Genomic DNA, 144179 nt, shown 5'->3' on the forward strand with positions numbered 1-144179 from the left:
CTATTTCAAAAGAAATAAGGGTGAAGAGAGAAGAGGGGAAGAGATGGACAGACAGATGAGGATTGAGGACTTGAGCACAAAATTGAGAGAGGAGGATACGGATACCGTGAAGGGGAGCGTGTTATGGGGACAATGAAGGGGACTGGGAAATGGAGAAAGAAAGGAAAGAGGAGGAGATGAAGAAAGAGAGGGGGAGGAGCAAATGGACAGAAAGGAAACTGGTCAGAGAGAGGAAGGGGAGGAAATGAACAGAGAGGATGGAGGAGACGGGAGGCGAAATGGGGAGGAGGAGGTAAACGGATACCGAGAAGATGAATAAAGAGAGAGGGAAGGGGAGATGGACAGAGAGAAATCTAGGGAGTTTGTGACATCTGCACGGAGTGACACTTGCACGAAAAGTGTATGTGCTGATATTAGCGTGGAGACCAGAACACTGCAGATAGTGGACAGGGTGTTCCAGAAGTAGGCTTGGCCGCCGCTACCTGCTACGTATTTTGGAGAAGGCCGAAGCCCATTTCCCGCACAACGTTCCCTGTCCCCTCTCTACTTTGTAGTGTGCGTGGCTTTCTCCCAGAGTTTGTATTCCAGATGAAGCGCGAATGAAGTACAAAAACATTTTGTCGCCACGAAGAAGCAGGCAAAAGAAAGTTTCATGAGTTTTCGTTGAAGTAGGGCAGCTGTTCACTCGAAGCTACGACTTATCATTACAGAGAAGTGCAAAACAGTCGTTACATTGCATTAGGCGAAAATATATGGGAACTACACAAGATCCCATCGATTCCGGTAGTCGTTGGGGGTATTCTTCCAAGGACGTAATTTACTCATGAGTGGTGAATAGTGGCAGCAACTTTTTATTTGCAGGGGACTGGAAGACAGAATACTGGTGTTTGCCAGCGAAAAAATAAAAAAAATGTGTTTATCAGATTATGAATCATTCTTCGTGGATGGAACATTCAAGATTTCGAGCAAGCAGTTTGGACAGTTGTTTATACTCCACGCCGACGTTACCATTCCCGCTGTTTACACTTTGATGCAAAAAAAATAGAAACATATGAACGTTTCTTAAAGCTGTTAAATCTAACCTGCCTGGATGGAACCCCGCTTCTCTGACGATGGATTTCGAAACTGCCTTCATCCCAGCAGCTAACAGTTTATTTTCTGAAACGGAGATGTTGCGATTATCATTCTAATCAGCGTTTGTGGTAAGAAGTTCAGTGTTGCGGCTCCGTTCTAACCTATAAGGACAACGGGGAAATACGGTGTCACCTGAGAATGTGTTCTGCTCCAGCACATGTTCTCCTGCAAATGTTAGATGATGGTTGGCTGTGTATTCAGGAGAGCACGCCCGAAAACCAAAAGCTTCAGGACTTTCATGTCTATTTTATGGACCAGGGCTCAACAAATGTGAACAGAATGTGCAAAAAAAAAAAAAAAAAAAAAAGGCTCTGGGCACTATGGGACTTACATCTGTGATCATCAGTCCCCTAGAACTTAGAACTACTTAAACCTAACTAACCTAAGGACATCACACACATCCATGCCCGAGGTAGAATTCGAACCTGCGACCGTAGCGGTAACGCGGTTCCAGACTGAAGCGCCTAGAATCGCACGGCCACTCCGGCCGGCGTGGAACCGCAGTGGAAGGCTCCATCACACTAAACGTCTCAGAAGGATAGAACCGAAGAATAAATACAAGTTCATCCGAATATTTACTCATTAGTGAAAAATTTTCGAGAAGATGAATACCACGGCCATCATTTTGACCGACTGATTTTAAACTTTGATGGGAAAAAAGAAAAAAGCAATAAAGACTGACGAGACGATTGCAAAGGTTTTAAAGGAACTCCAAACTGATGGGAACTTTAAACCATTTCTGAGTTGTGTGGCCGACGCACAGAAGTTACAATGACGGAGAAAACGTCAAGTTCATTGAAAAATTTGTAATCATCGGAAAGTAGCTTAATGTAATCATTGGCAATTTTGCAAATATTGTAAATAAATTAATGGGGAGGGGAGGGGATAGCAAAAACAAAATACCTTTTTCTGTTGTTCCCTGTAAACGACACAAAGTTGGCTAAATGTCTCTTGAAATTTGTAAAATTTTTAGGGAATAATCACAGCATTTGCCGTAAGAGGTCCGTCGAATTAAAATCTATATGGTGGACACCGAAAACTAACACTTCGCAGTGGAAACCGAGCTAAATGACATGCAGTTCAATCCATACTTCACTCACGCTCGCTCTCCGCCTGGACTGTGAGCGCTCGCTGTAAAATGGGCAGCACGGCCGCCGAATGTTAGCTCAGGAGAAGAGCAGACAATGTGTTGCCTTCAGATGAATCACAATTAGGTTCGGCCTAGCCTTAGCTACAAACATACTATATATACCGAACAGTGCTTAATGGGAGTCTCCACTCACAAAGTTTTCTTTTATTTTGCCGATTGAATCGTGGTACTACTCACAAGGGAACAGCCCCATCGCACCCCCCTCAGATTTAGTTATAAGTTGGCACAGTGGATAGGCCTTGAAAAACTGAACACAGATCGATCGAGAAAACAGGAAGTTGTGTGGAACTATGAAAAAATAAGCAAAATATACAAACTGGGTCGTCCATGTGTAATATAGGCAATATTAAGGGCAGTATAAGACGAGGAGCGCCGTGGTCCCGTGGTTAGTGTGAACAGCTGCAGACCGAGAGGTTTTCAGTTCAAATCTTCCCTCGACCGAAAATTTTAACTTATTATTTTCAGTTTATGTGAAAAACTCTTATGCTTTCATCACTTTTTTTGGAGTGATTATTACATCCACAAGAAAACCTAAATCGGGCGAGGTAGAAGAATCTTTTCGCCCATTCGCCAAGTGTACTAGTTAGGTGGGTTGACAACATATTCCTGTCATGTGACGCACATGCTGTCACCAGTGTCGTATACAAAATATCAGACGTGTTTTCCTGTGGAGGAATCGGTTGACCTATGACCTTGCGATCAAATGTTTTCGGTTCCCATTGGAGAGGCACGTCCTTTCGTAACTAATCACACGGCTTTGCGGTGCGGTCGCAAAACACAGACACTAAACTTATTAGAGTGAACAGATACGTCAATGAACGAACGTACAGATCATAACTTTGCGAAAATAAAGAAAGCAAAATTTTCACTCGAGGGCAGATTTGAACCAAGGACCTCTCGCGCCGCAGCTGTTCACGCTAACCACGGGACCACGGCGCTCCTCGCCTCACAGTGCCCTTAATATTGCCTATCTTCCACATGGACGACCTAGTTTGTATATTTTGCTTAGTTTTTCATAGTTCCACACAACTTCTTCCTGTTTTCTCGATTGATCTGTGTTCAGTTTTTCAAGGCCTATCCACTGTGCCAACTTATAACTAAATCTGAGGGGGGTGCGATGGGGATGTTCCCTTGTCAGTTCTTTAGAAAATCAAAATTACAATCTCACCACAGTTATTTAAGGAAATAGGAAGCCCGGAATCACTGGTGATGGGCAAGCTTGTGATTGCTTTAAAATTTTAATTTGACTCAAAACAGACTTTATTATGAACTTCATTTCGGACACTTGCCCTCTTACTGATGCAATATACAAATCTTCACTTTGAATTAGATAAACATGAATAAGAATCATATTTTGCGTCCGCAACCAAAATCATTGATAGTAGGCACGGTGAATAATCAATCACGAACAATCGTTCTTGTTTAACCATGTCTCAAGAGACTAATAACACTATACACTTCCAACCAAAGTTACAAAGCGGCATAATACCACAACTTCATAAAGAACAAAGAGATCTTAAAGCTTAATAAAACTGAACTTCCCACATAAAGGTCCACAGTGAAACATCCTTATACTAAAAACACAAAGTGGGACAACCAAGGTCGCAAAACTTTTACACAGGAGTAATAACTTGCACGTTCATTGAAGATACACAAATGATTAACGTAAGTGTTAAATAACAAGGGCTAACAATAACTCAACCAATAAAATGACTTACAGAAACGCAAATATTAACAAGGTGGCCTCATTTAACTAACGGACATAATGACTCAGAATGATTTCCAAATTGCACTTTAGAGAATTGCATTGATGCCCGTACCAGTGTTTTGAAGTAATAACGCTACGGACGGCAGGCAATACGAGCGTTCACTTCCCACGGCTTGTGCACAGGGTCACACAACAGGCGGTATGTATTGATAAATAATCCGACCGGCCCCACAATGAGCGGTCCTGACAAGAATCCATAACAGCGCCGACGCCAGGGAACGAGCAGTCCTAAATGGCCTGCAGCACAAAGATTTCGATGAAAACAAGGTCAAATCACAGCCACACTGGAATATATAATAAGCACGCCCACAAATTCTTAAGGAACAATGCTCTAACATTACCCGTCTTCCAGTAAATTAGCAGGAAACTTAGATCACTTACAGTTGGCTTAAGGCATACTAATTGTTGCCTTGACAAATGATTACACAATTAACTCTACGGCTGCCGGGCATGTACACAACCGCAGCCAGTCCCAAAACCGAAAATAAGTTATAAAACAAGTAAAAATTTGCATGAAAACCACTTAAAACACACACTCCACGCGCTACGGTCGCAGGTTCGAATCCTGCCTCGGGCATGGGTGTGTGTGATGACCTTAGGTTGGTTAGGTTTAAGTAGTTCTAAGTTCTACGGGACTGATGACCTCAGATGTTAAGTCCCATAGTGCTCAGAGCCATTTGAAACATATGCACACACTCCAGGGACGATCAAATATGGAATGAGAAACATCAGCCTCCTTAAAATAGCCGCTGTGGAGCCCAGTTCAGAACTGTCTCCGGCAGCTACCCATGCCACAATAAGTTTGAACAATCTTCTTAGTTAAACACAGAGTAAATGTCATACGTAACTTTGAGTTTGCAAATTACGAGCTGGGAAGCTGTTCAACGTGAAACGACGAACCCACCACAATTTTGCACGTCAAGGCGCCAAATGATCTGCACCATACATCCGGCACGCGCCTGAAGACAATGGCGGCAAGCACGGCGAGGCCTATACAACACGGTTAGGGACGCGGGCTTGTTTTCAACACAAGTTGGCTCGTTGAACGCGGACCGGAGACTCACTCGTCACAAGTTCGTCCGGAAAACCCGCCGGGGGAGCAGTCAATATCGATATCAGCGATGCAAGTGCAACACCTTAGCGCCAGCCGCCACGGCTCACCGATAGTAACCAAATTTTACACTCGTGTCTATTACGTAAAGACGTAGCACTACCGAAGGTTTTGAGTCCACAACTTCATTGCTTTTCGAACTTTGAATTTTTAATTTGAATTTAATGGTGTTCTTAAAAACAAGCTTCTCGTATCCAAATCACACTTTTCAGTTGCCAGACTTCGTAGATACATTCACAAGACAGAGTACAATAGTTCTATGCATTCATTTTATGAGAAATATTGATACTATTTCAGTGTTTATTTCAAATTTCAGCCTCAAATTTTCGTTAATTATCGGTACATAAATGGGATGGTAAACAAATTACATTTTAGACAGTGTTAATGCATAGAAGTAAGCAAATACATCAAGACAACTTCCTGCAAAAATTTCATTCGCATTGGTTAATATTTATGACAGAAAAGTTGGCACTGGGCTTATAAAAACAAACTTATGGTAAAATGGATTCTAACATTTATCAGAAAACGAATGTTACTAGAAGACACACATCCATTAAAATTTACTGACGTCATGACGTTTCCCCTTCCTGCTTATATGAGCTGCTTCTTGTAATTTTAAGATCAGGGTAGCTTTTTTCTTGAATTTTCTGAATAAAACTCGACTCACAGTCTTCCTGTGAAAGTGCAATGGAAAAGAGCCAATACGTATTTCCTTGGGGTTTGTTGATTGTACTGAACAGGACTTCATTGTATTCCCTAAATTTACATTTACACAAACTACAAGCAAAGTAATTGATTTCCAGCGACTAGCTACCAACTGTTTCGCTTCAGTTTTCCTGGAAATCTTGTAACTTGTTTTTCCCATTTTGAACTTATGCCAAGTTCGGATTAAAGATGATTCTGTTTGATGGTGATCGAAATCATAAATTATCTTTGTCACGACTCCTTACGCAGTCCGTATTTCAAACGTTTCTTAGACTTATTTATAACTCAAATACAGTCAAATAGTATTGAAATTTATGAGTAAACACTCAGAAGACGTGAAACAACCGATGATTTTTTTTAAAAGAATTGAAATTTTACGGTAGAGTCTTCCCTTAAAACGGAAAGTAGTTGTTTTTAACGCGATGAAAAGTAACATGATGGTCGGGTTAGGAACTTGAAAACGGTCAGACACATCAACGTCAACGTATTTGTTCATTGTATGTGATGGTGCGTTAAGCCGGCCGCAGTGGCCGTGCGGTTAAAGGCGCTGCAGTTTGGAGCCGCAAGACCACTACGGTCGCAGGTTCGAATCCTGCCTCGGGCATGGATGTTTGTGATGTCCTTAGGTTAGTTAGGTTTAACTAGCTCTAAGTTCTAGGAGACTAATGACCTCAGCAGTTGAGTCCCATAGTGCTCAGAGCCATTTGAACCATTTTTTTGATGGTGCGTTGATACACTTGGTGTTCTATTACTGTGCTTAAAAACTTTGGACACAACGACAAATTTCGGTTTACAACAATATTACAATACATCCCATGCAAAATATTATGGACACTCGCAAGGTGAAACCGACGTGAGAAAAAAGAAAAAATAAAAAAAAGAGACGCTTTTAAGAGATTGACAGAAGGAAGTGTTCACATAGGAATAGGTGTGTGTGTGTTGTCCATAGCGGAAGTTAGTTCAAGTTAGATTAAGTAGTGTGTAGGCTTCGGTACCGATGACCTCAGCAGTTTGATCCCATAAATGTCTCAGTAAATTTCCGTACCTTTTCACTACGATAACAAATTTTTGTTTTTGTTTTTAGGACGAACGAAACTGCAGTTAGGTCAAGTTACCACACTGCTTTTCAGTTTCCAAACATGCGCAGTTTCACAGATTTTTGAGTTACGATGACAGTGTGGAAACTCGGCTAGAGATAGTATTTATACAACTACAGTGTCACGTTTGCGTGATTGGTTTCATAGGAAGATTGGACTCTTAGGCTCCTGTTTTCTAGGTGTAAATTTTCACGACTTTTCAAGTCTGCAGCTATGAGTATATCGATGTTTAGAGTTACATATACATGCTGCTTTTTTTACACAATAAAGAGAACGAAATCCACCCACTGAAGCTCACTGGTAGACTTCAACTTCAGAGCTTATCTTCGAATTAACATTACTTGAAAAATGGTACCAGACATTGTTCCTTTAGTGAAAAACAAAATGAGTTGTATTCTTTGATATTCCTCGTTTTTGTGTAAAACGTTTAAATAAAGTGAAAGCAGATATAAATTTGCTAGAGTAAAAATTTCGCCCTGAAACGGCAGGCATCACAAAGCATCCGCAGTCGTAAGAAATACCATGTTTCTAGCTTAGCTGCCCGCCACCCCCACCCCCACCCCCACCATTCTTCGCATCATTAAAATGTTAAGAGACATGTTGAATTTCATTCTCAGTTCTCATTAAGTTGAATGTCATTGTCTGTTCTCATTAATGCAACAGCCGCGCGAGGTAGCGGCGCGCTCTAAGGCGCCTTCTCACGGTTCGTGCGGCTCCCCCCGTCGGAGGTTCGATTCCTCCCTCGGGCATGGGTGTGTGTGTTGTCCATAGCGTAAGTTACTTCAGTTTAGATTAAGTAGTGTGCAGGCTTAGTGACCGATGAGCTCAGCAGTTTTGTCCCAAAAAACCTAACCACAATTTTCCTAATACAACAGTCACAAAAAAAAAAAAAAAAAATTGCTACGAAGCGCGTTAACGGGGACCCTGAAGCGACGCATGGTTGCTCACTGGAGCACGAGCCAGCTCACACGAAAGCTGTGCTGAACCGCTAAACTTCTTAGTGTGCCTGTACCTGTGACAAGCCGGTTAGCCCGGCAAGAGCCCTAGGCACCATGCAAATATCACTCCATGCAAGGGTTCCAACCCCAGTACTGGAGATAGGCGGTAGGGGGTGGAGGAGGTGAACAAGATAAGGGGGAAAAGGCGATTTACAGAGAGCAAGGGGAAGGAACTGGAATAAATACATACCCTGGCTAGTAAATAATAAAAAATTGTCACACTACCACGAAGTTGTCGTCTGCCACGATCTCCCATTAATACAAAGCGACTATCTCCGCAGATGTGGGCACGCGGCAGGGTTTGTTCAAAAAATGTTCAAATGTGTGTGAAATCTTATGGGACTTAACTGCTAAGGTCATCAGTCCCTAAGCTTAGACACTACTTAACCTAAATCATCCTAAGGACAAACACACACACACACATGCCCGAGGGAGTACTCGAACCTCCGCCGGGACCAGCCGCAGAGTCCATGACTGCAGCGGCTTAAACCGCTCGGCTAATCCCGTGAGGCATATCAAGTGAAAAGTAGTTATCTTCAGCAACCGAAAAACTGGTTTTGTAGGTGTGTAACAACTAATGCTCGCTATTTTATCAACGGAGTTTCTAGGTACGCAAGAACTATGGAACATGGGCTTACCTTTTCAGAGTCGTCACATTGAAATGTACTAAATTTGTATCAAGAAACGTCTCAATGTATGTTCATATTGTTTATAGTCTACAATAAAGATTTCAAGTTCAAAAAATGGCTCTGAGCACTATGGGACTCAACTGCTGAGGTCATAAGTCCCCTAGAACTTAGAACTACTTAAACCTAACTAATCTAAGGACATCACAGACATCCATAACCGAGGCAGGATTCGAACCTGCGACCGTAGCGGTCGCGCGGCTCCAGACTGTAGCCCCAGAACCGCTCGGCCACCAGCGGCCGGCAAAGATTTCAAGTGGGAACTGATAATTAGTTCATAAACACCCCGTATTATGCGTGCATACAATTTATGTAGCGACTGGCAGTGGTAAATCTGTGAACAGTGTAGTACTAGTCATTTACATCATTAAATAACTTCCTTGCAGAACAGTATGACACACAAGGAATGAACCGAATGCGTAAGCACTGTTTTAAACAGACTGGCCTTGTATTCGAGTGCATGAGGGGTTCCAGTCTTCATCCGGCCATCCTAATTTAGGTTTTCCGTGGTTTCCCTAAACTATTTCAGCCGAACAGTCCATGACTGGAGCGCCTGAGACCGCTCGGCTAATGCCGCGAGGCAGGAAGGATTTAATGGGAGTGTTATTGGTATGGGTACCAGTTCTTTCGCATAATATCTGCGGAATCTCACACGTACTCAATGTGGTCCAATTTCCATTTCACTAATGCCTTTCCTCATTTGTGCATCCGTGCATGTAGTAAGCTACAGTCTGACGTTTGTTCCGCATCGCCTTCAGGGATTTGACGTTTCGCACACTATGGTAATGTCTGAAGCACGCTGTACTGTGCACACGACTGCCACGATGCACTCGGCGGAAGACCTCGTGGCGCAAACCCAGCCGCTACATCACTGCCAGCCACCGCCCGCTATGAGTCAGGGGTACACGGCGGAGCGCGGGCATAAAGACAATTTCCCGCGGAACTGAGACACACGGCGCGGGCCCGCAGACGTTTACTGCCGTTTAGAGTGAGCGACGGCCGGCCGGCCGGACGGCGACCAGTCTGCCACGAACCGCCGCCCGCGAGCGCGCGCCCGTGAATAGTAAAGCGCGCCTCTGACAGCCTTTTGTTTCGGCGGAAATCGCTTCTCTCGCCGTTCGCAGAGGCGGACCGTGCCGTGCCCCGTCGATACACCCTGTCTCTCTCTCCGCCCCTATCTCCTCCTCTGTTTCTCTGTCTCTTATATATGCTGTGCATCCCTCGTCTTCCCTTGACCATTATTCGGGCACGGCCGGACGTCACTTTTTGCTCGATATAAAAATGAAACACGGCGAGGCAGCGACTGCGGTCTGGCGAGCCCGACTGGAGAGCTGACAGGCGTGCCTGGGGTTAGCAGACGGGAGGAGCGCCGTCGAACCTGCGGTCTGCCTGCCGCAGTCGGACGTGGGACCAGCTGCACCAGCCGGCGGGTGGGAGCAAGAAGTACACCGCTACCGCCGCGTCTGCGCGTACAGACGTCCCCGAATGCCTCGTGACTGTTCGCAGAGAACTTCCGCACGCCTTCCAGTCTCCTCCAAAGCGCGGTCCGTCATCCGGTCATAATCGTACGTGACATCGGGAGTTCCAACTTACTCGTCACAAATAACAACTTCTTCAAATGGTTCAAATGGTTCTGAGCACTATCGGAGATAACATCTGAGGTCATCAGTCCCCTAGAACTTAGAACTACACGACTGGCCATTAAAACTGCTACACCAAGAAGAAATGCAGATGATAAAAGGGTATTCATTGGACAAATATACTAGAACTGACATGTGATTACATTTTCACGCAATTTGGGTGCATAGATCCTGAGAAATCAATGCCCAGAACAACCAGCCCTGGCCGTAATAACGGCCTTTATACGCCTGGGCATTGAGTCAAACAGAGCTTGGATGCCGTGTACAGGTACAGCTGCCCATGCAGCTTCAACACGATACCTCAGTTCATCAAGAGTTGTGATTGGCGTATTGTGACGAGCCAGTTGCTCGGCCACCATTGACCAGACGTTTTCGATTGGTGAGAGATCTGTAGAATGTGGTGGCCAGGGCAGCAGTCGAACATTTTCTGTATCCAGAAATGCCCGTACAGGACCTGCAACATGCGGTCTTGCATTATCCTGCTGAAATGTAGGGTTTCGTAGGGATCGAATGAAGGGTAGAGCCACGGGTCTAACACATCTGAAATGTAACGCCCACTGTTGAAAGTGCCGTCAATGCAAACAAGAGGTGACCGAGACGTGTAACCAATGGCACCCCATACCATCATGCCGGGTGATACGACAGTATGGCGACGACGAATACACGCTTCCAATGTGCGTTCATCGCGATGTCGACGAACACGGATGCGACCATCATGATGCTGTAAACAGAACCTGGATTCATCCAAAAAAATGACGTTTTGCCATTCGTGCACCCAGGTTCGCCGTTGAGTCAGCCATCGCAGGCGCTCCTGTGATGCAGCGTCAAGGGTAACCGCAGCCATGGTCTCGGAGCTGATAGTCTATGCTGCTGCAAACGTCGTCGAACTGTTAGTGCAGATGGTTGTTGTCTTGCAAACGTCCCCATCTGTTGACTCAGGGATCGAGACGTGGCTGCACCATCCGTTACAGCCATGCGGATAAGATGCCTGTCATCTCGACTGCTAGTGACAAGAGGTCGTTGGGATCCAGCATGGCGTTCCGTATTACCCTCCTGAACCCACCGATTCCATATTTTCTAACAGTCATTGGATCTCGACCAACGCGAGCAGCAGTGTCGTGACACGATAAACCGCAATCGCGATAGGCTATAATCCGACCTGTATCAAAGTCGGAAACGTTATGGTACGCATTTCTCCTCCTTACACGAGGCATCACAACAACGTTTCACCAGGAAACGCCGGTCAACTGCTGTTTCTGTATGAGAAATCGGTTGGAAACTTTCCTCATGTCAGCACGTTGTAGGTGTCGCCACCGGCGCCAACCTTGTGTGAATGCTCTGAAAAGCTAATCATTTGCATATCACAGCATCTTCTTCCTGTCGGTTAAATTTCACGTTCCTTAGCACGTCATCTTCGTGGTGTAGCAATTTTAATGGCCAGTAGTGTACTTAAACCTAACTAACCTAAGGACATCACTCACATCCATGCCAGAGGCAGGTTAGCGGTCGCGCGGCTCCAGACTGAAGCGCCTAGAGCCGCTTGGCCACAGCGGCCGATAAAAACTCCTTCCAGCGTTTTCTGGCTCACGAGAGCATTGCTTCAAAAAAATCGACAAGAGCGAGTAGGGCTCGTCCACTGAGGGGTACATACAAACTTAATTACTCTCAAGCGCCAAAGAAACTCGTATAGGCATACTTATTCAAATACAGAGATACGTAGACAGGCAGAATACGGCGCTGCGGTCGGCAACAGCTAGATAAGACATCAAGTATTTGGCGCAGTTGTTAGGTCGGTTACTGCTGCTACAATGACAGGTTATCAAGATTTAAGTGAGTTTGAACGTGGTGTTATAGTCAGTGATGGGACACAGGATGTTCAGGGTAGCGATGAAGTGTGGATTTTCCCGTACGCCTATTTCACGAGTGTAGCCTGAATGTGAGGAATGCGGTAAAACATCAAATGTCCGTCCGCAAAAAGATCCTGCAAGAACAGGACCAACGGCGGCTGATACAAGTGCAACCCTTCCTCAAATTGCTGCAGATTTCAATGCTGGGCTACCAACAAGTGTAAGCGTGCGACCCATTCAAAGAAACACCAACGTGGTCTTTTGAAGCTGAAGTCCCACTCGTGTGCCCTTGATGGCTGCACGACACAAAGATTTACGCCTCGTCTGGGCCCATCAGTACCGACAGTGGCCTGTTCATGACTGGAAACATTTTGCCTGGTCGGACGAGTGTCGTTTCAAATTGTATCGAGCAGATGGACGGGTACGGGTTGGAGACAATCTCATGAATCCATGGACCCTGCACGTCAGCAGGGGACTGTTCAAGCTGGCGAAAAAATTAACAATAAATTTGAAAACCGAGTTTTATCAAAAATAATGCTTGAAAAAATACAGCCATGACACCGTGAGACTCATGAGAGCCATAAAAGACCAACTATAAAAGTAAGGAAAACTAGAATAACTAGATATAATCAAAGACAAAATACCAGTACACACAATGTTAAAAAGTGGGGGCAGATCACTGTAGCTGGGTAGCTAATGATCAAGCCATTCTGTGATACATTAAAAGCTCAAACCCAGTTCTCCCCTCAGGTCGTCATATAGAAAACACTACCACAACGAATGGACAGTGTTCAAATACGACAGTCGTTCCCAAAGGGGGAGCAATTAGCCTCTGGGGAGCAAGGGGAAAATTAAATTTTCTGACGTGTGAAAACGTAAGGGCTCAGTTATGTTCCTGTCACGTACTAACCAATTATTAAAAGATCACTACTTGCAAAATTGTTATACTGGCTACATAAGTTACTAATAACTATTCCTTTTATTTCGTAAAATGGCGCGAATAGGAACAATGGGGTAAACAGAAACGAAACTTCCAAAAAAAGTTCCGTGCTATCGTGTCGTAAGGCAAATTATTCGAAGATTTGTTTGTCTAGGTTGGTAGTGAGCCAATCTAACAGGAAAACTATGAATTTCATAGTTGACAAAACTGTCAGTTTTTTTATTTTTATTTTTTTTTTTCAATCTATGACAAACGCCGGATGTGATGTTGAACTACCTAGCTTCGAACTTTATTTGTAACCATAAATCCATATCGTGTTGTGCTATTTAAGCAGATGGTAAATAAATTTGTAGTCCCGTTTCATTAAGCAAAATTTAAATTTTAAAGTATACTTTACCCTGAGTTGTGTTTCGGCTAATTGAAAATGTAGGATTATGTTTTCGGAATTTATCAGGTGATTAGAAACTTGAATCGTCTGTGTTTCTCCAGAATAAATCCGGGAATTTGACGGAAATTAACAACCACCCGGCAATTGTTTTCAACCCAGGAGATTACGCTTTAATACTATTACATCGGAAAAGTAAGCAATAAGCAAGTAAAATTCGTTGTTTAGAAGGCAAAAGTTAGGTTGATGTTTTTCGAATAAAGAAGGCGAATTAAACACTTTCATTATATGGGTGAGGAATAATTTTTCAAGTCAAGGACATGTTGTTCGAAAGCTTTTCGTTACTTCTGGGGGTTAAGACTAGTAGATTCAAAGACATCATTTTTAAACTGATTTCATTGACTTAATGTATTAACAAACAGACCAAGTTCATCGGTTTAATGTTACAGTAAAGTAATTACAGATATTACAATCTTTATTTGGGAAACAGAACAGACAACCAGAATTCGTGCAATAATTTTAGTTGCTCTATTCAGTAAAACATTGGTGAACCAGATAAATTTTGTTTCCTATTATCGTAGATCGAAGACGATTTGATATCGCGTCAAAGGCCAACAAAGAGAAAAAAGAATGAGATTAAAACTGTTATTTCTATTCACCCCACCCTGCAGGATGAATGGAAACACTATGGTTTTGTTTTCTTTATGTTATAACAGCATGAGATAGGTGCTAAATCTAATTATAAGTTTAAATTTAGGTCTAAAACCGATAACCCCACCTTTTCTTGACTTTCATAGTTCACTTATCAATTTTTTCTTCTAAGTTTGAAAACTATTTCTATTCACTCCATTTGGCGGTAACGGAAATAGTAGAACTAACGAGTGAGGCAATGTGGTGGAGGTTCTAGTTTGTGTAACTAATGTATGAACGAACATCTTCCTCAAATAGTCCATCCACTACACTCATACTTTGATCTTTTTACCATTCCCCTATGGCAGTCAGAATGAGACATACATGTCACATATGTTTAAATATCTCATGAGACACCTTCACCGAGTTGTAGCTAATTTCCCCAACAGGCCGGAAATTGCTTCATTGTTCTCTTCGCAACAATAAACGAACTAATTCACAGCACAACAGTAAGTATGGTCTGGTTACTACACTGCAGTACGGTGTACACTTTGTTATTATCATTGTTGTTGGCCGGCCACTGTGACCGAGCGGTTCTAGGCGCTTCAGTCGGGAACCGCTATGCTGCTACGGTCGCAGGTTCGAATCCTGCCTCGGGCATGGATGTGTGTGATGTCCTTAGGTTAGTAAGGTTTAAGTAGTTCTAAGTCTAGGGGACTGATGCCCTCAGGTGTTAAGTCCCATAGTGCTTTGAGCCATTTTAGCCATTGTTGTTGTTAGTCGCAGTGGTAGCACAGAAAGCATCAGCAGCCCGAATTCTTCCAATTCGCGCCAGTTCAGAAGTAAGGAGTCGGGCTGTGAAGATATATACAGACGGTAAACCACAGTGTAGTGCAGATATTATAACTCTATTGATTTTAAATAGGTGTACTGTGTGTGGGCGAAGCAAGAGTAGCTAGGGGGAGGAGCGGTGTAGAGAAAGCACGTTTTGTTACAAATGTCTGCCCTCAATGTGGATAGTCAGTTTTCTTTTCTGAGTTGTAGGCATCACAGACGATGCGCTGACGACTGTTTCGTCATTCTATAATGGGCGTTCAAAAAGAAATGAGCTGGAGGTATAATTACAGAAACCACTACCAGTATTTTAGAAGTATTGACCCTGGCTGTTGACACGCGTGTCCCTCTGTGACACAAGGCAGTGAATGGTTGTCTCATAAAATTCCCGGGGCTGCGATGTTAACCAGTTCCGCACTTACCGCTGGACGTCGTCGTCCGAGGTGAATCGTTGGCCCCTCAAAGCCTTTTTAAGGTGACCAAAAATGGCGTAATCACAGGAGGCTGGCCGAGAACCTCCCCTTTGAATTTCTACAGGAGTACCGCGACTGTGTTAGTCATATGAGACTTTGCATTGTGAAGCAGAATGACCCGACGGGTGAGATTGCCTGGTCGTTTTGATTTAATCGCTTGGCGAAGGGTGATCAAGGTCTTTTTTTAAAAAAAAATATTCATTTATTTACCATCAACAATAATATTTATACATCCAACCCACCTCCTTAATTGATTAGTGGGTCATTAGTTGCTAGGTTCGCAAGGTTTGCGAATAACGCTGGACGTCCACTGTTGCCCCTTGCTGCAGGAAGTAAATCAGAAGGGGGCCATCTTGGTCAAAGAAGAACGTTATGCGGACGTCTTCTTTGACCAAGATGGCCTCTTTCTGATCTACTTCCTGCACTCGAGTGGATCTTGGCTTTTTTTGGTGGTGGTGACCCTGGATGCTTCCACTGGAGACTTCGTCGTTTTGATTCTGGTTCGAAGTGGTGGCACCATGACTCATCTTCAGCTACCACTCGTGTCAGGAACCGCATTCCCTTCCCGAGCTCAGCGCTGCAAATGAGCAAGACCGTGGACTATTCGCCATGCTTCCTGGTGTGGTTGAAGACTTGGGGGGGGGGGGGGGGGTTACCTATTGGGCACACACTTTGCGCATGTGCAGTCGCTCCTTCATGATGGTGTGAACACTTCCGACGCTCAATCCGACCACGGCGGCTATGCCTTTCACTGCCACTCGGCGCTCCTGGGTAATGAGTGCATCGGTAATGTAGTGTGGTGCTCCAGATAGTGCATCATCGGCCAACGACACCCGTCCTTCCCTGAAACGCTTGTGCCACGCCTTGATCCTTGCAAGGGACATGCATTGTTCGCCGTACACTTGTGACATTCGTCGATGAATGTCCGTTTGTCCTGCTCCTTCCGCTGTCAGAAAACGAACAACACTTCTTTCCTCTTCGTTTGACGCCCCCATGTCACTGTTTGAAATGCGACTGGCAGCGTTGGACGATTGATGCATGCTGCTGCTAGCTCTGTGTAGTCACGTGATGTGCACGCGTGCCCTCTAGCGACGGGTTGTGAACTGCCCCGCTCTGGTCGGAACCACACCTCGTTACACACACGACGATATTACCCTCCTGTCACCGGTTTGCGCATTCCAGACACCGTCTCGTTTCTTTTTGAACGCCCCTTACATAAATAAATAATTTTCTAAACAAGCTGTAGCGCTCGTGTTATTGAGTCTTTAGCTCCCGAATTAATAAAAAAATACAATAAAAACGAAGTATAATCTATCTTTCATCGTTTTAAAAATAGCAGTGTTCAAAGAAAATAACTTATGATTCTAAAGTTCAGTTATATACTAATGTTGATCGTAATAGCTAGTATCTGATTTCATATAGTAATGATGGTCTCAGATAGAAAGACTGGGGATCATTGAAAACAGGACAAAGGTAGACAGGAGAAGCCATGCTTGTGGTTCCTCTTCGGCGCTGAACGCGAGACTCCGGGTGTGCAGCTCTGTGCTGACTCGTTCTTAATGCACGAGACTGATTTGAAATCTCGCCATGAAATGGCTTTCTGCGCATTCGTGTTACGAGCTACGAGTTACGATGAGCTGAGGTCCACTGCTGCACCGCTTTATTTATTTAATTGTTTAATATACACTACTACACATTGATCTTGCCAAAAGCCGAGAAGCGATTCTTCTTGGTGTTTTAGCTCACTGGGGCACTCTGGGATGCTCTCTGGGGCACTCTGGGATGCTGCACTGCTGCACGAGCCATTACGAACGGTGGGATTCAACATTCTCGTGCTATGATCTGTATTGTGTTGAAACACTCTATAAAGATGAACGTAACTTTTCCAAATTTATTTACATTTCCTTCCCACTGTTAAACTGATAGTTGAAAAACAAGATTCTAGTAAACAAGCATGCTTTCGTGCAACTCGCCATGCAGCTGCAGAAGTTCTGCTGCCATCAGTTGGCTTCAGCAAACGTGTTTATTCACACGAGCTTCTTTTACAGTCCACATTTATTTATTCAGTCCTGGCTTCGCTGTATGACATTTCAGGTTTTTGAAGGCAAATTGCTTCGAGATATTTGTAGCGACCGGCGATATCTCAGGTACCATTCAGTGTCTGTTGTAGTGCACAATAATTTTGGGCTTTGTTTCGAAAAGTCTTAAGCGAGAAGACTGAGACATGTATGCTCATCGTACATGTCTTTGTGTATAAAATGCGCGTTTGTGTATATCGCAAGTCAGGTAATGAATTTGCTCATAGCAAATTTAAAGTTCATTTAAATGTCCATGTATTCTTATAGATTACCTATAGCGCAAAGTGATATGATTCTTAAAATACAGTCACATAACGAGCAATAAAAATTTCACGGGTCAATAAATTTCTGGTTGTAAGAGAACATTTTAAATACCACAAGTTTCTGTAGACATTCTTCACGTACTCAGAATTTACAAATACAGGGGAGCATGCAAACATAGTGCATATTTCGTCGTAGAGATAATTACTCGATCCGGATAATTATCACTTGCTTTAATTGCAGTTCGGCATAAGCCTCCACGTCGAGATTTTCGGAAGAGATCTGCACATTATCTATGTCTGGTGCTTAGACAAACATTTGACTGTAAAATAAATAAACCTAGTGTAATGGCTCGAAAGCAAATCACTGGTGCACGAAAACCAATTTTACTTTTGACAGTTCTTGATTAATCAGATCTGAAGATGCACACGAGTTGGGACACAATCAGAGCAAAAATCAGTAGTGATCCAGGAAGGGTTATTTTGTGTGTTATTCCAATTACGGACTGCAATGTTTTACTTCAGGTGTAAGTATGACGACCATCTCCAGACTGAAGATCAAACAATTTTTTAAAATCAGATGTATTTCCTTTGACAAGAACCAAATGAAACTGAAACTTCCTGACAGATTCGCAGCGTGCGCCGGTCCGGGACTCGAACTCGACACCTTGCCGTTCGCGAGCAGTGCTCTCCTCGTCTGAGATATCCAGTCATGTCGCACGAACCACTCTCAAAAGATTACCTTCGCTAGAATCTCTCTTGTACTTTCCCAGCTTCACTGAAGTTCATCAGCATATCTTGCTGAGGCTAAGTTATTTCTCCGCAATATTCTGTCTTCAAGGAGTGCCGCCGGCCGCGGTGGTCTCGCGGTTCTAGGCGCGCAGTCCGGAACCGTGCGACTGCTACGGTCGCAGGTTCGAATCCTGCCTCGGGCATGGATGTGTGTGATGTCCTTAGGTTAGTTAGGTTTAAGTAGTTCTAAGTTCTAGGGGACTGATAACCACAGCAGTTGAGTCCCATAGTGCTCAGAGCCATTTGAACCATTTTTCAAGGAGTGCTGTCTGGCAAGGAAAACACCTGTGAAGCTTTGTAAATAGGGAACTGGCGGAGGTAAAAGTGTAGACGCACAGTTACCATTGCTGCAGAAGCCGCCTGAAGTTTCAATGTAAAGAAATTTATTATGTGTTGTAGCGTGCGGGACTTTTCTGAATAAAAGTGTAGCTTGATTTGGAGTTTGTAGAAGGAACAATTCTATTAATAAACATTATATCTTGTGCTACCACATTAATTTTGTTGTAAATCCTGTATTTAAGTATCGTAATATGCTACTGAAGGGACACATCCCTTCAGTCCAAAATGTTTCGAGATTAATTTAATAGGAAATCGAGAAAAGTTAAAATGGTGGTTTTAATGCTTCAGGTGTTCTACAGTGTCTGTGCCCCCTCCCTCTTCGCTTGAGTACAATGCACAGAACGTTCGTATTACCATGTGAAACCGTCAGAAAACCCTTCATGTTGTTCAACTCGCACGTCGCATAGGCTTCAACATCGATTATGTCGTCAAAGCACGAATTCTTGTCCTTTGTCCTTTTGTGGTAGGTTCCTGCTGATAACACCAAATCTCGTCAATGGTGACGACTTTTCCAGAAAATAACAGTCCGCACTTTGCATTTCGATCAAGTCGCGACAGGCGTCCACGGATCTTTCTTTATTTTGGGGAGTCAAGGTGTGCGCGATCGACTTTGCACACACTGTTCTCGTGTTTAAAACATTCTGGAGAATCTCTTGAACACCTGGTTTGGAGATGTTGTTCACCGCAATTTTTGACGCAACAACGTTGATATGTTGCGGCCGCACGTTCGCTACTCTACACTGCCTGTCCACAATTGACTGGTCGAATTCACAGCTGTTGTTTAACAGTTGTTATTTCACACTACCATCGTAGTTACTGCGCTGACGTCACGTTTACGCTAGCAATAAAGTCAGTCTCGAAACTATTTGGCCTTACGGCAAATGACTGGTCGCTTGAAGAAACGGGTGGGGAGAGGAGTAATGTAGCGCCGTCGCCATTACCTTCGTGTGACAGTGTTACACCAATACTATAGAGTGTAACTGAGGCAACACTTCGTACTATTTCAAAATGGTTACCATGGACGTTTATTGTTAACTTTTTTATGTTGAGGTTACGGCGCTTCATAGAACTTACAGGATGAAGCAAAATAACTGCACGCACTTCGTTGATGTAATGTATGCTTGAAAATAAGAGTAAAATGTTAGATAAAGTTTTGTTTGAAATTGCTTTATTCCCGAGCTACGATATATAATGTCAGCATGGTCCAGTAACGGCTTTCCACGGGCCGTGTTCGCCTGTAATATCGACTGATGTTGCTAACAAGGGAACCTCCCCATCGCACCCCCCTCAGATTTAGTTATAAGTTGGCACAGTGGATAGGCCTTGAAAAACTGAACACAGATCAATTGAGAAAACAGGAAGAAGTTGTGTGGAACTGTGAAAAAATAAGCAAAATATACAAACTGAGTAGTTCATGGGAAGATATGCAGCATCAAGGACACTGGGAACGCAGGAGCGCCGTGGTCTTGTGCTAACGTGAGCAACTGGGGAGCGAAAGGTCCTTGGTTTAAATCTTCCATCGAGTGAAAAGTTTAATTTTTTATTTTCAGTTTATGTGACAAACTCTTATGTTTTCATCACTTTTTTGGGAGTGATTATCACATCCACAAGAAAACCTAAATCGGGCAAGGTAGAAGAATCTTTTTACCCATTCGCCAAGTGTACAAGTTAGGTGGGTCGACAACATATTCCTGTCATGTGACGCACGTGCCGTCACCAGTGTCGTATAGAATATATCAGATGTCTTTTCCTGTGGAGGAATCGGTTGACCTATGACCTTGCGATCAAATGTTTTCGGTTCCCATTGGAGAGGCACGTCCTTTCGTCTACTAATCGCACGGTTTTGCGATGCGGTCGCAAAACACAGATACTAAACTTATTACAGTGAATAGAGACGTCAATGAACGAACGGACAGATAATAACTATGCAAAAATAAAGAAAGTAAAATTTTCACTCGAGGGAAGACTTGAACCAAGGACCTCTCGTCCTGTAGCTGCTCACCCTACCACGAGACCACGGCGCTCCTTAGCTCACGTTGTCCATGATGTTGCCTATGTGCCCCATGGACTACTCAGTTTGTATATTTTTTCACAGTTCCACACAACTTCTTCCTGTTTTCTCAATTGATCTGTGTTCAGTTTATCAAGGCCTATCCACTGTGCCAACTTATAAATCTGAGGGGGGTGCGATTGAGAGGTTCCCTTGTAAGTACATGTCTCTACATTACTCGGTTGATTATAGCACAAAATTCCGTTGTTTAATTGACTTAATTGATGTCGGTGTGGTCCGTTGTATTCTGCTGAGCTGTCGAATTGTAGGACAATAGAAGTACTACGTACATTCACTCTGTCGGTAGTTCATAGACTGTAGTCATTGTGTACGGTACGATGGCGTACCGAAACGGATATGCACCTTCCATCACTGCGCAGCAGATGACAATACACGTGCAACAAGACGAAGGTATAGGGAAATCTTGCCAAACAGTAGAGTATCAAATCATCAGACTTGCACAGCTGTAGATAAGCGTATAAGGGAATATAGCATTCGTGGTGCGCCACGATTTGGTCGGTCCCAAGCGGATGGAGTGGGTGTTGAGAACGTTGTGGAAATGGTAAGTGAAGATCCAATGATAAGTATCCGCGGTGTGAGTGCCACTGTAGGGGTTCCAGAATCAACTCTATGGCGTCTACTTCGGAGACAGCAGTTCCACACATTTCACATGCAGTTGATACCGGAACCGACAACTGTAGACTGCACTAGACGACAGAATTTTTGCCAGTCGGGTACTGTTCACAGGTGAGAGCCTCATTATCTGTGTGGGTCTCATGAACGTTCATAACATGCATGTGTAGGTGTACGAGAATTCTAGCGCAACTAGAGTACGAGGATATTAACATCGTTTTGGAGTGACCATTTGGTGTGGTATAATGGCCAATCAGTTACTCGGAGCGCATGTTATTTCACAGCTGCTGACTGGCGTAGTGTATCCACAGTTTTTGGAACATGAATTGGGTGGTCTACTTTACGATGTCCCACTCGCTACACGAACCAACCTATGGTTTATGCACGACGGTGCCCCTGCACGCTACATTCGGGAGGAAAGCGAGTATCTCAGTGTCGCTTATCGTGCAGGACCAGTTTGTTGATCCATCGGATCTCCAGCTTTTAACTCTTTGGGCCCGTCTCCAGAAGCTCGCGAGTGGTCTTCCAACTGAGAACGTAGCACAACTACAGCAGTCAATTGAAAAAGACTGTCCAAGTGACAGAATGAGACGAACGGAGCCTGCAACATTCCGAGAGCGATAAGACGTCGAGCACGCCACTGTCTTTATCTATGTGAATATCACTCTGAACATGTTTTGGAGTAAATGCACAGTAGACTACGTAGTTTGTTGAATTTACGTTCCGATAGTGTCCTTGCTTTCTGAGGAGAATTAATTTTTTGTTGTTTGTGTTGCACTTGTGATCCGTACTCTACTGTATATCTCGAAAATAAAACTATTTCAGACATAATTTTATTTATCATTTCACTCTTATTTTGATGCATGTATTACTCCACCGAAGTGTGTACTGTTATTTTTGAATCATCTTGTATTTCTGTTTACAGCACTCGATATCTGTACGCTGGGTGTTACCAAAATGTCGCGCTACAGAGCACAGACGACGGCACGCGGGGTGAAGGACCCCAAGTTTCCCTCCTCCCCCCCCCCTCCCCCCCGCTCCACAATTTCCTCTCCAGTAAGGTCGCGCATGACGGACGACGCGCTGCTATCCTCGTAGAAAATTGCTAATGCGATGCAAAATTGTAGCCATTATTGCTCAAAACGGAATTGCGGCCGTAATGACAAGGCATTATACTCCGGCGTTCGCCATTTTCCCCTTTCTTATTTGGCAGGGCCCGTTTCTCCTGACGTTAGATTCAGCGCGAATTAATAACCCGGTTCACAACGGAGGCTCCCGACGTCGCTCAAGCAACTTCATAATTTTTGCTTCGAGATTGAAAGAGGGGTAATGGAACGGGTAAGAGAAAGGAGAAGGAGTGATCGTAGTTTGGTGGGACGAGGCAGAGGGGTGAAACTAAACCTGCGGTGTGCACGATATATCTGTATCGTCGAAATTTATCCATCCAGAGAGAAGCTGAGCGCGATTGTACAACCTTACCTAGAGTGCTGTTTGGAAACAGGCGGCATATTTACGATCTTTCATAACCAGGCTAATAAATTCCGCCAGCAGTTTATTAGCAAAATAAAAAAAGGGGGGACTCGGTATTATGATGCGACATAAGCGAAAGGCAGGCGTTCCGCGTTGTAAATCTGTCTGGAGTTTTCCGTAAGGGGAGGGGCTATGGAGGGGGGGGGGGGATTAAATAAAAATCGGCACCATAAACGACAGGACGGCCTGGAGGGACGCGACTCTGGTTCTACCTGTGCGACAAAGTTGTGCCCACAGCAAATCAGCGAGCTGCGCCGATAACGGAACTGCACCAGATCAATAGGCAAACACGGCCCGATGCGCTTTTCGGAATGAGCCCCTGTGACAGCTGGGACTAGTGGCAAGGATCACGACTGTACTGGACACTACTGTTAATACTAGGTATGACATAATCAGTCCTACGCTTGGGGGACGTCCATTAATCATGTGAGCTCGAAATGTGGGGAGTCTGACAGTATTCCTCCAAACCTCATTTAAAGAGATGGTGACAATAAAAGTCTCATGTCAACTTTTTATTTCAGAGAATATACATTATTATAACGGACAATATTATAGCGCCCACCAGTCACTATGGCCTCTCTTAACTGAACTGAATGCTTGTATGTGTGCATGGCTTCGATTTCCCAATCTGAAACAAGTGCTGGACAAATGTCAAATTTCATTCGTCGAGTTCTCTGCGTGCCGGTCGAAATCACTGCTTGTCAGTCAATGAGTCAGTCGTGATATTTTGCAGCGCATACAAGTGCCCAACATCAATTTGTATGAAAACTTTCACAATGTGTATGTTAAGCGGCATGCCGACAAGTAGAAACAAACGTACGAGCAAGAACTCAATTGTTTGTGGAATGACGCTAAACTGAAGTTCACCGACGAGCATTCTCTTAATGATCATTTACATCAAATTAAAAAATAATTACTTTTACTTATTTTTACACAACTACGGGGATAACCTCACATGAGAGGGAGAGGGAACTCACCAAATCTCACCAAGCGGTGAGGGCCAAAATTTTAAAGAAAATCCCTCGAGTACTTAATGAACGTCTCCTTACGCGTCGCTAGTTATCTGGAAGATTCTGAACGAAGCGCGCGCTCTTTTTCTGGCAGGAACCACTGTCTCGCTGTCTAGTTCAGCGCAGTCCAGTCGCTACCGCTTACTCGCCTTTATACGAGACGAGGGCTATCACTGCCCAGTTTTCACGTGTAACAGTCGTGTGTAGTCGAGATGTACAGAAAAGGAACAGCTTGCCGATGTTGATAAAACAGGTGTTTGCAAGTTTCCCGTCGAATAGTGCGGCAGCAGATAATGATGAATCGGTTTATTCGTGGAGGGTGCGCGTGATGACATGCGAAATCTGTGGACAAATCAATAGCATCATTCTTTCGTTGCCCGGCCGTGATCTTGAATTTGGAAAACAATACAGCAAAAGTAAACTTCAGCGCAATAGTGGAACTAAATTTAACTGCTAGTATGAGCATGGTCGGGTGTAACCACTGTTAGGAAGTGTATTACTTACGAACAAAATAAACGAAGTAAATGCGAACTGTCATCCGGTGAAATTGGAGAATTTTTTTTGTACAAAGAGGGGTCTCTCAGCTAATCATGCCTTCCTTCTACATCTGCAACTAAATACCTACTCCGCAAGCCACCGTATGGTGCGTGGAGGAGGGTACCCTGTACTGCCATTTGTCGTTTCCTTTCCTGTTCCACTAGCAGATAGCGATCGAGGGGAAAACGACTGTCTATATACCTCCGCACGAGCCCTAATTTCTCGTACCTTATCTTCGTGGTCCTTACGCGAAATGTATGTTGGCGACAATAGGAACGTTCTGCAATCAACTTCAAATGCCGGTTCTCAAATTTTTCTACATTTTCCTCAGTAATGCCCTCGGAAAAAACGTCGCCTTCCCTCCAGGAATTCCCATTTGAGTTCCCGAAGCATCTCCGTAACACTTGCATGTTGATCGAAGCTACCTTACACAGGTCCGATTTGCCGAAAAGAAAACTGTTTTAATTGAGAATCAGAAGAATAATACGAGAGAAATGTTACACGACGTTCTATCAAGCATTCGGCCGCGAATCTGTATCGTTACACCTTAACCACTTGCAGTCCATAAATTCAGATTCTGTAATTACCTGAGGCGGCTGTGATCTGTGAATCTGAATGTTGCACATCTTATTGCACCTTTATTTGGCCGGGATCGCAATGTGAAAAACAGTGATTACTAGTTTAAAACGCTTAAACAGTCACCTTCAGATTACAGAATGAGATTTTCACTTTGCAGCGAAGTGTGCGCTGATATGAAACTTCTTGGCAGATAAAAACTGTGTGCCGGACCGAGACTCCAACTCGCGACCATTGCCTTTCTCGGGCAAGTGCTCTACTCCGGCCCACTGTTTTAATCTGCCAGTAAGTTTCACCTTCAGATTAGATAAAAACATGCAGTATCTAAAGGAAGTGTATAGCTAAGACACATACACTATAAATACGCTTGTGGCAGATAAAAACAGTGTGCCGGACCGAGACTCCAACTCGCGACCTTTGCCTTTCTCGGGCAAGTGCTCTACTCCGGCCCACTGTTTTAATCTGCCAGGAAGTTTCACCTTCAGATTAGATAAAAACATGCAGTATCTAAAGGAAGTGTACAAAAAATGGTTCAAATGGCTCTGAGCACTATGGGACTCAACTGCTGTGGTCATAAGTCCCCTAGAACTTAGAACTACTTAAACCTAACTAACCTAAAGACAGCACACAACACCCAGCCATCACGAGGCAGAGAAAATCCCTGACCCCGCCGGGAATCGAACCCGGGAAGCCGGGCGTGGGAAGCGAGAACACTACCGCACGACCACGAGATGCGGGCCGGAAGTGTACAGCTAAGACACATACACTATAAATACGCTTGTAAGTTGACATTTCTTTAAGAATGTCAGCCCTATAATGGCAAAATGTCTTAGTTATTCTCTTCGTATACAGGGCGAGTCAACAGTTGAAACCTTTTGGAGAAGAGTTCGAGAAATTCACTAAGATTGGAAACAAATGCGGTCAGTGTCTGCTACTTCGATGTAAACACCGCCAAAAGTGGTTCAAATGGCTCTGAGCACTATGGGACTTAACAGCTATGGTCATCAGTCCCCTAGAACTTAGAACTACTTAAACCTAACTAACCTAAGGACATCACACACATCCATGCCCGAGGCAGGATTCGAACCTGCGACCGTAGCAGTCGCGCGGTTCCGGACTGAGCGCCTAGAACCGCGAGACCACCACGGCCGGCAAACACCGCCACGTAGAGCTCTCATTCCAGACTCCGTCATTACATGCAGCGAGACACGCCTACGCTACTAAGATAAAAGCTCATTCCCTGCACGACACAGGTACACGGTTCACATGGTTCAAATGGCTCTGAGCACTATGGGAGTTAACATCTGTGGTCATCAGTCCCCTAGAACTTAGAACTACTTAAACCTAACTAAAGACATCACCCACATCCATGCCCGAGGCAGTATTCGAACCTGCGACCGTAGCAGTCGTGCGGCTCCGGACTGAGCGCCTAGAACCGCTCGGCCACCACGGCCGGCACAGGTACACGGTCAGCTATGATTTTTGTATATAAAATGCATGGTTGACCATTAGCTACTTTTTTATTCAAAACCCAAATATTGACCTGTTTCAGTCACTGACCATCTTCACGGGTTCTGTCCAAAGATACAGAAAAATTACCTGTAGCATACAGGAAATGTTACAAATTCTCTACCGAGGCAGTGAAAAATCTACATGAATACTTACAGGGTTAAAACAGTTTAACCCACATAACATCTGTCACTACGTAAATAATGGCCATGTCTAATGTGTAGAGCATGTATGAATTCCAGTACACGGGGCACAGTGGGCCAGAATAAATTTGGATAGAATTCAAAATCTGCTCCAATATGGCCAGAAATGGATGTAATGGGGTTTTGATTATTTCGATAGTGATTTTTATATGAAAACAGAAAAACTCAAAATTGCAGATCCAATTTGGCGAAAAGACTCTGGAGAAAATTAACGTAGTGGACAAAAAGTATTTTCGGTGCACATTTATAATTTTAATGGTAGACTCTATAACACAACTGTCTCTATATCTGTCTTTATAACAGAAAATTTATATTAGTAGCAGAAATGGAAAGTTTTATAAATCTTTTTAATCATCTTCCACTTGCGCTTCTTGTTTTCAGCTTAATTTCCATCTTCATATTTTTTCTCACCGAGATTTGATACTCTTCACGCTCCGCATCTGTTTCCTGATAATCGTCTGTAGCAGCTACCAAGAAGGCAACAACTTCTGACGACAAAGTTTTCACTTTCCTCGGAGATGGTTTCCGTAGAGAAGAAATATAGGGACTGGCTGTTGTCAGAAGTCTCCACAACAGATCCTCCATATTTTTCACACGAGAAGGCTTCCGGGCAAAGCTTCGGCGGTATTGCCTTATTACCTTGTCTGTTGATCCCTGTGCATCTTCCGACAGTTGACCGCCTGGTAAAAATGCGCTAGCAATTATTTCCGATCCGTGGGTCAACAGTCTGTAGACTCCTGTTTGCATGTTATTCCATGGGTACTCTTTGACATAAAGCCGGGCTGTTGCAGTGGCGTAACTTGGAAACATTTCAATTCTATTTTCTCAGTATAAATAATGCCGCAAAGCCGTTCTTGCCGCTATTAGCTGGATTTGACGGCTTCTTCGCAAAGATAATACTACTTACTTAAGGACGGAATGAAAAAGAAGGCGGATGTCGTGGAATCTAAAACTTATCTGTTTTTTACGCTTGTGTTTTACAATTTCTATATTTTCATTCTGGTAAGAAGTTAATTAACAAAGACCAGTTACTAATTACGAGCCGGCCGGTTTGGCCGAGCGGTTCTGGGCGCTTCAGTCTGGAACCGCGCGACCGCTACGGTCGCAGGTTCGAATCCTGCCTCGGGCATGGATGTGTGTGATGTCCTTAAGTTAGTTAGGTTTAAGTAGTTCTAAGTTCTAGGGGACTGATGACCTCAGATGTTAAGTCCCGTAGTGCTCAGAGCCATTTGAACTAATTACGAATTAAATAATGAAATAAGTGTTCGTGATTAAGTACACACCTTCTGGAATAGCCTCTATTAAAAAAAAAAAAATTGGTCTGATCCCGCTGAACAAAAATATTTCATCCGAACGACATAGTATGTTTCCAGCACCGATAGCTCGGCTCGCGCTCGCAAGTGAAAGTCGTGTTGGACCTGAAATTTAACCTTCAGGAGAAACCGCTATCCGCTTCTAATATCTGGATTCAATAGTATCAACACCACTCCAGCCAACCTATTCAACGAAACTCCTTAACTCTGTACTTTTTTTAAAAAAATTTATGGCCACTTTTTCGGCATTCTGACTACATACGCGGTGTAGAGAGTTGTTTATCGAAAGAAGTTAGAAAGCAGCAAAGAGCTGTTGGCAGGCAGGTCGTGCGTAGTGTCTGTATTGCTGAGTCGGTAAGTCGCAATGTTCCAGTCCCGGTCCGACAAAAGGTTTTAGTCTGCCAGGTAGTTTCAAAACAGCGCACACTCGGCAGAAGAGTGAAAAATATGTGTCTAGCCTTTATGTCCCCTGTTAATTCAACATGGCATGAATCCCACATACCAGAACAGCGTGGGTAGTACAAGGTTTCGCAACAATCTCTTTCGCAAATAAAAGAAAACCACCCATTATTCTCGTACCAGTGAATCGAAGCGTGTCATTTCCGTTACCCACAACTGAACCGATGTGACTGCCCCACCTCGCATCCGCGCGCATTGTTCCTGCCAGGTATTCGTGCCACGCTATTATGTAGAGTGGGACGCGCGAGACTGCTGAGTGCGGAATGGGCGTGCATAGTTACGAGATCGGCAACAGCTGCAGCGAAGGTCGGCCTCGCACAAGAGCCCTCGTGAACCAGTTGCACGCGTCTCGCAGCGCACTTTTGTCTAGCAGGCGGGCGGCCGGGATCCGCATCGGCTGGCGCAGCGCAGATGTGTGGCCCGGACAGGATAACGCACCCGTATGAAAAGGCAGCGGGAGGAACAGGGTCCAAGTACCGTGCGTAATCTGAGTGTGCGGTCTTTCTGCTCTCCCCCCCCCCCCCCCATCACTGCCCCCCTTATCTGCTTTCGACGAAGTCCCCGCTACTTGTTCAGTGTCCGCAGGGGCAGCTCGTCCCCGCCCGTGCGCGGACAAAAGTGCTTTCATGCGGCGTGGGGGAGGCACTTGTGCGTGGCGCGGCAACTGCGGCTGCCTGAGGCGGAGGGCAAGACGAGGCGAGATGCGCGCTAGGCGTGGTCAGGCTCCAGCAGCCATCTCGTGGGGACGCGCACGTCCCGTGGGACCCGCTCCGTTTTGTTTGCTCGCCAGTCCCCTGCAGGCCTGCCGGATTCTGCCTCGCTGCGTCAAGTTCTCTTCGCGAGGCCGCAGAAGTTATTCCCCAGTTATTTACAGAGCCCAAGCTCCAAGTTTCTTCCGCGACGTGATTCGCATTCGGCCCTTTCTGGATTCATCGTCGACCTTATCTCCGGTTTCCAGATGCTGTACAGGTACACACCACCTTTTCGCATTCTATTGTCCATCGTTCCGTCCGACTTAATTTGGTTGAGCACTCAGCGGGCCGTTCCAGTTTCAAAACTCTAGCCCGCGAGTTTATCTCCTATGGTACCTATTAATTCGCTACAGAAGAATTAGCTCTTTTTATGAAATGAGGTAAACTGAAGCACCAAAGGAACTGTTATTGGAACGCGTATTCAAGTACAGATATATGTAAACAGGCAGAATACGGCGCTGCCGTCGGCAACGGAGGAAAGGCCGCGGGACCTGATGGCATACCAGTTCGATTTTACACAGAGTACGCGAAGGAACTTGCCCCCCTTCTTGCAGCGGTGTACCGTAGGTCTCTAGAAGAGCGTAGCGTTCCAAAGGATTGGAAAAGGGCACACGTCATCCCCGTTTTCAAGAAGGGACGTCGAACAGATGTGCAGAGCTATAGACCTATATCTCTAACGTCGATCAGTTGTAGAATTTTGGAATACGTATTATGTTCGACTATAATGACTTCTCTGGAGACTAGAAATCTACTTTGTAGGAATCAGCATGGGTTTCGAAAAAGATGATCGTGTGAAACCCAGCTCGCGCTATTCGTCCACGAGACCGGGTTCCCAGGTAGATGCCGTGTTTCTTGACTTCCGCAAAGCGTTCGATACAGTTCCCCACAGTTGTTTAATGAACAAAGTAAGAGCATATGGACTATCAGACCAATTGTGTGATTGGATTGAAGAGTTCCTAGATAACAGAACGCAGCATGTCATTCTCAATGGAGAGAAGTCTTCCGAAGTAAGAGTGATTTCAGGTGTGCCGCAGGGGAGTGTCGCAGGACCGTCGCTATTCACAATATACATAAATGACCTTGTGGATAACATCGGAAGTTCACTGAGGCTTTTTGCGGATAATGCTGTGGTATATCGAGAGGTTGTTACAATGGAAAATTGTACGGAAATGCAGGAGGATCTGCAACGAATTGAAGCATGGTGCAGGGAATGGCAATTGAATCTCAATGTAGACAAGTGTAATGTGCTGTGAATACATAGAAAGAAAGATCCTTTATCATTTAGCTGCAATATAGCAGGTCAGCAACTGGAAGCAGTTAATTCTGTGAATTATCTGGGAGTAGGTATTAGGAGTGATTTAAAATGGAATCATCATATAATCGTCGGTGAAGTGGATGCCAGACTGAGATCCTAAGGAAATGCAATCCGAAAACAAAGGAAGTAGGTTACTGTACACTTGTTCGCCCATTGCTTGAGTACTGCTCAGCAGTGTGGGATTCGTACCAGATAGGGTTGATAGAAGAGATAGAGAAGATCCAACGGAGAGCAGCGCGCTTCGTTACAGGATCATTTAGTAATCGCGAAAGCGTTACGGAGATGATAGATAAACTCCAGTGGAAGATTCTGCAGGAGAGACGCTCAGTAGCTCGGTATGGGCTTTTGTTGAAGTTCCGAGAACATACACTCACCGAGGAGTCAAGCAGTATATTGCTCCCTCCTACGTATATCTCGCGAAGAGACCATGAGGATAAAATCAGAGAGATTAGAGCCCACACAGAGGCATACCGACAATCTCTCTTTCCACGAACAATACGAGACTGGAATAGAAGGGAGAACCAATAGAGGTACTCAAAGTACCCTCCGCCACACACCGTCAGGTGGCTTGCGGAGTATAGATGTAGATTTAGATGTAGATAAGACAACTAGTGTCTGGTGCAGTTGTTAGATCAGTTACTGCTGCTAAAATGGCAATGGGATACAGCAATTCAAAGTAGCGATGAAGTAGAGATTATCCTGTACGACTATTTCACGAGCTTGCCGTGAATATCAGGAATCCGGTATAACATCAAATCTCCGACATCTATGCGGCCGGAAAAAGATCCTGCAAGAACGGGACCAAAGACGACTGAAGAGAATCGTTCAGCGTGACAGAAGCCCAACCCTTCCGCAAATTGCTGCAGATTTCAGTGCTGGGCCAAGTGTCAACATGCGAACCGTTGATGACTGTAGAACACAAATCTTTACGCCTCGCCTGCGCTCGCCAACACCGACATTGGACTGTTTATGACTGGTAACATGTTGCCTGGTCGGACGAGTCTCGTTTCAAATTGTATCGAGCGGATGGACTTGCACTGGTATGGAGACAACTTCATGAACCCATGGACTCTTCACGTCAGCAGGCGACGGTTCAAGCGGGTGGAGGCTCTCTAATGATGAGGGGCGTGTCCAGGTGGAGTCTAGATACGATTCAGACAGGTGACACGTACGTAAGCATTCTGTCAGATCGGCTGCATCCATTCAGGTCCATTGTCATTCCAACGAACTTGAGCAATTCCAGCGGGACAACGTGACACCCCACACGTACATAACTGCTACATAGTGTCTCCAGGAACACTCTTCTAAGTTTAAACATATCCGCTGGCTAACAAACTCCCAAAACACGAACATTATTGAGCATATATGGGATGCCTTGCAATGTGCTGTTCAGAGGAGATCTCCAGCCCCTGGTACTCTTAATGATTTATGGACAGCACAACAGGATTCATGGTGTCTGTTCCCTCCAGCACTACTTCAGACAAAGTCGAGCCCATTCTACGTCGTGTTGCGGCACTTCTGCGTGTTCGCGGGGGTCCTACACGATATTAGGCAGGCTTTTTAGTGTATACTACAACAACCACTTATAACTCATATATTACTAGCACAGTGCGTTTTGGCAGGATGTTGCCATCATCAAGTCCATTACAGTTATTTGTACATTGTAATTAACTGTATATGCACCTGATGATGGCGGCAGGTAATAGTAATAAGTGACTGTTATAGTATATATTATTTCATAAAATTCTTACAATACAGTCGCAGAACTCAAATAACAGCCATATAAAAAGGGTAAATATAAGTACTAGGCATTCAACTCGCTTTTGCCGTTGTCTGTTAGATGGCAGTAGCGGCAAGTCATGGAGTAGGTGCCATTTGTAAACATAACGCAATCAAAACAATAGTCGATTTGCGGTTACAAAGTTATTATCGATTTAATTTGCCAAATTATCAGCCCAGGTATCGTCATTTCCGTGAAGCTTTGATTTTCTACTTTAACTGAGGCTCATAAAAGGCTGCGTAAGACCTTAAGCAAGGCACTCGTTAGTGAAAAAACGGGCACAGAATGATTTCAACGCTTCAGGAACGGTTCAAATGGTTCAAATGGCTCTGAGCACTATGGGACTCAACATCTGAGGTCATTAGTCCCCTAGAACTTAAAACTAGTTAAACCTAACTAACCTACGGACATCACACACATCCACACCCGAAGCAGGATTCGAACCTGCGACCGTAGCGGTCTCGCGGTTCCAGACTGCAGCGCCTAGAACCGCACGGCCACTTCGGCCGGCTCATGAACGGTGACTTTGACGTCGAACTTCGGCATGGCTGTAGAAGAGAGGTGTTTCGAAGCTACTGAAACCGTCAGAAACAGTCGCAAGAGATAGTTATCGAAAGCAACTGATGCGTTTGAGCTGTGCACTGAAAGCCAAACGCCCGCAGACGCCGATAGTCATGAAAAGGTGATTTTGCAGCATGTTAATGTTCGACCCTATGTTGCAAAACCCGTCGAAACATACCCGGAAACGTTGGAATGGGAAGTCCTACCCCAGCAGCCGTGTTCTGCAGACATTGCTCCCTCTGTTTACCACCTTTCTCGATCAATGTCATTGTGCCTGGCTGACAAGTACTTCCGGTCATATGAACAAGCATAAAATTGCATCGATTCAAATGGTTGAAATGGCTCTAAGCACAATGGGACTTAACATATGAGGTCATCAGTCCCCTAGACTTAGAACTACTTAAACCTAAGGACATCACACATCCATGCCCGAGGCAGGATTCGAACCTGCGACCGTAGCAGCCGCGTGGTTCCGAACTGAGGACCCTAGAAGCGCTCGACTACAGCGGCCGGCTGCATCGATTCGGGGATCGCCTCAAAAGACGCCCCGCCGCAAGGTGTGGCCGCCTGGTTCGAGGCGCCATGTCACGGATTGCGCGGCCCCTTCCAAGGGAGGTTCGAGTCCTCCCTCGGACATGGGTGTGTGTGATGTTCTTAGAGTCATTTAGTTTAAGTTAGTTAAAGTAGTGTCTAAGTCCAGGGACCGACGACCTCAGCAGTCTGGTCCCTTAGGAATTCAGACACATTTGAACATCTGAAAAGATGCCCCGTTTCTCCTCTGAGGGTTTCGATGCTGCCCGAAAGATGCGAGAAAGTAGAGACCAGCGACAGAAGTTATAGGACCCAGTACCTTTTGCTCGATGGTGAATATTCATCAGATACAAGGTAATCGTCCCTACAGAAGTAATATGGCGGTGCTCTTGTTCTCTATACTCATAGATGACCTAACGGATAGTGTGAGCAGAAATCTGTGATTCTTTTCTGATTATGTTGTAATGCACGAGAAGATATCGGTGAGTGACTGCAGCAGCAGACTGGACAACTTGGACAGAATTTCTATTTGGTACGATGAATGGCAGCTTGCACTAAATATAGAAAAATGTAAGTTAACGCAGAGGAGCAGGAGAAACAATTCTGTAAATTTCGTATACGGTATTAGCGGTGTGCTACTTTAAGGAGTCTCTTCGATTAAATATCCAGGCGTGACGCTGCAAAGCGACGTGAAATGGAACGAACTCGTTAGGTCAGTGACAGGAAAGGTGAATGGTCGACCTCCACTTATTGGGGTAATTCCAGGTAAGTGGAACTCGTTTATAAAAGAGACAGCATATAGAACTCAGTCCATTCTCGAGTACTACGGGAGCGTTTGGGATCCCCACCAGATAGGATTAAAGGAAGACGTCGGAACAGTTCAGATCCATCTTACTGGATTTGTTACCGGTATTTCAGTCAATATGCGATTATCACGGGAGATGATTCGCGAACTCAAATGGGATATCTGACGAGTTGGCGTGCCTCCTGCCACCCCTCCCCCTCCCCCCACGACAGGCAGACATTAGCTGCTCGTGGAAACAGTTTTTTTAAAAAAAAAAAGAAAAAAGATACGTACAACGCAGACAAGTACATTATTTAAACGTATTCAACTGCTAAATATTAAATGAAGAAACAATTCATTCCCATCCATTTACGATAATTCCTGTGATCATACACTCCTGGAAATGGAAAAAAGAACACATTGACACCGGTGTGTCAGACCCACCATACTTGCTCCGGACACTGCGAGAGGGCTGTACAAGCAATGATCACACGCACGGCACAGCGGACACACCAGGACCCGCGGTGTTGGCCGTCGAATGGCGCTAGCTGCGCAGCATTTGTGCACCGCCGCCGTCAGTGTCAGCCAGTTTGCCGTGGCATACGGAGCTCCATCGCAGTCTTTAACACTGGTAGCATGCCGCGACAGCGTGGACGTGAACCGTATGTGCAGTTGACGGACTTTGAGGGAGGGCGTATAGTGGGCATGCGGGAGGCCGGGTGGACGTACCGCCGAATTGCTCAACACGTGGGGCGTGAGGTCTCCACAGTACATCGATGTTGTCGCCAGTGGTCGGCGGAAGGTGCACGTGCCCGTGGACCTGGGACCGGATCGCAGCGGCGCACGGATGCACGCCAAGACCGTAGGATCCTACGCAGTGCCGTAGGGGACCGCACCGCCACTTCCCAGCAAATTAGGGACACTGTTGCTCCTGGGGTATCGGCGAGGACCATTCGCAACCGTCTCCATGAAGCTGGGCTACGGTCCCGCACACCGTTAGGCCGTCTTCCGCTCACGCCCCAACATCGTGCAGCCCGCCTCCAGTGGTGTCGCGACAGGCGTGAATGGAGGGACGAATGGAGACGTGTCGTCTTCAGCGATGAGAGTCGCTTCTGCCTTGGTGCCAATGATGCGTGTTTGGCGCCGTGCAGGTGAGCACCACAATCAGGACTGCATACGACCGAGGCACACAGGGCCAACACCCGGCATCATGGTGTGGGGAGCGATCTCCTACACTGGCCGTACACCACTGGTGATCGTCGAAGGGACACTGAATAGTGCACGGTACATCCAAACCGTCATCGAACCCATCGTTCTACCATTCCTAGACCGGCAAGGGAACTTGCTGTTCCAACAGGACAATGCACGTCCGCATGTATCCCGTGCCACCCAACGTGCTCTAGAAGGTGTAAGTCAACTACCCTGGCCAGCAAGATCTCCGGATCTGTCCCCCATTGAGCATGTTTGGGACTGGATGAAGCGTCGTCTCACGCGGTCTGCACGTCCACCACGAACGCTGGTCCAACTGAGGCGCCAGGTGGAAATGGCATGGCAAGCCGTTCCACAGGACTACATCCAGCATCTCTACGATCGTCTCCATGGGAGAATAGCAGCCTGCATTGCTGCGAAAGGTGGATATACACTGTACTAGTGCCGACATTGTGCATGCTCTGTTGCCTGTGTCTATGTGCCTGTGGTTCTGTCAGTGTGATCATGTGATGTATCTGACCCCAGGAATGTGTCAATAAAGTTTCCCCTTCCTGGGACAATGAATTCACGGTGTTCTTATTTCAATTTCCAGGAGTATATATATATATATATATATATATATATATATATATATATATATATATATATATAGGCTGTTTAGGTTTTTATGTTGCTAACGCCACGTAGCGCTCTGTATGAAAATCACTGACTGTACTATGTGCAGTCTGTGGCTGGTTTGCATTGTTGGAATATTAGCTATTGTAGTGTTGGGCAGTTGGATGTGAACAGCGCGTAGCGTTGCGCAGTTGGAGGTGAGCCGCCAGCAGTGGTGGATGTGGGGAGAGAAATGGCGGAGTTTTTAGAGTGGATGATCTGGACGTGTGTCCACCAGAGACAGTAAATTTCTAACACTGGATGCCATGAACTGCTACATATATTATGACTTTTGAACAATATTAAGGTAAATACATTGTTTGTTCTCTATCATTTGCTAAGTATATCAGTAGTTAGTGCCTTCAGTAGTTAGAATCTTTTATTTGGCTGGCAGTATTGGCGCTCGCTGTGTTGCAGTAGTTCGAGTAATGAAGATTTTTGTGAGGTAAGTGATTCATGAAAGGTATAGGTTATTGTTAGTCAGGGCCATTCTTTTGTAGGGATTATTGAAAGTCAGATTGCGTTGCGCTAAAAATATTGTGTGTCAGTTTAGGGATGATCAGAATAAGTAAAGAGAGAAATGTCTGAATACGTCCAGTTTGCTCATCTGTTTGAAAATCAAATAACGTAAGGGGTTTACCAGCACACTAATTCATAAATTTTTCTAAGGCGAGGTTTCAATATATATATGGGAACTTTTTTATTGTATAATTTACTAATCATTTCATTTTGTGTTGGAAAAAGTGAGACAGAAACACAAAAAGTCACGTAGTTTTATATTGACGTGGTGAACATAAGAAATCATTTAATTGCGTTAGCCATGTGCTACACATGGAAAAACCTCAACAGCAAATTTTAACATGTAACATAAGAAAATAAAGTTGTATTTCTTGTTAAGATACGCCTGAGTGTGAAACTTAAGCTCAATTAGATAGGGATTCCACCGAAAACCTCACGTTTCAAATACATTCGCACTAACCAGGACCGAGCGAGGCGGCGCAGTGGCTAGCACACTGGACTCGCATTCGGGAGGACGACGGTTCAGTCCCGCGTCCGGCCTTCCTGATTTAGGTTTTCCGTGATTTAACTAAGTCGTTCCGGCCAAATGCCGGGATGGTTCCTTTGAAAGGGCACGGCCGACTTCCTTCCCCGTCCTTCCCTAATCCGATGAGACCGATGACCACGCTGTTTGGTCTCTTCCCCCAAACAACCCAACTACTAACCAGGACACTATGTCGGCTTGTAACCACATTTTCACAACTGTCTCGTGTACAAAACTTGCCCAGTTATGGCGCCCCTCGCAGCGTGACGCTCCAAGCGGCCGCTCGTGTTGCTTGGGCCTTAAACCGGGCCTCGTGATGACTGGGTGTTGTGTGCTGTCCTTAGGTTGGTTAGGTTTAAGTAGTTCTAAGTTCTAGGGGACTGATGACCATAGATGTTAAGTCCCATAGTGCTCAGAGCCATTTGAGCCATTTTTGAACGTTAAACCGGTGCTGCCTATATCACAATTATCAACTGGAATTACCGCGCTGTATGCTATACGCTGACCCAGAAAGTATCACTGTCATATTTAGAAACGAATCAAGCATTTAATGAAACAGGAAGAACTTGATAATGCGAGAAAGCGATCGATGGACTACTGTGGTTTAGCCCTGAAAGTGATTGCGATTTGCCTACGAGAACAGCGTGTAAACAATGTAGCTCTCTGAAACAAGGTTTTCGAAGCCGAGCTGATACTGGCAGAACTGTGTAACCTTAAGTGGTCCAGTAGCACTGATTGCCTCACTGTCGAGCTTTTGAGCATTTCTACGAACGACGCTGCCACAGAGGAAGTGTTAGCCGACGCTCCAGGTAGATGGCTTAGGCCCCGGCCGTTAAGCGAACTTCCCTGACGTTTACCTTCCCGCACATTCTTGCAGCCGGGTCGCTTGTACCCCGAGCGTGCTGTAACAGCCAGCAGAATAGCTAGCCTAACGCAGAGAGTCTTAGCGACGGGCCGCAGATATTTACGACTGATTTTGGAACACCTGCAGTCTCCGCCGGTGAGTCAGCGGAGACACGATCTGCAGGTGTCAACTGCAGTTCCCGGAACCGGTAATCCGTCCTCATTAGCTGGTCACACACGTGCCGCTACCTGCCAAGGGCCACTTTCAGGAAGTCTGTGAGTTTTCCTCTGATTTTCAGGTGACAGCGAGGTGCTGCAGCAACCAGTTTCGAATTGTTTCAGAATAAAAAAGTTTTGCTTGCGAAATCATTTAAAATCAATGCCACGTTGTTCCCGCCCGATAGCTGAGTGGTCAGCAGTACAGAATGTCAATCCTAAGGGCCCGGATTCGATTTCCGGCTGGATCGGAGATTTTCTCCGCTCAAGAACTGGGTGTTGTGTTGTCTGAATCATTATCATTTCAACCTCATTGACGCGCAAGTCGCCGAAGTGGCGTCAAAAAATGGTTCAAATGGCTCTGAGCACTATGGGACTCAACATCTTAGGTCATAAGTCCCCTAGAACTTAGAACTACTTAAACCTAACTAACCTAAGGACATCACACACACCCATGCCCGAGGCAGGATTCGAACCTGCGACCGTAGCAGTCCCGCGGTTCCGGACTGCAGCGCCAGATCCGCTAGACCAAAGTGGCGTCAAATCGAAAGACTTGCACCAGGCGAACGGTCTACCCGACGGGAGGCCGTCATCACACGACATTATTATTATTATACATGTATATTGTCACATTTGTAAACAAATATGGTGCCATATTTGTTTACAAATGAGACAGTATACATGTGATGCCCATATCTGTTTACAAATGTGACAGTATGTGGTGTCACTGCCAGACACCACACTTGCTAGGTGGTAGCTTAAATCGGCCGCGGTCCATTAGCACATGTCGGACCCGCGTGTCGCCACTGTGTGATCGCAGACCGAGCGCCACCACACGGCAGGTCTCGAGAGACGTACGAGAACTCGCCCCAGTTGTACGACGACGTTGCTAGCGACTATACTTACGAAGCCTTTGCTCTCATTTGCCGAGAGACAGTTAGAATAGCATTCAGCTAAGTTAATGGCTACGACTTAGCAAGGCGCCAATTGTATCAGTGCATGTATCTTACGAGTCTCATTTGTATAGTCAAGAGAGATGTACCAAAGGAAGCATTAAAAGTTAAGTATATTCCAAAGCTACGTATTTTCTTTATAGCAGTCATAACTTATCCTGTTCCAGACTTGACGCCAGTCGGCGTGTGTGTACGCGTGCCTTTCGGCTTCCTTCTCAGTGTGGCGTGACTAGCTTGTTACGCCACAACAGATTGGCGACGAGGATGGGATCGTGTTCTTTTTACTTGCTTTGCTCTAATTTGCTTGTGTCATGGCTTCGCCACATTCTCCAGATGTACTGTCCGAATTTTATCGCTTGCAGAATCAGCAGATGCAGGCGTTATTGGATGCCCTGGGACAGCTCGTCCAGGGTCAACGTGCGCTGCAAAACGATGCGGCCGCCGCCGCTTCATCGCTACCGCAGCCATGACCCGCCATTGCACCTCCGTTTCGTAGCTTTGACGCAGCCCACGAATCCTGGACTGAGTGGTCCCGACAATTTGGCTTCCATCTAGCCGCCTACAGAATTCAAGGTAATGAGCGGCAGCCGTTTTTGCTTTCTTGTGTCGGTGTGTCCACCTACCGTGTGATAGTGAAATTGTTTCCCCGACGCGGCGTAGCAACTCTGTCATACGAAGAAATTTTGTCTGCTTTAGATGCCTATTTCAAAGAAACAGTCAATGTCGTTGCAAAAAGGTATACGTTCTTTCGTACCAAACGTACGGCCGGTCAGACTAATAGGGAGTGGGTTGCAACATTGCAAGGACTTACTAGGGATTGTGATTTTGCATGTGAATGTGGACTCCCGTATTCAGATACTATGGTGCGTGATGCAATAGCACAGAACGTTTCTGATGTTCGCATACGGGAACAGATTTTGAAACTAGTTAATCCCTCCCTTCAACAAGTGATAGGCATATTGGATAGGCAAGACACACTTGACTTTGCTCAGGAATCATTTGAAACTTCGCCAGCAGTGTGTCGCATTGACCGGCCCGCCGGGCGCGCAGCACGGGACGCTAAACGGCCCTCGCGCACGTCCGCGCAGCTGCAGCCTAGCTCGCAAACACGTGTGCCGCGTAAGCATGCCATTACAGTTCTAAAATCATGCCCGCGGTGTGCAACTAGACATTCGCGTGACAATTGCCCGTCGCGCCAAGATATTTGCTTTTACTGTCATAAGAAAGGACATGTTCAAAGTGTTTGCCAGACAAAGCTAAGATCAGACAATCAAAACCATCCAGGCCCTTTGCTTCGCGCCGGAATCGAACCAGGGACAATCAGGCTCGTGGACCTTCGCCCATGGACATTCATGTCGTTAATTCCACCCCGTCCAGTGCCACTTTATCTAACAGTGACTGTGTTCGTCCCACAAAAAGTGTGCGTCGACGTCGCCGGACATCCCGTAAAGTCGCAAGTGCTTCTGTACCTGTATCAGTTCATATTGCACGTGAAAGTCGCTCTTGTCGTCAGCAGGACAATAAACGTTTTGTAGACTTAGACTTTGGAGGCAAAGTGATACCATTCCAGCTCGATACCGGAGCTGCAGTTTCATTGCTCAATCAAGACACGTACAAACAACTGGGCAAACCTCCGTTGCGTGCCGCAAATGTTCAGCTCAATAGTTACTTAGGACAGCAGATACCTGTGTTAGGACAGTGCAGCCTTCTTGCCACATACAAGGGACAAACGAAACTTGTGTCATTTTACGTTCTTCGTTCTTCTACGGCAGTGAACTTGTTTGGTTTAGATTTATTTCAGTTGTTTAACTTGTCTATCGTAAATCAGGTCCTATTAGTGAACCAGACTGTGCCTTCCGCCAGTGTTTCTCGTCTTTGTGAAGAATTTGCGGACATTTTTGCACCGGGCCTTGGTTGCGCTAAGAACTATGCAGCACATTTGGAACTCAAAGTGAACGCGCAACCGAAATTTTTCAGAGCGCGCAATGTTCCACACGCATTGCGTGATGAGGTCGCAAGAACATTACACCGTTTAGAATCTCAAGGTGTAATTGAACGTGTGCAGGCTTCTCTCTGGGCCTCACCCTTAGTAATTTTGCCAAAACCTTCCGGAAAATTGAGACTTTGCGTGGACTTCAAGGCAACTGTGAATCCACAACTTGTGACTGCTACTTTTCCTTTGCCCCGCCTGGAAGATCTTTTTGATAAACTGTGCCCGGGTAAATACTTTTCGAAATTGGACCTAGCAGATGCGTACTTGCAAATACCTGTGGACGAAGAATCCCAGCGCGTCTTGGTGGTTAACACGCATCTTGGATTGTACCGATTCCAAAGACTGCCATTCGGGTATGCATCCACCCCTGCATTGTTTCAGCAATATTTACAAACTGTTTGTGCGTCGGTCCCTACTGCTGCGAACTATCTGGACGATATTGTGATCTCCGGAAAGACAGAAGCCGAACATTTAGCCAACCTACGAACATTATTTCAGGTCTTGCGACAAAATGGTCTTCGCTTGAGGAAGGACAAATGTGTGTTTTTTGCTCGTGACTTACCATATCTGGGCCATGTCATAAACGCACAAGGCATACATCCGAGTCCAGAGCACCTCCATGCCATACAGGAGTTACCTTCGCCACAGAATGTGAAGCAGCTACAGAGTGTGTTGGGAAAAATTAACTACTATGCCAGGTTTGTGCCGCGCGCTTCTTCCATTTCAGCTCCGCTTCATCGCTTACGCCGTAAAGGTGTTCCGTTCGTCTGGACGACGGAATGCGAACGCGCCTTTCGCCAGTTGAAATCGGCGTTGCTTTCAAATACTTGCCTTACGCCATTCGATCCCCAGAAACCCCTTTTGTTGATGGTCGATGCATCGGAATTCGGGATCGGTGCTGTGCTTGCGCACACAGATCGATCGCATGATCGCCCTATTGCCTTTGCGTCAAAATTGCTCTCATCTGCGCAAAGAAATTATTCCCAGATAGAGAAAGAAGCTTTAGCTCTCGTGTTTGGTGTTACTAAGTTCCATGATTTCTTGTCTGGTTGTCACTTTACCATCATCACAGACCACAAACCTTTGACATCGCTTTTTCATCCGAACAAGCCTGTACCTCCACCTACAGCGCAGAAATTCATTCGCTGGTCTCTTTTCCTCTCGCAGTACCGCTACGATATCTTGTATCGGTCCACTGCTAAGCACGGCAACGCTGATGCGTTGTCCCGTTTGCCTGTTGCTGAGGATAAAGCATTCGATTCTTCCGAACTTGCTTGTATGTTCATTGATTCGGAAACCGATGACGTGGTCGAATCGTTTCCGATTGATTTTCGTCGTGTCGCTACAGCCACTGCTGCTGACCCTGTCCTTGCTACTGTTTTGCGTTTTGTTGCTACCCAATGGCCCTTGTCAAAGTCACGGATCGAGGATCCGCTGGTTCGCCGATTTTTTCCTCACAAGGAGAGACTTTTTGTACGACGTGGTGTTTTGTTGTTGCGTTCTGATAATGATCAATCCAGAGTCGTGGTCCCACGTTCGTTACAGTCCTCTGTCTTACGGCTTCTTCACCACCGACATTGGGGTATAGTGCGCACGAAACAACTTGCTCGTCAGCACTGTACTTGGTTCGGAATCGATGCTGCGATTACGAATATGTGCTCTTCTTGCGTGGCGTGTGCCGAACATCAATCCGCCTTGCCGCGGAAATTCTTTGCATGGCCGACAGCCACTTCCCCTTGGCAACGCTGGCACATCGATTTTGCTGGTCCATTCTGGAATGCTCGATGGTTGGTTGTTGTCGATTCCTTCAGTAATTTTCCTTTTGTTGTCCGGATGTCTTCCACGACGTCATCTGCCACCATCCCAGCGTTGTCCGCTATTTTTTTGCATTGAAGGTCTTCCCCAGACTATTGTTTCCGACAATGGCCCACAATTCATGTCCGCAGAATTTCAGTCATTCTGCAAGGCCAATGGCATTCAACATCTGACATCCGCGCCGTTTTCGCCTCAGTCAAACGGTGCTGCTGAACGGTTGGTCCGGACTTTCAAGTCACAGATGTTGCAGTTGAAAGAGTCGCATTCTAGGGAGGACGCATTGTTGCTCTTTTTGTCTTCGTATCGCTCTCAGCCCCGCGATGGTCGCTCGCCGGCTGAGTTACTCCATGGTCGTCCTCATCGAACCTTGATGTCTTTGCTGCATCCGCCGCATCAGGTTCCAGTGCAGCGGCAGACTACTGCTTTTGCTCCTGGTGACGTTGTTTTCTATCGCAACTATCGCGGTTCACGGCGTTGGCTCGCGGGGCGCATTCTTCGCTGCCTCGGCCGCGCGATGTATTTGGTTTTGGGGGCCTCTGGTGAGGTGCGTCGGCATCTGAATCAGCTGCGCCTCTGTCGTCGTCTGGGTTCTGCCGCTCCCCGTCTGCTTTCAGCGACGGTGCCGTCCGGTCAGCGCCCTGGGGACCCATCTACTGGCTCGCCTCATCCCCAGGTGTTACCGCCGCTGCCTTCCATTTTGCCTCATGGCGACGCGCCGCCGCCGCCGCCTGTTTTCCCGCCGGCGCCGCCCGCAGTGGACGCGTCGCTGCAACCGCCTGGCGCCTCCCTGGTTCACGCGCCGCCGCTCGCTACCCGTGACCGGCTGTCCTCCACCATGGAACTCTTGCCCGCTACGGACCAGATGTCGTCATCGCGCGTCGGATCCCCCGACGCAATGGAGGTCGACCCTTCGGCCCCTCCTGTCTCCTTACGGGCGCATACACCGCATGTTGACGTGCACCCTGGACTAGGTTTTCAGGCGTTTCCTAGCTCCCCTCCGACCGAATGGCCGGGTGCGGGTGGCACAGCCTCGCCTGTTGTTAGGCTCCCCACCTCATCGCATACGTCAACATGGGGTCCTCCCCACGGCGGGCGGAAGCCTTCCAACACGACCGTTCACCGATTTGCGGGGGAGGAATGTGGTGTCACTGCCAGACACCACACTTGCTAGGTGGTAGCTTAAATCGGCCGCGGTCCATTAGTACATGTCGGACCCGCGTGTCGCCACTGTGTGATCGCAGACCGAGCGCCACCACACGGCAGGTCTCGAGAGACGTACGAGAACTCGCCCCAGTTGTACGACGACGTTGCTAGCGACTATACTGACGAAGCCTTTGCTCTCATTTGCCGAGAGACAGTTAGAATAGCATTCAGCTAAGTTAATGGCTACGACTTAGCAAGGCGCCAATTGTATCAGTGCATGTATCTTACGAGTCTCATTTGTATAGTCAAGAGAGATGTACCAAAGGAAGCATTAAAAGTTAAGTATATTCCAAAGCTACGTATTTTCTTTATGGCAGTCATAACTTATCCTGTTCCAGACTTGACGCCAGTCGGCGTGTGTGTACGCGTGCCTTTCGGCTTCCTTCTCAGTGTGGCGTGACTAGCTTGTTACGCCACAACACAGTATACATGTGATGTGTTACGACAGCGAAAGGAACCTGTGACCACTGGAGGCAGTGCCACAAGTTCCTCCAAAAAATCGTAACACAACACACACACAAATGTCATACTAACGAATGTAAATCCGTCCGATGATGGAGGTTTAAACCTTTGATACGCGTCATGGAAATAAATAAAACGGCGACTGGTAACAGTAAACTTATTGTTTCATTTAATGTCAATAACAGTCACGGTAAAGCCTAACCTAAAATTTTCGCATTTAAAGTATTACGCACTATCGTGCTATAATTATGTAGGGGTGATTTTTCTTTTCAAAGGTTCGAGAACGGCCTCTTCATAGCGCAATGAACCTTTACGTTATTCGGAGAAGTGCCAAAGATTCAGAAAGCCTTTGTCTGTCCCGTTGATTGCCTTCACGCATTATTGTGTCTCCTTACTGCAGCATGATGACCACTTGGCAGCGAGTGCACATAACAGCAAAACACGATGCACGTGAAAAGGACGGGTGGGTCGATCGCAGAAATATTTTGCATCAAATCCAAACTACAACTCTGCAGAACAGTTGAAGCACATCATTAATCATTAAAATGTTTGGTGCAGCCAAATGAAAACTAGACAGCTGGAAAAAAAATTAAATCAACTGTTCACTAATTCAAAAGTAATCGATACGACTGTTAATTCATTTATCCCACTGTGAGACAAAACGGTCAATGCCTTCATGGAAAACTGTCTTAGGTTGCCTACGAAATCATGATTGTATATAGGCGTGCACCCTTTTGTCAGTGGGCCCGCCCACATGTTACGAAAGTTGTTTGGAATACGCTGTAGAAGTTTTGTGTCTAAAACTTCCATCTCCTCCATATAGTCCTGACCTCCCCTGTGTGTTTTCCATATTTCTGGGGCGTTGAAGAAAGACATTCGTGGCCGTCGGTTTGCTTCGGACGAAGAGCTGCATGCCTGGGTACAATCATGGTTCCGGAGTCAACGAAAGCACTTTTCCCATGAAGAGGTTGACAACCTTATGTTACAGTGTGGTAAATGCATTAAGAATTATCGAGATAAAAGGTTTTTTGAAATTACTGCAACCAGTCGCTTTTTGTTTTGTTCTTCAATTTCTTTATTATTTCATTACTGGTTTAGAAGCTCCTAGCGATTCATCATCAGGTGGGATATATTTATTAATTGTCTGCAGCAATGTGGGAGTCGTGTAGAATGGTAAGTATCCTTTGGTTGGATGATGGTGTACACAGTATTCTGAAAAAGAAAAATGAATGTTTTCCAGCGACGTTATGTTTTCCATAATACTGTGTACACCAACATCCCACCAACGGATACTAATAACTCTAAACGATTCCCACACTGCTGCAGACAATTAATAAATATGTACCATCTTATTATGAATCGCTAGGAGACTTCCTGGCGGATTAAAACTGTGTGCCGGACCGACACTCGAACTCGGGACCTTTGACTTTGGCGGGCAAGTTCTCTACCAACTGAGCTACCCAAGGACGACTCACGTCCCCTCCTCACAGCTTTACTTCTGCCAGTACCTCGTCTCCTGTGAGGACGGGGCGTGAGTCGTGGTTGAGTAGCTCAGTTGGTAGAGAACATGCCCGCGAAAGGCAAAGGTCCCGAGTTCGAGTCTCGGTCCGGCACACAGTTTTAATCCACCAGGAAGTTTCGTATCAGCGCACATTCCGCTGCAGAGTGAAAATCTCATTCTGTAATCGCTAGGAAGTTCGGAACCGGCAATGGAATAATAAAGAAATTGAAGAACAAAACAAAAGGAGACTGGTTGCAGTAATTTCTAGAAACCTTTATTCATCACAGTCTCAGTGTTCCTCATGCATAATGGATAAAAGTTTTAACCATCGCGATTGCTTTTGAAATAATACAGAGTTTATTTACTTTTATGCACCTGTGTTGTTTTCTTTTGACTGGCCCTTATACAGTTTGCCGTGCCAGATACTTTACCTCAACAGTGGAGGGCTAACGAAAATGAAATGTACTCAGCTGAAGGTACGTGTAAATTATACTGACTCATTCTTATTTATTGTAGTCGTGCGGTTCAGTATCTCGGAGGTTCTGAATCATACGCGCATGGTTAGTGTGTGGCCTCTCGGCAATCCAATTTTTCCCTGGGATGGTGCGATTTTTCTTTCGCGGAATACGTGCGCTTGCATAGCATACAAACCGCCAGCGGCCGCCACGGTTTTCTTCCTACTATCGTCCAAATTAGTTCTTCTCGACAATACAAATGATTTCAAAACCCAATAATGCCCTACAGTAAAATACTGTCTTAAAAACGCCACACCTTCAACGAGACTGTTGCAGCTCCTGTACATCATGCTCCGCAATCCTGGTTCCGCGGACGAATCACGAAAAGCCGCAGATTTATGCCACACATGAAAGGACCCAACTTCCAGCCAACTCTGAGAGACTAGATCCGGCAGGCGGGCTCTGCACGTCAGTGGGAAACGGAGAGTCTGGAGGTCGGCGGGCCGGTTCCGTCAAAAATAGCTGCGGAACTGGCCTGCGGTTCTGGCTCGTCTCAGAAACTCAGTCAGCTAATTAGCGATCAGAACGAGGCCGAAAGCTGAGAGGGTAAGGCGGAGTCGAGGTTTCGCTGTTTGAAAACGAGACGGAGAGAATGAAGATCGAGGAAAATTCTTCCCACATAACTGTGTAGGCTTCCGCGGCCGCCGTTATGATGATTAAAATTCTTCTGGCTGTTGTAATACGCCGCTGTATAAAATACGTTAATTATACACTTAAAACAACGTTCCGATGATATTACAAAGGCCTTCCCCAGTACAAGACTGAGTTATTGCAGACCATCAGTGCCGGCCGGAGTGGCCGTGCGGTTCTAGGCGCTACAGTCTAGAACCGAGCGACCGCTACGGTCGCAGGTTTGAATCCTGCCTCGAGCATGGATGTGTGTGATGTCCTTAGGTTAGTTAGGTTAGTTCTAAGTTCTAGGCGACTGATGACCTCAGAAGTTAAGTCGCATAGTGCTCAGAGCCATTTGAGCCAACCAGACCATCGGTGTAAATACGCCATATTTTGAAACTTTATAGGTCCTAAATATAATAGGCTAGTCATGACGGAAGAGCGACGGAAGATGATGATGATAATATTTGGTTTGTGGGGCGCTCAACTGCACGTCTATCAGCGCTCGTAGAAATTCTAAATTTTTCCATAGTCCAGTCTCGCCGTATTCCCGCATGATAATGAAATAATGAGGACAACACAAACATGCAGTCCCCGAATTAGTCCCGGGACACCGTGGGGTGGAAGGTAAGAAAGAAGCTATCGGTGGGTAGACGGCTTTTTCAATTATATGACGTACTGACAAAAATGGCTCTGAGCACTATGGGACTCAACTGCTGTGGTCATCAGTCCCCTAGAACTTAGAACTACTTAAACCTAACTAACCTAAGGACATCACACACACCCATGCCCGAGGCAGGATTCGAACCTGCAACCGTAGCAGTCGCGCGGTTCCGGACTGCGCGCCTAGAACCGCGAGACCACCGCGGCCGGCTGACGTACTGACACCAATCTTCTGCAACGAATAGAGCCACCTGTCCTCCACCTAAACAAGTATTGCCCTGAGGAAAGCCGTCATGATACGGTCGAAACCCTGCTTTTAAGTTTACAAGTAAAGAATTTTATACAATGACCCAGCAAACTTTTAATGAAAATTTTCTTTGGCAGCATCGAACATTTGATCGTCTCGCAATGTTGAAAATGCAGCGAGCAATACGATTAAGTTCTTGGCCGAGTCATGGTGTCCTCCAGACGAAAAAGAGGACGCGTCCTCTCCGCAGGCACTTGTTACGAAATCTATTGAACGGGAGAGGCCTCGGGAAAATAAATAGGCTAAAGAAAGTCTGACACCTAAAGAAGTTAAAAAGAAATAAGAAAGACGAAAGGGGCCGCCTTACAAGAAGTCAAGTGGTTCACAAGAGATAAAACGAGATGGACATGTCGCCTCCAACACGATTCCTCTTAACTACGTCTGTGGCCAAAGTGCGGAAAAACAAGAGACGATATCTTCATCGGAGCCTCTTCTGCAACGGCTCCGAACGCAATTATTAGGAACGGACCGACTTTTTTTGTTTTTGTTTTTCGTGAGTAGCAAAAGAGGGAGGAGCAGAGAGCGAGAGAGGGAGGGAGAGAGGGAGGGAGAGAGGGAGGGAGAGAGGGAGGGAGGGAGAGATAGGAAAGGAGTGATGGAGAATAAAAATATCGCTTTCTTAATAAACAGTTAGCGTCAGGGACGGAGGAAGGCGGCATCGTCTCTTCGGCCGGTCGTAAATTCCACGTGCAGCGGGAGACGGCCGGACTTGCAGACTGACGGCCCCGTGATTCACGTCCACGGTCGCGCCGCGATAAACGCCTGCCACTAAAACTGCCCGTCCCGTTTGGCACGTAATTGGAAGCGGGTCTGCGCGATCTCGTAATAACAATATTTCGCGTCTCCTAGCTACGGCGTCTTCCGCCGGGGCCTCTCCCTCGCACGCGAGCGCGCCGGCGTGACTGAGAGTGCACTTGCGGCCGGAAGGGCTGGCCAACCCTCGCGGCCCTAAATCACTCCGGCCATCAGGTGTGCCTTATTAAGCGGCCCGATGCCGTCCTGTCGATCGCCGGCCGCGGCCGCTCGCCTAGTCCGCCCGCCATTGTGTCCCGGATGTGGCTGGAGCTGGACTCGTTCCGCTATCAGCGTCAGTTTCCTGACGCCGTGATGCTCCCGCTAATGATAAAGTAGTAGACTCCCCGCCCGCCAGGTTGGTCTGTCCCGCTGCTCCCACGAGCGACGTAGCAGCTCCCATAAGGTGCCCCTGAATGCAACCGAACTACAGAAGTGTCATCGATGAAAATTGACACTGGAAAAATTGTATTTTGGAACTCCTAAAACAACTTAGTTCAACCACAGTTGCACTTAGAATCATTGCAATATTTGGGGAGAGATAACTCATTACTGTTGAAATACTTCGGTTTGTCTCTTATTGCAGTGCATACTTCTTGTAACAAGATGCCTGCCGATGAATAGTACGTCTTAAATTGATACAGTAAACTTCTGTACGAATCACTAGTAGCTAAAACCCGAAAGACGATCGCCGAACTGTTGCAGTTGGTACAGACACCATCATATGAATATCACTTCTCCAACCAATTGTTTGTACGAGATGTTAGAAATTGTATTCCGACATTCTGCTAAAAGTGTGGAAAATGAATGTGTGCAGGGTCAGTAAACGAGTTAAAATTTCTGAAACACTCAGCTTGCCTAAAAAATAACTCTCTCTTCATCTTTTTATCGTTATTCCTCGTGTGATGTAAAAGCAGGAGTTACGAATTCACTTCATTTACCTTGCGTTCGTGTATTTCGAGTCAATAGTGTGGCAATAATGTGTTCCCGTGGGTACGCTTCTGACCCAGAAATGCCGCTATCATTGCCGCGCAGTAACGTTGTCGTTCATGTGGCTGCAATGCGTGCGGTCGTCGTGTTGTCGAACAACATTATCGAGATATCTTGTCAGCAATTTGCAACTTTTATGGCTCACGTAAACGTACCATAAATATCGGAAGAAGTATTGCTATTTCACATGCGCGGCTGAAAAGTAATGGAGTATTGTTCTATGCTTTTTGGTTCAAATGGTTCAAATGGCTCTGAGCACTATGGGACTTAACATCTATGGTCATCAGTCCCCTAGAACTTAGAACTACTTAAACCTAACTAACCTAAGGACGTCACACAACACCCAGTCATCACGAGGCAGAGAAAATCCCTGACCCCGCCGTGAATCGAACCCGGGAACCCGGGCGTGGGAAGCGAGAACGCTACCGCACGACCACGGGATGCGGACTATGCTTTTTGCAAATTTTATGTAGGTCCCACCCCACATCTTACCACTGTTTAAAGAATTTAACGATCACCAGCAAAAGCAGCTGCTTGATACCGCCCGCTTGTACTAACTACCAGTTTCGAACACTCACTTCATCATCAGGTCGAAAAAAAATGAAGCCCAAGTTCTTAACATAGGTTACCTCACTGTGTTTATAATGAAACGTATCACGGGAGTTTCTTTTATAAATATATACATTGGTCACTCACCTATGTTCTATTGCCACGTGTGAACTGTACAGATTTTTGCTGACATAACCGTTACTTGGCCCCATATGAACCTTCCTTTTGGATCCAAACCACAGAATAGTTACTTTTAAAATAACAAGTATAACTGTTAAATCACTCCATTCGTCAAAGTACGGACGAACTATTAGTATTGTGATATGTGCATCTTTGCTTGCAGCATTTTTTGTGTGAAGCAGTTTTGTTTACCACTGAAACTAACATTTTTTGTAGTAGGGAAATCTAAAGCGTTGTGAAAACATAGAGAGATATGAGAAAAAAGAAGAATTTGTTGGTAAACCGAAATAAGAGTGAAAAGGCATAAGAGAGAGAGAGAGAGAAAGAGAGAGACAGAGAGAGGGCGGGGGGTTAGACTGTTCACACTGCATAGGAACATTTATTTGTCTTGGCTTATTAGTGTGCAGTTGCTTTTTGACTCTCAAATGCGTTCTTTGTTCGACATGTACCACAAAATTTTGCCTGCCGTTTCTTGTCACATCAGATATTTAAGTTGGTGGCTTGTTCTCCAAGTTTTCGTGCACTGTCCCAGATGCATGAAGAGACTTTACAAAGCAATAAAGTCAGCATATTTCGGAAATACATGGAGAGAAATAACTGAAAATATCTAATTGATTAGAAAACCAGAAATGGATTTTGTCGGAGTGCAGGAGTTAAGAGCAGTAGATAATTAATTATTTTATTCGATGTGAAACCCTAGTCTTATTGCACCTGCAGAAAAATTCTGCAAACGATGTAGTTTCCCACCAGTAACCCCTACACCCAAGTGTAAGACATCTTCAGACATCTGATTACTTCACAAATGAGTTATGTGTTAAATATTCGACGTTAAGAATGTAACAACCTTTATCACTTAAGATGAAACCCACTAATTATGTTTGTTTTATTAGTCTCGTATTATTCAGCCATAGGGAAACAAACGGCCTGATTAGCACTTCGTTTTTTTAAAAAAAGGTATTTTTTTACGCATCTCAATGTTCATGGCGTTATACACTAAGGCGCCAGAGAAACTCTTATAGGCATGCGTTTTGAAATACAGAGATGTGTAAACAGGCAGAATACGGCGCTGCGATTGGCGACGCCTATATAAAACAAGAAGTGTCTGGCGTAGTTGTTTGATCGATTACTGCGGGTACAATCGCAGGTTATCAAGATTTAAATCAGTCTGAGCGATGTGCCACAGCATCTCTGAGGCAGCGATGAAATGGGGATTTTCCCGTACGAATATTTCACGAGTGTACAGTGAATGTCAGGAGTCCGGTAAAACATCAAATCTCCGACATCGCTGCGGCCGGAAAAAGATCCCGCAGAAACGGGTACCAACGACGACTGACAGAAGTGCAACCCTTTCACAAACTCCTGCAGATTTCAATTCTGGGCCATCAACAAGTGGCAGGGTGCGAGCCATTCAACGAAACATCATAGATATGGGCTTTCGGAGCTGAAGGCCCACTCATGTACCCTTGATGACTGTACGACACAGAGCCTTGCTCCTCGTCTGGGCACGTCAACACTGACATTGTACTGTTGATGACTGTAAACAGGTTGCCAGGTTGGAGAAGTCCTGTTTCAAATTGTATCGAGCGGATGGACGTTTACGGGTATGGAGACAATCTCAGGAATCCATGTAACCTGCATGTCAGTAGGGGACTACTCAAGCTGGTGGAGGCTGTGTGATGGAGTGGTGCGTCTGCAACTGGAGTGATGTGGGACCCCTGATACATCTGGTTACGATTTTTGACACGTGACACGTACGTAAGCATCCTGTCTGATCACATGCGTTCATTCACGTCCATTGTAGATTCGACGGAGTTGGGCAATTCCAGCAGGACAAAGCGATACCCCACAAATGCTACAGAGTGCCTCCGGGAGCACTCTTGTCAGTTTAAACACTTCCGCTGGCCACCGAACCCTCAAGACATGAACATTATTGAGCATATCTAGGATGCCTTGCAACATGCTTTTCAGAAGCGATCGCCACCCAGTCGATATGGGCAGCCCTGCAGGATTCATGGTGTCAGTTCTCTCCAGCACTACTTCAGACTTTAGTCGAGTCCATGCCACATCGTGGTGCTGGACTTCTGCGTGTCCGCGGGAGCCCTGCACAATATTTAGGCAGGTGTACCAGTTTCTTTGACTCTTCAGTGTATCTCCTGCACTATGTGTAGTAGAATTTTGCCGGTAGATTGAGTGCATACTGTGTGCGAAATTTGTTGGCAATAGAGGTAGTAGTAGAGAAGTAATAAGTTAAAACGTTATGCCAGATGCTGTCGTTTTACTGCACGAACAGCTAAAATGTATTAAGCTGTACATAGCAAGCGATACATAGTAAGCGATACCTTTTTTCAGCGAGTAAAAGTTTCGAAAACTTTGAAATTGTGTGGAATGTTCGTTGGAAATCGCTAAATGCTCTCATTATCAAAAACTGGATGAATATAATTTGGGCAATTTCGCGCATCGTGAGTTACTCTGCCTGAAGACAGATACACAGTTTCTAATGTTAATACTTGACTTATTGTGTTATATCTGTAACATTATTGTACGTCTTAATGAGTATATTTTGACAGTATTATATATTTTTAAATACGGTCAATAATTAGATGAAATACAGAAAATCAAATTTTTGTTGCCCTTAGAAGCCACTAGGCAGGCGGCTTGCTACTGGGACCGAGTTACGCTTTTAGGTAGTGAGTAATGTATATTTAGGTGCTGTTTAAGTAGACTGGCATACAACTGAAAGACAAAAGTAGAAAAAAATAATTTAATCGTTGATTCATATTGCACCTCTAAAAACAAAATATGGAGAATAGAAGAGGGCGGCTAATTGAGTCACAGACTCTGTTTTGTAACTGTTGAGCAGGCTATGTCTTCTCTTGGGCAATTTACAGTTCTACGCATCGAGAATGTCACTGTTGGAAATGTGTTTTCTTTCAGGGAGCAAGTGAGGGAATTGCAAAGTTGGAGCTTCGCATGTGTTACGCCGGGGCGACATCAAAGTGACGGAAAGCCTGGAACCCCGGGGACAGCTGTTTTTGTAGGGAAATGGTTTTATAATGTTATCGTGCGCTGCCTGGCGGGAGACAACTTTCCCGGAAAGTACTCTGAGGGGCGGGCGAGCAGAGGAGGCACTCCAGAGAGAAAGCAAACGCCAAACGCTGCGCCTAACGATTTCCCGCACTGACAACAAACAGCGAGCAGCAGCGCGGAATTCTGCCCGCAGCGCTCGCGCGAGCCTCACCGGCTTTCGCCTCTCCTTACAGTTTCGAAACCGACGCAGTCTTGCGACGCTTGGCTCCGAGGAAATTTTCTTTTCTTCTTCGAAATGACTTACTGCCTACAACGCTACGTCATGTTATAAGACGAAGCCCGCTATTCAGTGGTAAGCCACTGCCTTCAAATAATGCTCAGATGTTAAGTCCCATAGTGCTCAGAGCCATTTAAAATAGTGCCTTGGAAGATTCTTGCAAGTGTTGATTGTATTTCATGTTATAGTGCAGTGGATCCCAGTCTGGAGGTAATTACCACATGAGAGGTAAAATGAAATTTTTTGGAGGGTAAAAGCTAAACGATTCAGTTCTGTTACAGTCACGAAACTAAATTATTTTCAAAAGATCACTACTGGTACCACAATTTTGTAAGACTCTGAACTAAATTATATACGTTACCAACAATTATTTTTTCTCAGCTACCAGAATTAACGAGGTGGAGATGACAGGTTTCTCGCATAGCCCACGCACTGCACATATACGTTGTGCTTTGTTCCGCACATCGCTTATGATAAAAGTCTTCTTTCTTTATTCGTGTCAGAGGTACACTAAAATGAACACATATACAACACATACAAAGAAAACTATACCGTATTCACCCAGAATTGGGCAACTTTGATAGCATTGGGTGTTGCAGACGCTAAGTCTATGCATATAAGCTGATTCCTGCACGTGGTGCCCCTGTATAGGTACTTGGAATAGATTTTCCGGTACTGAACCGAGCATCAGCATTCCAGAAGTACAAGCAAATGATAAAAGTGGGGCACATACGGCCGGCCGGAGTGACCGAGCGGTTCTAGGCGCTACAGTCTGGAACCGCGCGACCGCTACGGTCGCAGGTTCGAATCCTGCCTCGGGCATGGATGTGTGTGATGTCCTTAGGTTAGTTAGGTTTAAATAGTTCTAAGTTCTAGGGGACTGAAGACCTCAGAAGTTAAGTCCCATAGTGCAAAGAGCCGTTTGAACCATTTGAGACGCATACGCAACAAGCTACATATCTCGAGAAAATGCCTTCTCCAAGTTGTAGATAGTGGATGCAGTAGTTTAGAAATTGCTATGTTATTTCCTTCGAAACAGATAAATGAATTAATTGACACGACGAAACAGCAGTAACGTGGTAAGAACTACTATAGTGTTAGGCTCAGTGTTCTTACTAGCATTATAATTAGAGTGATTATGTAAAAAGCATTACCAGGCGAAAAAAATTTAAGCTTCCAAGTCAATGCCCTGAAAAGATTCGGCCATTTATGTCACATATTTTGAAACTCGCAAACTCACTCATCAAAACCCTACAGGGTATTTCCCATTGACCTAAATTCGTGAAATACGGTAAGAAGCAAAGTTCAAGAATACAAGTAAAGTAAAAAAAAAAATCTGAAACTCGTTAAGCTGTAATTATATCACATACATTGTGTTCACCATCTGTGAAAAGCATATGGACGAGTATCACTGCATGGAAACATAAAATGTAAGTTGTAGTCATGTTTTGGTAAGTAAATAGCAACATCTTCTCTCTTTATGCATATAAACTGATGTCCCCTGCTCGCTTCGTTATGTTTGTCCGGGCTAGTCTGAGGAACTACCGTAGAGATTTTGATACGGTCCTGGAATTCTCGGAACCAGTATATGTATGAACTATACAAGGTGACCCACGCAAGGCGTCCACTGTAGTTTTATATTTCCCACATACCTTAGTGCAAGAAGGGTTTGTTGCCTCGCCACTGCTGTCCAGAGGGAAGGGCACGTACAAGCGAATCTCCACCGACCTGTACAACGATCTGCGTGCGTTTTTCTCCTGGTTCCGTTCTGATGAGGTCGTGTGGCCGTCTGTTTATAGTTCGAGTCAGGTCTTACAGTTAAGTAACAACCACACCGATATGATATTGATCTATGGGGAAATGCACCGCAATGCAGCTGAGGCCCGACGGCCGTAATCAAAACGTTGTGCAGCGCGACGTCTACCTCCTGTGCATATTTGCAGAAGTAAAGATGTGCGTCTAAGAACCGAGGGAGCTTTCCAGGTACAACGAGTCGTGGAAAGAACGATCCGCGACGCACCATATGTTGCCCGGAACGTTATTGAGTATTTTGGAGCACATCCCAGCACGGTAAGCGTTGCTTAAATGAAAGTAACGCGTATGTACGTTGTAGCATAAACGAAAGTGTTACCGTATTAGAGCATTTAGGATTCAGTATTATTTGTACCTATAATAATAATAATGATGATAATAATAGTAATACTGTTATGCCCATTATTAATAATACTATGAAAGATATTAGATCTCACCCAGTAATGCCTACATCTCATCGTAATGAGGACAAAGAAGAACTGCAGCGGACCGGCGGTATCGAGGTCTTTGGCAAAAAGGATTCTGGAGGGAAGAAAATGGCATCCCTTTAAGCTGCACCTACACCAACAACTATATGGGAACTACTTCCAAAATCGAGTATTTTTCTGCAGACATCTCGTAAATAAACTAGCTGTAAATCCGGATTTCATCACGCAGATTTTATAGGGAGATGAATGCTATTTCGTGAATGACGCCAGTATCAGTAGATAAAATCTACATTACTGGGCTCCTGGTTGCGACCACGTCACATGTAAGCCCACTGGGGTGATAACGTGTGGTGCGGCATTCTAGGAGACCACATCATTGAACCAGTTTATTTGGCTCCCAGACTAAATAGTCGGCTGTATTTGCAGTTCCTACAGAATGAGCTGGCTCTTGGGCATCTCCTAGAAGACTTCCCATTTCAGTTAGCTGTTAGGTACTGGTTTCAACACGATGGTGCACCATCCCATTATTGTAGACGTTTAGGGAATATCTCAACAATGTGTACCCCTAACGGTGGATAAGTTGTGATGGCTGCACTCGATAGCTAGCCAGATCGCCTGATTTAACGCTCTTTGATTTTTTCTTGTGGGTTATATCGAAGTCAGGGTTTACAAAACGGGACCGAAAAATCCAGATGTGTTAAAAGAACAAATACGTCATGCTTGCCCTTCAGTATCTTCAGAAATGTTAAGAGGTGCCCATGCTAACACCGAGAGGCACTTACAAAAAGGCATCCATCAAGGAGGACTTGCATTTGAACGTTGGTATAATGAATAATGAAATTATAAAGCTATTTAAGTCTATAAGAAATATTTACGACATTCATTATATTTATTTTTCTTTATTGCAATCATAGATATGACAGCGTTCATGTAATACTGCCATCTGTGAACCACGAATTGTTGCATTATGTGTTGTTAATAAATTAACTGTCATATGTTGATATGCCATGAAACAGATAATTAATATGCTTTGGCCCTTAGGTGTATTGTTCTGGTGGGGGAGAATCATTCTTCTATACAGACACCTTTCTCGAACCTACGAATCGAATCCCGCACCCCTACTACAGCAATCATATTTTCTAGAGACGAGATATAACCCTGTTATATAGCTGTAAAGTGTTTGTTTTCAAGGGCTGGTGTTACGTTTAGCAGGGTCTCCTCTCTGTGGTGTGGAGTCCCCTTTAGTGTTCTGGTTATGCAAACATTTCATCGTCTGTGGTACCTGGGGTCAACTAACGTCAAACCCTAGATAACTGTCCACATGCGAATTACAAAATGTTTCAAGCAAATGTTCCTTAGTCGTCAGGGGAACATCAGTCAGCATGATTGCCTTCGTTGTACCTTTGTTTTTTACAAAGATATGAACAGTGGTATGACATTTTTAAATGGCACCCTGTATTTTTTATTCGGTAATTCATTTCTCCTCCTAAAGACCTATTCAAAAATCTATCACAGTGTACCATTCGCTGAAACACAACGTTATTAATAACATAACACAACATTGACGTTGACGCTCCCAGCGCTTAGTGCAGGTACTCGGGGTGACGGAATACATCCATGTGCTGGCGTTGACAGAGGACAAATGTAAACATAAGTAGAATGCACACCCATCATTCCGTCGATCATCGCCAGTTGAAGAGTTGTGTGAGTATAATGTACACCAACGAAGAGATGGTAGAAATGCTACTCATCTACGGGGAATGTAAGTGAGCAGAACAATAACTGAAATACTGTTTTCTTATGTACTGGCACAATTAGTAGAGTGGTTTAGTCCTTTTAAATACTGTTGTGTAGGGAAGGCATACAGTAAAGGCTGTCTTTCCTACAAACTGCATCGACATAACGTTTCTTTTGTTGTTGTTGTTGTTGTTGAAGGTAGGCGAAATGCTACGCAGGCAGCGGAACTGTACAGAGAGCAATATCCAGACAAGAACCCACCTTACCGACGCATGTTTTCTCGTCTCGTTGGGACGCTTCACGAAACGGTAAGTTTCAACCCACGATAAAGTAAGCGTCGTGGCACTCGCACAGACGAAGCTGCCGAAGTTACTGTTCTCGCTTCCGTTGCTATGAATCCACATGTGAGCACACGGCAGCTTAAACACGAGATTGGCATTTGTAAAACCAGTGTATATTGTATTCTTACACGTCGCCGGTTCCATCCTTACCATGTACACGTACAGCAAGAATTGCATGGAAATGATTTCCAGAATCGTGTCCAGTTCTATCAGTGGGCACAGCAGCAAATCCTCGCCAAACCGAACTTCTTCTCCAATGTTCTATTTACCGATGAATGTTCCTTCTCAAGCAAAGTGTGGTGTCACCGCCAGACACCACACTTGCTAGGTGGTAGCCTTTAAATCGGCCGCGGTCCGTTAGTATACGTCGGATCCGCGTGTCGCCACTGTCAGTGTTTTGCAGACCGAGCGCCGCCACACGGCAGGTCTAGAGAGACTTCCTAGCACTCGTCCCAGTTGTACAGCCGACTTTGCTAGCGATGATTCACCGACAAATTACGCTCTCATTTGCCGAGACGATAGTTAGCATAGCGTTCAGCTACGTCATTTGCTACGACCTAGCAAGGCGCCATTATCATTTGCTATTTATCTTGTGATACATGTACCGTCAGACAGATGTTCACCAATTATGGATTAAAGTTAAGTATTCCAGAAGCTACGTACTATTTTTGCTACTATAAGGACCTTGTCATTTTCCAGACCTCACGCCAGCCTGCGTGATCTTTAACACGTGCTTTTCGGCTTCACCTCATAGTGGCTTGGCTGTCTTGCCAAGTCACAACACAAAGGACAGTTAAATACAAGTAACATGCATTATTGGTCCACCGACAACCCACGATGGCTTAGACAGTTGGAACATCATCGTCAATGGAGAGTTAACGTCTGTTGTTTGATGCTTGGTACTACAATTATTGGCCCTTATTTCATCAATGGTAGTAAATGGCAGTTAGCACTATGGGACTTAACTTCTGAGGTCATCAGTCCCCTAGAACTTAGAACTAATTAAACGTAACTAGGGACATCACACACACCCATGCCCGAGGCAGGATTCGAACCTGGTCGTGTGGTTCCAGACTGTAGCGCCTAGAACCGCTCGGCCACCACGGGCGGCCATCAATGGTAGTCTAAACGGCACAGCGTATACGAACGCCTCAGACTAATTCTTCCTCCTCTTCTGGATGAAGTGCTGCTAACAAGGGAACCTTCCCATCGCACCCCCCTCAGATTTAGTTATAAGTTGGCACAGTGGATAGGCCTTGAAAAACTGAACACAGATCAATCGAGAAAACAGAAAGAAGTTGTGTGGAACTATGAAAAAATAAGCAAAATATACAAACTAAGTTGTCATGGGCAACATAGGCCACATCAAGGATGTTCTGAGCTCTAGAGCGCCATGTTCCCGTGGTTAGCGTGAGCAGCTGCGGTACGAGAGGCCCTTGGTTTTAGTCTTCCCTCGCGTGAAAAGTTTAAATTTTTATTTTCAGGCAATTATCAGAGTTCAGGCACTCACACATAATCAACTTCGTTCTCCAAAATTCCAGGACATGTTCAGATTTGCTTGGACATATGCAGGATTTGACGGTCTACACACGGAAAAATTTGAAAACGTTAAAAACATATGTTTTGACAGAGCACAGAGAAAACTGTGCGACTGTGAAACTGTTGCATTCATTTGTTGCAGTTTATGTGACACACTCTTATGTTTTCATCACTTTTTTGGAAGTGATTATCACATCCACAAGAAAATCTAAATTGGGCAAGGTAGAAGAATCTTTTTAGCCATTCGCCAAGTGTGCAAGTTAGGTGGGTCGACAACATATTCCTGTCATGTGACGCACATGCCGTCACCAGTGTAGTATAGAATATGTCAGACGTGTTTTCCTGTGGAGGAATCAGTTGACCTATGACCTTGCGATCAAATGTTTCCGGTTCTCATTGGAGAGGCACGTCCTTTCGTCTACTAATCGCACGGTTTTGCGGTGCGGTCGCAACACACAGACACTAAACTTATTACAGTGAACAGCGACGTCAATGAACGAACGGACAGATCATAACTTTGCAAAAATGAAGTAAGTAAGATTTTAGCTTGGGTGAAGATTTGAACCAAAGACCTCTTGCTCCGCAACTACTCACGCTAACCACGGGACCACGGCGCTGCTGTATTCCCATCGTCCTTGATGTTGCCTGTATTTCCCATGGACTACTCAGTTTGTATATTTTGCTTATTTTTTACAGTTCCACACAACTTCTTCCTGTTTCCTCGATTGATCTGTGTTCAGTTTTTCAAGGCCTATCCACTGTGCCAAATTATAACTAAATCTGAGGGGGTTGTGATGGGGAGGTTCCCTTGTAAGAACCAGAATGATTATGTGGTATCAACACAACGGATGTCCACCACATGATGCCTTGCGTGCACATCTTGTTCTGAACCGAAGGTATCGTGCCAGATGGATTGGTCGAGGAGGAACAGTTATTTGGCCTGCTAGGTCTCCTGATTTAAATCCTCTGGATTTTTTTCTCTGTGGATGCATTTAAGACATTGTGTATCGCGATATTTCAACAACTCCAGAGGACATGCAGGAACGTATCGTGCTTGCTTGTAATTCTCTTCAGCGGGCAACACTGTAAGCAGTATAAAATTCTTTCATTCAATGAGTGCACCTAGGTATCGGTGTCTAGGGTCGCCACTCTGAGCACCTTTGAATGTTCTGTTTCTGGGCCATGGTGTAGGAGAGTCAAACTCGGTTTTGTGTTATGTTTTTACTTGGTTTTCATTTGTTTTCTGACAACTTCAGCAAGTGGAGGAGTTTGTGATGCCGGGCTCAAAGTCAGTGTTGTGTTATGTAATCAATAACGCTGTGTTTCAGTGAATGGTACACTGTGATACATTTTTGAATAGGTCTTGGTAGGAGAGGAAATGAATTACAGAATGAAAAATAGAGGGTGCCATTGAGAAACGTCCATACCGCTGTTCATATTTCTCTAAAAAAACAATGCTACAACGAAGGCACTCATGCTGATTGATGACCCCGGGACGGCTAAAGAACATTTGCTTGAAACATTTTGTAATTTGCGTCTGGCCGGCCGCAGTGACCAAGCGGTTCTAGGCTCTTTAGTATGGAACCGCGCGACCGCTACGGTGGCAGGTTCGAATCCTGCCTCGGGCACGGATGTGTGTGATGTCCTTAGGTTAGTTAGGATTAAGTAGTTCTAAGTTCTAGGGGACTGATGACCTCAGATGTTGAGTCCCATAGTGCTCAGAGTCAATGTGCATCTGTACAAACAGTTGTCTAGGGTGGTCAAGAAAAATGGGACACCCTGTATATAAATAACTAAGTTTGTATGGAACTCTCAGTGCGCAAGTCCTACTCACACTTTGGACAATTTTATTTCCCCTACATCGGTGTTAAAGTGAGGCGATACGACGAAGGCCGGCCGCGGTGGTCTAGCGGTTCTAGGCGCTCAGTCCGGAACCGCGCGACTGCTACGGTAGCAGGTTCGAATCCTGCCTCGGGCATGGATGTGTGTGATGTCCTTAGGTTAGTTAGGTTTAAGTAGTTCTAAGTTCTAGGGGACTGATGACCTAAGATGTTGAGTCCCATAGTGCTCAGAGCCCCCCCCCCCCCCCGATACGACGAGGAGTAGGTCGGCACTTTCGGGACGCGACGTCTGAGGTGTAGTAGTGCGTAGCCCTCAGAGCCGGATCGCGAGGGGGGGAGGGCGACGCCTGGGGCTGGCTTAGCCCTCTCTTGTCCGCATGCCCCTCACGCACCCCGGGCCTGATTAAGCTTCCGGGAATTCCAATAGCACGCGGTCTCGAATTTTGCCGACTCTTCCGCTCTGCGGCGCGGTCGTGCGCCGGTCCGTGACCGTCCATAATCGATGAGACTCTGGTGGCGGCCGCTTTGTCCGGCGCAGATAAAAGGCCGTCCGCCGGTGGCCGGCGCTGATGACGCACCGAGGGCCCAGCGAGCGGCAGGAGGAGGCCTCGCTGGCCGCTGCACGCTGCTCGTTGCGTGCTGCCCTCTGAGTTACGAGCGGCGCACATCTGCGGGTGACGCCCACTGGCTGCGCATAAACATCGCCGTAATAGCTCGCTGCCGGGCGCCGGCTCTAGCAGTCCCTTGCCTGTATTATTAAACGCCTAACCCGGTTCGTGGTGCACGGTTCGGCTCCCAGGGGCAACACGAATTTTGTTTTCAATAATTAATCTTATTTATTGACCGAATTTAAAAATTTAACAGGTATAATTAATCTTGTGTTAGGGGTTTAACACAGTAAGACAAGTATTACAGTTGCCAACTGTGTAAATGCCTTGAGGCAGTGGAACTCACAGCGCACAGATTACCCAGACTATACTGCATCCAGTAATTGAGAGTGACAGTACTTAGCGACTTGCAACAAACTGTACTTATAATTACGAAACTCGGCCTAACCTTTCTCGCTAGCCATGGGTTTCATTGACACTGAAAATGATTGTTGTTTTTACGTGTTGTTAAGTTTTGATCTCATATTTGCTGTAGCCGAAACGACGTGATAAATAAACAAATACCTTATTAAGCGATCTGGACGGTTTCGCTGTCGGCCGCTGTGGCCGAGCGGCTCATCAGTCGGCTCTCAGCCGTGGCAGCGTGCGGACGGCCCCGCGCGCCGGCCAGTGCTCCGCTGCAGGGGTTTGTTTACTTCCGCGTCGTAGTTTTAAGGCTTGTGTCCGTCCACCGTGAACAACATGTCGAGCGCTTACCGCCGTGCGACCCTTAAAGTTTCCTTCCCAGCTGAACATGCGCGACCTCGTGCACATGAAGTTGAAACGTTCATACGTGAAGAAGTTCGTTTAGATCCTAACCACGTTATCGGAATCCATTTTTCGATCACGAGTAGTGTCGTTCATATTAAAATGACAAACACCGAGGTGTGTGAAGATGTTATTCGCCGCCATGCCAATGGACTTAAGTTCAAATACTCTGATGGTCACGTCGGAGCTGTAACACTTGAACTCGCAGAGTACGGTCAACGCACGATTAGGGTGTTTGAACTACCTTTTGAAGTGCCGAAGGACGAAGTTGTCTCTGCGTTACAACCATACGGTAACGTCATCGGTTACGTAGAGGAAAAATGGCAAACCTTCACGACCTACCATGTCCTTAATGGTGTGCGTCAGGTCAAAATTGAACTGAAAAAACATATACCATCATACCTGACCATTGGCGGGGTGCGAGCCATTGTCATGTACGACGGCCAACCCCGAACATGTGCGGGTTGTGGACAAGAAGGCCACGTCAGATCCGCCTGCATGCGACGCCGCCTGATCCAGACGCCGGTCGGCGAGGAAGCGTCCCCAGCGGTGATGACTCAGATCCCTGTCACATACGCCAAGGTTGCCCAGGAAGGTAGCACGTCTACACAGAGTCTTCCTGCTCCGTTGACGTCGTCTGATCCGGTAGATGCAACCGCTCCTGAGATTCCTTCTGAGGTGCCCCAGACGCCAGATCCTGACCTGCCGAATCATCGCAGCACTGTGACTGAAAATGCTACTGAGATGGACGTTGATCCGGGAGTGGTACCTACTTCTGCTTTCCTTCAGACTGGTCCGGAGTCCGACGAAAGCCACCCGCAATCGGACACTGAACGACCTGTTCGAAAACAAGGGTCGACACGAAAGAGAAAGAAACGTAGCCGTACACCCCCTGATGAATCCATTCTACGGATGGATACCAGGGATGCAGACCCGAAGATGGACGACTAACCGCTCTTTGATGACCAAAAGTCTGATGCGAACGACCCGCCACAGGCGACCACTGGCAACGAACACCCCTCCTTACTGGCGCCGTCGCCCCCACAGGTCGACGTTGAAGAGAGCCTATCCGATGAGAAGAAAACTACGTCTCCTCTCCACGTGGATGATGTGCACAGCCGATGCCCTACCGCAGTATCAGTCTCCTGGGCAGACGACGTGGAGATCGAAGGGACTGGGGTGGACGCTGCTGATGATGGGGCACCCCCATCGGTTGCGCCCGCGCCCGCAAACTCTCCACAATAGCAGCCTCTTCAGCGGACCGGCAAGATCGACGACCTGTCGCTCCTGAAGAAGAAGCCCCACCTGTGCCTGTGGGACTCCAACACCAGCATTATCGTGTCGCAACGATTAACCTCGCGACCATTCGTGCGCCCCACAAACTGGCGCTGCTCCGCGATATGATTTATGATGCGGACATAGATATTGCGCTTTTTCAGGAAGTGCATGTCGCCGATTTTTCACCACCACATGGCTTCACGGTGCATCTTTCTCCCGCTTCGGACACCGGTAGTGGTGTTGCCATCATCTTACGCGAAGGTCTTCCTGCCGAAGATGTCCTATACCTCCCCAGCGGCAGAGGTATGGCCCTTACTCTCTTTGGTGTACGCATCGTCAACATTTATGCGCCGTCGGGCTCCAGCTACCGTCGTGAACGCAATGCCTTCTTCGCGAATGAAGTTACACCCCTTTTTATGGGACCACACGATGACTGGGTCATGGGTGGAGACTTCAACTGCACCCAGCGACCTCAGGATCAATTGCCGCGTCACTCACCATGCGCAGCTCTGGAAACAGTCGTCACGCGGCTACAATTTGTCGACACGTGGAGACATGTTCACGGTGATCTTTTGGGCTTTACGTACTACACTGCGCACTCCTCTAGCCGACTGGATCGCATCTACATCTCGCGATCCCTAATTCAACACACTCGACAGTCTGAAATCTGGCCTGTTGCTTTCTCAGACCATGAGGCTTACTTCTGTGATGTTGTTCTACAAGACAGGCAGTATGGCACGGACGTGGTTTATGGAAACTGAACACGGCACTTCTTAATTCACCTGACTGTCGACTTCTAATAGAAGACACTTGGATCACATGTCATAGACGCCGACCCACGTATCCGTCTACCATATCCTGGTGGATCCAGTGTGCAAAACCTGCTCTTCGCAAAACTTTAATCCGGTATGGCAAAGATGTTGTCGCCTGGAGGAAGAGCACTATGGACTTTTACTACAGGATCCTACGAGAATCCTCCACGATGCCAGCCTCCCCTGAGCGCCATACAAGGATGAACCAAGCTAAGGCCCAAATCTCCAATCTCATGCGACGGCATTTGGAAGGTGCGATAGTACGATCTCGTACTGCTGATCGCATGCCTCGTGAACATCCGTCGATGTACCATATCATCCAAGAACGACAAAATCGACGCCGAAAATTGATTCACGTCCTAACGGATCAAGAAGGGCGTCGCTACGTAACCCAATCTGCAATAGGGAATGTGCTTCACGCCCACTACCGGCAGCTCTACGCCGCAATTCCACATTCCCCAGAGTTGATCGAGGAAGTCTCACAGCTCAACTTCGGTGGTATCCCAGGAGATGCGGCGATTGACTTGATGTCAGAGGTGACTGATGAGGAAGTCCGCGATGCGATCCGGGCAGGAACCATCAATCGCTCCCCAGGACCCGACGGTCTTCCCCTCGATTTTATCGCACCTTCCGTGATTTGTTAGAGTCCACCTTCACCTCCATCTGTCGGGAACTGATGTCTCCGGAAGTACCTGTGCCGGACGCTTTCATGGAAGGAATTATTATTCCTGTACATAAACTGCACGGTGGCAACAATATCAGTGACTATCGGCCCCTCACCCTCCTTAACAGTGATATGAAAATCTTCACTCGCCTTTTGGCAGCACGACTTAAAAACGTTGCCCGATATGTTGTGTCGCCAGACCAAGCCTCTTTGGGAGGAGATAATAATATTCGCACGGCTTTATGCCGCTACAGGGATATGATCGCCGTTACCCAGGCACAACGCCTCTCTGGGGCACTTGCGTCTTTGGACTTTAGTCAAGCTTTTGATAGGGTTGACCATTCGTTCCTTACGGCCGTTCTCCGCCATATGAGTTTCCCAGTCGCCGTTATCACGGTAGTGATGCGCCTTCTGCGGGCTGCCTCATCCAGGATTATGTACAATGGCAGACTCACTCCACCGATAATAATAGGTCGATCCGTACGTCAGCCGGCCGAAGTGGCCGTGCGGTTAAAGGCGCCGCAGTCTGGAACCGCAAGACCGCTACGGTCGCAGGTTCGAATCCTGCCTCGGGCATGGATGTTTGTGATGTCCTTAGGTTGGTTAGGTTTAACTAGTTCTAAGTTCTAGGGGACTAATGACCTCAGCAGTTGAGTCCCATAGTGCTCAGAGCCATTTGAACCATTTTTGATCCGTACGTCAAGGTTGCCCTCTATCAGCAATTTTGTACGCCTTTTCCTTGGAATCCTTGCTATGTGGACTAAGACAACGCTTGGTAGGGTTGTCCATAGATCGCTACCGATTCTGTTGCACGGCCTATGCTGACGATGTAGTCATCTGTTTACGTAATGCCGACGAGGTTCGAACTGTTTTGACGTGGGTAGCGACTTATGGCGAGGCGTCGGGTAGCTCTTTAAACGTACGTAAGTCACAAGTTATGTTCATTGGCACGGGACTTCCCGTGGAGTGCGTTACACCTCTCACCACCGTTGATACCATTCGTTGTTTGGGAATAGATTTTTCATCTGATCTCCGGCGTTCAGCCACCATCAACTGCCGACGCCTCCTTTTAATGATCAGAGCAGGTCTTATGGACCATCGCCTTCGATCCCTAGATATTCTCCAACGAGCTCGATATGTCAGTACATATATTGCACCCCGAGTTCCCCATGTAGCACAAGTTCTACCTTTCCCGCTTACTGTGGCACGTCGCATGTTGGCAGCGATGGCATCTTTCGTCAGCTCTGGGATGTTGTTCAAAGTTAACTATGCAACCCTTACTCTTCCCCGTGAACGAGGTGGGATAGGTCTGTTTCACGTGCCGGATAGAGCTCGCGCCCTATTTGTCAGCTCCCAGATGACGGTATGGACACGTTGCCCAACGAGCCTCACTGGTCTCCTCCTGTCGGCATACTCGCCGGTCTCACTGTCAGCCCCAGTGATGATCTCGGATGTTCCGGCCCAGTTCCATTATATACGGTACTTCTTTCTGGAACTCAGTTATCTACGCCTCACCTTACCAAGACAGCTTTTACTCAAGACAAAGGCAGTATACAATGTCCTCCAATTAGGTCGTCCACCTAACCCGATTGAACAAAAGTTCCCCCAGGTTGACTGGCGTCATGTATGGCGCGCGGTGTTCGCCTGTTACCTTGACACGAATGTTCAATCTGTCTGGTACCTAACTGTCAATGGTAAGCAAATCAACCAATTTCGCCTTCATCGTATCCACCTCGCCCAATCACCTCTATGCTCCACGTGTGGAGTGCCAGACAATGATGAACATCGGTTTGTTTGCGGACCGGCGGCGGAGGTTTGGTACTTGGTTCGACGTATTGTGGCTTTTCTAACGCGGGACATTCCGGATCGGATTACTCCCCTTTCATTATTATTTCCGGAACGTGACTATTTTCCTCGGACAAAGACCAATGCTGTGAATTGGATTCGCGGACATGCCATTCACTACTTCTTTAGACAAACTGTAGACTCTGTACTCGATTTTTGGACATACCTCAATGACCGTCATTATGTCGTTGTCCGTCACCCAAAATACAGACAATTTTTCTCGAACTTCCTTGGGAGTGCTTTCCACGAGCCGCCTCGCAGCTGGAATGTGTTAAGCCAAGAGAGAAGATTTCCTGTTTGAACCAATGAACATTTCTGAACAATTGAACGGAACACATCAATTTCGAGAAGACGTGACTCAACATATTACCAGCGGGGCGCAGAAGGCCTCTGATCACTTACACACACACACACACACACACACACACACACACACACACACACACACAAAAAAAAACAAATAGAAAAAAAATTCAGAAAAAGGAAGATTTTGTTTTGTTTGTAAAGATAGCCCTAACCTTGATTTCCCATATTTCCCCTGGTATATAAGAGGCAGCTCTCTGGGGTAGGTTTAGTCAGGAGCCAACGCCTGAAGTGGCCTAGATTCTTTTTTTTTTTGTTATAGGATGAAAAGTGGCGGTGGCACTTTTTTTCAGTTCCACTTTATTAAAGGGTTTAAAAAAATAGCGCAACGGCCTAGGTAAAAAAAATTATACTATCTAGTTTTCTAAAAAAATTAAAAAAAAAAATAAAAAAGCGGTTCTAGGCACTTCAGTGTGGAACCGCGCGACAGCTACGGCCGCAGGTTCGAATCCTGCCTCAGGCATGGTGTGTGTGTTGACCTTAGGTTAGTTACGTTTAAGTAGGTCTAAGTTCTAGGGGACTGATGACCTCAGATGTTAAGTCCCATAGTGCTCAGAGCCATGTTGTTGTTGTTGTGGTCTTCAGTCCTGAGACTGGTTTGATGCAGCTCTCCATGCTACTCTATCCTGTGCAAGCTTCTTCATCTCCCAGTACCTACTGCAACCTACATCCTTCTGAATCTGCTTAGTGTATTCATCTCTTGGTCTCCCTCTACGATTTTTACCCTCCACGCTGCCCTCCAATGCTAAATTTGTGATCCCTTGATGCCTCAAAACATGTCCTACCAACCGATCCCTTCTTCTAGTCAAGTTGTGCCACAAACTTCTCTTCTCCCCAATCCTATTCAATACCTCCTCATTAGTTACGTGATCTACCCACCTTATCTTCAGCATTCTTCTGTAGCACCACATTTCGAAAGCTTCTATTCTCTTCTTGTCCAAACTAGTTATCGTCCATGTCTCACTTCCATACATGGCTACACTCCATACAAATACTTTCAGAAACGACTTCCTGACACCTAAATCTATACTCGATGTTAACAAATTTCTCTTCTTGAGAAACGCTTTCCTTGCCATTGCCAGTCTACATTTTATATCCTCTCTACTTCGACCATCATCGGTTATTTTACTCCCTAAATAGCAAAACTCCTTTACTACTTTAAGTGTCTCATTTCCTAATCTAATTCCCTCAGCATCACCCGACTTAATTTGACTACATTCCATTATCCTCGTTTTGCTTTTGTTGATGTTCATCTTATATCCTCCTTTCAAGACACTGTCCATTCCGTTCAACTGCTCTTCCAAGTCCTTTGCTGTCTCTGACAGAATTACAATGTCATCGGCGAACCTCAAAGTTTTTACTTCTTCTCCATGAATTTTAATACCTACTCCGAATTTTTCTTTTGTTTCCGTTACTGCTTGCTCAATATACAGATTGAATAACATCGGGGAGAGGCTACAACCCTGTCTCACTCCTTTCCCAACCACTGCTTCCCTTTCATGTCCCTCGACTCTTATAACTGCCATCTGGTTTCTGTACAAATTGTAAATAGCCTTTCGCTCCCTGTATTTTACCCCTGCCACCTTCAGAATTTGAAAGAGAGTATTCCAGTCAACATTGTCAAAAGCTTTCTCTAAGTCTACAAATGCTAGAAACGTAGGTTTGCCTTTTCTTAATCTTTCTTCCAAGATAAGTCGTAAGGTCAGTATGGCCTCACGTGTTCCAACATTTCTACGGAATCCAAACTGATCTTCCCCGAGGTCGGCTTCTACCAGTTTTTCCATTCGTCTGTAAAGAATTCGCGTTAGTATTTTGCAGCTGTGACTTATTAAACTGATAGTTCGGTAATTTTCACATCTGTCAACACCTGCTTTCTTTGGGATTGGAATTATTATATTCTTCTTGAAGTCTGAGGGTATTTCGCCTGTCTCATACATCGTGCTCACCAGATGGTAGAGTTTTGTCATGACTGGCTCTCCCGAGGCCATCAGTAGTTCTAGTGGAATGTTGTCTACTCCCGGGGCCTTGTTTCGACTCAGGTCTTTCAGTGCTCTGTCAAACTCTTCACGCAGTATCTTATCTCCCATTTCGTCTTCATCTACATCCTCTTCCATTTCCATAATATTGTCCTCAAGTACATCTCCCTTGTATAAACCCTCTATATACTCCTTCCACCTTTCTGCCTTCCCTTCTTTGCTTAGAACTGGGTTTCCATCTGAGCTCTTGATACTCATACAAGTGGTTCTCTTCTCTCCAAAGGTCTCTTTAATTTTCCTGTAGGCAGTATCTATCTTACCCCTAGTGAGACAAGCCTCTACATCCTTACATTTGTCCTCTAGCCACCCCTGCTTAGCCATTTTGCACTTCCTGTCGATTTCATTTTTGAGACGTTTGTATTCATTTTTGCCTGCTTCATTTACTGCATTTTTATATTTTCTCCTTTCATCAATTAAATTCAATATTTCTTCTCAGAGCCATTTGAACCATTTTTGAACGGTTTCGGTCACAAAGTATCCATAATGTTGTCGGTCTGATTCATAACAGCAAGTGAAAAATGGTCGTCGTTTTACTTTCATTCATACATAAAACGAGACAGATTTCTTAGATTTCTTCGCTTATTATTTCTTGACTATCATATGACTGCAAAATTTGTTTCTACTCAAGAGTCGAAGATGGTCACCACAGATCGAAATTAGTTCCCTGTGATAAAATATTGTGGCCCATGACTGAAATAAAAATAAGTGTGTCAGAACAGCAGTTCTCGAACGTACAACCATATTTTTCCTGTATTCAAGCTTCGGTCGCGTTCCACGTGAACTTCCTTAAAGTTACAAGAGGGTCTCAAAGCGGCCTTACAGGAAAAGAGAGTTTTGTATAGAAAGAGAAACAGATTATTAATATTGCAGGTGGAGGGTGCAGAAAGGAAATGATAGGGAAGAAACTAATGATGTCAGTTGCAACGAGACTTTATGCGGAAATGGCGGTAAAGAGTGAAAAATGTATGCCGGACTGGGATTCGAACCCCGGATCTCCTGTTTACTAGGCAGTTGCGTTAACCACTGTGCAACCCGGGCACGCTGTTTATTGCAAATGCGCGGACTATCTCGGCGCATCGCACGGCGTACCCACATTTCCATCTAGCGCCACCTGTCCACAGTCCCCAACCATGCTCGCTAAATTTAGATTCCCACTGGAGGTCGAACATAAATGTGCACCTACAGTGGAGGTTGTGGATTCATTGCCCATCGAGGTGAATCACTTATACGATTGCGTGGTGTCTGTTCTTTCGGACAATTTACCAACAGCTCAAGGCGGTAACATGACATTTTTCGTAATATTCCCTTTACAGCTTACTGATGACCTACTTGTCTTCACACTGGCGCCTTGTTCCTTAATCTTGAGATCTAATGTCAGCAATAAGATATTTTAAAAATGTCGTTTCCAGTAACAGTCTTCCGTACATAATCGACTATTTCGTTGTATTTAATGAGAGCGTGTCCCTTGATCCACACAGATTGTTACATTCTTCCAGAGTATTTAATTTACGTTGGCGGTTCGCATAATGCCTATTTCTAGTCGATTAGTTTTCTCGAGGGGACCTGTCACTTCTGCTACCCACACTTGGTTTTTGTGGATGATGTTTGTTTTTATATTTGTCTTTGTTGCGGTCTTCAGTCCGAAAACTAGTTCGATGCAGTTTCCCATGTTAGTCTGCCATGTACAAGTCTCTTCACATATGTACAATTAGTGCAGTCGTCATGTGTCTTAACGTGCCTTCTGTCAAGCCTCTAAAATTCTTATAATCCTCCCCCCGTTCACAGCCCCGTCCATTACCAAATGACGGATCCTTGATACATCAGGATTTGACCTATCAACTAACCCCCCCCCCCCCCCCCCCCCCCCGTTACTCAAGTTTCACCATAAATTTCTTTGCTCTCCAATTGGATTTAGTACTTATATCATTGGTTGTCACCTCTGCGCACCTAATCTTCAACGTTTCTCCAGTAGCACATTTCTGTGGGATAAACAACACAGTATTCCGGATATGTATACTGCGTCCCAAAAAACTGCCAAGCAGCCAGAAAACGAGGCCGGATGTCAATGCACATTCACGCACGTACACACTTTCGGAGCCGGCCGGAGTGGCCGAGCGGTTCTAGGCGCTACAGTCTGGAACCGCGTGACCGCTACGGTCGCAGGTTCGAATCCTGCCTGGGGCATGGATGCGTGTGATGTCCTTAGGTTAGTTAGGTTTAAGTAGTTCTAAGTTCTAGGGGACTGATGACCTCAGCAGTCAAGTCCCATAGTGCTCAGAGCCAACACTTTCGGAGAGTATGCGAACAGTTGGAGATGGAATTCTCAGTGACAGATAAAAAGGGCCGGCCGCGGTGGTCGTGCGGTTCTAGGCGCTCCAGTCCGGAGCCGCGCTGCTGCTACGGTCGCAGGTTCGAATCCTGCCTCGGGCATGGATGTGTGTGATGTCCTTAGGTTAGTTAGGTTTAAGTAGTTCTAAGTTCTAGGGCACTGATGACCACAGCAAAAAATGGTTCTGAGCACTATGGGACTTAACATCTGTGGTCATCAGTCCCCTAGAACTTAGAACTACTTAAACCTAACTAATCTAAGGACATCACACACATCCATGCCCGAGGCAGGATTCGAACCTGCGACCGTAGCAGTCGCGCGGCTACGGTCGCAGGTTCGAATCCTGCCTCGGGCATGGATGTGTGTGATGTCCTTAGGTTAGTTAGGTTTAAGTAGTTCTAAGTTCTAGGGGACTGATGACCACAGCAGTTGAGTCCCATAGTGCTCAGAGCCATTTGTACAGATTAAAGGGCACCAGAGTACATCGGGGTCGGTTGTGTTTAGTATAGTTATCAGGCTTGGCAGTATATATAAAAGGCGTGAGAAGAGTCAGATATGGAGTCATCACTGTGAAAGACACGGAGTTGCTGTGTACTTCAGTGAAACGGCCGTATCAGAAGCTGAATAGGACCTTATTGTGGGCCTCGATTTGGCCGGCTGGTGGAATCGTGCAATATCCAGATTCATGAGCTGTGGGATGTGACAGTGGTGCCACGACGTACTGCATTGGAACTGAAGAGCAGGCATACTCGAATACAAGGTTCCAGTAGACCACGTCTGACCACCACAGGTGAGGATCGCCGCATTGCGCACCAGGCGCACCGTAGTCCCTTCACATCTGCTCCTCCGATCCGAGATTCCCTTTAACATTCTGTGTCATCGCACAGTAGCCGGACTAGGGTATTCCGGTCTCAAGCGTAGGCTGCTATTAAAACCACAACACAAACGGCTGCGACTGGAATGTTGTTATCTCTGGGAAGAATGGACTGGAGATGAATAGTTGAGCCGTGTCGGCTCCTTTTCCGAGCTGTTATATCTTTGGTTACTCTCCCAGTCCGTTTACCTGTCACGCCACGGGGCGACGATGCGGCTTCTTGTAGTTGGCTCTTTGGTTGGAGGGGATTGGAGGCAGGCTGTTGACGGACGGTGGGGCACTGAGAGACAGGAGCATGTGACCAAACGCGAGCGTAGCCGCTCTTCCAAGTGTGCGGCCACTTGTACGAGGCCGTGTTGGTGTGTAACGTTGGGCTCCACGAAGTTGCGCCCGATTGACTATCTGGCTTTGGGAGTGACTGTCTCCTCATGTGGGCGTTGTGATCACGTTGATTTTCTGTGGTAGCCGCCAGGCCTACCTTGTATTTTGGTGAGGTGCTTGTGCTTATGGATTTTGGCACATGGGATCCGCTGGTGGACTTGCTCCCGGTAGGCTGGTTTGCCCGCTGTTATCCGTCATTCCGTACTCGAGCTGTTAAATTCTCCCTCCCCTTCTCTGTGTGGACTCGAATTACGCGTGATATATTTGAGCGTATCTAAACGGTGCTTACCGTTTATTGCAATTTGTTCGACATTTCGGCGAACTTGTCATTTCTGCTTGGGTGTGAAATGAAGTTGGCTGTAATATGTTCTAGGGCATCGCATATACGAGGGCAGTTCAATAAGTAATGCAACACATTTCTTTTCTGAAACAGGGGTTGTTTTATTCAGCATTGAAATACAACAGGTTATTCCCCAATCTTTTAGCTACACAACACTATTTTTCAACGTAATCTCCATGCAATGCTACGGCCTTACGCCACCTTGAAATGAGGGCCTGTATGCCTGCACGGTACCATTCCACTGGTCGATGTCGGAGCCAACGTCGTACTGCATCAATAACTTCTTCATCATCCGCGTAGTGCCTCCCACGGATTGCGTCCTTCATTGGGCCAAACATATGGAAATCCGACGGTGCGAGATCGGGGCTGTAGGGTGCATGAGGAAGAACAGTCCACTGAAGTTTTGTGAGCTCCTCCCGGGTGCGAAGACTTGTGTGAGGCCTTGCGTTGTCATGAAGAAGGAGAAGTTCGTTCAGATTTTTGTGCCTACGAACACGCTGAAGTCGTTTCTTCAATTTCTGAAGAGTAGCACAATACACTTCCGAGTTGATCGTTTGACCATGGGGAAGGACATCGAACAGAATAACCCCTTCAGCGTCCCAGAAGGCTGTAACCATGACTTTACCGGCTGAGGGTATGGCTTTAAACTTTTTCTTGGTAGGGGAGTGGGTGTGGCGCCACTCCATTGATTGCCGTTTTGTTTCAGGTTCGAAGTGATGAACCCATGTTTCATCGCCTGTAACAATCCTTGACAAGAAATTGTCACCCTCAGCCACATGACGAGCAAGCAATTCCGCACAGATGGTTCTCCTTTGCTCTTTATGGTGTTCGGTTAGACAACGAGGGACCCAGCGGGAACAAACCTTTGAATATCCCAACTGGTGAACAATTGTGACAGCACTACCAACAGAGATGTCAAGTTGAGCACTGAGTTGTTTGATGGTGATCCGTCGATCATCTCGAACGAGTGTGTTCGCACGCTCCGCCATTGCAGGAGTCACAGCTGTGCACGGCCGGCCCGCACGCGGGAGATCAGACAGTCTTGCTTGACCTTGCGGCGATGATGACACACGCTTTGCCCAACGACTCACCGTGCTTTTGTCCACTGCCAGATCACCGTAGACATTCTGCAAGCGCCTATGAATATCTGAGATGCCCTGGTTTTCCGCCAAAAGAAACTCGATCACTGCCCGTTGTTTGCAACGCACATCCGTTACAGACGCCATTTTAACAGCTCCGTACAGCGCTGCCACCTGTCGGAAGTCAATGAAACTATACGAGACGAAGCGGGAATGTTTGAAAATATTCCACAAGAAATTTCCGGTTTTTTCAACCAAAATTGGCCGAGAAAAAAATGTGTTGCATTACTTATTGAACTGCCCTCGTATTAGTGATCACTATGGTCGAATATCGGGACTGATCTTTAAAGTGCCAAGTTATTGCTTGCCCGGCTTGTACATGAATTGTAACATCGGACATGTCGTGACAAGCAAACGCCGATGAATGTTGGCTCGCTTTCTGTGCTTCTGTTGAAAGGTCTTGGTGAGATCTCTTAAAAAAAGGAATTAATTGTTTACTGTTGTATACATTATTATTACTGTGATCTCGTACTTAGGTGTTAGCGCTCAAGCATTTCTTGCTACTTTTAACCTTATTTCAGTGAATTTGTTTATTGGTGATCTTATTAACAGTTGGCTGTTTAATCAAATTGTTATATTTAGTCATTACTGTTGAACGAAGAACCGATTAATCACCTCCGTTTTAATCATGCGGACAGTGAGCTTCCCGAGCTGTTCGTAGCGTTGGAGCCGTTGGCCCCGGCGCGTTATTCAATACCCGCATATTCACCGGGCGTGGCTAGTCCATGCCGGCTGTGTGTGCGGCGCGGTGTTCCGCCCCCTGTCTTGCGGTAGCCCCTGAGGCGGCGCGGCCTCTTCGCTTGCTACGGCATCTCTCTGTAAGTTATGTTCTTAGTCTTTACGGTATTCGGACTTTCGTTGAGGATCTTTCAATCTTTAATTACGGATTGCTGTAAATTTTAAAATCGTTGTTACCTTTCTATTCCAAAATTGTTGGTGCCCAAAAGGCGCTCCAAATCTTTTTTCATAATGCTCCACCTGCAAAACTTTGAACATCGTTGCCTTACTGTTTGAAAAGTTGCTAATGTGAAAGAGCTCCTCCAGTTTTGTGAAATGCTGAACCCGGTTGGTTGGTTGATTTGGAGGAGGGGACCAAAGAGCGACGTCATCGGTCCCATCGGATGAGGGAAGGATGGGGAAGGAAATTGGTCGTGCTCTTTTTTTTAAAAAAAAATCGCAATTTATAATAGCTTTGTAAGTTTTTATGTGTGCAACATCCTTGCACTTCCTATGGCTAAGTTCTTTCACCATAACCTACATTTTTCTTTATGAGCACCATCTTTGCACCTCCTACTTCTAAGTTCTTTGACCACAGCCTACACGTTTGTATGTAAACACAGTGTATACCACGAGTGCACGGCACGGTAGTGAAATATGCGGATAAATTTTTAAAAAAATTAAACATGGACGTGAAAATGACAACAGATGTGAAACTGAGTGGAAAAACTGTCACCACAGCAGAATTATAATAAGGATGCTGCATCTGTATGTAAGTACAGATTTATTTCCCACAAATACTGCCTTGCCACCTACAAATGTTTTCAATTGTATCTGTTTAGTGACCGGGAAATAATTTTCTTTGTAATTAAGCAGTGATCTCCAGCAATATAAACAAGTACATGATTGTATAAACATCTGAGGATGGGCACAAGCCCGAAACAGATCGTGTGACGAATAAATAAAGTTTTATTGTGACTGGTAGCGAAAATTTTTCTACAACACGTTTTATTCTGCAAACTAGATTTCAGCCTTAGACCATTGTGAAGTGTTACAATTGTTAGAAGTCTTTTTTGATACTAAGTCCGAAATCTAGACTGTGGAATAAAGCCTTTTGTACAGTCAAATGGCAGTTATAAAAATGAAAAAGAGCATCTAGTAGTGGCAGGAAATGGAAAGGGTATAATACTGCCACAAGGAACTCAAAAAATGGCTCTACGCACTATGGGACTTAACATCTGAGGTCGTCAGTCCCCTAGACTTAGATCTACTTAAACCTAACTAACCTAAGGACATCACACGCTCCATGCCCGAGGCAGGATTCGAACCTGCGGCCGTAGCGGTAGCGCGGTTCCAGACTGAAGCGCCTAGAACCGCTCAGCCACAGCGGCTGGCCCACAAGGAACTATTAAAGCTGTAGAACAATTTAGTTAGAATCGAGTTTCCGTTCTACAGGAAGCTGAGAAGCATATGTGGAACGCAGGATCCAGCAGGCAAGAGGAGCAATTAAATGATAAATGGAATGGTGTGGAGACGGCAAAAGAAACAAAGGAGAGGATTCTGCAAACAGTAGTGGAGACTGTACTAAGAAACACCGAAGAAGGATGGATCCTGGGGCAACGGCAGAGAAGCAGGCAGTGGAGATGGATGGAATAAGGAGGGTAGGCAGGATATGCAGAACAGAACGGTGAAGAAATGAGGAAATTAGAGAGGTAATGTACATGGAAGACAGTCTTGCAAAGAACTGAGAATAGAGCTTTTCAGTGAGATGGCCACGTAAGGCGAATGGAGCAAGGTTGATGGCCACTTGTAATCCTGTAACAGTCACCACCAGAAATGAGAAAGAGTGGACGGCTGAAATTAAGGTGGAGAGCAGGAGTAGTTGGTTGGGATTATGAGGAAGAGAGATATGAAAGAGGAAGACTGCTGAGCTCGTGAAAGCTGGCCAAAGAGAATACCAGGCAACTGCTGAAGAGTGGAGAAGCCCTTATAAGTAGGTAAGTGAAATGACGTCACATACCCTCGTCATTTAGTTTCTTCCTCTCCCGGGGGCTTCACTTTCTTTGTCAGACAGCAAAAGGTTGGTGCAAGGCGAATGGAGCAAGGTAAGATGATCACTCGTAGTCCTGTAACGGTCACCACCAGGAATGAGAAGGCGTGCACGGCCGAAATTATTGTGGAAAGCAGGAGTAATTGGTTGGGATTATGAGGAAGAGAGGTACGAAAGAGGAAGACTGCTGAGCTCGTGAAAGCTGGCCAAACGGAATACCAGGCAACTGCTGAAGAGTGGAGAAGCCCTTATAAGTAGGTAAGTGAAATGACGTCACATACCCTCGTCATTTAGTTTCTTCCTCTCCCGGGGGCTTCACTTTTTTTGTCAGACAGCAAAAGGTTGGTGCAAGGCGAATGGAGCAAGGTAAGATGATCACTCGTAGTCCTGTAACGGTCACCACCAGGAATGAGAAGGCGTGCACGGCCGAAATTATTGTGGAAAGCAGGAGTAATTGGTTGGGATTATGAGGAAGAGAGATACGAAAGAGGAAGACTGCTGAGCTCGTGAAAGCTGGCCAAACGGAATACCAGGCAACTGCTGAAGAGTGGAGAAGCCCTTATAAGTAGGTAAGTGAAATGACGTCACATACCCTCGTCATTTAGTTTCTTCCTCTCCCGGGGGCTTCACTTTCTTTGTCAGACAGCAAAAGGTTGGTGCAAGGCGAATGGAGCAAGGTAAGATGATCACTCGTAGTCCTGTAACGGTCACCACCAGGAATGAGAAGGCGTGCACGGCCGAAATTATTGTGGAAAGCAGGAGTAATTGGTTGGGATTATGAGGAAGAGAGGTACGAAAGAGGAAGACTGCTGAGCTCGTGAAAGCTGGCCAAACGGAATACCAGGCAACTGCTGAAGAGTGGAGAAGCCCTTATAAGTAGGTAAGTGAAATGACGTCACATACCCTCGTCATTTAGTTTCTTCCTCTCCCGGGGGCTTCACTTTTTTTGTCAGACAGCAAAAGGTTGGTGCAAGGCGAATGGAGCAAGGTAAGATGATCACTCGTAGTCCTGTAACGGTCACCACCAGGAATGAGAAGGCGTGCACGGCCGAAATTATTGTGGAAAGCAGGAGTAATTGGTTGGGATTATGAGGAAGAGAGATACGAAAGAGGAAGACTGCTGAGCTCGTGAAAGCTGGCCAAACGGAATACCAGGCAACTGCTGAAGAGTGGAGAAGCCCTTATAAGTAGGTAAGTGAAATGACGTCACATACCTCGTCATTTAGTTTCTTCCTCTCCCGGGTGCCTCACTTTTTTTGTCAGACAGCGAAAGGTTGGTGCGCTATCCAGTATCAGTAAACGCACCCGGAGCTGTGGGTAGGCAGTCCAGCGCGACTGCGCCCGCCCGCGAGTCAGTGGAGTGCGCCGTTATTAGGGCCCGCGACGAGATGAGCGCTGGGCGGCCCTCGCCTCGGACAGTGCGTGGGAGTGCAGGCGCCGGCGGGCGGCCGGGCTGATCGCGGCGACGTTTCGACAAATGGGGCGTGAAATGCGAGCTGGCAGCGCGCGCCGCCCCCAGGGGCCGGCACCGGGCCACGCCAGACGAGACCGGCGAGGGCCCGATCGATCCCACAGCCGCCGAGGCCCGCTCACGAGGGCCCGGCGTGTGTGTGGTGACTCCGCAAGGAGTCCACCCATTTAACTAAAAGCAGCTCCTCTCGCACCCTGACAATTCCGTCGTGTGAAGAGTTTGACAGAGCTCTGAAAGACATGAGTCGAAACAAGGCCCCGGGAGTAGACAACATTCCATTGGAACTACTGGCGGCCTTTGGAGAGCCAGTCCTGACAAAACTCTACCATCTGGTGAGCAAGATGTATGAAACAGGCGAAATACCCTCAGACTTCAAGAAGAACATAATAATTCCAATCCCAAAGAAAGCAGGTGTTGACAGATGTGAAAATTACCGATCAATCAGCTTAATAAGCCACAGCTGCAAAATACTAACACGAATTCTTTACAGACGAATGGAAAAACTAGTAGAAGCCGACCTCGGGGAAGATCAGTTTGGATTCCGTAGAAACACTGGAACACGTGAAGCAATACTGACCTTACGACTTATCTTAGAAGAAAGAATAAGGAAATTGCTACGTTTCTAGCATTTGTAGACTTAGAGAAAGCTTTTGACAATGTTGACTGGAATACTCTCTTTCAAACTCTAAAGGTGGCAGGGGTAAAATACAGGGAGCGGCAGGCTATTTACAATTTGTACAGAAACCAGATGGCAGTTTTAAGAGTCGAGGGACATGAAAGGGAAGCTGTGGTTGGAAAGGGAGTAAGACAGGTTTGTAGCCTCTCCCCGATGTTGTTCAATCTGTATATTGAGCAAGCAATAAAGGAAACAAAAGAAAAATTAGGAGTAGGTATTAAAATCCAGGGAGAAGAAATAAAAACATTGAGGTTCGCCGATGACATTGTAATTCTGTCAGAGACAGCAAAGGACTTGGAAGAGCAGTTGAATGGAGTGGACAGTGTCTTGAAAGGAGGATATAAGATGAACATCAACAAAAGCAAAACGAGGATAATGGAATGTAGTCGAATTAAGTCGGGTGATGCTGAGGGAATTAGATTAGGAAATGAGACACTTAAAGTAGTAAAGGAGTTTTGCTATTTGGGGAGCAAAATAACTGATGATGGCCGAAGTAGAGAGGATATAAAATGTAGAATGGCAATGGCAAGGAAAGCGCTTCTGAAGAAGAGAAATTTGTTAACATCGAGTATAGATTTAAGTGTCAGGAAGTCATTTCTGAAAGTATTTGTATGGAGTGTAGCCATGTATGGAAGTGAAACATGGACGATAAATAGTTTGGACAAGAAGAGAATAGAAGCTTTCGAAATGTGGTGCTACAGAAGAATGCTGAAGATTAGATGGGTAGACCACATAACTAATGAGGAAGTATTGAATAGGATTGGGGAGAAGAGAAGTTTGTGGCACAACTTGACCAGAAGAAGGGATCGGTTGGTAGGACATGTTCTGAGGCATCAAGGGATCACCAATTTAGTATTGGAGGGTAGCGTGGAGGGTAAAAATCGTAGAGGGAGACCAAGAGATGAATACACTAAGCAGATTCAGAAGGATGTAGGTTGTAGTAGGTACTGGGAGATGAAGAGGCTTGCACAGGATAGAGTAGCGTGGAGAGCTGCATCAAACCATTCTCAGGACTGAAGACCACAACAACAACTAACGTCCGAAGAATGAGGACAGGAAAAACTGCTCGAGGTTTTTTATACCGCCTGCAGCTGTCATTTTTTCCAGTATTTGTGTGCTATAGTACGATTTCGGTTCAAGATTGAAAATGGCTCTGAGCACTATGGGACTTAACTTCTTTGGTCATCAGTCCCCTAGAACTTAGAACGATTTAAACCTACCTAACCCAAGGACATCACACACATCCACGCCCGAGGCTGGATTCGAACCTGCGACCGTAGCGGTCGCGCGGTTCCAGACTGTAGCGCCTAGAACCGCTCGGCCACCCCGGCCGGCAAGTCCTCCTTGTTGGATGTGGATACGATTTCGGTATTAGACCTCTTTCAAATATTCTAATGAAAGGGAGCAACATGAATTCAGTCCATTAAAAATCGGCTAAAAGTAAAACACATCAGGCGAGGAAATGTGCTAGGATTACCAAAAACATACTGATACATGAATTCTTTACAGTCGAATGGAAAAACTGGTAGAAGCCGATCTCGGCGAAGATCAATTTGGATTCCGTAGAAATGTTGGAACACGCGAGGCAGATAGAGTAGTAGGAGGAGGAAAGAGTCAGCAGATGGAAAACAGAGAGGGGGGTGGAAGAGATGGATGAAGAGGGTGTGGAGGAGATTATGGATATAGAGGGGGAGAAGAGAGTGGATGGTGGGTTGAGAAGATGAACCCAGTAGAAAGGAGCAAATGGACAGAAGGGGGATGAAGGGATGGACAGAGAAAGGAAAGAGGGGGAGGTGCACAGAGAGAGGGGTGAGAAAATGGACAGAGAAAGGGAAAGGGGAGAAGGTGGACATAGAGCAGAGGAGGAAGAGGTGGACAGAGAAAGGAAAGTGAAGAAGATAGAGCGGAGGAGGACAATGTGGACAGACAGAGAGTGGGAGGAGGGAGAAGGGCAGAGGGGAGAGGAAGAAATGGTCAAAGAGGGGGCAGGAGGAGATCAATGCAGAGGGGAGAGGAGGAAATGGACAGAGGGGGAGGCAGCAGATTAACAAAAGGGGGGGGGGGGAAGAGCACAGACAGAGGCAGGGAGGAGAAGATGGACAGAGAAGGGGGGAAGGACCTGGACAGGGAAATGGGGTAGCAGGAGTTGGACTAATATAAGGTTGTGATAAATACGAGTATATCCCCAAGCGACGCCAGATACGCAGCTAGTACAAAAATAAAGCAGTGAAAGTATATAGATACATAATTTGCAAAGAGACCAAATTAACATTCATTGGAAACAGAGTGAGCGCAATGAGAAAGTTAAATGCCTAGTAAGTAGTAACAAGAAATATACAGCTTAATAAGGACTCTACGCACCAACTATTCGCGTCTCCATCTCAGCTACTCTGTATCAAAGCATTCAATCACTTGTGTCAATTGCGGATCATCTCTAAAGATGGAATGTCAACAAAGCAGTTAAGCAGCAATTAAGACCATCCCGTTATCTCCGTGTTTCAAACTGTTATACATTTCTCCATCTCTGCACGCCTGTTACAACGAAAATCGTGTAATAGGTCTTCCTAAATACTCCATATTTCATCATCTGCTATGCATCTTAAGTTCATTGCTACCTGTACTAGTGCTAGCGCTACCTCCATCAACGTACCTTCTTTCTGAAAGGTCAAACCTCCACCGGCATTACTTTTTAGGGTTTCTGCCGTTTCTTGAAACCGCATAGGAGACGCTACTGCTACGAATCACAATGTACAGCTCCGCGGCTTGGAACCAATATCAAGTGCCCATGACAGCATGCACCGAATAATTTAAGAGATACGGTGTTAGGACTGCAACAAGGCGGTTCATCCTATTCCAGAGAGAAACGTTGATGCATTAAATGGCAAATTCTTGAAGAACGGAAGACATTGTTCTTCCTCAGTTCTGTCAGTTACATTTTTTCATTACTAGGAACGGGTTTTCATAGCTCGATGCCTTCCCTGAAAGCATATTTGCTAGCCTGCTGCTCCGCGAGACTCTTATATATGAAATAGATAGAATAGTTCCGACTTCCGTAAGGAACTCCACACAGAGACTGTGACACGGATACTGACAGGGACAGGCAATGTTTGGTTATGAGTATCTATGTCCCGAATAGTGGAAAAAAGGCAAACACTACATGAAATTATGTTTAACAGAAGAAAGGCATGAACAGGTGACCAAGACGAAGTCCTAACGCAGATTTAGTAAATGTCGTAATAACAGAACGTTTGAAATGTTTATTCTGAAACGTCTCTGAAATATATACGTTGGTAAACATAAGAATTAATAGGAAGGTCCTCGTAGGTACGAATATATTGTCAGGTGTTGGGTAAAAATATTAGGAAATATAACAACGCCCTTGATTTCAATTTCCCGTTGTAATAAACCAGATACCGTTAAATCAGCCATCAAACGGGTAAGAACTTCTTAATTGTCGTAGAGCGCTGTGTGTCTCGTATATAGAATTACTCGATCGTCAACTGATGATCTTAACACGAACTGAAAAAGGTGTTATAATGCGCAGGGTGTCCATAAAGCCTAGCTACCGTTTAAAAAAACCGTAATTTGGAATTCATTAGTGATAGAGAACTGTGGTTTATTGTAGCAGCTCATGGATTTTTTTCCTTTGTCCTTCTTTACAGACTTGATTTAGAGTGCACATACACGGCGACGGAACATTGTCTTCTGGTTGGTTCAAATGGCTCTGAGCACTATGGGACTTAACATCTATGGTCATCAGGCCCCTAGAACTTAGAACTACTTAAACCTAACTAACCTAAGGACATCACACAACACCCAGTCATCACGAGGCAGAGAAAATCCCTGACCCCGCCGGGTATCGAACCCGGGAACCCGGGCGCGGGAAGCGAGAACGCTACCGCACGACCACGAGCTGCGGACTGTCTTCTGGTACGCAGACTCCAGATCTGTGACAATGGTATTGTGGAATTATCAGTTATCGACGGTAGTACACGACGGGACAGTCGACAAAAAAATCATAAAGAGATGGTTCAAAAACTTTAAAGAAACTGGCAGTAACAAGGACCTCCTTCGAAGTCGACGTCACCCTGTCTCCCAACCACGTGCTAACAGATTGCAAGCTGCATTGCAGCCCAGACTCCAGAAGTCAATTCGCCGTGCGTCACGCACTTAGGTTTGAAAGTGCTGGATGCAATGACTGACTCATCTCCTGACAGATGGCACCCTCGCTCTCCAGATGTCACGCTAACAGAATTCTTTTTTGCGGATTTACCTCAAGGATCCTGTGTACACAGCTCGAGTCGATGACATCGCTACCTCCCGAGCACGAAACAATGAAGCAATCAGAACTGTTGATGCTGAAATGTTGACCCGCACGTGAGCAGACCTGAGTTTATAGCCTTGATAATTTACGAGCGATGAGTGGGACCCACATAGAAACTTTGCCGTAGAAGAAAGAAACTTCGAGAGCAGCTAAGTATTTTATAACAAACCACACCGCTCTGTCTCTAAAAGTTTCCGAGTTACGATTTCTTAAATTATAGCAGGACTTTATGGATACTCTACACATTATTTTAATTGCATTTTAAATATATCTTATCTGTTGTTGACTCACAGCATTATGCAGTGTGATTAGCAGATACGATGCTCATTAGACATCATTACATGCGTCAGCTTTTGAGAATGATCCATCATATCAGCCTATATTATCAAACGAAGTACGTCTTACTGGCTTTCTTACACTTAAAAGAGCCTTGTACCAATTGTCAGTTTGGTATTACTGAAATGAAGACGTATTACTGAGTGGGAATGAAAATAAACTCCAAGACAAAAAAAAAAAGACGCACCCCGAAGGAATTATCAGATTGGGACGGAAATTGTTAAATGTACAGGCAAAGAGACGATTACAATTTCAGAAGAACTGAATGATTTATTCATGAGAAAGAGCTTCAGAAATTGAGCAAGTAAATAAAGTGTTGTACCACCTCTGGACCTAATGCGAGTAGTTATTCGGTTTGGCATTGATTGATAGAGTTTCTGGATTTCCTCCTTAGGGATATCGTGGTAAATTGTCTCCAACTGGCGCGTTAGACTGTCAGAATCTCGAGCTGGCTGGAGGGTCCTGCCCATAGTGCTCCAAATGTTCTCAGTTCGGGAGAGATCCGGTGCCCTTGCTGGCCACGGTAAGGTTTGAGGGTTTGGAAACCACGAAGACAAGCAGTAGAAACTCTCACCGTGTGGGAGCGGACATTGTCCTGCCGTAACGTAAGCCCACAATTGCTTGCCATGAAGGGCAACAAAACGGGACGTAGAATATCGTCGACATACTGCTGTGCTGTCGCGGATGACGGCAAAAGAGGTACTGCAATGAAAATAAGTAGAAGCCCAGGACCTCATTCCAGGTTGTCGATTAGTATGGACAGTGACAGTCACGTTGGTATCCCACCACCGTCTGGGTTTCTCCAGATACGTCTTTGCTGGTCATCAGGACACAAGTCGAAGTGGGGCTCATCCAGTCAATGAGATTCCAGGCCCAAGACGTATCTGGGGACGCCCAGAAGCGCGGTGGAATAGCAACCTGCCACCCTACCGAGCCCGACAATAGAGCGCGACAACCAGGAGTGAAGTTTCTTTTCATAGCAGAACCCCTTTGGTTGTCATCGGGGGCATCCCTACAGCAAAGCGGAAACGTCGACGATATTTTACGCACCGTTTTGTTGCCATTCAAGACTAGTTATCCTAGGCTAGACCGCCGGTTAGCCGCGCGGTCTAACGCGCTGCTTCCCGAACGGGAAGGCTTGCAGCTCCCCGGCACGAATCCGCCAGACGGATTTGTGTCGAGGTATGGTTTGCAGGCCAGCCTGTAGATGATTTTTAAGGCGGTTTTCCATCTACCTCGGCGAATGTGGGTTGGTTCCCCTTATTCCGCCTCAGTTGCACTGTGTCGGCGATTGCTGCGCGAACATTGTTTCCACGTACGCATACACCATAATTATTCTACCATGCAAACATTTGGGGTTACACTCGTCTGGTATGAGACGTTCCCGGAAGGGGGGGGGGGGCTCTGGGGGCCGAAGCGCACAGTATCCCTGGGTTCGTGTGGGGCCGCGATGGGGTGGGTGGACTACTGTGGCCTGTCGTGGGGTTGTGAACCAATGAGGGCTACGGCGGGACGAAGCTTCCCCGTCATTTCTAGGTCCTTGGTTTAATGCATACATAGATACATACATCCTAGTCTTATATTTGACCAACAGTCTACTGCTTGGCTTCGTGCTTGCCAACCGTATGGCCGCCCTCGGTGGCCGAGCGGTTCTAGGCGCTTCAGTCTGGAACTGCGCGACCGCTACGATCGCCGATTCGAATCCCGCCTCGGGCATGGATGTGTGTGATGTCTTTATGTTAGTTAGGTTTAAGTAGTTCTAAGTTCTAGGGACTGATGACCTCAGATGTTAAGTCCCATAGTGCTCAGAGCCATTTCAACTATTTGCCAACCGTATCTTGGGCAGTAAGGTTGCCGCATCTCCCTCCAATTCAGAACATTAGGAGCATTATGGACAGGGCCCTCCAGCCCGCTCTGCATTTTGACGATCCAACAGGCCAACGGTACAGAATTAACCACGATACCCTGAGGGGGACATCCAGCAACTGTATCAGTCAATGCCAATCAATAAGTCGCCCAGTTTTTCAATACCTGTATTTTATTGCGCTTGTTCGTGTACGTTACATCTACCGATTTCCGTCCTATTCGGATAATTCCTTCGTGGTCTGTGTGTGTTTCTTTTTTTTTGTGTATTACAGTAGATAGTCATTTGGTCGTATTTTTCAAATATCTACAACTAACGTCTCAGCTACACAACTCCATGTATTATTCGTTGAGGTTGTTAATGGTGACACAGTAAATAGGGTATCTGTAGAAATAACTGTAGTTATTTTTTTCGCAAACAAGTAGTTTGAGAATTTTTATGAGACAACACCATTACTTCTTACGGTAAAAGATTAGAGAGCTTGTAACTCTTGTATTGGCGAGGAGGACATAATGTTCATCTGCAATTTCTGTGCGATAGTTTCATATACCCTCGTATTTGAAAGGCACCTTCTCTGCCAGCTGACTTTTTAAGTAAAAAAAGAAAGGGCATTCGCACTAATTTCAGAGTTGTGAGATCACATGCTATCGACGACGACAGTAAAGAGACAGTTAGAGAAAAAGGCTAATATTCAAAAATATTATCACAATTAATCAACTTACTTATACCAGAGATAGCAAACACTTTTGTATATTGAATGTGCAAATCCAGCCATACAGACTCCCCTATCACTCCGGCTATGGCGTGACTACTTTTCTTATGTTGATGCTCGTAAGTTGTACTTAGCAAACTTCATTTGTTTACGTAAGGGTATGCAAGATTTCATATAAGATACCCCGCGGCAACGACTATGTCGGAGCCTTATCTCTCTGAATCTCCCGCTACACCGCCACGCTTGACGTGTGCTTTGAAGCTACAACGCATAGCAAGGAAATCTGTTAAGGGTCTTCCGCCATAATCAGTTCACTGTTGAAAACGTGCGTGCGAAGGTAACCAATTCGATAGTTCCATTTTATCTTAAATAGTGGCCTCTCGTTAGAAATGTAATGATATTCCTGGAGATTAATTATTCAGCAATACGTCTCTTAGATATTCATAGAAAATCAATCCTCATAACGAGAAAATTTCCTTTCTATTCTTAGTTTCTCTGTACCTAATGATCAGAATCTTGTCGAGTGAAGCGATGGCTTCTTTGAAAAGGACACGACGTTTTCATTTTCCATTAGGTCCTAGCCGAGGATCTTACACTCTCCCGCGCCCGGGTTCCCGGGTTCGATTCCCGGCGGGGTCCGGGATTTTCTCTGCCTCATGATGACTGGGTGTTGTGTGATGTCCTTAGGTTAGTTAGGTTTAAGTAGTTCTAAGTTCTAGGGGACTGATGACCTCAGAAGTTAAGTCCCATAGTGCTCAGAGCCATTTGAACCATTTTTCTTATGCTCACACTCTAATGAACTCATTATCGACGAGACCCAATTGTCTGTCTTCTTTTCAAACGATCGTGACGTTGATAAAAGATGTTCTTCAGCCGAATGAACGCTGGGAACTCAACTTCCTAACAAGGAACCATAAAGGAATTAGCCTTCACCAGTTTAGAGAAACATGAGTGGCCGTGAGAGGATTAAAATGCCTCTCTATCCGAATGCGAGCTCAATATCTTAACCCTTTGTGTACCGGTGCCTTTCGTATGAAACCACCAATACTGCTGCAAAACAAAGACATGTAGTGGTAATTTGAGAATGTAGTCCATTGCACTAGTCACTTACGGCGATGAGGACGATAAAAGCAACGTGTTTACTATTTTTCATTTTTTTTAATAGCGATCGTACTGAGAAGATCATTAATAGTTAAAGTAAGTACATCTAAAATTGTTCTAACTTAAATTTGATTTGTACTAAGGATGTTAAGAGTGGTTTCGAAATGAAACCAGCGGAAAAGTATGTACTTTTTATATAGATTTATTAAATTTTAAGCCCATTTTTGCTTGTTATTGTCGAGTCGGCTAGTGTGGGAGTCATCAACGACACAAACAGGGAAGGAGAGAAGTTACGATGGCCGGTTGCCGGAATTCAAAATGATCTGTATTTAAACTTTCAGATTAACAGAACACTTTATTTCTAAAAAGGAATGAAACATAACTTAACTTCCTATGCCTGCTACCTACAATTACTTTTCTCTGTTAGTACTCGCAGAACACTGGCTAAGTATCATCTTCCTATTACTCACAAGGGAATCTCCCCATCGCACTGCCCCTCCCCCCCTCATGTTTAGTGGTAAGAGGGTTCAAAGGAAAGCCTGTCAAAAACCGAACACAGCATGAAAAGAGGAAGAAGGTGTACTGGACTGCGAAGAAAAAAGTAAAATACACTCATGGAAATGGAAAAAAGAACACATTGACACCGGTGTGTCAGACCCACCATACTTGCTCCGGACACTGCGAGTGGGCTGTACAAGCAATGATCACACGCACGGCACAGCGGACACACCAGGAACCGCGGTGTTGGCCGTCGAATGGCGCTAGCTGCGCAGCATTTGTGCACCGCCGCCGTCAGTGTCAGCCAGTTTGCCGTGGCATACGGAGCTCCATCGCAGTCTTTAACACTGGTAGCATGCCGCGACAGCGTGGACGTGAACCATATGTGCAGTTGACGGACTTTGAGCGAGGGCGTATAGTGGGCATGCGGGAGGCCGGGTGGACGTACCGCCGAATTGCTCAACACGTGGGGCGTGAGGTCTCCACAGTACATCGATGTTGTCGCCAGTGGTCGGCGGAAGGTGCACGTGCCCGTCGACCTGGGACCGGACCGCAGCGACGCACGGATGCACGCCAAGACCGTAGGATCCTACGCAGTGCCGTAGGGGACCGCACCGCCACTTCCCAGCAAATTAGGGACACTGTTGCTCCTGGGGTATCGGCGAGGACCATTCGCAACCGTCTCTATGAAGCTGGGCTACGGTCCCGCACACCGTTAGGTCGTCTTCCGCTCACGCCCCAACATCGTGCAGCCCGCCTCCAGTGGTGTCGCGACAGGCGTGAATGGAGGGACGAATGGAGACGTGTCGTCTTCAGCGATGAGAGTCGCTTCTGCCTTGGTGCCAATGATGGTCGTATGCGTGTTTGGCGCCGTGCAGGTGAGCGCCACAATCAGGACTGCATACGACCGAGGAACACAGGGCCAACACCCGGCATCATGGTGTGGGGAGCGATCTCCTACACTGGCCGTACACCACTGGTGATCGTCGAGGGGACACTGAATAGTGCACGGTACGTCCAACCCGTCATCGAACCCATCGTTCTACCATTCCTAGACCGGCAAGGGAACTTGCTGTTCCAACAGGACAATGCACGTCCGCATGTATCCCGTGCCACCCAACGTGCTCTAGAAGGTGTAAGTCAACTACCCTGGCCAGCAAGATCTCCGGATCTGTCCCCCATTGAGCATGTTTGGGACTGGATGAAGCGTCGTCTCACGCGGTCTGCACGTCCAGCACGAACGCTGGTCCAACTGAGGCGCCAGGTGGAAATGGCATGGCAAACCGTTCCACAGGACTACATCCAGCATCTCTACGATCGTCTCCATGGGAGAATAGCAGCCTGCATTGCTGCGAAAGGTGGATATACACTGTACTAGTGCCGACGTTGTGCATGCTCTGTTGCCTGTGTCTATGTGCTTGTGGTTCTGTCAGTGTGATCATGTGATGTACCTGACCCCAGGAATGTGTCAATAAAGTTTCCCCTTCCTGGGACAGTGAATTCACGGTGTTCTTATTTCAATTTCCAGGAGTGTAGAATCAGTGGACGGTCCAAGAACAGGAAGTACAATATAGATCAGGCGGGCAAAGAAGTGCCATAGTGGTTAAATTGTAACAGTGTTGCACTGCCAAGTTCATACCTCCTCGTGCCAATGTTTTTTTCTTTACTCAAATTTGTGTCTGTGTCGTGGTGCAACGTCCGTTTGCAACAGCGATGTGTATGATAGGGATCTATGACGATAGTTGATTCTGCACAGCTACTCAATTAGCAGCCGAAAGGAAGTGGCTTTCGAATGGGAACCGCAAACGTGTGATGACAAGGCGACAAGTCAACAGCATCCTCCACAGGAAAACACACCTGGTGTGTGACACACGGCATTAGTGACAGTATATGTCTCATATGAAAGGAATCTCTTCTCGACAAACCTAATTTGTACGACTGTTACGTGAATGAGATACACCTCCTTGTCCGATATAGGTGTTCGTATGAATGTTGAAACATCCCCTCAGAAACATTATAAATGACTGTGCTGGTGAACCCCTTACGTTATTTGATTTTCAAACAGCTGAGCAAAACTGAACGTACTCAGACATTTCTCTCTTTACTTATTCTGATCATCACTAAACTGACCCACAATATTTTTTTAGCGCAACACAATCTGACTTTCAATAATCCCTACAAAAGAATGGCCCTCACTAACAATAACCTATACCTTACATGTATCACTTACCTCACAAAAATCTTCGTTACTCAAACTACTGCAATACAGCATGCGCCAATACTGCCAGCTGAATAAAAGATTCTTAACTACTGAAGGCACTAACTACTGATAGGCATAGTTAGCAAATGAAAGATTTTGATAGAGAACAAACAATGTATCTACCTTAATAATGTTCAAAGGTCATCATCATATATACATATATATACACTCCTGGAAATTGAAATAAGAACACCGTAAATTCATTGTCCCAGGAAGGGGAAACTTTATTGACACATTCCTGGGGTCAGATACACCACATGATCACACTGACAGAACCACAAGCACATAGACACAGGCAACAGAGCATGCACAATGTCGGCACTAGTACAGTGTATATCCACCTTTCGCAGCAATGCAGGCTGCTATTCTCCCATGGAGACGATCGTAGAGATGCTGGATGTAGTCCTGTGGAACGGTTTGCCATGCCATTTCCACCTGGCGCCTCAGTTGGACCAGCGTTCGTGCTGGACGTGCAGACCGCGTGAGACGACGCTTCATCCAGTCCCAAACATGCTCAATGGGGGACAGATCCGGAGATCTTGCTGGCCAGGGTAGTTGACTTACACCTTCTAGAGCACGTTGGGTGGCACGGGATACATGCGGACGTGCATTGTCCTGTTGGAACAGCAAGTTCCCTTGCCGGTCTAGGAATGGTAGAACGATGGGTTCGATGACGGGTTGGACGTACCGTGCACTATTCAGTGTCCCCTCGACGATCACCAGTGGTGTACGGCCAGTGTAGGAGATCGCTCCCCACACCATGATGCCGGGTGTTGGCCCTGTGTGCCTCGGTCGTATGCAGTCCTGATTGTGGCGCTCACCTGCACGGCGCCAAACACGCATACGACCATCATTGGCACCAAGGCAGAAGCGACTCTCATCGCTGAAGACGACACGTCTCCATTCGTCCCTCCATTCACGCCTGTCGCGACACCACTGGAGGCGGGCTGCACGATGTTGGGGCGTGAGCGGAAGACGACCTAACGGTGTGCGCGACCGTAGCCCAGCTTCATGGAGACGGTTGCGAATGGTCCTCGCCGATACCCCAGGAGCAACAGTGTCCCTAATTTGCTGGGAAGTGGCGGTGCGGTCCCCTACGGCACTGCGTAGGATCCTACGGTCTTGGCGTGCATCCGTGCGTCGCTGCGGTCCGGTCCCAGGTCGACGGGCACGTGCACCTTCCGCCGACCACTGGCGACAACATCGATGTACTGTGGAGACCTCACGCCCCACGTGTTGAGCAATTCGGCGGTACGTCCACCCGGCCTCCCGCATGCCCACTATACGCCCTCGCTCAAAGTCCGTCAACTGCACATACGGTTCACGTCCACGCTGTCGCGGCATGCTACCAGTGTTAAAGACTGCGATGGAGCTCCGTATGCCACGGCAAACTGGCTGACACTGACGGCGGCGGTGCACAAATGCTGCGCAGCTAGCGCCATTCGACGGCCAACACCGCGGTTCCTGGTGTGTCCGCTGTGCCGTGCGTGTGATCATTGCTTGTTCAGCCCTCTCGCAGTGTCCGGAGCAAGTATGGTGGGTCTGACACACCGGTGTCAATGTGTTCTTTTTTCCATTTCCAGGAGTGTATATATCAGGTCATGATATCCAGTCCTACAAATTTACTCTTTCTGATGGACACACGTCCAGATCGTCCGCTCTAAAAATTCTGCCATCTCTCTCCCCACATCCACCAACTGCGCAACGCTACGCGCTGTTCACACCCAACTGCCCAACACTACAAGAGCAAATATTCCAACAATGCAAACTAGCCACAGACTGCACACAGCACAGTCAGTGATTTTCGTACAGAGCGCTACGTGGCGTTACCAAAATAAAAACCTAAACAGCCTGTAACACCATAGATCTAATGCTGTACGGATTTATTTTCCTTTTGTTTCATTTAATGTCACATCATTGAGCTTCTCTAAGTGTGTTTGATAGAATAGAGAACACAAAATTGTATACTCCTTTCTTTGTTAAAACTTTGATGTCATGATTTGATTGTATGCTGTGTAGCATATCTGTAATTTATATTCTTTGTCCCATTTGGAGGGAACAAAACTTACTATACATAATTGTAATTTCTGTGTGGATAATTTTTTGTAGAAATGTCTATATGTGAAAATGTTCTGTTTTGTTTAAAATGATTGTTTGCTGTTATGTAAACTGCTGATCCTCACTTAGGGTTCTTAGTTAGTTTGTATGTAAACGGTGTAGTGGTTCCCCTCGGGAACGGAACTGTGTAGCGCGCGCAAATTGTGGTTGGCCTAGGTGGAAAAGGTGGACCTGATAGTCAGTCGGAGACGAGCTACGAGTCGGGGACGAGCTACCAAACTGTGCACTGTCATGTAAATGTTGCATATCGTGCTGGTTCCGAGAGAGGCTTTTCCTGCCGCTTTCCAATGCCTCGGATGAATGGATAAATAGCTGGAACTATTCTGGAATTTGTATCTGTCGTCGCCACCAAGAAATGACAGAGTCCAGCAATTCTGTCTGCGAATCCACCTACCAACATGCAGTTGCCACCACGTTGCGCAATCACTGTAATGTAATACTATAATGATGTACAGTGAAGGATCAACTTAATGGATGTGCTAATGTGCTCAAATATAAGGTAATTTATATCTGAATTTATATACCAATCTTGATTTTTCTCCTCATCATAACACCTCTCAGGTTCCTCTCCGTTTGAACTAAAGTGATTTCCGAGTGTCCTTACTGAAAGAACATTAAAACCTAGAGTTTTGCTAATTAATGGCTCTTGAACATAGTAAAAAGAAAGTTAAAGTGAATGTGGCAAGAGAGTGAGTTAAAGTAAGTGATGCTTTCTGAAAATGATTTTCCTATTAAAACTGCTTATTAATGTGTTGTTGCCAACTTCAAATTAAAAGTTCTCAAGACTGAGGCTTATAAAGTTTTGCTTAGTAAATGATCACATTCCTGTCTGTAGTAAATTCTAAAAGGTGAGTCAGTTTCTTGCAATTTTGCCAACATTGTGTTTCACTGTAGTAAAAGTGGAAAACTGCAGTTGTGAAACGTTATATACTCGTGTTTGCTAAGTGTATGTTTCTCTTGTGTATAGGAAGTGCATATTAATAATATAACAGGATCCACAGTTTGTCTATTGTATTAATGCTGAGTAACAAGTAATGGAAAGACCATTAATTATGAAAATCATAATTTCTTTCTTCAAATGATAGTGAGAAGCAACCTTTCAGTGGATTCCAATTAACTTTCATTTTAAATAGTAAAGTATTTAACTGAGAGAGACTTAACCTATATCCACTTAATGATTCTGCAGTGAATGTTAATAGTAATGTTGTAAAGACCATTCAGTTTGAACAAGCCCTGAAAGTAATAGTGTGTTTCGTCATCTTTTATAATTTTACAAATAGTTTGTGCTGCTCTAGCTGTTTGTTCCAACCTTAACGTTAACATATGCAGGTGTCAGAGTTCATTGCACTCGCGTGTGGCCAAGTCTAGGTTGTGTTTGTCCGCTAAAGTTACGCATACCAACTTTCTTAAATGAGAACGTTAATCTTTCTCTTGCCTAATTAGGCTGGCGACCGTTTTCCATTATCAGTTAAACAGTGCAGATAGGCAAAATTTTGTTTGTTACTGTTCAAACATTTACGTAATTCTGACTTTCATTTCCGATAAGCCACCTCCGTTAGGTACAACACGGTCAACATAACAAAATTCCTCTCAGAGGGTAACACTGCTCTGATGCGTTATACCATAATTACTCTAACAAAATAATTCTGTTTTGTAAACTGCCTCCAGCTTCGAGGTTATGGTATAGCAGTAGCGGACGATAGTGTTATAAGCCTTCTTACAATGTGAATGTGATTACTCCCAAGGAAATGGTGGAAACATAATAGTTTGTCACGTAAGCTGCAACAAATGAATGCAGCAGTTCCGCAATCGCACAGTTTCTCTGTGTCCTGTCAAAAGGTATGTTTTTAACGTTTTTGAAGTTGCGTTCCGTAATTTGGAAGTGTTGACTCCTGAATTCCTTTGTTGTGAACATAGTTCACATCCGTTTATTTGTTGTTTTCATTTCTGTGAGTCGTCTATGTGGTATCTTGCCTGCCCTCACTGTTCATCACATTCACTTGTGACGGTAACGTATTCTTACCACATTACTCATACTGTATAACCGATTTATAGCCGCGCGGGATTAGCCGAGCGGTCTCAGGCGCTGCAGTCATGGACTGTGCGGCTGGTCCCGGCGGAGGTTCGAGTCCTCTCTCGGTCATGGGTGTGTGTTTGTCGCTAGGATAATTTAGGTTAAGTAGTGTGTAAGCTTAGGGACTGACGACCTTAGCAGTTAAGTCCCATAAGATTTCGCACACATTCGAACCAATTTGTAGTATGACAATTCCAAGACTGCAGAAAGAGATCAAACATTTCAAAGACCGACGGACAGTTCATAATGTTGTGGAAAAAAATGGTACTAGGGAGTTTTGAACACGGTTCGTACCCTTTGCAGTTCACCACCATAATTACCATTTGGCCACGATGCCGTTGCTGTTTCTTTATTGACCTTCTTGTTCTTCGCCAGTTCATTGTTTCTGTTTTGCTTTTTTTTCACAGCTCAGTACACCTTCTTCCTTTTTTCGTGCTTGATCTGTGTTCATTTTTTGACGTGCTATCTACTGCGCCTACCGGCGATGGACGGCTGGTTAAGTCAGCGATGGCAGGGGGCGCTGAACTCTGTCTTCCTGGAGGTGTGGCGCTGCCTGCTGTTTCCACTGTCAGCGCCCTCTAGATGCCGTTTCGCGGCGCTGAGCAGATCGGTGTGCAGTCGATGCTTTAGGACTGCACGGTAATTTAGAACTAAAATTTGTTTTAGGCATTATGAGTTCATGGAAGTTTCGCGATATGGGATTGTCTCTAGGAAAAACTCGAAATTGCTTTGAAATATATCTCATGAAAAGGTACGTGTTTTAAAATTGTATGTCTCTGTGATTCCAGAGTCAAACCACAAATTTAAAACAATTGTTTGTCTAAGTTTTGCTACTTCCTTCTTGTATTCATTGTGCGCTATTATAACATAGATTAATTTTGCGAAAAGTTTTAAAATTGTGTTGCAAAGTGAAACCATCTTAAAATAACTGATAGTTTACTATTTGCCACTTTTTCTTGTACCCCTTGCTTATTATGACAGTAAAAGGTAAATTTTGCGAAACATTTTAAAATTAATTTTTTGTGTTGTTGGGTCACCTTGTTCGGTTTTCTCAGGTAAGCTGTTACTTCGTCACCTTAGTGGGCACGAGTAATGAGTGGATGGGCAAATATCTATTAGGTACATTACGTATGTAGGTTGTGGACAGTTGCGAATGTGGGTCTCACGGGAGGCGTGCAAGGGATAAGTCCCTGCAGTCGCGCTATTTATCTGTGTATCCGTGACGGTAGCTCAGCGTGTTCGGTCAGACGGGTAGTTGCCCTCTGTAATAAAAAAACTGGGTTACTGGTTCAACGACAAACTGAAACGAGTGTCTTGCGACATGTGCGCCGAGCAGATGCAAGGAACAAAATGAGATTTTAAAAAAAATTAAAAAAAAAAGACGGATAGAGCGTCTGTCATGTAAGCAAGAGATCCCGGGCTCGAGTCCTGGTCGGGGTACACATTTTCAGCTGTCCCCATCGAGGTGTGTCAACAACACCTGTCGGCAGCTGAGAGTTTCAATTAATTATCAGTTACTTCTCGTTTCTTTTATTTTTTTTTTTTTTGAAAGATATAATCTTTTAATATTACTATAAACAAAATATGTGACCTCTGAAGTACACAAAGCACTTGTTTCAGAAATTTATATTTTAAGCGATTTTTACACATAATTAAAGGTGAATTCTATGACTGCTCTTTTATTGGGTGAAAAATAAGAGTCATTCTTTAAAATCTTATTCGGATAACTTACACTATGAAGTTCTAGAGGAAGTCAACTGGGACGCTCTATATATCAGCTAGAATCGTAGAGTCGCAACAAAGTGAACGAAGTAGTCTATGTCACAGGTTTGCAAGCGGCGTCATTTTGAGTAAAACACTCGAGCTTTCAATAGCTATCTTAGTAATGGTCATCAGGAGTTGAAGTCTGTGATTTCAACTCCTGACCACGATGGTGGAGACAGCTGTAGAAAGCTCGTGTGTTTTACTCGAAATGACACGGCTTCTAACCCAGAAGATTTTACTGAACCATGCCACCGAGAAAGACTCAGAGGACAGATGGTCTATTTCCTGGTATATGACATACCACACATTTTGGAAAGAGTTCATTGCTGTTTCAGACTGGCAAATGGTAACTGATTTTCTTCGCTACTATAATTGAGCCGGTGAGGCTCACATGTAGCTGTAGATTTTTATTTTATATCTTTGGTGTTGTCCTATCTTCACAGTCTTGCCTCCTTGGTTTTGAAATCGGCGAGGAAAGCAGTGAGGAGCTAGTGCTGGGGCAGCGAGCAGAGAGCGTGTTTGTGGCAGCGATCGTGTAAAGAGAGTACCGAGCTGGCGGCCACTGAGTGTCGGTGAAATATTGTTATTATACAACAGAATTCAAATCCAAATTCACAGCGGAGCGTACCAAACAAAACTGGATTCCACCAACAGGACGACATGTCCAAAAAGGTACACCATATCGCACTCCGGCAAATAAAGTAACGCAAGTCACAAAACGGAAATTTTTGGTTTATATCGCTGAAAAATGCTTGTGAAGTGTCCCAACGTGTACGAAAAATCTCATCTCTGTCTCGCAGGTTGTCCACTTCAGAGCAGTTGCATCAGTGTTGCAGGCTACTACACGTTTCGCCACGGCAAGAGAAGTGTCTTTTCCCGTTGCCACTAGCAGGTTTCTAAGAGGTCATTCAAGAAGAGCAGCACATTCTGAATTATGACACTTTTGATCCATAATGTAAATTGACTGTAATTTTTAATATGAAATCCATGCGTGTCTGAACTAAAAAAATGGTTCAAATGGCTCTGACCACAATGGGACTTAACTTCTGAGGTCATCAGTCCGCTAGAACTTAGAACGATTTAAACCTAACTAACCTAACGACATCACACACATCCATGCCCGAGGCAGGATTCGAAACTGCGACCGAAGTCGTCTCGCGGTACCAGACTGTACCGCCTTGAACCGCTCTGACACCGCGGCCGGCAATGTCTGAACTGTTTTGACGATTACAAATGTGGTAAATACACATGACCTCGGTTCCGAGAGTTCCGGACCTGTACAGAAAACTGGGATAGAGATCATCATAAACATCATTTCCGCCCTTTTTATTGCTCATGAAAACCACACATGTCGTACCTCCATACTGCGAGACCTTCAGAGGTGGTGGTCCAGGTTGCTGTACACACCGGTACCTCTAATACGCAGTACCACGTCCTCTTGCATTGATGCATGCCTGTATTCGTCGTGGCATTCTATCCACACGTTCATCAAGGCACTGTTGGTCCACATTGTCCTATTTCTCAACGGCGATTCGGCGTGCATCCCTCAGAGTGGTTGGTGGATCACGTAGTCCATAAACAGCCCTTTTCAACTATCCCAGGCTTATTCGATAGGGTTCATGTCTGGAGAACATGCTGGTCAGTCTAGTAGAGCGATGTCGTTATCCTGAAGGAAGTCATTTACAAGATGTGCACGATGAGGCGCAAACTGTCGTCCATGAAGACGAACGCCTCGCCAATATGCTGCCGGTAGGTTACACTATCGGTCGGAGGATGCCATTCACGTATCGTACAACCGTTACGACGCCTTCCATTACCACTAGCGGCGTACGTCGGCCCCACATAATGCCACCACAAAACAGCAGGGTACCTCTACCTTGCTGTACTCGCTGGCCAGTGTGTCTAAGGCGTTCAGTCTGACTGGGTTGCTCAGAACATGTCTCGATGATTGTCTGGTTGAAGGAATATGTGACACTCATCGGTGATGAGAAAATGACGCCAATCCTGAGCGATCCATTCGGCACGTTGTTGGGTACATCTGTACCGCGCTGCCTAGTGTCCTGGTTGTGAAGTTAGACCTCGCCATGGATGTCGGGAGTGAAGTTGCGCATCATGCAGCCGGTTGCGCACAGTTTGAGTCGTAAAACGACGTCCTGTGGCTGCACGAAAAGCAATTTTCAACATGGTGGCGTTGCTGTCAGGGTTCTTCCGAGCCATAATTCGTAGGTAGTGGTCATCCACTTGGGCGGCCTGAGCGGGGCATGTTATCGACAGTTCCTGTGTCTCGGTATCTCCTCCATTCCGAACAACATCGCTTTGGTTCACTCCGAGACGCCTGGACACTTTCCTTCTTGAGAGCCCTTCCTGGCAAAAAGTAGCAATGCGGACGCGATCAAACCGCGGTGTTGACCATCTAGGCATGGTTGAACTGCATACAACACGAGCTGTGTAACTCCTTCCTGGTGGAATGACTGGATCTGATCGGCTGTCGGACCCACTCCGTCTAACAGGCGCTGCTCATGCATGGTTGCTTACATCTTCGGGCGGGTTTAGTGACATCACTGAATAGTCATAGGGATTGTGTCTGTGATACAATATCCACAATCAACGTCTATCTTCAGGAGTTCTGCGAACCGGGGTGATGCAAAACTTTTTTTGTTATGTGTATTACGAAATTTCGTGCGTAACTGATCGTATGAAGAAAAGTGTCTCTATTATAATGAACGTTCATACTGAATCCCTCTTCTCAGCAAAAATTATTCCTATAGTATTTAAGGCCCTTTTTGATTCTATGTTTTCGTAAATTGTGTTCCTTATACTGTAGATAATTGATGTTCCTTATTAAATTGCATTAATTTTGATGCATCATAATTTTGCATCTTATATATTTTTAATAGACCATTTGAACTTGTTTTTTGTTACTTTTTATTCTAATGCAGCAGCTAATTTTGCCTGATGAGGATTGAAATGTCGTTGTAACAGTAAGTAAATATTACTTTGAACGGAAATGTCGTAAAAGTATTACTTAAGCAATCTTAATAAAACAAAATAACTTTTAGAAAAGGAAGAAAAATGACACAACTCAAAGAACTAATTAATAATTACCTGTTAACATCTCACATTTGGCGAGAAGAGAACTACTTTACATATTTCTGTTGTATAGAATGTAATGCAATTTACTTGCGAAAATACTTATTTGGCATTAAAAGGAAGCCTATGCTATTTCAGTGTAAGTTTTACAGATTTATTTAAGTCGGTATTTTTCTAGCATTGCTTTTTGTGAACAGTGTCACTGTTCTTGCCGGGGTGTGATATGTCCTTCAAAGTAAACAGTCAGAAAAAAAGGCTCGGAGAAACCGCGGCAGGTTTCCCAATCGAGTTCGCTTTTAATAATAGTAATAATAATTATAAAATTTGAGCGTTTCCTATACATTCATACAAGAGTAGTAAGTCAGCCGATAAAAACTGCAATACGATCTGCTGTTTGACGTAGGTAACTTTTAATTTCCGTACGAGTCCCCACCCGCCGCAGGCGACGCGTAACATCCTGAAAGCAAGGGGCAGAGCGGAATGGAAGGGAGACGGAGGATGCCCGAGACGAAAGTAGCGTTATTTCAGGGCCCAACTATTCATCAAAGACGGGGCTAGGGCGCTTTCCGCAGTCTCGCGGGCCGAGTTCCCCGGCCTAAACACAGGGCGAGCTGCGAGCGGAGCGCCTGCGTCCAGTAATGGGACGGGACAGGCCGTCCGGGGAGACTCCCCAACTACCTGTGCCGTCTCGTAATGTTTGTAATCAGCCGGCCAGCGCAGCGCCGCGCTCTTTTGTTCTGCGCGCAGGGCTGGGGGTGGGGCGGGGAATCCCCCGAGCGAGCGCATGCGGCTCGGGGCTGCAGCGGAGCGCAGCGGAATTTTAAATGAAAGGAAGCAAAAAGGAACGCGCCCGGGAGGGGGCGCGGGGCGGAAGGAAAAGCACGGCCACAGGGAAAGAGCATGCTCGGCGGTGCGCGGAATGCCATATGTGGCGGCTCCTAGGGGCTGCGTCGAGAGGGGGCTCAATTGTGGTAATATGAAACCGATGACCGGGGCGTCCCCGCCGTTGGCGTCGTCCTACACCGAAGGCGTATGTGGGCTGAAACTATTCTAGATCGTAACGTTCGCAGGTTACGGAGATTTCACCTAGACCAGATGGACCCAAAGTTTCGTATTATATGCAGTGAGAAGCACTGTTTAGGAAATCACTCCTTGTCTCAAAAGAATATTTATATGAATCGGATCACAAAAACAGAAAAGTTTTGGCAAAAATCAATATATCATTTATTTCTTAGTTCTAGCTGTACAGTTCTTTTATTTTTTACAATATGATAAGTTTTTATCTCCCTGGATCTTCTCCAACCGTAAATTAAGTAAAACTAGCACTCCCTCGTCAGGCCACGAGTGGCCTACCGGGACCATCCGACCGCCGTGTCATCCTCAGTGGAAGATGCGGATAGGAGGGGCGTGGGGTCAGCACACCGCTCTCCCGGTCGTTACGATGGTATTCTTGACCGAAGCCTCTACTATTCGGTAGATAGCTCCTCAATTGGCATCACGAGGCTGAGTGCACCCCGAAAAATGGTAACAGCGCATGGCGGCCCGGATGGTCACCCATCCACGTGCCGGCCACGCCCGACAGCGCGTAACGTCGGTGATCTCACGGGAACCGGTGTAGCCACTGCGACAAGGCCGTTGCCAAGTAAAACTAGGTATGTGCTTTTATTTTACAAAAAGTAAAGTACAACTGAACTGTTGATTTCTCTGCAGCTGCGTCAGCAATCCGTCATGTCTGTATCTACATGTAGAATATTCTGAATGATCCAGGGAGAGCGAAATTATTATATATATAAAAAAAAAGAAATTGCAGCTGAGACTGAAAGATAAATAAAGAATTTAAAAACAGTACAATTGCTGAATTCCCTAGCGGCGAATATATCGGCTACAGTGAGAGACTATTTCTCTTTTCTTATCTTTTTCTTTTTGGGTCATCTATTTTCTGACTGGTTTGATGCGACCCGCCACTAATTCCTCTTCTGTACCAACCTCTTCGTCCCATCCATGTAACTGGCAACCTACGTCCTCAATTATTTGCTTCCTCTACGGTTTTTGCCATCTACAGCTTTTTCTAGTACCTTGGAAGTTATTCCCTGATGTCTTAACAGATGTCCTAACATCTTGTCCCTTCTCCTTGTCAGTGTTTTCCACGTATTCCTTTTCTCTCCGATTCTGGGCAGAACCTTTTCATTCCTTACCTTGTCAGTCGACCTAACTTTCAACAAAAATGGTTCAAATGGCTCTGAGCACTATGGGACTCAACTGCTGTGGTCATAAGTCCCCTAGAACTTAGAACTACTGAAACCTAACTAACCTAAGGACATCACACACATCCATGCCCGAGGCAGGATTCGAACCTCCGACCGTAGCGGTCGCACGGTTCCGGACTGCGCGCCTAGAAGCGCGAGACCACCGCGGCCGGCTAACTTTCAACATTCGGTTGTAGCACCACTTCGCAAATGCTTCGATTCTCTTCTGTTCCAGTCCATCTGAAACATTATAACAGAAGCACCTGAAAACACGACAGTGAAGAAATGAGAGTATGGAATTGTTGGCTGCGAGGCAACATTCGGGGAAGTTCGGCGGCCGAGTGCAAGTCTTATTTCAGTCGACGCCCTTTTGAGCGACTTGCGCGCCGGTGATGAGGATGAAATGATGACGAGGACAACACAACACCCAGTCCACGAGCGGAGAAAATCCCCAACCCTGCAGGAGTCGAGCCCGGACCCGCTGCATGGGAGACAAGCACGTAACCACCCAGCTTTTTTTTTAATCTCATTTTTTTTTTCGTTTCATCTGCTCGGTGCGGACGTCGTAAGACACCAGTTTCAGTTCGTCATTGATCCCTCAACGCAGTTTTTTTTTTTTTTATTACAGAGGGCAGCTAACCCTCTGACCGAACACGCTGAGTTACCGTGCCGAGCCGGCCGAAGTGGCCGTGCGGTTAAAGGCGCTGCAGTCTGGAACCGCAAGACCGCTACGGTCGCAGGTTCGAATCCTGCCTTGGGCATGGATGTTTGTGATGTCCTTAGGTTAGTTAGGTTTAACTAGTTCTAAGTTCTAGGGGACTAATGACCTCTGCAGTTGAGTCCCATAGTGCTCAGAGCCATTTGAACCATTTTACCGTGCCGGTGGCTAAGCAGGCGGACGTTATAAAACCAAGTTACAAGGAAAGAGGACTTAATGTATTTTTGAAAATACGTAGTAGTCAAACAGATGAAGTATGAGAGCCATCTACTAAGCTTTACAGAAATTACTATTACGTAAAGGACAGAATAATACAGAAAATTTATACAAACAGCTGTACAGTCCAAATAATATCTACATGAAGGTAATATAGTAGTAGATATGGGTGAGATTCGAAGAAAATGATGTTTCGAAACTAGAGGCAGAAAAATATAGTAAAAATTAGAGTAATCAAAATTATGCGAGTAGTGGATTAAAACCACTAAAAACATTTTTGTTACGTAACTATAACTGCTCACCAGGTTGAGGCCATCGCCCTTAGAAGTGTGCTTGAAAATTACCAGCTCTTCGAGAACGTCCCGTCTACAACCTTCCTTTTCCCCAGGTAAAATGGAAATTTCTTCAACTCTTTTCAGTTTATGACCGGAAATTAACAGATGATCATCGAAAGTGGATTCATGTATATTAGTGCCTCTTTGGCCAAATAACTGTTATTTGTACCTGACACTAAAAGATCTTCCAGTTTGTCGTACATAGTAAATTGGACACATAACACAAGTCATTTTATACACTCCTGAATTGTGTATCGGAGCAGCTGTGGACTTCAGATTGTGAATAAAAATTTTATGCAAATTATTGTTAGTGGAGAAGGTGACTGTGAACTGTAATTTTTAATAAGAAGACGACGAATTTTGTAAGAAATAGGGCCTAGAAACGGAATCGGAGAGAACACTTTTGTGTTCGTTATTGTCAGAAACAGCACTGATGCCAAAAGTGGCCACTTTAGTGTCAGTGTAATTTTGAAGATCTTGTCAACTATCGAAGGATCATAGGCGTTATTAACTGCAATAGTTTTTATTTTATTTATCACTTTATTGAGCTTGTCAGGACACAAAGGTACATAAATTTTTGAGAACATGTCTCTCTGGAGTACAGCGGTTTATTTTTTACTTTAACATGAATATGAATATTCCCAACAGCATTAAACTTTTTTTAATTGTTTGTATGAGGTTACCGGTTTGGGTCTGTTTTAGATCATCTTCAGATCTTAGATCAAGATGGCTTGGCTGATGGTGGCTAACTGGAGTGGCTAACTGCAATTAACGTTCGTGAAGTTACAGCGCCTGCTCCTTTCACAGCGACCATGTACCATACACACAATATGTATATATTAATTGCAGTTAGCCATTTCCGACTTTGGCCCATATAAACAAATACTCATCGGCATTTAATTTCTTCTTCTTCCTCGTAGACAAAACAAAAGGCATACTAGAAACCAATGTACCATAAGGCTGTCGCAGAGGCATTGCTCAGGCACGTTGACACACACACACACACACACACACACACACACACACACACACACACACACACACACATATATATATATATATATATATATATATATATATATATATATATATATATATGGCTACGGTCTGTATTAGACGATCTATATATGTATGTGTGTGTGTATAAGTTTATTGCGAGTGTGACTGTTCATATTCATTTTTAAACTAAAGAAACTACGGAAATTGCGGGATTAATGGCTGAATTGAAAAATGCTTTTTTCTTGGAATGGGGATGCACTGAACTACCGGACACAATTTGATTTGTATTAGGTGCTATCGAAAAATACCGAAAGAAACTCTTTCGTTGTCAACAGCAATACTTAGGTCTAAGAAATTAAGCTGACGATATTTATTTTCTAATTCACAAGTGAAGCTGATTTGTTCATGAAAAGTACTGAAAATTTCAAGAAAATGCTGAATTCCTTCCCGGGAACCACTGTATATGATGAAAATGTCGTCCACGTATCGAGCATATGACAAGATAGACAGACAAGCAGCAGAAAAATTACTGAAGAATTTCTCTTCTAGCGAATTGGTGAAAATATCGCCTAAGGTTACCCATTGGCAGGCTTTCAGGCTGATGGTATAGTTTGCCATTGAAAACAGAATAATTGTATTTAACTGTTATTCTTAACAAACGAATTAGGCCAATGGAATGCTCGTCAGAAATATCTTTTTTAAAAGTACGTAGGATTTTTTCGATGTCGATGGTTGTTTGAAGAGGTACTTTACTATAAAGGTTCGTAATATCTAATGAAAAAAATTTAGTATCTTGAACACACTGCAGATCTTTGATTTTAGTGACTAGATTTTGGTGTTTACCACAGAATATTATCTCGGAAAACTAAGGATTTTCTTTATTTTATCGTGAAGAAATCTTGCTAAATCATGATATCCATTGTTCATACCTGTTCACAATCGGATGTATCGGATGGTGACTTTTATGTACTTTAAATTGAGAACACAATTTTGGTCCCTGTGGATTTATAATGATAAGCCGTTTTTCAAATGGTTCAAATGGCTCTGAGCACAATGGGACTCAACTGCTGAGGTCATTAGTCCCCTAGAACTTAGAACTAGTTAAACTTAACTAACCTAAGGACATCACAAACATCCATGCCCGAGGCAGGATTCGAACCTGCGACCGTAGCGGTCTTGCGGTTCCAGACTGCAGCCCCTTTAACCGCACGGCCACTTCGGCCGGCAAGCCGTTTTTCATGAAATGGGTTAAGCAAATGGCGAATCTAAATTCTTTCTCTGGGATGAGTTAGATTGTGGGCTTTGCTCCAGATCCCAGCGTCCTACATCACTGACTTCTGTAATCTTGAAGAAAAATTGGCTGCCATTCCTCAGACATCTTGGTGAAAGCGTCCTCAGAAGAATTCAAGCCGTCCTAATTCCAAGTATGGGCAGATCCCTTGTTAATGTCCACTACTAGATGTTCAGTTTTGATCGGATAGTGTATAAGCACTGATACGGAAGTCGCCCAATGTGGTGTCGACTGAAACAAAACTTGCACTCGGCGGCCGAACTTCCCCGGATGGGGCCTCCCGACCAACAATGCCATACGCTCATTTCATTTTCCAGTGCATAAGCGAATAAAGGAACTCATCATATGTAATGCGGCTGTAGCAAGAAGCTTCTTCGAGCGCAGAAAATCCGTAGCACCAACAGTCTTTTTTTTCTTAACTATGACAGCGAAGAGGGTAGACAGGAAGATTAGATTCCTCCGATAACGTCATTAGAGGCGGACAACATGTTCGGTTGGGGAAGGATGATAAAGAAATCGGCGGTAAACTTTAAGAGGAACCATGTCGGCATTCAACGGCCGGCCGGGGTGGCCGAGCGCTACAGTCTGGAGCCGCGCGACTGCTACGGTCGCAGGTTCGAATCCTGCCTCGGGCATGGGTGTGTGTGTGATGTCCTTAGGTTAGTTAGGTTTAAGTAGTTCTAAATTCTAGGGGACTGATGACCTCAGAAGTTAAGTCCCACAGTGCTCAGAGCCATTCATCTTAACGGGTATGGACAAAAACGGAAAACCTTAATCGGCATGGCCGGAAGGGGATCTGAACCGCCGATCTTCCAAATAAGAATCCATTGTCTTACTATGACGGCACCGTGCTCGGTGCCAATAGCTTGATCATGACGGAACACTAATGGTCTCTCAACAGCGCACAGCACCTGTTCCTCGACTTCTTTCCCCCTTAGTAAGCGTCACTGCAACGCCAGTTTTATCTGTCTAGTGAAAATTATTTCCAACATGACGTGGCTCTAAACTCAGAAAACTTTCAAGTCAACAACTCTGATCGTGGAAAACGGGGCTCTTACTATCCTAATTCATGCGGAATGTGACATAGTATTTCGCTGGCCAACACCTACGGCCAACGGGTCCCCGGAGAACAAGCAGAGAGCCTCGGGTCCGTCAAGGTCGCTGACATAGCGCGCCGGTGGCTGTCAGGGAGTTCCATCAGGAAAAGCGGCGCAGAAGGCCATTACAGCGTCACGGGCTCGTAAACGGACAGTGATATGCTTGCTGCTCATTCCGTTAGAGTGGCTGTTGACACGCAGACAACGGCTGGAGCTAGAGCCAGAATTAGGTAAACGAGGCAGGAACGTCCACATCAACGAAATTCCTGCGTCCAGCGTGCGTTCCGCTAGAAGACTGACCAATAAATTTGTCTCCTAGAATACGTTTCACTCTGCCGCATATAAACAGGAAGAAACATTCCATCGGCAACATTAGTGTTTTCTATGAGTGAGATCTCTCATTGATATTTTAAGTATCAGGTTTGGAGATACAGAAATTCATGTTGTACCACCACCAGTCGCGGATTCTGTGGGAGGGAGCGGGGTATCTTTGATGTCATTATTCACTCCCCCACCTAAAGAAAGCAAAGACACTGTACTAATTACTGATGTAAACAAATTATTATTATGTTACACCATTCCACAAATTTTATTGTTATTAAAATTGTAGCATCTGTGGCAAGTTAAATGTGGAGGTTACGGCGAATTATATCGGAGGGGGGGTGGGTGGCAGAGGGAGGGGAGAGGGGCTGGAAGGACGTAGTGAAAATTCTGTGGCCCTCCGGAACTCATACTTGGATCCGCATCTGACCACAATCAACTGAGATGAAAACTCTTATTATTAATGCTTTGTCGAAAACCGACATTTGAGACCGAGGCTGTAGACAAAATACAAGTTGATTCTTGGAGAGATGAAGACAGAAACCAGTGACTGTCAATGGTGGTAAAACAAATGTCGTGTGACTAGGACCTCTCGTCGGGTAGACCGCTCGCCGGGTGCAAGTCTTTCGATATGACGCCACTTCGACGACTTGTGCGTCGATGGGGATCAAGTGATGATGATTAAGACAACACAATACCCAGTCCCTGAGCGGAGAAAGTCTCCGACCCAGCCGGGAATCGAACACAGGCCCTTAGGATTGACATTCTCTCGCGCTGACCACTTTTATCTCATTTTGTTCGCATACGTTCGTTGCATCTGCTCGGGGCGGACGTCGTAAGACATCCGTTTAAGTTCGTTGTTGATCGATTAGCTCAGTTTTTTTTTATTATTGCAGAGGGCACGTAACCCTCTGACCGAACACGCTGAGCTACCGTGCCGGCTAATCACTCAGCTACCAGGGCCGGACGTCAATGGCGGTATTGATTATTTATATCTTCAGAAGGCAGTTCACGTGTAAATTACATACTTTGATATTTACTTTAGTTGTCAGTTTTTTCTCCTTGTGGCGGAAGTTTCCTAGGGTGGTGCCGCACAACAAAAACGATAACAGAAACGTCCATCGTTGGAGAGCACTACCACCCGAAGAACGTATCGCCACAAGGAGAAAGTAACGACGAACTTAGATCTACACGCGAACAGCTGTGTGAAGATAAACCTGCCGGTTCGAAATCAGTAACGGCAGTATTTGCGTAAATAAATAGCACTGTTAACGGCAGCTGGTTGGTGTTTCCTTCTTTGCGAGAATCAGCTTCTAGTTTATCAGTGGTACCATTTTCTCTTGTTACTATTTACCAACAGAGACAAGAGAATTTCCATTACAGTGTATACTGTTCCATTCCATTACGCATAAAGTCAAAAACGCGAACTGGATGACAGAATCCAACACATAAAGTTTAATCACTGTTCAAAGCGTAAAGATTGTGGCAATAACATATTGTTCAAAGCACCCAACCTCTGGCCACCTGAAATGTAGCAAAGAACCACGATAGGAAATATTGTTATGCCTCATGATGAAAAGTGTGTTAGAAGATGTAACTCGTCTGTAAAGGAGAAGGTTCCGTACAACACTACCGTGATCCTTACTTTGAGTGCTTCTAGAATGTTTAGGATGTCCGCCAAGTCGGATTAAAGGATGACATCGGAGCTGTTCAGAGGCATGTTGCTACATTCCATCAACTCGCGTGATTTAAGGTGATGCTTCGTGAACGCAAATGGAGACTACCTTAAGGGAAGACGACGCTCTATTCGGAAACCGTTATTGAGAAAATCTGGAGAACGGGCATTTAAGGCTGGCTGCTGAGATGCCAACGTATCTTTCGCGTGAGGGTGGCGAGGGTTATTTTGAGTCATCAGTCTTCTCACGCTTTTGATGCGGCCGCCGGGAATTAGTCTCCTGTGCCAACCTCTTCGTCCAAGAGTAGCGAAATTACAACCTACGTTTGTTTTCAAAGCTGATGTAAGATTTATCTTAACGTGAACTAGCCGTCTGAAGATGAACCTGTCGGTTCGAAACGGACAACGACGCTGTTTAAATAAAAAAAAACAGCGTTTAAAAAGCAGCAACTTATTGCTGTTATCTCCTACGTAAGAGTCAACCTATGTTTGTCTATTGCTAGTCTATTAACACTGGCTACACAAACGCTAGTTCACGTTAAGATAAATTTTACAATAGCTTTCGCTTTTTGTTTTCAAAGCTATGTAAAATTTATCTTGACGTGAACTAGCCGTCTGAAGATGAACCTGTCGGTTTGAAGCCGGTAAGGCGCTATTTAAAATAAATAAATAAATAGAATTGTAAAAAGTGGATGGTTGCTGTATCTTTTATGTAAGAGACAACCTATATGTTGTACACAGCGACAGGCTCAGAATGTCCGTTTTCGACAAAATAGCATTGCGAGAACTAACCGCAGAAGTCAATGCGGGACGAACAACCGACGTATCCGCTAGTGCAGTATGACGAAATTTGGCATTAATTGTTTATGGCAGCAGACGACCGACGCGAGTGTCTTTGCTAACAGAACATCACCTGCAGCGACACTCCAGGACTCACCGAGTGAGGTGCTGCAGTGGCTAGCACACTGGACTCGCATTCGAAAGGACGACGGTTCAATCCCGAGTCCGGCCATCCTGATTTAGGTTTTTCCGTGATTTCCCTAAATCGCTCCAGGCAAATGCCGGGATGGTTCCTTTGAAAGGGCACGGCAGACTTTTTTCCTCTTCGTTTCCTACTCCGATAACCTCGCTGTCTGGTCTCCTCCCCCCGAAAAATGGTTCAAATGGCTCTGAGCACTATGCGACTTAACTTCTGAGGTCATCAGTCGCCTAGAAATTAGAGCTAATTAAACCTAACTAACCTAAGGACATCACACACATCCATGCCCGAGGCAGGATTCGAACCTGCGACCGTAGCGCCTCCCCCGAAAACAACCCAACAACATCTCCTGGACGTGTTACCATATCCTTTGGACACTACACAACTGGAAAACCGTGGCTTAGTCTGATAAGTCCAGATTTTGGTTGGTAACAGCTGATTGTAGGATTCGAGTATGCTGCAGACCCCACGAGGCCACGGACCCAAATTGTCAGTCTGATGGTGGCTCCATAATGGTGTGGACTGCGGCCTCTGGTCCAACGAAACCGATCACTGACTGGAAATCGTTATGTTCGGCTACTTGGAGACGAGTTGCAGCCGTTCATAGACTTCATGATACCAAACAACGATGGAATTTAAATGGATGACAGTCCGCCATCTCATCGGGTCACAATCGCTTGCGATTCGTTTGAAGAACATTCTGTACAATTCAAGTGGCTGATTGGGCCACCCAGATCGCCCGGAAATTTATGTGACATAATCAAGAGGCCAATTCGTGCTCAAAATCCTACACTGCGCAACATTTCCGAAATTTGGACGGCTATAGAGGTAGCATGGCTCAATATTTCTGCAGGAGATTTTCAACGATTTGTTGAGTCCATGCCACGTCGATGTGGTGCACTACGCCGGGGGAAAGTAAATCCCACACGGTATTTAAAAATGGTTCGAATGGCTCTAAGGACTATGGGACTGCCGGCCGGAGTGGCCGTGCGGTTCTAGGCGCTACAGTCTGGAGCCGAGCGACCGCTACGGTCGCAGGTTCGAATCCTGCCTCGGGCATGGATGTGTGTGATGTCCTTAGGTTAGTTAGGTTTAATTAGTTCTAAGTTCTAGGCGACTGATGACCTGAGAAGTTAAGTCGCATAGTGCTCAGAGCCATTTGATCCATTTGACTATGGGACTTAAAACGTCTGAGGTCATCAGTCCCCTAGACTTAGAACTACTTAAACCTAACTAACCTAAGGACATTATAACGGTACTTTGGGGGCAGGCGTGTCAATTAGCAGCATATTAATTAAAATCGGGGAAGAATTAGAAAGGGGAAAGTAATACGGAACTTTAATAACTGCACAGTATTACTAAGATGCAATATAATGAAAAGTAATAAAAAGCAAAGTAGCAAAGACCAAGCGGGACAGAGAGATATAGGGGCGCGTTTGTTTTTTAATACATATAAAAGAACATGTAACACATTATTGAGCTGTCTACCTTCAGTTATAGCGATCGGGCTAGTCGATGAAAAAGTGGAACGCGACTGCGAAATTCGTTAAGGAGATTATTTAAAGACTCTTCAAGCACGTTTAAAATACATTACGTGTGACGAAGTGATCAGAGACTTTTACTGTAGGGTGGAGTAAAAATAAACCCGACAACATAGTTCGAACTTTGTCTTTGCTGGGAAAAATACTCTTGGGAAACTATTATGGTTGTGGAACCCACGAAAGTTGTGCGCAACGGAAAGCTATAGTTTACGTAATTCTGCATTTTATAAAATGGTGAAACGCATGTGCGCGGAAGATTACTATAATCTTATCCTTGGACAGTTGCGGGGGTAACTGATACAAACAACGCGCCAGCATAAAAAATAGTTCGCTTATTAACTAGCAGATATTAATTAACGGGGACCTAAAATACTAAAAAAGAAGGATAGGATCATCACCTCCAATCCCGATTCATATTTCATATTTAATTAGTGAAAAGAGAAGTGTTAATAAACAAACTAAATTTCAATGTTATCCACGATTTTGGCTTCATTGCGTAGTCTTGACTACATGGTAAACAATATCTGTGGAAGTTGTATGCAACGAATCGTCATATTATTTAGCCAGCCAATATTGTTGGACACCAGAAACGTAAATACATGAAATTGTTCAAGAAATGGTTCAAATGGCTCTGAGCACTATGGGACTCAACTGCTGAGGTCATTAGTCCCCTAGAACTTAGAACTAGTTAAACCTAACTAACCTAAGGACACCACAAACATCCATGCCCGAGGCAGGATTCGAACCTGCGACCGTAGCGGTCTTGCGGTTCCAGGCTGCAGCGCCTTTAACCGCACAGCCACTTCGGCCGGCCATGAAATTGTTCTTACAGTGGATGTATAATGTGTGAGTGCGACGAACTGTACTGAGAAACTGAACATCCATTACGTACTTGCATGTTTATCTGCGAAAATGGTCCTTGTCGGTACATCAGCATAGAGTTCGAATAGAATCGCTGGAACATTGCAAATCATTCAGATTAATCGAACATCTAATTACGCATAATGCTGGTACCACCAGGATGCGTTCTTTCTCCTCACCCTCGTGGCAGTAATTGAATTAAGAGTCAGCCGGGAAAAAATATTTAAATCAATTGACGACCATTGAGCTAGCGTCACGAATTTTCAAACGTCCACTGCCATGTATGAAGGCGAGTGACACCACGAGTGTTAACGTCGATCGAGGGGTGTCGTCGTGATCGTATTGAATGAAATTGAGCGGTTACAACATCACACACATCCATGCCCGAGGCAGGAGTTGCACCTGCGACCGTATCAGCAGCGCGGTTTCGGACTGGAAGCGCCTAGAACCGCTAGGCCACAGCGGCCGGCGACACGGTATTAGGAGGTATCTCATGACTTTTGTCACCTCAGTGTAAACTGTACCAGTCAGTATCTGGCAGAAACGTGCTAGTCCCAATCGAAATATGACAGCTATAAGGAAGTAGTTTCCCACTCGTTTCCTCGGTACAGACTGGAGAAAAACCAGCCGTGGGTATCGGCGGTGCCGCCTTAAAAGTTGATGCTACGAAAGTGTAAAGCGCACCGGTGAAGTGCAGACAGACGCGTAAGCCGGGGTACGCGGCTGAATAATGAAACCCCTAATGGAAGGGGCGCCGGCAAACAGTGTCCCGTTTCCGGCGCGGGGCGGCTGTTCGCGTTTGTCCGGCGGCGGCTCGCGCAGGGCTGTTGTTCTCATTACGGGCTAATGGGCGCGGGCCTCGGGATTCAATTAGCGAGTATCACTCACGCCGATCGACGGCACGGAGCGCGCGCCCCCGCGCCGGCCGGCCGGGCCGGACCGCCCACGCTCGTGACGCATCTGTCGGTGCCGACCTGCCGGTCGGCGGCGGCGGCGGCGGCGGCCGCATTACAATGGCCACTTATCGCGAGCGGCCGCCCCGACAGCCGGCGCCAGCGCACTATAAGCGGGAGAGACAGCCTCCACAATGACTGCCGATAAGTGCGCCTAGAGTACTATGCCCCTATTGTCATCCCGTTTGGGGCCATTCAGGGTGGAAATAATTTCCGCATCCTGCAGCTACATATAGGCACCGGGCAAAAATGTGGAAACACCGCGAGAAACACATGCTTGCACGCAACTGCAGATGACAGCCAAGCCTGAAGGTTGCGCCGTTGTATTTGACCACGAACGGCACCTGTTGGGATGTCCTCAGTACGTTTCAGGTACCAATCAAGATCAGCACAGTATTCTGTGTTGCTGTAAGAGCATTATTTCGGAGCTAAGCGAATTCGAAAGTGGGAAAATAGTAGGTGCCACCCTAACCAAGGAGGCCGAATTGCTGTTCCACTGAGACATTAATGTAAAATTTCACTGCCAACATAATAGTCTTTAAATAGTAAAATGCGACCAATGGGAATTTTCTGTGACTTACCCAAAGCGATTGATTGTGTAAACCATGATATGTTAAACAAACTACAATTCTATGGTATAAATGGAACAGCATTTTGGTTTGAGTCGTATCGACTGAAGACGAAGCAAAAAGTTTCCTTGTATGGTTTAAGTGATGTAAGGAAGCTTCCCACTTCATCTAACTGTAGTGAAATTACATTACGTGTTCCACCAGGTTCGACCATGGGTACCCTTCTGTTCTTGATATACCGGGCGATCAAAAAGTCAGTATAAATTTGAAAACTTAAGTAAGAAGTAAAAATTGACGCACATGCTTGGAATGACATGGAGCTTTATTAGAACAAAAAAAAAAAGTTCACAAAATGTCCCACAGATGGCGCTGGACAGCAAAACGTCAGTGACTGCGCAAAACACCCGTGTATAAAAAGGGCTGTAATGAGAGAGAGAATCAAATGTGCCAGCAGTCGCAGCATGTTGACGGTACCTGAAAAGGCACTTTTAGTAAAGCTGTATTATCAGAATGGGGAATGTGCTAGTTCAGCATTACGATCCTATCGCCATAGGAAGGGGATTCGAACGGGTAAATGTCCGTTGACAAATGCAGCTGTGACGAGAATGTTTTCGAAGTTCGAAGCCACGGGTTGTTTAGACGATAGACTCCGTAGTGGCCGACCGGGGACAAGGCGTAATGCTGCTGAGACAGTTCAGGAAGAAATGGAGACTGTAGCAGGTTCGTCTATGCACGGGGAAGTCAGCGCTCGTTCAGTCGCACGTAGCACCGGCATTCCATACACTACTGTTTGGTTGGCACTTAAGCGTACCCTCCAATGCTATCCGTACAAAATCCATCGGCATCATGAACTGTTACCTGGCGATTTAGTGAAGCGGAGGGCATTTGCGGTGTGGGCGTTTCAAAAGATGGCGCAAGATGACGATTGGTTGAGTAACGTGTTGTGGACCGACGAAGCTCATTTCACCCTCCGAGGGTCTGTCAACGCCCACAACCGCAGAATTTGGACCACCGAAAATCCTAGAACTGTCGTGGAAACTCCATTTCACGACGAGAAAGTCACGTTATGGGTTGGATTTACCAAATCTACCGTTATCGCGCCTTTTTTCTTCGAGGAAATACGTGATTCTGGTTTTGTAACTGCTACCGTGACGGTTGAGAGGTACGCCGATATGTTACAGAATCGCATCATCCCCAGCCTGGCTGATAAACACCTGCTGGAACGTACCATGTTTATGCAGGATGACGCTCCACCCCATACTGCTAGACGCGTGAAAGATCTCTTGCGCGCGTCGTTTGATGATGATCGTGTGCTCAGCCGCCACTTTCGTCATGCTTGGCCTCCCAGGTCCCCAGACCTCAGTCACTGCGATTATCGGCTTTGGAGTTATCTGAAGTCGCAAGTGTATCGTGATCGACCGACATCTGCAGGGATGCTGAAAGACAACATCCGACGCCAATGCCTCACCATAACTCCTGACATGCTTTACAGTGCTGTTCACAACATTATTCCTCGACTACAGCTATTGACGAGGAATGATGGTGGACATATTGAGAATTTCCTGTAAAGAACATCAGCGTTGCTTTGTCTTACTTTGTTATGCTAATTATTGCTATTCTGATCAGATGAAGAGCCACCTGTCGGACATTTTTTGAACTTTTGTATTTTTTTGGTTCTAATAAAACCCCATGTCATTCCAAGCATGTGTGTCAATTTGTACAACTCTATCTACATTATTCCGTGATTTATTCAGTTTTCAAATTTATACTGACTTTTTGATCACCCGGTATGTGAATGCCCTCCCTTCTTATCTGAAACAAGAAACTAAACGGACACTGTCTGCTGATGATACAAGCATCATTATTAATCCAGTAAAAGAAACTCCAATAGAAAATGATACGAATAGTATCTTTGGAGAAGTTTTTGATTGGTTTTCTGCGAATAACATCCTGAAAAAACACTGTACATCCAATTTTCTACTGCGAGGAGTACAGTTCCTTTAATAAATATAACATATTAACCGAAGTCCGTTGCCAGGGTAGAGCATACTAACTTTTTGGGTGTACATATAGATGAGAATCTTAATTGGAAAACTCATATTTTGGATCTCCTAAAGCGACTGGGCTCAGAAACTTTTGCAATCAGAATAATTGCTAATTTTGAGAATATAGAAATTGGTAAGTTAACATGATTTGCATACTTTTACTCTCTGTCATACGGAATAATTTTTTGGGGTAACTCAACACTTAGAAAGTGGTTAGAATAATGCGTGAGGCTCATAATCGCACATCTGGTAGGCATCTCTTTAAAAGGTTAGGCATTCTTACAACAGCGTCACAGTAAATTTACTTAGTAATGAAAATTGTTCTCAAGAACATGGACCAGTTTAAAAACAACAGTGACATTCATGATTATAATACCAGAAGAAAGAAACACACTGTTCTCTGCTTAACCTGTCTTTGGCACAGAAAGGGGTAAAATATGCTGCTGTAAAACTTTTCAATAAATTACCAGATGAAATAAAATGTCTGACAGACAGCAGTAGTAGTTTTAAAAATAAATTGAAATAATATCTCCTTGACAAGTCGTTCTGCACCGTAGATGAATTCTTGAATAGGAATAAATAAATCTATAGGTATAATAAGTGCATTTTGTGCCATTTAAGGGAATGGGGTAAGTAATAAAACATTTCAGCTATAAAAAAAACCATGAGTGTATTTCTTATGCTCTTGACACGTTCCACATCATGACGGTTACCGTGAGATTGATCAATGGAACACTAACTAACTAACTAATAACCGTCAAGAGGTATCGAGTCGAAGATTTGTACCATTGCATACAGGGGAAGCGCAGAAACATCACCTGCTAAGTCACAACGCAGACGAAAGTCTGTATCGAGTGGTCATGTTCACTGAAGAGAATTGTGACGAAACATTACAGGACGACAGCTGCAAAAGTCGCTGTGGAACTGAATGTCGCACTCGCGAATACTGTCCGCACCAAAACGACCTGAAGGCAACTCCATAAGCAGGTAAATTCAAGGCGAGCTGGAATTCCAAAACCGCTCACCAGTGATGGAAACGCCCGTAACAGGAAGACGGGGCCGTGGCCCGAAGCGGTAGAGCCTGGACTACGGAGCACTGGAAGAAAAGTCTTTTCGCCAAATGGATTCTGTTGTACACTGTTTGCAACTTCTGGCCGAGTTTATTTGTCCCAAGAATGAAACACGGTGATGATGATGATGATGATGATGATGACTTTGTTTTGGGGGCGCTCAACTGCCCGGTCATCAGCGCCCGTACAAAATCCCAGTTTTTACACATTCCAAATTTTTTTCGCAGTCCAGTCCAGCCACTGTCACGAATGATGATGACGATGAAATGATGAGGACAATACAAACACCCAGTCCCCGGGCAGAGAAAATAGCGGCTCGGTGATGATTTGGGTATCCATACTGTGACATTCCAAGGACTCTTTCTTCAAGGTCGCATTTCTGGCAATAGTTATATAGCAGTTCCATTCCATGGAACAATGTTTGCTACCCAATGGTGATGCTGTATTCCAAGACGACAAGGCCCCTGTTTGCACAGCTAGCATCGTCCAGGACTGGTTTCGTAAGCTCCAGGACGAATTGTCTTATCTCCCCTCGCCACCTCAGTCACCAGATCACAATTTTATTGAGCCTTTGCGGTCTGTGATCGCTAACCACATCCATAGTAGTTAACAGAATTTTGCACGAAGGAGGAGATTAGTGTTTAACGTCCCCTCGACAACGAGGTCATTACAGACGGAGCTCAATCCCGGATTAGGAAACGATGTGTAAGGAAATTGGCCGTACCCTTTGAAAGGAACTATCCCGGCATTTCCATTAAGGAAATGGTCGGACGTGTGTTTGAACCGTCGTCCTCCCGAATGCGAATTTTGCAAGAAAAATGGTATGAGAAGCCCTTCAAAGTTGTACGGGGCCTGTGTTTGTCTATTCCGAGATGACTGGGAGCTTTTACGAATGCCAGAGCGTTTCCTTCACCGTATCAGGTATGGTAATGTGTTGTGTTTTTCGTCATTCAGCATTTTTATCTAGCCCCTTGATTTTGTACACACTGAATGGCAGAATGAGTTTTCGCTCTGTAGTGGAGTGTGCACGGATTAGTAACTTCTTGACAGATTTAAGCTGCTTGCCGGACCAGGAGTCGGAACTTCAGTCTTTAGCTAGCAAATGCTCTACCTACTGAGCCATCCAAACACGATTCACGATCCGCCCTCACATCTTCACTTCCACCAGTACCTCACCTCCAGGATGTGGCGAGGCCATGTGTCCGCGACATGCTTTCTTCAAGCAGTGTTAGTCCCGTCAGTGACGCACGAGAGCTTCTGTGAAGTTTGGAAGGTAGGAGATGAGGTACTGGTAGAAGTAAAGCTGTGAGGACGGGTTCTGACTGAGTCGTGCTTGTTTCCTGTTTCCCCTGTCCTCCACTTACCACTGCTGTGTCACACGATGGAATTTCATGATTACAACTATCTCCTTTCTTGACTGTCCCTTCCTGCCGACTTCTGGTTGGTTGGTGGTGTTGTGGACTCCGTGGCCAGGGATGGTGTGGTCGACCCCTGTCTACACCACCCCCTGACACGTTATCGAGCCGGAGATGCCTCACAAGTGCTCGTCATACATCGTCCCTACCTTCCGTCCGCTTACAAGGAAAGGTCAATTTCCCCATTTACATTTTCTGACATATGCCGATTGACTGTATTTTTTGGAAATAAAGTTTTCATGTTCACTTGGAAAAATAGTCGGAAGAGCACTTGTCCACGAAAGGCGAAGATCCCGAGTTCGAGTCTCAGTACGGCACACAGTTTTAATCTGCCACGAAGTCTCATATCAGCTCACACTGTGCTGCAGACACAATATTTAATTCTGACTAAGTACAATACTGGCAATGGTGATAATAATAGTAGTGGCGATAAAAATAATAGCCCGCATCTCGTGGTCGTGCGGTAGCGTTCTCGCTTCCCACGCCCGGGATCCCGGGTTCGATTCCCGGCGGGGTCAGGGATTTTCTCTGCCTCGTGATGGCTGGGTGTTGTGTGCTGTCCTTAGGTTAGTTAGGTTTAAGTAGTTCTAAGTTCTAGGGGACTTATGACCACAGCAGTTGAGTCCCATAGTGCTCAGAGCCATTTGAACCAAGCCATTTTGATAAAAATAATAACAAAAACAATGACAATAATAACATATCTCCAAGTACACAAAATTAGGATGTTACAGTATAGTTCGTATCAGAAACACTAATTTTTTACAGGAAAATAAACACCAACAACGTTGTATACGAAGAAGACAGAGTCAGAAGCAAATAGGAAATCAAATAAGATGCAATTATCCATAGTTGCAGTAGAAACCGCAGGTTAAGACCCTGTGCTCGCATTAAAAGAATGAACTCCGGCAGATTTGTGAAACAAGTCATTTCTTTGACAACAGCCAAAACGAACATGAATAAATGAATTGGCAAGATCGAAACTTATCTGAAATTCAAGGGCAACATCGGCTGCAAAATTTTTAATTTGTTTAGTGCAGATGAATTTCAGTTATTGTGTAGCTATCTTCAGTGAATTTATATCCAAGTCATGATGACTGAACGTAGATTGGCTGGAATTACAGCACATGATGTCCAAAACCTCGTAATTTTGACGCCAAATTCACAAATCTGAAATTCACAAACACTAACTTCACCGAGAGGAAAAATCTGAGAGAATCAGGCTGGAACAACGTGACCCGAAGAGCGAAAGAAAGCCCACAGGTAGAGAATGAAACAAATAAGGATAGAAAGGAAGTCAAATGTCCACCTGTAAGTAGAGGGCAGGGAAAATAAAAGTGGCTCGGAGAAAAGTGTTACAAGAGAAAGAAACACAGCAGAGAAAAGAAAAGACAGTACTAGCTGACCATAACAGATGCTGAAAATGACCACCATTCATCCCGTGGCACTGCGTCCTGGTGAGCATGTTGCTGAAGGCGGATGGAAGCTGTACTGCTGGAGTTGCTACAGTGTCTACCGAAATGTTACGCTGCAGTTCTTGAAGACTATTACGGTTGTTGTGATCACCTTAGACTTGAAGGCTCCCCACACAAAATAATCGCACACTGACCCATGAGGTGACTTGGGTGGCCAGCTGGGGCCGGGAACAGACTGTTAACAGCTCTGTCAGGGTTGAAGACTGTAAATGTGCTCCTAGGTTCGGCCCGGTGTATGGGCAGTTGCTCCATCTTGTTGGAAGCAACTGTAGGTCTCTTCCTTCTCCGTAAATGCGGCCATTCACATCCAGTCGTATACACTCGTCCGGGCCACTTTCACTTTCCACACCCTGTACTTTGCGTAGTCCTAATTGGCTTATTCTCAAATAATAATAATAACGTCTTCCGTCTTATTATGCATGTGATATATGTAAAAGTGGTTGACACAAGGACAGTGCTCACTGAAATGAAATGGGCATGCAATAACAGACTTCTTAGTGAGGTAGGAAAAGCTGTTACTTGAGAATGGTGTAACAGACCGAAATAGCAAACTCATACAGGGCTATTACAAATGATTGAAGCGATTTCATAAATTCACTGTAGCTCCGTTCATTGACATATGGTCACGACACACTACAGATACATAGAAAAACTCATAAAGTTTTGTTCGGCTGAAGCCGCACTTCAGGTTTCTGCCGCCAGAGCGCTCGAGAGCGCAGTGAGACAAAATGGCAACAGGAGGCGAGAAAGCGTATGTCGTGCTTGAAATGCACTCACATCAGTCAGTCATAACAGTGCAACAAGACTTCAGACGAAGTTCAACAAAGATCCACCAACTGCTAACTCCATTCGGCGATGGTATGCGCAGTTTAAAGCTTCTGGATGCCTCTGTAAGAGGAAATCAATGGGTCGGCCTGCAGTGAGCGAAGAAACGGTTGAACGCGTGCGGGCAAGTTTCACGCGTAGCCCGCGGAAGTCGACGAATAAAGCAAGCAGGGAGCTAAACGTACCACAGCCGACGGTTTGGAAAATCTTACGGAAAAGGCTAAAGCAGAAGCCTTACCGTTTACAATTGCTACAAGCCCTGACACCCGATGACAAAGTCAAACGTTTTGAATTTTCGGCGCGGTTGCAACAGCTCATGGAAGAGGATGCGTTCAGTGCGAAACTTGTTTTCAGTGATGAAGCAACATTTTTTCTTAATGGTGAAGTGAACAGACACAATGTGCGAATCTGGGCGGTAGAGAATCCTCACGCATTCGTGCAGCAAATTCGCAATTCACCACAAGTTAACGTGTTTTGTGCAATCTCACGGTTTAAAGTTTACGGCCCCTTTTTCTTCTGCGAAAAAAACGTTACAGGACACGTGTATCTGGACATGCTGGAAAATTGGCTCATGCCACAACTGGAGACCGACAGCGCCGACTTCATCTTTCAACAGGATGGTGCTCCACCGCACTTCCATCATGATGTTCGGCATTTCTTAAACAGGAGATTGGAAAACCGATGGATCGGTCGTGGTGGAGATCATGATCAGCAATTCATGTCATGGCCTCCACGGTCTCCCGAATTAACGCCATGCGATTTCTTTCTGTGGGGTTACGTGAAAGATTCAGTGTTTAAACCTCCTCTACCAAGAAACGTGCCAGAACTGCGAGCTCGCATCAACAATGCTTTCGAACTCATTGATGGGGACATGCTGCGCCGAGTGTGGGAGGAACTTGATTATCGGCTTGATGTCTGCCGAATCAGTAAAGGGGCACATATCGAACATTTGTGAATGCCTAAAAAGCTTTTTGAGTTTTTGTATGTGTGTGCAAAGCCTTGTGAAAATATCTCAAATAATAAGGTTGTTGCAGAGCTGTGAAATCGCTTCAATCATTTGTAATAACCCTGTACATTTGATAATACTGTTGTCATTTCTCCTTCCGTAAGCTATGCGACCTCCTTACTTCGGTACTGTTCATTCTTTTTTTAAGACCGCTGCGTAAACTCAGAACAGCCATCGAGCGCCCAGCGCCCTGAAGTGCAGGAGCAAATCTTTCCCGAGTGTGGCGTTGCAGCGCCGCCGCACCCTGCCCGGCAGTGAATCACGGCTGCTGTACACTGCAGTATGCGAGACTGGGTAAGTTTACGTGGGCAACGGGCGCCTCCGTGAGTCACGGAACATATTTGGACCCGGACACAACGGCGCCCCCTGCTGTTGCAGTGTCAGCGCTGACTTAACGGAGAGGTGTCACCCGGCTGTGATTCAGACCCTCCAACCGACTCCGGGAAGGAAGAAAGAGAAGCAATAAGAGCCCGAGGTTGTCTTTTTGATGGCGGAGGCCAACCAGCTTTCTTGCGCTCAGAAAAGAACGTTCCGCGCAGTTGTTGAGAGAAGCGACGACGTTTGTAGGACTGTGTCAGACAATTCATCTAGTTACGGCGCATAAGAGACAGAAGAAATTAGAGGCATTTATTCTTTGCAAAATTGTCTGATCCGGCTTTTATTAGTTTTATGTGCGATCGAAATCGTAGCAAGGTGATAGTTTTCGAGGCACCTACATCCGGTGCATTGTTTTGCTGCACGCTGATGCGAAGAAAACGTTTAATCATTTTACTGTACAGTGTATCGAGAGATTTTCTTCTTATGTGGACACTCGTTAAGTTGTAAGCCATTACTGGGAACAGAAACTTTCAGGGGATTTGTGTTGCAGATGACGCAGAATATAGAAATATTCAAATGAAACTATATGGTTCCAGAGACTTTTTCAAGTCTCAGACATGTATGTTGTAATATGCAGAATGAAGCGACGAATGAAAATTTGTATCAAGGCCAGGATTCGAACGCGGATCTATTGCTCACTCGGCAGATGCCCTAGCTACTACGCCACCCTGACACAGTGTTTTAAATCACTGCACGGACTACCCTAGCACATCTCCCTCCTCAATCAAAATGGAAACACTATTCGAATTAAATTACGCAAGGGTGAGCAGAAGGGTAATGCCTCGGAATTTTTTGTGAAAACCCTTAGAGCTGGTTAAATAAAACAAACGTTATTAACATTATATGTATTAATTCTTTGTGCCTACATATTTGCAGCCCTCTGCCGCTAGAGGGCTCCGAATCGTAGCGTGCAAGGTGGCGGTATGTAAGCCATGTCGGTGAGTGAGAAACCCTGTGCTAAAATTATTTCGAATTTGAAGAGTTCGCCCACGCATGGGGCACAGTCTCTTTCAGCACGACAATGCTAGAGCACACACGAGCTCTACAATATCTACAACTATCCAACATCTTGGGTTCACTGTCATCGAGATCTTCCATACAATGCCGAATTGACGCATCCAACTTTCATCCGTTTCCAAAACTTAAAGAACATCTTCGAGGACTTCACTTCGATACTGATGAAGTGGTGCAAGCAGAGGTGAGACGGTGACTCCGTCAACAAAGTCAAACATACTACAGCATTCTACAGTGATGGTATCAACAGGGTGACTATGTTGAGAAATGAATATGCCTAGACATGGAGAATAAACACGTAAAATGTTAATAGCGTTTGTTTAAAAAGCTTTAACAGTTTTCACACCAAGAATTCGGAGTCATTAGTTCCTAGCACGCATGTCTTTCAAGTAAAAACGAATTCCATGATGAGTCAAAGATTTGAATTCCAGGAGAATACAAATAACGATATTTTTGTGAAAAGCTGCCTTTATTAATACCCAGAAAAAAGCGCCTGCTTCCTTGGTTAATACTTGGAACTAGGCCGTGGTCGTATATCTGTGCCTGTTGTCTAAAGTTTCGCCTCCTAGTGTTGGAGACATTATCACAGGCTATAAAGACTCGGCAGATAACAGTTTCAAATTTAAACATGCTCAGGAATGTGAACTGTTTGTACTTATCCACGCAACGGTCGGCTTGTGATGTCATTAGACTACTACCTAAGATCGAGGAATGGCGCCGACGCGTTTTATGGAGCTTGTAGTGGGAAAGAGTTGGCGGTGTTATTTAGCAATAAGGCCCACAACTAGCGCGATTATTTCAACATTCCTCATCACACCAGAAGTATTATAAAACGTTCCGTACATGCGGTCAGGTGAACACGGGAAATACAAAGAGAAGCGTTGTCACCCGGATTAAGGAACATTAGAGCAACTGTCGTCTGGGAAAACGGATAAATCGACAGTGTCAGATCATGAACTTAGACCAGAGGACCACCAAATTCGTTTCTGCGATGCTATGGTACATAGTGGCCATAGAAAATCAAAGCACACAGATAATTTTAAGAGAAAAGAAGGATGATTGAAATTCAACATAGTGAGGACCTTAGTGCTAAATAAAGCTAACAGCTCGGTAATACACGTCGGCGCGTATCCGCTATTTCAGGACGTGACGAGCCGACCTTTGTGTGGCTACGTAGGGAAAGTTCGGCTTGCTGAGCTTTATAGCCTCTGATGACGTCTTCAGCATGAGGCGACGAAACATTAGGCAGAGAGAGATGCTATGGACCACAGCCTAATGCCCATAAAAGGAAATCACTAAGAAAGCGTTCACAGGCCGCGAAAGCCTACATTTTGATGGTAACAGTTTTGTTAAAATAATGAATAAACGAAATACGCAGTCGTCAATCGATAGAAATTATTGATTGAACGGGGCCCGTGCTTTTAGAGGAGTGACGGGAAGCATAAAGATTTACGTTATTCTTCTGCTGCTAGAGGTAAAACTTAAAATAGGTTGCTTTGGAAATGTTTGGCTGGCTTTGTTAGTACTGCCTGTGAAAATGTACTTCAGCGTTAGACAATGGTTCTTTACCTTCTTGCATGGTTCCTGAACAGTCAACTCCATAGCTTAAAAAAATACAACTTACTCTTAATCCTGTATTGAGACGACAATATTCGTTTTTAAAGTCATTACATTCCTCACAATAGTTGAGTCATACCAGTCTCATGGCATGCAGAACATGGGCGTACTGATTCTTCAACAGTCTTTCCGACACCGAAGTTATGCTTCGACCTCGTCATAGACGACTACGAGGCTGGCAGGTAATTCACTTTTGGTATTGGAACACGGGGTCCCGGGTTCGATTCCCAGGCCAGGTTGAGGATTTTTCTCTGCCTGGGGACTGGGTGTTTGTGTTTTACTCATCATTTCATCATCATCATCATCATCATCATCATTCGTGATAGTGGCTAGATTGGACTGAGTAAAAAATTGGAATGCGGAAAAATTGGGACTTTGCACGGGACACTAATGACCGCGCATTTGAGCGCCCCGCAAACCAAACATCATCATCATTTTGGTATACTCTAAGGCTCCATAATAAAGGCTCTTTTTTTAATATTCAGATGGAAGAACTTTAATTTATTGATGGCTGGTTACGCAATTACACCACACTTTCAGTTCAGCGGTCAAGAATCGTTATGCTGCCAGCGCAGTTAAGTGAGGCGGTGACACATCAAATAAGTCACAGCTTTCTACTGGGACCAAAGGCACTTGTGAAAACAGCTCGAGACTCCCGTCAACTGATGTCATGTTCTTTCATCCGGTAAGTGGGACTTTGGTATTAGGATGGAAGAAAATAAATGGACACATATAGCGAAAAAGGTAGAAAGACTCGCGCCTTAATGCCCCGTGGATGAGGTATGGCCGGCCGCGGTGGTCTAGCGGTTCTAGGCGCGCAGTCCGGAACAGCGCAACTGCTACGATCGCAGGTTCGAATCCTGCCTCGGGCATGGATGTGTGTGATGTCCTTAGGTTAGTTAGGTTGAAGTAGTTCTAAGTTCTAGGGGACTGATGACCACAGATGTTAAGTCCCATAGTGCTCCGAGCCATTTGAACCATTTTTTGATGAGGTATGGAATAAACATCCATTTGGTTTAAGCGATTACGGGAAACAATGTAAAACTCGACTCCATAAGTAAGAGAAGCGCACTGCACTTAAAAAATTGTTTTGTATCTCTAATAGACTTACATTAAAATACTTAACTGATATATGAGTGTTCTTCTCAATAAAAAGTGAAGGACTAAAGCGGTAGAAAAACGCACGTTCCAGTTACTTAAGCAACAACAGCATTAATCATATGAATACTTACCCGTTTTATTCCAATTGTATGGATTGTATAGCGCTCCCACAGTGACCGTGATCGATGATTGATTTTAGTGAGCCCTATCAGGGGGGAGCGGAGGTGAGGAGAGGAGAGGAAGGGGGTTGCAGATGTACTCAGTAATGGCAGGATTACACGTACGCTCTGTACGAACAAATTAGTAGCTGGCAATCCCACAGTTATGAGGATCTTCCGCTGTTATTGCAGGAGATTGTCATAGAATCTCCAATTCATTTCATAGAAGCGTTAGACCATAGCCGTCATGACCATAAATATCGCTCTGTCTTCACCTTTCGCAGCCTGAATCCAGAGGCTTGCACAGCCTTCTTGCATGCCTGTGTTACAGTCAGAAACCGAGCTCCTCACCCTGCAACATGTAGCCTTTATTTGCTACTGTATTACTCGCCCGCCGCTGTGAGTGATAACGGAAGACTGCATCTTCCGCATATGGCTGCCTCAAAGCAGTCAGTCACGAACACTGAACAAAATTTAGACATCCTGCATAGAGCTAATAAGCGACGGTTTCTTAACATTTTGTAAGAAATTGAGATATACACAAAAAGAAAGATCCGGATTTAATCCTCAACGAGCAAAGCGAGTTCAATCATAACGCCTATTTTAGTATTTATGACGACTTACTAAGACGACAACTCTTGGGTGTTGAGGTCCAGGCCGAGGGATGAGAGATGGTGCGTGATGGAGAAGCTGGAAGATGTGTGCAGCGCCTATGGCCCACAGCGTTGGACGTCAGACAACTGAGCGGATCGCGGCATAACGAAATGACGGGAACCAGGGAAGCAGACCATGAAGAAACTCAAGTCTACACCAGCGCCATAGATATAGAAATCGTCCTATGTTTCTAGAACGTATAAAAATGATAATTTTACTGTGTTTTTTTAATTTTGATAAATACAGATTTTTACCTTGACATCTACAGATTTCAATTAAGTATTTTTGGAGATAAAAGTTAATCACAAATATTTACTGAATATAGTATGTGCATATGTAATGTAACAAATGTACCAGACGCCACCTGTCGGTAATTAGTGTTATAATTAATATGCAAGACGCGCATTCTGCCAACCAAAATGGTTCAAATGGCTCTGAGCACTATGGGACTTCACATCTGAGGTAATAAGTTCAAAAATGGCTCTGAGCACTATGGGACTCAACTTCTGAGGTCATTAGTCTCCTAGAACTTAGAACTAGTTAAACCTAACTAACCTAAGGACACCACAAACATCCATGCCCGAGGCAGGATTCGAACCTGCGACCGTAGCGGTCTCGCGGTTCCAGACTGCAGCGTCTTTAACCGCACGGCCACTTCGGCCGGCAGGTAATAAGTCCCCTAGAACTTAGAACGACTTAAACCTAACTAACCAAAGGACATCACACACATCCATGCCTGAGGCAGGATTCGAACCTGCGACCGTAGCAGTCACGCGGGTCCGGACTGAGGCGCCTAGAACCGCTCGGCCACCGCGGCCGGCGATAGGTGTTCGAAACGTACCTTGGAACAAACTATTATAAGAGGTAGTGGTAGGTGGTTTGTTCCGAAGTAATACACTATTACCGGCCGCAGTGGACGAGCGGTTCTAGGCGCTACAGTCTGCAACCGCGCGACCGCTACGGTCGCAGGTTCGAATCCTGCCTCGGGCATGGATGTGTGTGATGTCCTTAGATTAGTTAGGTTTAAGTAGTTCTAAGCTCTAGGGGACTGATGACCTCAGATGTTAAGTCCCATAGTGCTCGGAGCCATTTGAACCATTTGAATACACTATTTGCAAAGTTACGAACTCTTAGAACTGCAACTTCAATTTAGTTATTGTGGCGGAGACAACAAATCCCGGAGGCTGCGGCAGCGGCGGCGCCAGCTCGGTCCATATTTGGGTAAGTAGGCAGCTGCCAACTTTTTTCGAGACGCAGTGGGCAGGAGAAAATTATCAGGCGACGCGACGGCAGCTGCGCTGCGCGCCGTACACTTTCCCCCCTGCGAGGGAGGCTCGGCGGGCTGCGCCCAGCTCCGGAGCGTGTTTAATCTTCATCCATCAACTTCAATTCCGGGCGCTGCCGTGTCTCCGGGAGAGCGGCCGAACGCAATTTGTTGCGGATAGCGGATAGTGGGTAGTGGGTAGCCCAGTGCTGGAGCGGCCGCGGTCGCTCGCCCCCTCCTTACCCGAGTTACATGTGCGTCATTTTCTTCGTAATTTATTGTCTTCTGCCTCGTAGACCTGAAGCGTTCCGTTGTCCTGCTGAAAGTCTGCGCGGTGCTGTAGCCGCTGTTAAGAGACGACGACACGCGTATCACATCTAATGTATCACGAGAGTTTTTAATCGTTACAGAAAATATATTAAAGTTGATCGATGAAAGAAGGAAGTACCAAAATGTTCAGGGAAATTCCGAAATACTGAAACATACGTCACTAGGAATGAAATAAATGCAAGGAAGCTAAGGCGAAATGACTGCATGAAAAATCCGCGGGAATCGAAAAAGAAACGATCTACGGAAGAACTGACTTAGCATATAGAAAAAGCAAAACAACCTTCGGTGAAATTAAAAGCAAGAATGGTAACATTAAGAGTGCAATGGGAATTTAACTGTTAACTGAAGAGGAGAGAGCGAAGAGGTGGAAAAAGTATACTGAAGACCTCTGTGAAGGAGATTTGTCCGATGACGTGACACAAGAAGAAACAGGAGTCGATCTAAAAGAGGCACTCTCTCCAGCCGTCACCATGCAGGTTTAATGGTCTCATGATGATCGTGCCACGATCGAAACCGGTCACCTGATGAATAAATTTTAACAACTTACATACGATCTTAGACTGTTTTTATTCTAAAACTTTTATTCTAATTTTTATGGCTATTTCCCAGGTATAGTGTTCCAAAAGATGCTTAAGTTATTTCTCTGTTTCTTTAAGCTTCCTAAAAAATCCTTGAATTTCTAGTCTGAATTTGTCTCTGCTGATTAACGTATTAACGTCTCCTGTTCAGTCCGCGCTTCTTCACGTCCATTTACTTTGCCGGTTTCCCTGTTTTAAAAGAATATGTGGATCTTCCTTGTTAAGCTGTCTTTCTCCATTCTCTACAGGATGTCCATAGTGTGCAACACTTCTTTTCCTGATACTTCTGTAGTTTTTATTTATTGCCTTTTGATTTCATGATCATACGGCCATCCGTAATTTATAAGCGTTGGCAAGAACTGTCTCATTTCTCTATCTTCTATGTCCGCACGTCAGCTTGTAAGTAGGCTGTTTATGTTTTCTTATTGGCAACTTTACGTAGCGCTCTGTATGAGAATCAGTGGCTGTGCTGTGTACAGTCTGTGGCTAGTTCGCATTGTTGTCTGCCATTGTAGTGTTGGGCAGCGGCAGCTGGATGTGAACAGCGCGTAGCGTTGCGCAGTTGGAGGTGAGCCGCCAGCAGTGGTGGATGTGGGGAGAGAGATGGTGGAGTTGTGAAATTTTTAAAACTGTATGTCATGAACTGCTATGCATATTATGAGTTTTCAACATTATTAAGGTAAATACATTGTTTGTTCTCTATCAAAATCTTTCATTTGCTAACTATGCCTATCAGTAGTTAGTGCCTTCCGTAGTTTGAATCTTTTATTTAGCTGGCAGTAGTGGCGCTCCCTGTATTGCAGTAGTTCCAGTAACGAAGATTTTTGTGAGGTAAGTGATTTGTGAAAGGTATAGGTTAATGTTAGTCAGGGCCATTCTTTTGTAGAGATTTTTGAAAGTCAGATTGCGTTGCGCTAAAAATATTGTGTGTCAGTGTAAGGACAGTCGTGTATAATTGTTCAAAGGGGACGTTTCAAGCTTTAGCTTTATGTTTCTCCACTGCGGAGTACTCGGCACCCGTTTGACAAAATTCCACCCACGCTGAACAAGTAAATATAGCATTGAATGAGACTGGACGCATCGTGACAGGATGCCTCCGCCCAACTCCCACAAAGCAGCTGTACCATCTCATGGGCATAGCCCCGCCAGACATCAGAAGAAGGACTGCCGCAGAAATCGAGAAACATAAACAGGAGACAGATCCCAGGCATCCAATGTTCGGATACAATCTTCAACCTCGCCGACTTAAATCAAGGAAGAGTTTCCTACGAACAACTGAAGCAACTCTTTTATCGCCTAGAGCACGACGAGAAGAGCTGTGGTACAATGTGGACCCAGGAAGACCAGGGAATAGCCCCAGGGAAGAACCCACAGCTGGCTCTGAACTCCCATATACGACCTGGAAAGCCCTAAATAGACTACGAACAGGCGTATCAAGATGCAGAGCAAACTTGGAAAAATGGGGCTACATCAGTGCAGACGAGCCCTGCGAGTGTGGAGAACAGCAAGACCCACAACACCTACTGGTCTGCAGGAAACTAAACAACCCGTGTTCGACTCAAGACCTATTTGAAGCAAATGACAAGGCTGTTCAAGCTGCAGTGTATTGGGCTTCACGTGGGATATGAAAATCGCTCTGTTTCGCATCCTTAGCGCTTATCATTATATGTTACATACTTTTCTATATTATTGTAGTTAATTTACCTTATAACCATGTATTATTGTATTATAACTGCTTCTCTTGCATTGTAATATAAATTTTTTTGTAAAATGGTGATGTCTTGGATACGATAAATAAATATGTCGAAAAGAATAATAATTTGTAATAAAAGAATATTATTTTCATAAAACTTATATGTATACTCTAACCATTATGCATTTTATTTGTCTTCAGACGTAGCAGGCAAATGCGATCAGTCCTTCAGCCGATGCACTACTTCGTTTAGGGAGAGAGAGAGAGAGAGAGAGAGAGAGAGAGAGATAGAGAGACAGAGAGAGAGACCGGCGCATTATCTAGCGAGTGGTCCTATAGTCGGCCAACAGGAGACACAGGGCACGGAAACGAATGCACTCCTTACACAGGGTGTGCAAAATAAAACAGGCTCAAAAACTATTTCGTGCACCTTAACATAGTTGATGCATCTTACATCCGTCCCGAGAACGGATGGCGTGAGTTGGGTCGCTTATCTAACGGTATATGAATTTTTAAGTTGGTGCGAAAATACGTGGCATTTTTGTTTTGCATGTTGGTATTTCTGTTGCTGTGGGTTTATTTATCGATTTTCAATATTTATTTTTAGTTCACTGTTGCTCTTTGGGATTAAATATTGCTATTTTGTCATCTGTAAAGTCTGTGGAGCTGTGGATGCTAGAAAAGCGAGTGCTAAGTGGAAAAATCGGAGGATTCCCAATATATTCCTCTGTCTGAGTTCAGTGGAGAGGTGATGGCAGTGGGGACAACCAGAAGCATTTGCGCCATGTATGGGAATAACGCCATTAGACGGAGCACGGCAAGAAAATTGTGTTCTCGTTTTATGAGGATCGTTTTGCCATTAGTGACTCTCCACGTCCAGGAAGACCTTCGGGGTTTGATGAACGTTTAAATGTATTAATCCACAGTGACCCACGTCAGGCCGGCCGTGGTGGCCGAGCGGTTCTAGGCGCTTCAGTCTGGAACCGCGCGACCGCCACGGTCGCAGGTTCGAATCCTACCCCGGGCATGGATGCGTGTGGTGTCCTTAGGTTAGTTAGGTTTAAGTAGTTCTAAGTTCGTGGGGACTGATGACCTCAGAAGTTAAGTCGCATAGTGCTCAGAGCCAATCGAACCATTTTGAACTTGCGCGAATCGGTAAAAGATACTGTTATGCATGTGATGGAACAGCGACAGTGTGCTGTTCTACGAATTACTTCCCCGAGATGTAAACATCACTGCTGACATTTATTATGGCCGCGCGGGGTTAGCCGAGCGGTCTATGGCACTGCAAAAATGTTCAAATGTGTGTGAAATCTTATTGGACTTAACTGCTATGGTCATCAGTCCCTAAGCTTACACACTACTTAACCTAAATTATCCTAAGGACAACACACACACCCATGGCCAAGGGAGGACTCGAACCTTCGCCGGGACCAGCCGCACAGTCCGTCACTGCAGCGCCCTAGACCGCTCGGCTTATCCCACGCGGCTAAGGCACTACAGTTATGGACTGTGCGGCTGATCCCGGCGGAGGTTCGAGTCCTCCCTCGGGCATGGGTGTGTGTGTTCGTATTTAGGATAATTTAGGTTAAGTAGTTTGTAAGGTTAGGGACTGATGACCTTAGCAGTTAAGTCCCATAAGATTTCACACACATTCACACATTTATTATCAACAACTGAGACGCCTCGTTCAAGAACAGCTATCAGGAAGACTGCGTGAAGTGATGCTATTCCTCGATAACGTCCACCCGCATTCTGCTAGACTGACAAAAACCGTATACAGGAGCTGTATTGGTAAGTCATTCCGCACCTACCTCATTCACCTGATTTTTCACCTTTTCCTCTGTCTATCGAGCAATCTCCAAGGAACTTCATTTTCGGATGAAAATGCGCCCCCAACATGCATGGACGAATCCTTCGCCGCAAAACCACGTGATTTCTACAGCCGAAAAATCGAAAAGTTTGTCAGCTTATCAGTCCGTCGCTGACATAGAAGACTGCAAACCTTCTTTCCTTCCCGTCTGGGCAAGCTGTGCAATGACTAGAGTACATGTAAAGCTTTCTGGGACAGGGTAAATGCTAGTTACAATGAAGTCGATAATTCGATCGTAATATTGGCATTTTAATTTGATATTCCGCACAGCTGACAAAATTTACAAAAAAAAAGTGAATCTCTTTGTCCACCCACCCACACCTGAGAATGGCACATTAACAATTTGCAATTACGCGCCTCTATTACCGGCAGCTGAGTTGATAAATACTCGGTACCTCGCAAGGATAACTTCTAGACCGAGAAAATTAGGTCAGTTGTTGGAAGTGGTTAGACGTTGGTGAAAATCTCGCTTCTGAGCACACAAAGAGCTCTAACCGCAGAACTCTGCACGGAACACGCGTTGGTGCAATGCTGCGGTACAGACCGTATATCTCCCTTCGAAGACGATGGCCAAAACGCCGTCTCCAAGTCCGTACCGCTCGATGGCTGAAGGCGTCCACAATTCTCTCGTCTCCCACGCGTACGAAAACGCGGCGGCAGAATACTCACTTTCGGCCAACGTCGAACGCTCTATCATCACCGAAATCCCTCCACTGAAATCTACCCAATGATCGATTAGGTCATTACGCCCCTAGGCAAACGAAATTCCCGTCTTCGCCACGAGTTGCCCAGCACAGGTGTCTCCGGATGCCGGGCTATCCCCAAAAGCGCCGTATGGTTCCGCGTTTCCGGTGACCGCTACCTGCCGCCCACGGCGGTCCGGCGAGCTTCGGCCATCTGCAGACTTTACATTGCACAATCCTCAACTTCCGACACTTTTCACCAACGCTTTATGTTAGTGGCTCAGTCATGCAGACATGCAGATAATACTGCTCGAGAGTGCCTCATATTTATCATAATTAAATAGAGTCATGATCTGATGCCCTGGCCAGTCCCTTTATTGTTGTTTGTTGTTGTGGTCTTCAGTCCTGAGACTGGTTTGATGCAGCTCTGTATCCTGTGCAAGCTTCTTCATCTCCCAGTAGCTACTGCAGCCTACATCCTTTTAATCTGCTTAGTGTATTAATCTCTTGGTCTCCCTCTACGATTTTTACCCTCCACGCTGCCCTCCAATACTGAATTGGTGATACCTTGATGCCTCAGAACATGTCCTACCAACCGATACCTTCTTCTAGTCAAATTGCGCCACAAACTCCTCTTCTCCCCAATCCTATTCAGTACCTCCTCATTAGTTATGTGATCTACCCACCTAATCTTCAGCGTTCTTCTGTAGCACCACATTTCGAACGCTTCTATTCTCTTCTTGTCCAAACTATTTATCGTCCATGTTTCACTTCCATACATGGCTACACTCCATACGCATACTTTCAGAAATGACTTCCTGACACTTAAATCTATACTCGACGTTAACAAATTTCTCTTCTTCAGAAACGCTTTCCTTGCCATTGCCAGTCTACATTTTATATTCTCTCTACTTTGACCATCATCAGTTATTTTGCTCCCCAAATAGCAAAGCTCCTTTACTACTTTAAGTGTCTCATTTCTTAATCTAATACCCTCAGCATCACCGGACTTAATTCGACTACATTCCGTTATCCTCGTTTTGCTTTTGTTGATGTTCATCTTATATCCTCCTTTCAAGACACTACCCATTCCGTTCAACTGCTCTTCCAAGTCCTTTGCTGTCTCTGACACAATTACAACCTCAAAGTTTTTATTTCTTCTCCATGGATTTTAATACCTACTCCGAATTTTTCTATTGTTTCCTTTACTGCTTGCTCAATATACAGATTGAACAACATCGGGGAGAGGCTAGAACCCTGTCTCACTCCCTTCCCAACCACTGCTTCCCTTTCATGTCCCTCGACTCTTATAACTGCCATCTGGTTTCTGTACAAATTGTAAATAGCCTTGTCCCTTTATTATTAATACTAATGTTGGTAGGCTAACGTGTAAGTGCCCACGTCCTGGCATCCGACAAGTTACCCCAACGTTGCCAGACTGTTGTAAACAGTGAAGGAGAATATGTTATTGCCAGCTAAATTTTCTGTTACGTGTATCTGTTGTGTTTACTAGACGTATGGAGAAACGTTTATGCACCAACCTTGTATTTTGGGGGACAGTTTTGCAGTATGTTGCCCTACCCGTGGGAAACGTTGCTGCAGTGCGACCCCGCCACTGCGGCCGACTACGCGCCACCCGCCTGGCGCCCCGTGCCTAATACCGAGGGTAATAAATCGCGCGATATTATCTTGCCCGTCGAAACAGGAATGTTAATACGGCGCGTCTAGGCAGACAATGGCATCGATCACGGAGACGATAATGAATCATTCCGCAGCGGCGCAGCGGTTCCTGGAAACAATCGGAAGCGGGCAGGTCGCGAGGAGCGGCCGGGTGCCGGCTGCCACCCTCCCTCTATCTTATCTCGGGCACGACACTTCAATAGCGCGCGCCATCAGCACCGGCGGCGGCATCTGGCCGCCGCCATTGTGGGCCCGGAGTTTAATTACCGACGGCATCCCCCGTCCTCCGACCAATCTTGCTCGCGGCGGTGGCGCCGGCTCGGCTCGACCCGCACGCAAGCTAGCCCGGCGCGGTCCGACAGACTCGGCCGGATCTTATCGTGGCCAACAGAGTTTCCGAAGAGTTTCGTGGGGCGGGGGGGGGGGGGAAGAGGGGGAAAATGGGGGGGGGGCATCGCCTGCAGGTCACCGGTGACGCTGGAGGGCAGCCGCGGCGCCCCGGTCGCCGTCTGCCTCTCCACGATGTTATCGTTCCCGACTCGCCCTAGGGGTCGACGCAGAGTTGGCCACGGTCTGTAGCGGGCATACGTAATAACGGTACCTGCCACTAGTGATGCGTATCGCTAACCGCGCCAAAATCTGCCTGTACCCTCCAAGCCTTATAAACGTTTCAGTCGGGCGATAAATTATCACCCGCCTTCCAAGTCGATACCGTTAGTGCCGTCCTCACACGTGATTTGTTTCTGAGCATGAAACTCACCAGTCGTGGTATCCAGTGCACACGTAGAATCGAGCTGGTGCACTAGGGAACTACACCATGTGAATGTATTTACAAATCAGCTATGCGAAACAAATGACAATGGCCAATTTCTTCACAAGCACTTCTGTCCGTGGCCATGGAACAAGATAGAGGCAGGCCCTCCATTTACCAAGAATCGATAAAAAAAACCTCAAAGAAGAACTACTTAGATAAGGCAGAGACTTCGTAAAAAGTGTAGCAGAGGTAAATAATAATAGTGACAATAACAATAAAACGTGTACCATTCGGCCGTCATGGCCTGTTCGGGCGGACTTTAGCTTTTATGTATCACTTCACACAATATAAGAGCCGATCAAAAAGTTTCACTTTATGGACGTTGCTGCAGCACATAGGCAGCGTAGCGAGACTCCGATGTGCCTGTACAGGGTGTTTCCGTAAGACAGTGCAAAAATTTAACAGGATGTAGAGGATGCTGCACTGATCAATGTGAGATGAGGAACCTGGGGTCGGAGAAGCCAAGTTAAGGAGATAATAGGAATAAAATCACATTACTTTGTACCTTACACTTACATTAGTAAGCCGCGCGGGATTAGCCGAGCGGTCTGAGGCGCTGCAGTCATGGACTGTATGGCTGGTCCCGGCGGAGATTCGAGTCCTCCCTCGGGCATGGGTGCGTGTGTTTGTCCTTAGGATGATTTAGGTTAAGTAGTGTGTAAGCTTTGGGACTGATGACCTTAGCAGTTATGTCCCGTAAGATTTCATACACATTTGACCTTTTTTTTTACATTAGTAAGCTGCAACTACCATCATTGACACAATGAAGGTACTATTTGTACTGTATTTTACAAAACGTGCTGAAACAACGGCCATCAATCTCAATGCAAGCATGACATCGACGAACAAGATTCGGGCAACAGGCAGTTACAATTCTGGCAACTAATTCCAGCTCCGTATCCACCGGGGTCTCATAGACAAGTGACTTTAGATGCTCCCATGGGAAATAACCAAGGGGATTCTGGTCAAGTGACCGCACAGGCCACGGAATAGGACCTCCTCTTCCAATCTAGCGACCAGGAAATACTGTGCCGGCACTGCACCATCGTATTGTACTCTGAATAGTACTCAATAATGAGTGGATCTGTCGTTGATTCGTAGCACGTTGTGTCGTGGGACAGTGTAAATACGGTACAACAGAGCCACCTTATGGACAAGTAAACAAAAGCTGCATCTTGACTTCCTGGTTATCAGGCTCGTCCTCCTTGTTACCTTGCAGAGAGTAAAGAATGTACTTTAAATAAACAGCATAGTAAGTGTACACTTGTAAGCATGCTAGCTGTAAATAAGCTACAAAACAATAGTGCTAGACAAAACGGTAGACAAGCTAACTTACAGATCTCCTTAAGCTGGCTTCTCTGACTCCAGGTTTCCTACCACCAATTGATCATTGGAGCATTCTCTATGTCCTTTTACATTTTTGCACGCTCTTACGGAAACACCTTGTATAAGCACCGACACGCAGGCAAGGGATTAGTGTTGCATTAGTGTCTTTCCGGCATGCGTGTGGTAAACGCGGAAAGGTGAAATGTGGAGACACAATTACCAAATGCGTCCAAATGGGACCAACCTTCTGTTATTCTTTCCTTGACTGCCGAAGGACAAACATCGGTAGCAATCCGTCGTAGAATGAAGAATGTGTGCAGGGCAGCGTATCTACCGAAAACTACCGTTGTGAAATGGCGCCCTCAGTTCAGGGTTGCTAGCGATTCTACACAATCTGCGAGGCCAGCCTCATCCACCACTCAAATGGGAGACACTTGAGCGCCCGCCCTATAGTCCTGATCTCTCGCCATGCGACTAAGACGCCTTCGGTCACTTAAAGGCCTCGAAGAACCGACTTGAAGCATAGCTCATATGCTTCAAATGGCTCTGAGCATTATGGGACTTAACTGCTGAGGTCAGTCCCCTAGAACTTAGAACTACTTAAACCTAACTAACCTGAGGACATCACATACATCCATGTCCGAGGCAGGATTCGAACCTGCAACCGTAGTAGCACCGCAGTTCCGGACTGAAGCCCCTAGAACCGTTCGGCCACACCGGCCTGCTCAGCATAGCTGCTCTAAATTCTGACCATTGCTTTCTCGCAATGTAATTTTACGGTTTCTCAAACTTTCATTCTGATGAAGACACCCTAATTAGGTGATGAATCTTCGGTCAGTTGTACCAAACTGTTATTTGCAAGCGGTCGGCTGCATAATTCCTATGTTTGAATATTGTATGCGGTTGCTGAGAAAGAGCCATGTATAAAACTGTAAATTTTTTGCTGGCGATGATGGCATTTGAAAGGTATGTCAGAGTCCACAGTATCAATTCTGGGCTATACGACCACTGAATGAAAATTTTTTGATCGTCCCTTATCCTTCATGCTATCTTTTTCTTGTTCCATTTTTTCCTTTGTTTTTTGGAAAGCCAAACTCCCAAAGCTATGCAAAGTATAATACTAACACCTTATCCGCTTTCTGAGCTCGGAATCTCACTCATTATAGAGTTACGAAAAATGGTTCAAATGGCTCTGAGCACTATGGGACTCAACTGCTGTGGTCATAAGTCCCCTAGAACTTAGAACTACTTAAACCTAACTAACCTAAGGACAGCACACAACACCCAGCCATCACGAGGCAGAGAAAATCCCTGACCCCGCCGGGAATCGAACCCGGGAACCCGGGCGTGGGAAGCGAGAACGCTACCGCACGACCACGAGATGCGGGCATAGAGTTACGATGAGTCAGTTTCCCAGAATAGCAAATGAGAAGCTGCGGCATACAGAATGGGAACAAATCTTCGTCTGTGCGATCTTAATGCCAGCTGAAAGTGTGTAATAACGTTGTACAGGGTGTTCATTAAATTCCTTACCATTCTATCTTAACTTTAAAAACTTTGACTTTTTGGAGGTAATATACAGTAATATACCAAATAGAAGACAGAACAGCTGTTTTTACTGACAGGGTGAGTCCTGGACACCCGAATCCCATATTTCCTGGGAGGTGGATTGGCCGTGCATTGGCAAGAGACTTTTTCATCTGGGAAGTTATCAAGTCAGAGTCGCATCAAGTGAAAAATAGTAATCTTCAACAACCGAAAAACTGGTTTTGTATGTGTGCAACAAGTAATGCCCGCTATGTTATCAACGGAGTTTCGAGCTACATAAAAACTATGGAACATGGGCTTACCTTTTCAGAGTCATCACACTGAAATGTACTAAATTTGTATCAAGAAATTATTATTTTATAGTCTACAATAAAGATTTCAAGTGGGAACTGATAATTAGTTCATAAACACCCTGTGTTATGCGTACATATAATGTATGTAGCGACTGGCAGTGGTAAATATGTGAACGGTGTAGCGCTAGTCATTTACATCATTAAATAACTTCTTTGCAGAACATTATTACACACAAGCAATGAACCGAATGAGTAAGCACTGTTTTAAACAGACTGGCCTTGTATTCGAGTGCATGAGGGGTTCCAGTCTTAATCAGGCCATCCTAAATTAGGTTTTCCGTGGTTTCCCTAAACTATTTCAGTCAAATGCCGTGATGGTTTCTACTATAAAGCCATGGCCCATTACGTGTCCTATCCTTGTCAAACTACACCAAGTATTTAAATTCCTGTATGTTTGAATCATGTTACTGTTGTTGCTCTTAGGTTTTAATGGCATAACACGTCCAACGCCCTTGTGAAGCCGATGTGCTGCTATTATCAGCACTACAATTGCAACGGCAGCGATCACTAGAGGCAGCTATCGTCTATATCTGTCACACAAACCGTGTAATTTGTTTACGAAAATGGTTCCGCAGAAAACGTCTGGGGTTTCACAAAACGACCAACAAGAGTGGTATGGAGAGCGACAAGTTACAATGTCAACGACGAGGTTATTAGGATCGGACTGGAGAGATCGAGTGAGGTGGATCAGTCGTAAGAGGGTATCGGTGGTAAGAAAATGAAAACCGGGTGGTCGGACACATCTCTGTTTGGATACCTAGATTTGAATCTTCCGTGGCTTCCCGAATTGGTTTACAGCGAATGCAGTCGACTTCCATCTCTTGCCTTTCCCAATTCGAATATTTGTATATTTTATACTGATCTTACCACCGATTCAACATAAAACCCTAATCTTCTTTCTTTTTCTTTCATATTAGGGAAGGAAATCAGATCACCGTTTTCGGAGGAGTCGTCCCGAAATTGGTCTCATTCGACTTAGGGACGGACTGACGGAGATTTGAACCGTCGCCCTCCCAATTAGGAGTATACTATTGTACCACTGAGGCACCTCACTCGGAAAGCACGACTGGTAGTGCGCTTCCTTTTATACGCCCTTCCATAGAATCTGAACTTGCAACAAATTTTAGTTAACAGAAATCTTTTCATTAGATCAGGCGTAATCTTCCATTTCTGGGAACGAGCACAATACATACAAGGGTTGCCAGAAAGTAATGCACAGCATTTTTTTTCTCAGCCAACGACAATGCTACGAATGCGAAACGATACGTATGTACTAGATGAAGTCTCCGGAGTAAGCGCGCCAAGTTTCCGCCACTTCCGACAGATAGCGTAGCTGCAGGACAGTTTCAAAATGGCGTCTGTAGGTGGTGTACGTTACAAGCACTGAATTTCTCACTGCAGAGAAAGAAACTGTTCAGAATATATACAAACGCTTGTGCATAGTCTACGGAGCATCTGCTGTCGACAGGAATACAGTTTGTCGCTGGACACGGAGGGTGAGGTCATCAGAAGGCGATTCGGAGGAGCTCCATGATTTGCAGCGGTCCGGGAGACCATCCACAGCTGTTACACCTGACATGTTGCAGCGAGCTGATGTTGTCATTCGCGAGAACAGACGCATTACGACTCGACAGCTGGCTCTGAATCTGTCAATCAGCAAAGGAAATGTGCATGCTTTTATCCGCACTCTTGGATATTCAAAAGTGTGTACCGAAGTGACATACACGTCCTTGTTTCGTGCTGGAGGATGGCCAGAGAACTGAATGGTGGTTACGTGAAAAAAAGGGTGTATAGATAAAACAGCATTCTATCGTGTGTGTAATTCTCACTATGTTCAATAAAGAATTCTTGAAGAAAAAACAACATGCGGTGCATTACTTTCTGGGCAACCCTCTTATTAAGCAGATTTGCTAAAGTGAGTCAGCATGGCAGAGCCTGGAAAATATTGCTGACGCGCTGTCCAGGGAAGTACAACGAAATGCCGCTTGTATTGTCAGAATGTCAGTACCAGTGGAATGCTGTTCTGCACACGTAAAGTATGTGAAAAGCCGGGGTGACGCGGGTTGTCACGCTCTGATGTTTCGCGTCAGATACGACAGCGCGTCCACAGGGCAGACAGGTGTCCTCCCCCCCAAAACCAGATGCCCAGCACAGGGAGATACACACAAGGTCTGTATAGTGTTGAAAAATATCAGAAAACATGAAAAACACGAGTCTAGAAATATAAAAGCGACTATTCAGCAAGGCTTTCAGAGAAAACATTGACAGGTTTCAGAGTCCGCGTGAATGAATGTATTTAGAAAACTTTACTGTTTTCTTTTTTTTCCTTTATTTAAAAGCTAATCTGAAGTTGGGAACGTATAACTGGAGCTGTTTACATGAAAATGTGATAGTGATTCTAGCGGTCATGGCACAGGGGGTTCAAACTGCGTACTGTAAAGGGGCATAATGCTACGGATACAAAATCAATGAAATTCAGATCAACTCACTTTTGTCATACAAATGACTAGCAGTCCCACGGAGGTATGAAATTGAGGTTCAAGTAGGTAGGGAAAGCTGCTGGGCAAGTTGACAGGAAAACCTGTAGTATTATGCTACTGGCAGGTTTCTGAAGAACAGCAGTTCGTCTATCACGAGAAACATGTGCAACTCGTATGGTCGGATGCAGAGGAATCAACGAGAGACAATGAAGCTACAGTCAAAGAGTACGAGATATCACTGGCTCGTCTTCATGTCTTACATGGCTACGTCTTTACTTCGAAAACCACCTCAGAGGTGTGTTGGAGAGTATCTTGTGCACCACTGTAACTTTTCCAGCTCCAGTCGCGAATGGTGCGTGGAATGACAGATCGTCGGGAAACCTCTGCGAGAATTCGTATCTCTCTAATGTCTACGTATTTTCGCGAGGTGTACAAAGCAGACAGCAATACAGTGTTAGACTCTTCTGCTAGGATATGCTCCCAGAATTTTCGCAGTAAATCACAGTGTGAAGCACAACGCATTTCTTGCAGAGTCTTCCACTGGAGTTAGCCGAGCATTTCCGTGACGCTTTCGCACTTACTGAACGAACTTGTGACGAAACATGTTGCCCTTCTTCGGATCTGCAGTATTTCCTCTATCGGCCCTAGATGGTAAGTGTCCCAGTTTGATGAGCAATACCGAAGTATCGGTCGAATGATGGTTTTGTTAGCATTTTAGGCAGTGGTGCATGCAATAACGAGTCTCTTCGCCTACTCGTGCGCAAAAAGTTACTTTTGTTTGTGGTGAGGGTCAAGCGCCATCCTTGGCAGTCCAAAGGTATTTGCTTTTAGAATAAGGTGCTCTACTTCGTCAGTGACGCATTTAATACCACCTTAAACTGGCGAGCTCGTTTCAACAGCAAGGTCTCGTCTTCAGACTCTTGATGTTTCATTCCTAGCGATAAGGATAAATAAGGATTCGAACAGCGTTATCTCAATAGAGCCCAGATACGGTTGGTTACATTTACTCCATCATCTCCAACCCCGCCTACTCCCTTCTCTTGATCCCACCCTCCTAAAGCTGACGGATAACTAGACAGAGAACAGGACGAGATTGTATACTATTGATCCACTAACGACTGGGATGTTATGTGCAGCGAGGCCGTTACTGACTTTCAGGCCTAGACTGGGTCGACACATGAGTAATGGCCTGTCCCACGGACAGTTATTAACCGGATGTAACGCACATGTTACGGCCGAAGCTGGACGCCGGTTTAGCATCGTCAGTGATTAATACCGCTCGACCCAGGGTAGGGAGCGACCCGAGCGCCGAAGGTCGGTGGGGTTATTATGTTTCAGTGCCTGTAATTTTCGGCATTAACGCACGTGAATCAGCAGACGGCCTTACGACACATTTGGCCAGCAGTGGGAACTTGACTACGCCTTTGTACTACAGACCGTAATTACCGACGTGAAACACTGAACCGATGCTGCCTTCGGCGGAGGACATAATGTGTCTTCTGTGTTCAAACAGGTCTGGCATTAGTACTAATAAGTGAACTTACTTTCACCCCGACCTGCACTGAAATAACGTAACGTGGCGTAGTTCCGTACGGAGCTGTACGTAGCGCAGACATGCTTCCCACATATGGCAATTAGCATGCTCACTTTCCCTCGATAAACTACCGCTATTAAGTAATTTGCAGCCAACCGCTTATTATACATACCGTTTCTGAGATAGGAAACATGAAATTTGCAACTGAGACAATTTTTCTCCAATGGCATTTGCCCACGTGCACCTTCTCGGATAGCGTAACACGCAGCACGCTAGCTTGTCAGACAGAAAGGTGACCCAGACCAGCATCGAATCCCGTAGCGAATTGACGACAGTGGCTGGCGCAAAGGCCTTCCACGGTGTGATCTTTAGGCGGTTTTCCCCGCTCGTTTAGTCGAATCCTGGTCTGGTCTTCAATTTCCGCCTCCGAAAGCACAATACACAAATGGGGCAAATGGCTCTGAGCACTACGGGACTTGACTTCTGAGGTCATCAGTCCCCTAGAACTTAGAACTACTTAAACCTAACTAACCGAAAAACATCACACAATACACAAAAAGTTAAATTACACTGTATGACCAAAAGTATCCACACACCTGGCTGAAAATGGCTTACAATTTCGTGGCGCCCTCCATCGGTAATGCTGGAATTCAGTATGGTGTTGGCTCACACTTAGCCTTGATGAGAGCTTTTACTCTCGCGGGCATACCTTCAAACAGGTGCTGGAAAGTTTCTTGGGGAATGGCAGCCCATTCTTCACGGAGTACTGCACTGAAAAGAGGTATCGGTGTCGGTCGGTGAGGCCTGGCACAAAGTCGGCGTTCCAAAACATCCCAAAGGTGTTCTGCGGGATTCAGGTCAGGACTCTGTGCAGGCCAGTCCATTAAAGAGATGTTATTGTGTAACCACTGCTCGAGCGTGTTGTAGGATGCAATCGCCATCCCCGAATTGCTCTTCAGCAGTGGGAAGCAAGAGGGTGCTTAAAACATCAATGTAGGCCTGTGCTTTGATAGTGCCATGCGAAA

The sequence above is a fragment of the Schistocerca nitens genome, chromosome 1 (genome assembly GCF_023898315.1).
Source record: "Schistocerca nitens isolate TAMUIC-IGC-003100 chromosome 1, iqSchNite1.1, whole genome shotgun sequence".
Taxonomy (NCBI): domain Eukaryota; kingdom Metazoa; phylum Arthropoda; class Insecta; order Orthoptera; family Acrididae; genus Schistocerca; species Schistocerca nitens.